At 38.5% G+C, this 144179-nt stretch overlaps 1 pseudogene; it reads right to left on the bottom strand.

Moving 5' to 3' along the window:
• Window positions 1–63366: 63366 nt before the first annotated feature.
• On the bottom strand, window positions 63367–120667 carry LOC129053201 (deleted in azoospermia protein 1-like; annotated as a pseudogene).
• Between the last annotated feature and the right edge of the window lie 23512 nt (window positions 120668–144179).

The raw sequence follows: 144179 nt of genomic DNA, 5'->3' as shown, positions 1-144179 counted from the left end.
TCAATCAATAAATAAATAAGAAAGTGACTATTGGTCAAAGTTACATTTTGCCCACACACTTTTCAACTCTTGGGATTTTATATTCCAGTCCGGATATGGGCACTAAAGAAGCCTTTCCTGATGGATGGGCTTGGCTGTTTTCTCCATGGTTTCTTGGCTCAAATTTTTGCCAAATTACATGTTTTTGCTTAGTTTTGACCTCTTCTTTCTATCAAACTAGATATTTCTGTGGCTTTGCAATTTTTCTCCACCAAAAGCATGAAATTTGACCAATTACTTACTGATGGAGTTATGGAAAGTTGAAGCTGTGGCAGATTACAAGTTTCAAAATCCATCTCTGGTTAATTTGTTTGAAATATTTGACTATAGGATATGGTAGATATCAATTATATGACAAACATTTTAGGGTTTGTTTAATGTTAAAAATAAAGTGATAATGCTGGCCTTAGCATATTAATTAATGACTTTGGTTTTCATCCTAAGAACAAAGGGAACACATTAATCTTTGGCAGAAGATAAAGTGACCAGATTTGTGTTTTAACAGGTCTCTGTAGCTATTGAAAATGGACTGGAGAAGATGAGTTGGAGTAAGAAGAGAGTAACAGAATCACATAAAAACGTGCCATGTTACTATGAGCAGGAGATGAGGCAGCCTCAACCAATATGGTGCAGAGAGAAGAAAATCGCTTGAGAGAATGGATTAAACTGGGTGGTTAGCACAGATAGAGCTGAATCAAAAATTAAGGTAGTAAGCTAAATAATTTTACACACAAAAAGGCAGAGTTGAATTCACCGTTAGTCTCTTCAGACTGAATATTACAGTCAAATTATAACAATTGGTGTTGCAATCACTTCCTTTGGGTGTGTATCCAAGGTTAAGAACGTCAGCATCCAGAGGCCCAAATTCTTAATGTTTTTAGATGATAAAGTTTATTCAAGGTAGACTATCTGTGTTGAATAATTTAGCTTTATACAAATTTCAAGAAAATATCTGTTGTCCTTCTTCTCCACCACAGACACACTTTAATTGAACATTAAGCATATTTATTAGAGAAACATTCTCTTTCTGCTTTTTCTCCCAAGATAGATGATGGTCTTATTCAGAGTTATAAGTGTCAGAATAAAGAATGCCCATGAGGTTGAATTGTACGGTGTTACAGTAAAGTGAAATAAACATTCTCAAAAACATGATTATGACTTACAAACAAACAAAAACTAACAAACCACTTTCTGTCGAGGAATTATGCTTTTGGGACAGAAACTTTCCTTTAAATTTGAACAGCTGCATGCAGATAAAGAATGTGAAAAAGGTGCAACACACCGATTATGAAAACATGACTACACTTTAAGAGGAAACAGACTTTTTCACATCCCTCTTAAATCTCAGAAGTTCTAGACCGAGACAGGAATGAGTGCTCTTGTTGCTAAAATCACTGTGATTTGCTTCTTGTTAAACAATTCACTCAACAACATTACAGATTAGCACACACAAAAAAAATTCTTTGTAGGTGAAAAATTGTTTGGAAAAGGACACCTTATTAGCCACGCTATCTACTTACAAATAAAAGCCGATTTTTGGCTCTAATCAATGAAAAGAAGTGTAACTGGAGGATATCTGGGGCTTCCTAACTTGATTTTAGGCTAGGGGGTCCCAGAACCAGGGAGCTCCGAAGAGGGCCATGTCATAGGAACTACCCGATCTGAGCTTCTCCTCAGTCTGAGATGTACCATGGCCTCTGCTTGCCTCATGTTTACAGGACTCAGATTCTTCAGGGAAAGTTGAGCCCAAGTGGTAGAGTCTTCTTCCCCAGCTGTGTTCTCACCTCCCAAAGCCCCACACAATGGAAAATCCCTCAGGAGGAGGCAGTCACAGAGAGAAGTGGAGGCCAGGAGGCCTCCAAATGATCAATGTCATACGGGGCTCCTGTCCACTCTACGGCCACCTCTCAAGTTGTTCTTTCCTAGGTTCCTTCTTAAATTTGATAGATTTATCCAAAACAGGTATGAATTCAGATCCTACCAATTTAATATTACAAGAACTCACCCAGGGAAAGGAATTGGAGTTTAACAGTAATGTTGAAAAAGGAAAAGGAAGTTTTTAATAAATAAAAGGTATCAATAAAATGGAAGACTGTTTAACTATTTAATTAATTGTTTGGTGACCCAGATGAATTTAATGATAGTCAAACCATCTAAGTAGGTGAGCTACTGCGGCTGAAATTTTGACTTTCTCTCTCTCTCTGGCTCTTTTTCTTTTTCTTTTTTTTTTCAGAGAGGGTCTTGCTCTGTCATCCAGGCTGGAGTGCAGTGACATGATCAAAGCTCACTGCAGCCTCCAAATCTCAGGCTCCAGCAATCCTCTCATCTCAGCCTCTCACATAGTCGGGACTGCAGGTACATGCCACCTTATCTGGCAACTTCTTAATTTTTAACTTTTGTAGACACAGGGGCTCATTATGTTGCCCTGGCTCAAACTTCTAGCCTCAAGGTATCTTTCCATCAAAGCCACCCATATTACTGGGATTACTGGCATGAGCCCCTGTGCCTGGCCTTTCTTTGTTAAAATTTGCCTCTAAGTGGCAGCCCTTGAAATTTATTTCTAAACTGCTGTGAACAATTAAGTTTGATTTTTTTTAAAAAAGTAAGAAGAAACCCAATTATTCAGACCTTGCACTAATTCAGGCTTTCCTTCCTACCAACCAGCCCCTTTTAAGATGGTCTCATGAGTGCGCATCTTCATCAATGTTTCCACAAGGATGACTACCTACATCTGCACAACAGTTTTCAAAATATTTTCAGGTTATAATTCTCTTATCTGGCCCCACCCACATCCTGCTGATTGGTCCATTTTACAGAGAGCCAATTGGTCTGTTTTACAGAGAGCTGATTGGTCCGTTTTGACAGGGTGCTGATTGGTGCGTTTACAATCCCTGAACTAGACACAAAAGATCTCTACATCCCCACTAGATTAGCTAGATACAGAGTGTCAATTGGTGTATTTACAAACCCTGAGCTAGACACAGAGTGCTGATTGGTGCATTTACAAACCTTGAGCTAGATAGAGCGCTGACTGGTACCTTCACAATCTCTTAGCTAGACATAAAGATTCTCCAATTCCCCACCAGATTAGCTAGACACAGAGCTCTGATTGGTGCATTTACAAACCTTGAGCTAGACACAGAGTGTTGATTGGTGCATTCACAATCCCTTAGCTAGATAAAAAGATTCTCCAAATCCCCACCAGATTAGCTAGATACAGAGTGCCAACTGGTGCATCCACAAACAAACCCTGAGATAGACACAGGGTGCTGATTGGTGTGTTTACAAACCTTGAGCCAGATACAGATTGCTGATTTGTGTATTCACGATCCCTTAGCTAGACATAAACATTATCCAAGTCCCCACCAGATTAGCTAGATACAGAGTGCCGGTTGGTGCATCCACAAACCCTGAGCTAGACACAGGGTGCTGATTGGTGTGTTCGCAAGCCTTGAGCTAGACACAGAGTGCTGATTGGTGCACTCACAATCCCTTAGCTAGACACAAAGGTTCTCTAAGTCCCAACTAGACTTAGGAGCCCAGCTGGCCTCACCCAGTGAATCATACACTGGGGCCAGAGGTGGAGCTGCCCACCAGTCCCTCACTATGCACCCACACTACTCAGCCCTTGGGTGGTTGATGGGACCTGGCTCCATGGAGTAGGGGGCAGTGCTCATTGGGGGGGCTCAGGTCATGCAGGAGCCCATGGCGGTGGGGGGAGACTCAGGCATGGTGGGCTGCAGTCCCAAGCCCTGTCCCATGGGGAGACAGCTAAGGCCCAGTGAGAAATTGAGCACAGCGCCGGTGGGTCAGCACTGTTGGGGGACCTGGCACATCCTCCGTAGCTGCTGGCCTGGGTACTAAGTCCCTCACTGCCCAGGGCCGGCAGGGCTAGCCGACCACTCCAAGTGCGGGGAACACCAAGCCCACACCCACACAGAACTCTAGCTGGCCCACAAGCACTGCACGCAGCCCTGGCTCCTGCCAATGCCTCTCCCTCCACACCTCCATGCAAGCCAAGTGAGTCAGCTCCAGCCTTGGCCAGCCCAGACAAGGGCACCCATGGTGCAGTGGCAGGCTGAAGAGCTCCTCAAGCATGGCCAGAATGGGCACCAAGGCTGAGGAGACACCAAGAGTGAGTGAGGGCTGCGAGGGCTGCCAGCATGCTGTCACCTCTCAATCCACCCTCTAAACAGGACACCCCAACTGCTGTTGGGAATTTGGCTGATGACCGCTTTAGGTACTTCCTGCTGCATAAGGGCAATGAAGGGGCCCTGCAGTTGTAATGTCCTCTAGGGAGGAGCTCTCTAGGCCAGCAAAAGTGCCAGCGGGTCAGTCCAGGGGTCCTCAGTAGAAGTTGTTAGTTGAACTCATTTGAGGTTCCATTTGTAAGGCCATCTGTAGCTTGATGTCCTCAATTCTAGAGGAAACAAATTTTACAAGGTTAAAAATACAGGGCCCAAAGTTGAGTAACAGCAAGATGGCTGCCACGGGACCTAGAAAGCGGAGAAGCCATGTTGCCCAACTCCAGAAATTGGTATAAGAGTTTCAAAGGCATTGTCTGATTTCAGAAGCCTTTTCCTGTAAATGCCAGGCAGCATCTCATACTATCCCTGACTGGTTAGTGTAAAAACAACACTCTTCCCCTGATAAGGTGCAGAGTCTTCCTTTCTCAGCAGTGAGGAGGTCTAGGCCTCAGCAGTTTTGGAGAGTTGCTGTTGCCAAAGGGTCTATTTGGGATTGTAAAGTAAGAATAGATTTCATATAAGGTGTAAGGAAGGTATCCAGTTTCAGCTTTCTACATATGGCTAGCCAGTTTTCCCAGCACCATGTATTAAATAGGGAATCCTTTCCGCATTGCTTGCTTTTCTCAGGTTTGTCAAAGATCAGATAGTTGTAGATATGTGGCATTATTTCTGAGGGCTCTGTTCTGTTCCATTGATCTGTATCTGTGATTTGGTACCAGTACCATCCTGTTTTGGTTACTGTAGCCTTGTAGTATACTATGAAGTCAGGTAGCGTGATGCCTCCAGCTTCATTCTTTTGGCTTAGGATTGATTTGGCGATGTGGGCTCTTTTATGGTTCCATATGAACTTTAAAGTAGTTTTTTCCAATTCTGTGAAGAAAGTCATTGGTAGCTTGATGGGGATGGCATTGAATCTGTAAATTACCTTGGGCAATATGGCCATTTTCATCATATTGGTTTTTCCTACCCATGAGCATGGAATGTTCTTCCATTTGTTTCTATCCTCTTATTTCATTGAGCGGTGGTTTATAGTTCTCCTTGAAGAGGTCCTTCACGTCCCTTGTAAGTTGGATTCCTTAATATTTTATTCTCTTTGAAGCAATTGAGAATGGGAGTTCAATCATGATTTGGCTCTCTGTTTGTCTGTTATTGGTGTATAAGAATGCTTGTGATTTTTGTACATTGATTTTGTATCCCGAGACTTTGCTGAGCTTAAGGAGATTTTGGGCTGAGACAGTGGGGATTTCTAGATATACAATCATGTCATCTGCAAACAGGGATAATTTGATTTCCCTTTTCCTAATTGAATACCCTTTATTTCCTTCTCCTGCCTAATTGCCCTGGCCAGAACTCCCAACATTATGTAGAATAGGAGTGGTGAGAGAGGGCATCCCTGTCTTGTGCCAGTTTTCAAAGGGAATGCTTCCAGTTTTTCCCCATTCAGTATGACACTGGCTGTGGGTTTGTCATAGACAGCTCTTATTATTTTGAGATACGTCCCATCAATACCTAATTTATTGAGTGTTTTTAGCATGAAGAGTTGTTCAATTTTGTCAAAAGTCTTTTTTACATATATTGAGATAATTATGCGCTTTTTGTCGTTGGTTCTGTTTATATGCTGGATTAAAAATTAATTCAAGATGGATTAAAGACTTAAATGTTAAACCTAAAACCATAGAAACCTTAGAAAAAAAACCTAGGCATTACCATTCAGGACATAGGCATGGGCAAGGACTTCATGTCTAAAACACCAAAAGCAATGGTAACAAAGGTCAAAATTGACAAATGGGATCTAATTAAACTCAAGAGCTTCTGCACAGCAAAAGAAACTACCATCAGAGTGAACAGGCAACCTACAAAATGGGAGAAAATTTTCACAGCCTACTTATCTGACAAAGGGCTAACATCCAGAACCTACAATGAACTCGAACAAATTTACAAGAAAAAAGCAAACAACCCCATCAAAAAGGGGGAAAAGGATATGAACAGACACTTCTCAAAAGAAGACATTTATGCAGCCAAAAGACACATGAAAAAATGCTCATCATCCCTGGCCATCAGAGAAATGCAAATCAAAACCACAATGAGATGCCATCTCACACCAGTTAGAATGGCAATCATTAAAAAGTCAGGAAACAGCAGGTGCTGGAGAGGATTGGAGAAATAGGAACACTTTGACACTGTTGGTGGGACTGTAAACTAGTTCAACCATTGTGGAAGTCAGTGTGGTGATTCTTCAGGGATCTAGAACTAGAAATACCATTTGACCCAGCCATCCCATTACTGGGTATATACCCAAAGGACTATAAATCATGCTGCTATAAAGATACATGCACACGTATGTTTATTGTGGCACTATTCACAACAGCAAAGACTTGGAACCAACCCAAATGTCCAACAATGATAGACTGCATTAAGAAAATGTGGCACATATACACCATAGAATACTGTCCAGCCATAAAAAATGATGAGTTTGTGTCCTTTGTAGGGACATGGATGAAATTGGATATCATCATTCTCAGTAAACTATCGCAAGGACAAAAAACCAAACACCACATATTCTCACTCATAGATGGGAACTGAAAAATGAGAACACACGGACACAGGAAGGGGAACATCACACTCTGGGGACTGTTGTGGGGTCGGGGGAGGGGGGAGGGGAGAGGGATTGTATTAGGAGATATACCTAAGGCTAAATGATGAGTTAATGGGTGCAGCACACCAGCATGGCACATGTATACATATGTAACTAACCTGCACATTGTGCACGTGTACCCTAATTCTTACAGTATAATAATAATAAAAAATTTTTACAAAAATTGAAAAAGAAAATATGGGAAATAATATGTTTTTCTGCTTCAAAAAAAACAAGAATAGATTTCATTATTTCTTGAAAACTGTCTGAGAAATCCTTTGAGAGTGTGTGGTAGTAGGATAATGTGGTAGATAAACTGGATATTCCAGTTCCTGTAGCAGTAGCCATTCTTAACCCTATAAGTAGGGGTATCAGTGGTATGGCTCTGCACTGACAGACCTGAGCTTTGAGGGGTACCGATAAGGTCTGATTTCCTGGGGCAATGTTAATGTTGGGACTTAGAAAGACTAAGGTGCAGGTGCCTGTCAAGTTAGTGGGGAGGCAGATATAGGTCATTGTTCCACATAAGAAGAATATGCCTTGTCTGGGTAGACAGAACTTTGCTCTGGCTTTTAAAGGAATAGGGTACACTGCTTTTTTCTTTACTATTTCTTTCTCTCTCTTTCTCTCTTTGACTCCTTCTTTGTCTCTTCCCCTCTTTTTAAGTCCCTCTTTGACTTTCTGTGTCTGTCCTTCTTTCTCTCTAACTCCTTCTCTTTGTCTCTCTGCTTCTTCCTCTCTCTCTTTCTCTGACTTTCTTTTTCTCTCCTTCTTGCTGGTCTTTCCTACCTCTGCCAGTTGCTTATGCTGCTGTTCTCCCCTCTTCTTCCCATTTTGATGGCTGTGGCCATGTAAGAGTGCCACCTCCTTGTGTTTTTGCATTGCATGTAATAACTCCATGATTTCCTTGTGGTATTTAATGGGGGTTCCCCCAGAGGTTAGGAACTCCCTCTCTTTCCATATTGTTGCATGGGCATGCAGGATTAGATAAGCATATTTGCTATCTGTATACACATTTATTCTTTTTCCCTTTCCCAGTTCTAAGGCTTGGTTAAGTGCCACCAGTTCTGCTAACTGGGCACTGGTCCCCAGGGAAAGAGGCTTACTTTCAAGTATGGATACATCACTAACTATGGCATAACCAGCCCTTCGTATCCCATTCTCCACAAATGAACTTCCATTGGTATGTAGGTTAAGGTCAGGATTAGTTAAGGGGACTTCTAAGAGATCATCTCAGGTGGCATAAGTCTGGACTACAATTTGTTGGCAGTCATGCTCAATTGGTTCCCCATCCTCTGGGAGAAAAGTGTCAGGGTTGAGCGCCGTGCACATGTGTATTTGAAGCACCAGTCCCTCAAGGAGTAATGCCTGGTATCTAACTAGGTTGTTGTCTGATAGCCACAGACTTCCTTTGGCACTTAGTATACCATTTACATCATGAGTAGTCCAGACACTGAGATCCTTTCCTTGTATTATTTTGATAGCCTCTGACACTAAGATAGCCACTGCTGCAACTACCCTTAAGCAGTGAGGGCAGCCTTTTGCTACTACATCAATTTCCTTACTTAGGTATTCCACTGGTTGTGGGGTGGTCCCACGAGTCTGAGTAAGGACTCCAAGAGCTATCCCAGCTCTCTCTGTGAAGTATAAAGAGAAGTTTTGTCCTGAAGGCTTAAAGCTGGAGCTTGTACAAGGGCCTGCTTTAAGGTTTTGAAGGCTGTTTCTGCCTCTGGTTCCCATTCTACTAGATGAGCATTTGCCTTCTGGGTTTCCTTGATTAGAGTATAGAGGGGCCTGGCTATCTTATTGCATCTGGGGATCCATAGTCAACAAAAGCCGGTAATTCCAAGGAACCCTGGCAAATGTTTTAACGTTTTAGGGTGAGGATAAGCCAGTATGGGCTGTATCCATTCCTTGCTGAGGGCCCTGGTCCCTCTGGCTAAGATTTGGTCTGGATATTTGACCTTCTGTAGGCAAAGCTGGGCCTTCAACCTAGACACCTTGTACCCTTGATTAGCTAGAAAGTTCAAGAGATCTAGAGTAGCCTGCTGGCATGAGGCTTCCAAACCCATAGCCAAAATAAGTCATCCACATACCAAAGGACCAGAGTGCCTGGACTTGAGAAGTGGCCTAGATCTTGGGCCAGTGCCTGATCAAGCAGGTGAGGGCTATCCCTAAACCCTTCGGGTAAGACCGTCCATGTTAAGTTGGGACATGTGGTCTGTGGGATCCTCAAAGGCAAAGAGGAACTGGGAGTCAGAGCACAGGAGAATACAGAAGAAGGCATCCTTGAGGTCCAGAACCATGAAACATTCTGCTCCCCCTGGTATTTGAGAGCTGGGTATATGGGTTGGGTACAACTGGATATAGAGGAATTACTGCCTCATTGATGAGTCTAAGACCTTACACTACTCTTCACTGACTTTGGTTTTTGTACTCCTAGAATTGGGGTGTTGCAGGGATGGCTGCATTTCCTTACTGAGCCTTGAGCTTTCAAATGTTTAACAATATTCTGTAATCCTTTATTAGCTTCAGGCCCTAAGGGATGTTGTCTTTGATAAGGAAAAGTGGTGGGATCTTTCAACCTGATTTGGACTGTGTGGGCATTTTTTGCCCTTCCAAATTGTCCTTCCACTGCCCAGACTTCAGGGTTGATTCCCTCCTCAAGTAGAGGACAACAAATGGGTAACTTGTTCCCCATATTCATGTAGATAATAGCTCCAGCCTTGGCTAATATATCCCTCCCTAATAAGGGTGTGGGACTTTCAGGCATAACAAGAAAGGCATGTGAAAAGAGCAAAGTCTCCCAATTCCAACTCAGGAGATGGGAGAAATACCTGTTAACAGGCTGTCCCAGGATTCCTTGGATGGTAATGGACCTTGAGGACAGTCATCCAGGACAGGAGATTAACACTGAGAAGGCCGTGCCAGTGTCCAGGAGTAAGTCAATTTCCAGGCCCTCAATAGTTAAACATACCCGGGGCTCAGTGAGGGTGATGATGAGCTGGCGCTTGCCCCAGGCACCCTCAGTCCTGTTGTTGGATCATCTGGTTGGGGGCTTCTGACCCGGGAAACTTTTGTCCTCTGGGGCAGTGCACCTTCCAGTGATTGCCTCAGCATAGGGGACATGGATGAGAGGACAGCTTGTTTCTCACTGGACAATCTTTTTTAAAGTGTCCTAGCAAGCCACACTGATAACAAGCCCTACTGGTGACTGACCTGCTCCATTTTCTGTCCTCTCTGAACTACCAAGGTTTGTTTATCTCAGGGCCAGAACTAAGGCTGCAGCCCCTCTCCGATCTCGCTTTTCCTTTTGGGCCTGTTCCTCTTGGTCCCTATTATAGAACAACAAGGTTGCCAGGTTTCATAGTGCCTCTAGATTTTGTTCAGGGCCCAGGGCTTGCTTTTGGAGCTTTCTCCTGATATCTGTGGCTGATTGGGTAATAAATTTATCTTTTAGAATCAATTGACCCTTGAGGGATTCAGGTGAGAGGAGAGTATACACTCTTAAGGCCTCCCATAGCCGCTAGAGGAAGGCAGAAGTATTTTCTTCCCTTCCCTGAGTTATGGTGGACATCATTGAATAATTCATGGGTTTTTTTCTAATTCTCCTTAGTCCCTCTAGAACACAGGTCAGCAGATGTTTACGACTCCAGTCTCCATGATCTGAGTCAAGGTCCCAGTGGAGATCCATACTGGGGATGGCTTGCTGACCAGTAGGGAATTTGTTCCTTTCTTTGGCTGTCATTCTATCATTTGCTGACTAAGATACCAGGTATCTCCAAACTCTCAGGCTGCAGCTAAAGCCACATTGTTTTCATTAAAGGCCAGGGTTTGATCTAAGGGTAGCATGACATCTCTTCAAGCAAGGTCAAAGGTTTGCCCTAGACCCTGTAGGACATCTATGTACCTATCAGGATCATCTGAAAACTTCCCCAGGTCTGCCCTGGACTGCTTTAAATCAGAGAGGGAGAAGGGGACATGCACCCAGGTTTGGCCAAATTTCCCTCCCCCTACAGCTTGAAGGGGACATAACCGATATCCCAGAGGGGTGTGTGGTCCTTTGGAGATTTCTTTGCTTTTTTCCTTCTGGTGAGGGGAGATTAGAGGAGGATTATCACTAATAGGAAGGGGAGCTATAGAGAGCCTAGGATATAGGATTAAGCTGAGAGGTCCTCCTGTGGGATGTAAATTGTAAGCTTTGCATAGTTGTGTATTCTCCCTCAATGAAAAGAAAACTTGGACATAAGGTACTTCACTCCATTTGCCTTCCGTCTTACAGAAAAGGTCAAGCTGCAGGATAGTACTGTAATTTCTATTTCCCCCAGGTGGCCATTTTTCCCCTACAGAGAGAGAATATTGGGGCCAAGCCATAGTGCAGAAAAACATGAGCCAGCTCTTTTTCAGGGTTTATGGGTTAAATTGGTCCCAATGACTTAGGATTCATTTCAAGGGTGAGCCTGGTGATGCCTGAGTGTTTCCCACCTGAAAGACAAAACCGCCTGTGGTTTTGGCTTGTTTTGTTTCTCCCCCTGCCCTAGAACCCACAACGGTCCCTGGACCCTGCTGATCAGAATACTTGCACTCACCAATGCAGCAGCAGAAACCACCCCTGCCTAAGAACACACAATGCTCCCTGGACCCTGCTGGTCAGAATAGTTGTGCTCACCAATGCAGCAGCAGAAACACTAGTTTTCCTCCCAGACCACATGGAGGACCGAGGAAGGTCGGTCCTTACCGACTCATTCTCGAAAACCTGCACCCTTGCCTTTCCTCCTAGACCACAAAGAGGACTGACCGAGAAAAATTGGATTTAGTGGCCCCTACCGACACATTCTCAAAAACCTGTTAGAGTCCTAAGCATTCACCTGTTGGTATTGGGACTTTACCCCTGTCCTATAAAGATGTTATGCCCCAAAAATGAAGTGGAGGGCCATACCCTGAGGGAGGGATGGGATCTCCAGGGTTGGAAGAGTGATACCTTTTGTCCTCACTTACATGAATAGGAAGGATACAACTTCTGAGGCTCCTCATATCCTAGCTTCAGGAATAGCTTTGGTTAGGCCTATTAGTCTGAGAAGGGATCCTAAAATTCCAGGTAGTCCCCACTATGATGGGGCTTTGGGCAAAAATTATGTCTTTCTGATTGGTGAGGCTGGGTGCCTAAAGAAAGTAACAGAGTCCTGGAGTTTATACTAGAAGTCATTCTTATAGGAGAAACTAGAAAAGCACCAGAGACAGGTAACAATTTTTAGAAGCACGACTAACCTCAGAGAAGAGAGGCAAGAGGAAGTTTGTGTGGCAAGCATTTGGACCCAGGGGGCAAGGGTCAGGATAGATAAGATAGATGGGTGAGTCTCGCTTGGGTGACATGCCTTTGAGAGTTCCGCTTATGGCTGCGGGTCAACCAACGTGTTGTCGGGACCCCAGAACTGCGTGGCTTTCCTCTCTGTTGACCCTCGGCTCAGCCCAGAAGTACAGAAACAGCAGAAGCTTGTTCTAGGCAGACCAACACTCCCAACTCCAAAGAGTTGGGGGTTGCTGGAGAGCCCTTTTCCAGAAAGCCTGACACCCGTGTCTTTAGTCTGGTGGCCGCACTAGTCACTTTTAGCTGGCTGACAGGTGCCTGGTATTTAGCCCTTGAATTCTAAGGAAAATAGGACAGAATAGCAAGCAAAAGAGGTCTGATGGTAATCACTGCTTGGTGACAGGCGATAGTCCCTTGGTGGTCGCCAAAATGTGTCTGGAATTGGTGGGTTCTTGGTCTCACTGACTTCAAGAATGAAGTCATGGACCCTGGCGGTGAGTGTTACAGCTCATAAAGGCAGCATGTCCAGAGTTTGTTCCTTCTGATGTTCAGATGTATTTGGAGTTTCTTCCTTCTGGTGTGTTCTTGGTCTCACTGGCTGAGGAGTGAAGCTGCAGACTTTTGTGGTGAGTGTTATAGCTCTTAAGGCAGCATGTCTGGAGTTGTTCTTTCCTCCTGGTGGGTTCATTGTCTCGCTGGCTTCAGGAGTGAAGCTGCAGACCTTCGCAGTGAGTGTTACAGCTCAAAAAGGCAGTGTGGACCCAAAGAGTGAGCAGTAGCAAGATTTATTACAAAGAGCGTAAGAACAAAGCTTCCATAGTGTGGAAGGGGACCCGAGCAGGTTGCCACTGCAGGCTCAGGCAGCCTACTTTTATTCTCTTATCTGGCCCCACCCACATCCTGCTGATTGGTCCATTTTAGAGAAAGCCGATTGGTCTGTTTTACAGAGGGCTGATTGGTCTCTTTTGACAGGTAATTGGTGCATTTACAATCCCTGATTGGTGCGTTTACAATCCCTGAGCTTGACACAAACCTTCTCCACCTCCCCACTAGGTTAGCTAGATAGGGAGTGTCAATTGGCGTATTTGAAAACCCTGAGTTAGACACAGAGTGCTGATTGGTGTATTTACAAACCTTCAGCTAGATACAGAGTGCCTACTGGTGCATTCACAATCTCTTAGCTAGACATAAGCATTCTCCAAGTCCCCACCAGATTAGCTAGACACAGAGCTCTGATTGGTGCATTTACAAACCTTGAGCTAGACACGGAGTGCCCACTGGTGCATTCACAATCCCTTAGCTCCACATAAAGATTCTCCAAGTCCCCACCAGATTAGCTAGATACAGAGGGCCTGTTGGTGCATCCACAAACCCTGAGGTAGACACAGGGTGCTGATTGGTGTGTTCACAAACCTTGAGCTAGACACAGACTGCTGATTGGTGCACTCACAATCCCTTGGCTAGACACAAAGGTTCTCCAAGTCCCCACTAGACTCAGGAGCCCAGCTGGCCTCACCCAGTGGATTTCACACCAGGAGGCAGGTGGAGTGCCCGCCAGTCCCTCACCATGTGCCCGCACTCCTCAGCCCTTGGGCTGTCAATGGGACCGGGTGCCATGGAACAGGGGGTGGGGCACATCTGGAAGGTTCAGGCCCTGCAGGAACCCATGGTGGGGAGGTGGGGGATGCAGGGGTGGGAGCAATTGCAGGGGGATGGGTGTGTGGTGACAGTGGCTTGGAGGGCGGGTTGGGGGCAAACTGGGGTGGCGGATGGGGTAGGGACCCCCGGGGCGGGTGGGGGTAGGGGTCAGGAGACTCAGTCATGGCAGGCTGCAGGTCTGGAGCCCTGCCCCACAGGGAGGCAGCTAAGGCCGGGCAAGAAATCCAGGGCAGTGCTGGTGGGCCAGCACTGCTGGGGGACCCGACGCACCCTCGCAGCGGCTGGCCTGGGTGCTAAACCCCTCACTGCCTGGGGCCGGCAGGGCCGGCCAGAGGTTCCGAAAGCAGGCCCACCAAGCCCATGCCCACCTGGAACTCTAGCTGGCCAGCTAGTGCCCTGCGCAGCCCCGGTTCCCCCCCGCCCCCCTTCCCCCTCCCCTCCCCGTGCCTCCTTCTCCATACTTCCCCACAAGCGGAGGGAGCTGGCTCCAGCCTTGGCCAGCCCAGAGAAGGGCTTCCATGGTGCAGCGGCTGACTGAAGGGCTCCTCAAGCGTGGCCAGAATGAGCGCTGGGGCTGGGGAGGCACCGAGAGCGAGCGAGGGCTGTGAGGGCTGCCAGCATGCTGTCACCTCTCACTAAGACAGAGATTCCCAAGTTTTTCCAGATCACAGCTCCCCTAGTAGCTCTGTAATTTTTTCGTGGCACATACAGGTCAAAAGAAATACCCCAAAATTTGTTTATGAATTGGGTCCAAATAATTTACCAATTATTTATGTCCTGAAAACACCTTGGCCACTTCAGGAAAAAATAACACAGACGGACTGAAATAAAAATACATTTACTTTATTTTCAAATGATTACAATTTTTTTTTTTTTTTTTTTGAGATGGAGTCCGGCTCTGTTGCCCAGGATGCAGTGCAGATGTGTAATCTTGGCTCAGTGCAAGCTCCACCTCCCAGGTTCACACCATTCTCCTGCCTCAGCCTCCCGAGTAGCTGGGACCACAGGTACCCGCCACCACGCATGGCTTTTTTTTTTTTTTCTGTATTTTTAGTGCAGACGGGGTTTCACCGTGTTGGCCAGGATGGTCTCGATCTCCTGACCTCATGATCCACCCACCTCGGCCTCCCAAAGTGCTGGGATTACAGGCATGAGACACCACACCCAGCCACAATTTCTTAGTAATGTGAGGTGTGTGTCTGTTGGGCACTGAACAATTACTCAGACCTTGAACTCAGATTGGATACTGCCATTGTCATTTTCTATTTCACACTGATTTTTTTCACAATGCATCTTTTTTATCATAGCAACTATCTGAAACTCAGATAGTGTGCAAAACCATCGAAACCAGTGCTTTTGCACAGTATCTGACAGATGTTAATGAGTTTCCTTCAAAAGGCTAAACTATCTTGCAGTGTTCCGATGTGTTCACTGAGGCACCTCAGAGAGCCTTAGCACACAATTTGAGAACCATGGCATACAAGTCATCATGCTATGCCTAGATATGGCTGTTGTGGAGCAGTAATGCCTTCTAACCTCCCTGGCAGCCACTTCCTCTGTCCTTCCCAGGCTCCTGTGTCATGCCAGGAGGACAAAGGGCTGATGATTTGACCAGCAATTTCCCGGCTACCATTCCCCACTCAGGAGGAACTGAGCTTCCCAACATGAAGCAAAACCCAACCCATTTAAAAAGTAAAGTTGATGATGGTAGGCTCCTGCATGTTTTCTGAAATTACCTATATTCCTCTCATCCTGTGCTCACAGGCGTATGACATAGATAAGACCGAAAACTGGATTGAATTGTGAGGAAAGAATAAGTTTCCCCAGCTCCCAAGCATGTTCCATCAGAATACCAAAAACTATATGTAAATCTTAAACAGCAGGGTGTGGAGGAGAATCCATTCAAATTAGAGTCGAATGTTATGAAGACATCCCAGGATCCTCCTGGGGAAGGAGATCTGAACCATCAGGCATCTGCAGAACTGCTTGGTGGCGAGGTAGTGTTGAGGCATTTCATTGTGGTTAGTGCTACACATAGCCTCCATGCAGATAGGTGAGAAGCCTGATTGTCTTTGACTAAGACTGAATTTGGTTCCACTTCAAACTCTTATTCTACTGCATGGTAGAAATGAAATAGCAGGCAGTTCAGGCTTTCCCATGATGTTACACAAAACAATGTGAAATTGCTGCTATTTGATCATTTCTAAACTATAAAAATCACAACTACATATGGCCCAGCTGATAATTTATCTCCATCACTCCCAGGGTTTGTGACAGTCATAATCACCGGGGCCACCTGGTTTCCATCACCACCCACTCTGTTGTGCCTCTGAGATGCCCTTGCTCTCCTATGCTCTCCATCACTGGTCCACAAAGACCTCATCTGCCTTAGCCCCATCAGCCAGGGCTTCCTGAGGCTGGAGTGAATCATCTCAGCATTTCCCACATCTCCCTTGGGTGCTGCTATGAAAGGTCTATGGCAGGAATGCGGCACAGTCCCCTTTCTCAGTGACATTTAGCAACAGCCAAACTCTCGAGGCCCCTAGTCTCTCTTCTCTCCCGCTTTCTGGAGTGAGAAGAACCAGCTCTTCCAACTTTATTTACATCTTCCAAATCAAATGCTTCTGGCATCAACTTAGTACCTGAACTGTAAGGGTCAGGGTTTTAAGCTCCTGCATCTCAAACCTTTGGTGTGGGAACAGGAAACATGAGTGTCCCTTTATAGTCCCCAGCATCCCTCCTTTTAGACAGCACATATCTCCCAGTGTAGCTCCAATGGGAGAAAGCCCTTGGGGTGAAAATAGTGAGGAAATCAGGCCCCGCACATCACCTTGGTGTGCAGTGGGTGTCTGGCTCCTCTCATGCCCGGGTCTTGTCCAGGTGTGTGGGATGCACCTGACAGGGAAAGTCCTGACCTCAAATTTCCAAGCTGTGTAACCCTGGGCAAGCCACTGACCTCTCTCCAAACATCCATTTCCTCGGGCCCTCAGAGTTAGAAAACATACTGCCAGCAGGCCCAAGGCTCATCCTGTATGGTCAAATACAGTCAAGCAGAGAGAGAAAAGTCTTCCAGATTCAACAAAAATGCAACAACTTCCTGTTGCATTAGGAGTAGCAAGACTGGATGGCTTTCTAAAAGCTTAGAGATATTATTTTTGAAGCTATCTGTGTATACTTTATTCCCTTTCATATATCCCCTTCTGGCTGACCCAAATGAAAAAAGATATGAAACTCATTTCTGGCCCATCTCTTGCCTGATCAGATGGAATGTGTGGTGATACACCCATTTTTCAGCTCAGTTGTATTCCTGTTTATTCCTGTGAACACATGTTCTCTGTAATTGACAATAATTTTTTTCTTTAGGATATTTACCTTCATTTTATGGGCCAGCCCAGACTCTTGGGTGGATCCGTTTCCCACTGAATTACCAGAAAAGGGCATAATGTGATTGGGAGAACTACGTGGAAGAAAGCTCAGTTCCCAGGCCCTCACACAAGGGACTCTGTGTTCCCATCTATGTCAGAGCCTGGGGGCTGTGAGGAGATTGAAACGGAACATCCTGTCCCCTCCACCAACATTCTTTCCCCACCAAGCAGTGGCATTTTCTTTTCTGTTCTCACACAATTCAGACTAGGTGGAGTAGCCTGTACGGCATGACTGGAATGACCCTACTGAGCAGAAGTGTTCCCCTTCTCCCTTGCCAAAACTGTGGGCTGAGAGAGAGCCTGCCTGATAGCCCCCTGCTTTGGAGGTGTTTCTGTGGTGGTCCTTTTAAAAAGGTGTATTTGGGGCATGGGTTGAAACACCAAGGGGGCATGGGTTGAAACACCAAGCAAGTATAAATCACAGGGTTCACACACTTGGCTTTTGGGAGGCAGGTCAGCTCCAAGCTGCAGCAGCTGAGAAAGAATACATAGGGGTCCTTGAGGACAGAGAGCTTTGTCGATGACCAGCCTTAGGGCATAGGAGAAAGAGAAAGGCTGGAGCAGCCACAACCACTTCTCTGTGCCCAGCAGTGTAGCCACCCACCTAACAATGCTCCAGCCATGCAGAATGGGCCTGCCTCCTCTCTGCCCTGTCCTGAGGATGGAGATAACTCTGACCTGGAGGTCCTATGACTTCACTTCCTAAATGTGTGACCCTAGATAAGTTGCTTAACCTCTACCAGAACCTCAATTTCATCATCTGTAAAACAAGAATAATCAACCCACCTACCTCATAGGGTTGTTTTGATATTTAAATGAGACAAAGCCCATGTCTAAGGGTTTTCTGATTCGTAAAACATCACAGGCATATAAGGATTGTTCTCCTGACTTCTCCTAGGATCTTTTGAAAGAGACCTTCAATAAGAGACCTTCAGTAAGTTCTCTAAGTTCAACCTGTACTATGCAGAATCCTGGACAAAAGGCCATCTATCCTCTGCTTGAATCCTTTCTATTATGGGAAACTTACTACCTTCCTTTGAAGAAAAACTCACTACCACAAAGCCCTATGACTTGAGCTTCCTCTGGTTAAATCACAGCCATCTCACATGAGCTCCAGAGTAAATGGGAAGGCAGAACTTGACTCATCCAGCAATAGCAGAAAGATCATCATGTAGATTGGGTTGTTCAGCTATTTACAGATATTTGTGAAAAACCTGAAGTCAAAGTCATTCCTCTTCTCTTTTGAAGGTTAAGTGTGTTTGTTTTTGTTTTCATGACTGGAAATACATTAAAATTGGATTAGGAGCAATGTTCAGAAAAATTCACAGATGCTCAGTGCAGTGTATTCATTGTATAAACATGGAGTGAAATATTTGTCCCAAGACTATTTCACTTTGTCCCCTTAGAAAGATTTCCTGTGACTTGCATAAATGTGGAAGAAAGCTTCTTCATTTCTTTTTAGCCAGGATAGTTTGATGACATTTTCAAATGTCAGAGAGACTCCTAACTTAAATCTGACCTACAAAGGGCCACTGAGAAGAGTGATGTGTGCCCCCAAAGCCAAAAACTTTGTATAGTTTTAATTTCAGTACAGAGGTAAATCGGCTTTTGCTTTTGGATTTAAGATTTGGCAAGCACGTGAAATTAAATATCACTTAGGGGGACTTTTACAGTGGGAAGCTAGGAAATTACGAGTGTTAGTGCTTACAGTTTTAATCTGCAATTAGCATAAACATGCAAAGGTCACCCTAAAGAGATGCTTGCCCCTGTGATCTGTAGGGGTAGCTGTCAGAAGTAGAAAGAAATGGTGCACAGAGTTTTGCAAACAAATGTGTGGTGGGAATTCAGATTTTCTTGTACATGTTGCATCTGTGGCCTAGAAGATATCAGACACATGGCCTAGCAGAAATCAAGGGTGAGAAATCACCAGCCCACAGAGAAGATATCACTAACCTTGAGGCTAACAGAAGTAAATGACAATTGTGGCAGCAGCTGTTGGTCACCAACTCGACAGTGATTACCTCCTTCTTTGTTAACAGAAAATGATTTCTGTTCAGGAACTAAGCAGCAGGTAGTTTTTAGAATCTGAACTCCATTGAAGTTTCAAGGTATAAACCTTGATTAGCCTGTGTCCAAAATTGTAGTTCTGTGCCCCTTGTTAGTGATTGGTTTAGGATGAGGCATGTGGCACAATTCTGGTCAATGAGAAGTCTGCTAGAGGTACTTCTAGAAGAGTTTTCCTTACTCTTAAAAAGGAAGAAACCAAAGAGACTTTCTGTTTCTGTCATTTGGATGTTGCTGGGAGATAATATGATGCTTGGAGCTGTTGTAGCCATTTTGCAGCCATGAGGGGAGGACCCTGAGGCAAAGGCAACGTGCTTAGGGTAACAGAATAGGAACATTGACAAATCTAGACTCCTGTATTAGGTTGAGCTGCTAAACCAATCAATGCCAGTACTGCCTCTCTGTAGACTTATTACCTGGTCACTCAGAGATGAGACTACGGAGTCAGATTTTCTAGGTTCAAATTCCAACTTTACCACTTACTAGCTGTGTGAGTGTGACTTTGGACTTCTCTGTGCCTGATATTTATGATTTGTATACCTACCCTGTAGTATTCTTGTTATAATTAAATGAATTAATATGTGGAGAATGCTAGAACCATACCTGATCACTCAAACATTTAACATTTTTCATCATTTAAGTCATTTTGAGTTAAATCTTCTAGTTGTTGCTTTTGAAAGTATCCTATGAAACACAGCAACTTTCAGTTAATTTTTTTCCTGTCAAAAAGTTAGGAAACTAACAACAAAAAGACAAACCATCCCTTAAACAATGGAAAAAGGACTTGAGTGGATATTTTTCCAAAGAAGATAGACCATGGCCCACAAACACATGAAAACATGCTCAGCATCATTCATCATTAGGGAAATGCAAATAAAAATGAGGCACCACTGCACACCCATTAGGATGGCAATAATTTTTTAAAAAGAAAACAGAAAACAGCAAGTATTGGGGAGGATGTGGAGAAAATGGAATTTGTCTATTGCTGGTGGGAATGTAATATGGTTCAGCTACTGCAGGAAACAGTTGGTGGTTCCTCAGATGACTCAACACAGAATTATCACAGGACCCTGCAATTCCACTCCCAGCCGTCTGTACCCAAAAGAATTGAAAACAGGGATGCAAGTACATGCATACACATGTTGATAGCAGCACACTAGCCAAAAGGTGGAAGCAAACCACATGTCCATTGATGGATGAGTGGATAAATAAATTGTGATATATACATACAGTGGAATAACATTCAGCCATAATAAATTAGAAAAAAATGATGAGAAATGAGAAAAATATCCCATTTACAAAAGCAACCAACATCATAGAATACTCAGAATCAAACACAGAAGAAATACAAAATGGCCTAAGGACACGGAAGAAGACATGAAATGAAGGGAAACCTCACACATGTGAATGAGAAGTCTCAGGCCTGACAAGATATCAATTATTTCCCAGTCACCCTGTGAATTTAGTCAATCTTTGATTTTTTAACTTAGAAAACTGATTTTTAAATTCTACTCAAAGAATACATTTGTAAAAGTAACTAAATTAATTTTTTTAAAGGAGTCAGGTGTGGTGGTGTGAGCCTGTAGTCCCAGCTACTCTGGAGCCTGAGCTGAGATAGAAGGGTTGCTTGAGCCCAGAAGTTTAAGACCAGCCTGGACAACAGAGTGAGACCCCATTTAAAAAATTAAAGGGGATAGCTCTTACTAGATAGTAAGACATATTTTTAAATTACTCTAATTTAGGAATTTGATACCAACATAGGAATGAGAAAATTGATTACTGAACCACAAATCAGAATTTATCATATACTGATTGGTATTTGCAATCGGCAGGAAAAGGACAGATTAATTAAATAGTCTGGGAACAACTGCCTTGAAACTAATATACTAAAAGAAACTCCATGTGGATTATATACAAAAATAAAACCACAATAGAACTCAAAGAAAATATAAGAAAATATTTTCCCATTTACCAGAACTCATCCACATGGTTCAATTCAACTGCAGGGGAGGTTTGAAAACGTGTGTGGTTTTTTGGGAGGCACTCACTGTTATTGTCATAGATACATAACCTATTTCTAGGGATGAGGGAAAGGACAAAACAAAGGATTGAAACTGAAGGGCTTTCTGCCTATCCTTATGTTTATCAAAAAATTCCAATACCCAAAATACACCATCCCACAGTTATAATTGGTTGCACAGGCAAAGCTTCTCTTTCTCGTTTGATGATCCTAATATATCTCTATAAGGACCACACCTTAGCTGATACTCCAGCTGCATATTGGAATTACATCTGTTCTCATTCTCATATTCATAATGAAGCTTGATTAATAAATTGCAAGGGCTAACTCTGGAGCTATTGGTTCAAAATTCCTTGCTAGTGAGGAAAACAAAAGAACAAATGTATTTTAAGAGTAGATCCACCATAATAACATGCTGATGGTCAAAACTGATCAGGTGGTCTGGATGAAGCCTCACACCTTCCTACACTTTGCAAAAGAAGTAGCAGGTAAGGAAGGACTAGCCTGAGCTCCTGTTCAGCCCTGGGGAGGAAGCAGGTATGGTGGAGCTGGCAATGTGGTCATTCCTGCTGTGCTCAGCCATTTTGCTTGAACTTGAAACAGAAGTGCTAAACTCATGGTGTGCAAGTTCATCCATCCTCTGCTTTTGTCCTCCTTGGAGGCTTTCAGTGGCACACATTGGGGGAAAAGAAAGGCGCTTGTTCTCTTCTCAGTTGTACAGGGCAGCTGATCAGTGTCTGCAAGAGTTCTTGAACAAAGAATATATTTCAGACCTTCTTATTGCTTGCTTACTTAATTTAACAGATGTCAGTTGTGACACACACATACGACTTTCTCCCTAGGCAATGGATTATGGCAAATTTCATTTTATGCCTGGCATGAAAGCCATGCAATATTGGGTATTGAAAGGGCTTTTTTTTTGAGAGAGAGACAGAAAGAGGGGAAAAACCGTTCTGCCTTAAAATCCCTAATAACGCAAGAAAACCAATTTCCACAAAGGCATTGTCCTGGAAAGCTTTGTTGGTTTATGTTGCTACCTCATGGGAATGTGTCAGATTACACAAGGGCTGTTGTGTCAGGTCACACACCCTGTCACAATGAACACACTGGTGGTGTGTGGGTGGGAATGCAATTTATGGGGATGCCTGTGCCGGATGAGATGTTATCTTCACATTCTGTGTCTACTTCTAGTTATTTAACCTTGGGCAAGTCTCTCAACACCTCTTAACTCAAGGATCCTCACCTAAAGGAGGGTTCTGGATGCCAGCTTTGTGAGATTGTTGACAGAACTAGGAAAAGGTGTACTTAACTGGGTTAGGTGGCTCATGCCTGCAATCCCAATGCTTTAGGAGGCTGAAGCAGGAGGATCACTTGGGGCCAGGAGTTAGAGACCAGCCTGAGCAAGATGGCAACATCTCATTTCTTCAAAATAAAAATTAAAAAATTAGCTGGGTGTGGTGGTGTGAGCATGTATTATATGCCATACCTGGATAACAGAGGGACTCTGTCAGGAAAGAAAAGAAAAGAAAAAAGAGAAGAGAGGAGGAGGAAGGAAGGAGAGAAAGGAAGGAAAGGAGGGAGGGAGGGAGGGAGGGAGGAAGGGAGGGAAGGGAAGGGAAGGGAAGAAGGAAGGAAAGAAGGAAGGAAGGAAGGAATATATTTTAAACTGAGGCATAGCCCAGGGCTTGTCAACTCAGGGTCCTGTGAGTCGATGTAATAAAATCATGAAGCTCTACATATTTTGTTTTTCTTCTTTTGGTATAAGCTTCGGTTTCAGAGGTATGTTTTTTGACACAAGTAAAACTTCCAGCATGGAAGTAAACTGCAGTCAATGGCTCCCCGGGAAGTCGGAGAGGTGATAGGAAACTGCATTGAACTGGACTGCATTGAACTGGTTTGACTGGCTGCATTGATAGGCTGCATTGAACTGGACAACACTTATCTGATCTCAGGTGGATGACTACTGTCAGCCCAGAATGGCCAGGATGTGTGGCAAGATTTTTCTGTTTATCAAAATCGACCAACCACTTGGGATATACTGCTTGTAAATGGTTTTTATCCTGCTTGTAAATTTTTTAAACACTACAGGGGCTAAACAAATCATCCCTGGGGACCAAGTTCAGCTTGTGGATCTCAGCTTGCACTCTGCTGTTCATTGCTATAGTCTTGCAATTAGGTGGGTGCTAGGTGTGGAGCCTACTCTATCTGGGGTACTCTATATGTGGGGAAGGGGGGCTCAATGCTCCATGTCTGTGGGGAGGTTAGTGGGAATCTAGAGACAGAATCAGGATTGGGGACCTGAATTACTATGTTACTGGCCTGACGCCAGAGGCTCAGCCTGGTAGAGGTCTATGTAAGGCCTTCCCTGGTCGTCAATCCTCCTTCCTCGCCACCATGTCTTTCTCTCCTCTTCCTTGGGACAGCTCTCCCTGAAGCCTCCAGGCGTCCCTTGTGAGATCCCCCCAAGAGCTAAACAGTTCCTGGAGACCACTGAGAAGACTGCCAGAATGAGAGTCAGACTTGTGGATACACACTTGCTGTTTGGCCTTGAGCAGGAACCTCCATCCCTCTGAGTCTTTGTTTCCTCATTTGTAAAGTGAGGAGGAAGAGAAAAGCCTTTCCCAGCTTCGTCAGGATGGCACCTGGGTAGAGATCATAGAGATGATGCATGAGGCATGCTTTGTGAACTTGAAAGTGCTGAGCAGTACTTGGTCATTTTAAAACAATGACGTCTTTGAATAATTCTTAAATCCTGGTACAGAATTAAGAAAGGATCATCTATTCAATTAGTCAACTATTTGTTCCAGAAATATGTACTGAGCCTTCATTATGTGCCAGGTACTTCTAAGCAATGACTAAGACAGACATGGATTGCCTGTCGTGAAATGTCAATTCTAGAGTAGGAGGCAGAGAATACGGAAGAAAGGAGGGAAGGAGGAAGAAAGGAAAGGAGGATGTGAGAAGGAAAGGAAGAAAAGGAGGGAAGGACAGAAGAAATGAGGGAGGGAGGAGGAAACACAGGAAGGAGGGCAGAAGTGGAGGAGGGAGGGATGGAGTGAAGGAAAGAAGGCAGCTTAAAATTGGCCATGATGAGTATTTATACTAGTAACATTGAAAAACCCAGTTTCTTCAGGGCTGATGATAGGTTGTGTCATTCCACCCATTCTGCACTGACCACCATTTGACTTTGCTACTAATAAATAAGCAAAATATATTTCCCCACCCCTTGATGTGGGGTTTGGCCATATCAGTTGCTTTGGCTGAAAGACTGAGATGAATGGGAGTGACAGGGAACTCGTTATGAGATTTCTGTTTTAAGGGCTTTCCACATTTGCCATTGTCATCTGCCATTGTTTGCCACCAGAGGAGAATGAGAGACACACACTCCAGAGCCAGCCTAGCTAAGCCATGCCTAGGTCAGCCAAAAAGCAGCTGACCTGCAGACATGTGAGCAATTATAAATGATCATTGCTTTATCCTGCGGAGTCTTGAGGAGGTGTTTACACAGCAACAGCTGAATGATGCAGGGCCTTACTGTGTGTCCCACAGTGTAGTTTGGCTTTTCCTCATTTGGTGTAAGTAGGGACTTCAATTACTTCTAAATGCTTTCCAAATGGTTGATTACTATTTATTTTGGTAGTACTGAAAGTGCCTTTGCAAAAATTGTATCCGTGAGAAAAATTATAACAGTAAGCTGAGCTAACTAGTTACACGTAGTTAGAGAGGCATGACTGGGGCAAGAGAGAGATCTTCCCCCTCCTACTAGGAATGTTAGGTGATGGTTTGAGAGCTATCACACTGCTTCTGAAAAAAGATACTTTGGGGGTCTAGGCACGGTGGTTCACACCTATAATCCCAACACTTTGGGAGGTGGAGACCAACAGAGAGCTTGACCCCAGGAATTCAAGGCCAGCCTAAGCAACAAGGCAAATCCTGTCTCTACAAAAAATACAGAAATTAGCCAGGTGTGGCAGCACACACCTGTAGTCCTGGCTACTCAGGAGGCTAAGGTGGGAGGATCAATTGAGCCCTGGAGGTTGAGGTTGCAGTGAACCATGATTGCCCCACTGCACGACATCTGGGGTGACTGAGTAAGACCTTGACTCAAAAGAAAAAAAAAAAAAAAAAAAGCTTTTGTTACCATAGGTAGTTAGGTAGACATGAGCAGGGAAGGAGATGGCCCTCTTCACCAGGAATGTCAGGCGACCATAAGGTGATAGTGAGGTGATTGTTAAACTGTCTCTAAAATAATAATTAGTTGCAGCTGGCACCAGGGAAAGTCAGTCTCCCAATAGATAGAAAACACCTGAAACTGATGATCAGCAGCTTCCTGATTAGAGCTCAGGAGTTGGGTGAGTGAACTCAAGCACGCACACTAAGAGGCAAAATGGTGGAATGAACTGGTATATGACCTTCCTTAGGGAATACTCAACCGGTAAGGGAAAAATGTTTCAAGGCAGCCTGCATATAACTTTAGTAAACACACTGCACATGTGGCCCCTACTAAGTGCTGGCAGGCCACTCAAAGGGAAGTATCAGGGGAGAAGGGCACAATCACCCCAGAAGCATAAAAACCCAAGTCAAAGGTCAAACCTTGCACTTGATCTCTCAAGTCACCCGCTTACCCCTCTTCCAAGTCTACTTCACTTCCTTTCATTCTTGCTCTAAAACTTCTTAATAAACTTTCACTCCTTCCCTTAAACTTGCCTCAGTTTCTCCCTAGGCCTTATTCCCTTTGGTTGAATTATTTCTTCTGAAGGAGGTAAGAATTGAGGATGCTGCAGTCTTGTATGGATTCACCACTGCTAACAGTTAAAATGGTAAATTTTATGTTGTGTATATTTTATCACAATAAAAATTACCAAATAAGAGATAATTGGCTATTTAAACATAAATAATAACCATGTATTATTGGGGTTATGACTTATATAAATTGGAAAACAAACACAATAACATAAAGGCTGGTGGGGGAGAAATAGAAGTATAGTCATCTAAGGATGTCATACCACATATGAAGAGGTATAATATCACTCAAAAGTATATTGTGATAAGAAAAGATGTATGCTACCACTAAAATAACAAAACAAAGAGTTATAGCTAATAACTCTATAAAGGAGATAAAATAGATCATAAAAATACTCAACTAATTCAAATCAATCCAGTTAATCTAATTAATCCAATTAATCTGAAATAAGACAGAGAGGGAGGAAAAAAGGAACAAAGAACAGGTGGAACAAATAAGAAACAAACGCCAATGTGATAGAGTGAAAGTTAGCCATTACAGATAAAAAGTTTAAATAAAAATAGTCCAAATAGCCCCATTAAAAGGCAGACTGTCAGACTGGATAAAAATGCAAGACAACTGAGTCTTGTGCTGCCTGCAAGAGATGCACTTTAAAATATAAAGACACAAATGGGTTAAAGGTGAAAAAAACATTTTTTTTCTTGAGGCCAGTCTGTTCTCAAACTCCTGCACTCAGGATCCACCTGCCTCAGCCTCCCAAAGTACTGGGATTACAGGCATGAGCCACGGGGCCTGGCCAAATAGTCTTATGTTTTGACAAGGGTATGCTATTGCTGACACTAGTCAAGAGGAAGCTGGAGTAGCTGAGCAGTTTTCTGAGAGACAAAACCCAACGCTGTGTGTGAGTTTTCAGCCATTACAAAGGCCTTATCACAGGGTTTGTTCCATGGGTGCTCCCCACCCAGCCTCGGTGCACAGAGCACACAGTATCCTAAGGGAGTTGTATCCAAGACTCAGTTCCCCCCGCACTTATGTTCTTACACATACCTGCATTCCCAGCCCAGATACTTCCTTGCAGAGGTCCCTGGATCAGGGGGGTCCTGGCAGAGGTCTTTCTTGGCTGCCTCTACTGGAGACCAACTTTTTGAGGGTAACCTGAACAACATGCTTTTCTCTGTTCTTCTTCTTGTCGTTGTTCTTGTTGTTGTTGTTGTTCTTCTTCTTCTTCTTCGTCTTCCTCTTCTCTTCTTCCCTCCCCCACGCCTCCCCCTCCCCTACGCCTCCCGCACCCCCCACTCCCCTCCCCTCCCCCTCCCCCTCCCCCTCTTCCTCTTCCTCTTCTTCTTCTTCTTCTGGAGACGGAGTCTCATGCTGTCGCTTAGGATGGAGTGAAGTGGCGCGATCTCGGCTCACTGCAATAACCTCCACCTCCGTGGTTCTCAGTGTTAATTATCTTCCACTCCTAGCCGTCCCCAAACTCCCACCCTTCACCACAGGGTGCATAAATTCCCAGCAAGAGCGAAATAGCAGGAGGCTCATGTTTGGCAGCCCCTCTCCCTAAGCCGGGAGATGATCACCCCCATACCCCAAACTCCCCTCCTCTGAGCTGTTCCATGGGGGAAAACATGGAACATTCTGGGAGCTGCCACTTATTCCTTTTTTGCTTCTTGCTTATACTACTGCACAAGTGAATAAAGTCTTCATGGTCTCTTTTTTTTTTTTTTTCTTTTTACTTTAAGTTTGGCCGTTTTCTTAACTGACCACGTTAAAACCTGGCAGCTCAGCTCTCTCTCCAGCTCAGCCCTTGACAGAGGCTATATTAATATACTAAAAGAAGTCAATCTTAGAGTGAAAAATGTTACTGTAGTCATTTCATCATGACAAATTGCTCAGTTAATGAAAATGTGACAATTCTAAGTGTTTATGTACTTCATAACAATGCTTCAAAATTCGTGAGGCAAAAACTAATAGACTGCAAGGAGAAATAAACACATCCATAATTGTAGTTGGGAATTTCAATAATCCTTTCTTGATAATTAATAGAACAAGTGGACAGAAAATCAGCAAGGATATAATAGATTTGAACAATACTATCAAACAACTCCTAATTGACATTTTTACAACACTCCATCCAATGGAGGCAGAATACATATTATTTTCAAGTACACATGGGCCATTTACAAAGACCAACTACATTCTGAGCCATAAAACCATTCTCAGTATTTGTAAAAAGATTCAAGTCATACAAATATGTTCTTTGACTACAGTGAAATTAAATTAGAAATCAATAGAAGAGGGATAACTGAAAAATACCCAAATATCTGGAAACTAGATAACATGCTTCTAAATAACTCATAGTTCAAAGAAGAAATCAAAAGGGAAATTACACAATATTCTGAAGTGAATGAAAATGATAATACATTATATCAGAATTCATAGGATGCCACTAATATTTGGCACCTAATACTAATACTAATACTAATGGAACTGTATAACACCAAATACCTATTTTACCAAAAAAAAAAAAAAAAAAAAGATTCCAGACAATGAACTCAGGATCCATATCAAGAAATAAATAATAAAAACAAGAGTTCACATTAAACTCAAAGGAAGCAGACAGTAGGAAATAATAAAGATCAAAAGAGAAATCAATAAAATAGAAGACAAAAATAGAGAAAATCAACAAAAACAAAGTTGGTTTCTTGACAAGAAAAATAAAATGGAGCTGGGCACAGTGGCTCATGCCTGAAATCCCAACACTTTGGAAGGCCAGGGCAGGTGGATCACCTGAGGCCAGGAGTTCTAGATGAGCCTTACCAATATGGTGAAACACCATCTCTACTGAAAAATGCAAAAATTAGCTGGGCTTGGTGGTGCACACCTGTAATCCCAGCTACTCAGGATCTTGACGCAGGAGAGTCGCCTGAACCCAGGAGGCAGATGTTGCCCCATTGAGTTGAGATCGACCCATTGTATTGCAGCCTGGGCAATAAGACTGAATCTCCATCTCAGAGAGGAAAAACAAAAACAAAGCAAAAGAAAATGGATATGTCTCAAGACAGACTGATTAGGAAAAAGGAGAGATCAAAATTTTTCATATTAGGAATGAGAGAATAGGTATCACTAGTTTCTAAGATATTAAAAAGTATAAAAAGGGAATATCACTTTTAAAATTTTATGCCCATAAATTTTACAATGGAAATGAAATTAACAAATTTCCTAAAACACATAAAATATCAAAGCTCAGTCCCAAAGAAACAGATAATAGCCTTATATTTAAAAAAAAAAAAATCAATATAGGGTGTGCACGGTGGCTCATGCCTATAATCCCAACACACTGGGAGGCTGAGACAGGCAGATCATCTGAGGTCAGAAGTTCGAGACCAGCCTGACTAACATGGCAAAACCCTGTCTCTACTAAAAATTCAAAAACAATTAGCTGGGCATGGTGGCACACACCTATAATCCCAGCTGCAAGGGAGACTGAGGCAGGAGAATTGCTTGAACCCAGGAGACAGAGGTTGCAGTGAGCTGAGATCGCACCACTGGGCTCCAGCCTAGGTGACAGAGAGAGATTCCATCTCAGAAAATAAATAAATGTATAAATAAAAATAAATTTAAAATTTTTCAATTTGTAGTTAGAAATCTTCCCACAAAGGAAATTCGAGACCCAGATAGCTTTGCCAGCGAATTCTCCCAAATATTTAATGAAGAAATAATACCAATTTTATACCAACTATCCCAGAGAATTTATGAGATGGGGAATACTTGTAAGAGACCAGAATTACCATGACACAGAAACCTTACTAAGATGTAACAAAAAAGCAAACTATAGGCCAAGATCCTTCATGAATATAGAAGAAAAAAATTAAAATTTTAGCAAGCTGAATTCAAAATATGTAAAAAGGATACAATATCATGATAAACTGGGATTTTACTTCCCAGTAATTCAGAATGATTCTACACTGAAAATAAATCAATACAATTCTCCATGTTAGCAAAGAGATAAATCACATGATCATCTCAAAAGACACAGAAAAAGCAGGTGACGAAAATCTAACATGTATTATTAAATAAAAACTTTCAGCAAACTAAGCATAGAAAAGCACTTCCTCAAACTGATAAAGGGCATCTTTGATGGTTAATACTGAGTGTTGACTAGCTTGAAGGATGCAAAGTATTGTTCCTGGGTGTGTCTATGAAAGTGTTGCCAAAGGAGATTAACATTTGAGTCAGTAGACTGGGAGAGGCAGACCCACCCTCATTCTGGGTGGGCACAATTGAATCAGCGGCCAGCACAGCTAGTATAAAGCAGGCAAAAGAACATGGAAGAACTAGACTTGCTGAGTCTTCCGGCTTTCATCTTTCTCCTGTGCTGGATGCTTCCTGCCCTCAAGCATCGGAGTGCATGTTTTTCAGCTTTGGGAGTCTCAGGCTTAATGCCAGTGGTTTGCTAAGGGCTCTGAGGCCTTCGGCCACAGACTGAAGGCGGCACTGTTGGCTTCCCTACTTTTGAGGTTTTGGGGCTTGGACTGGCTTTCTTGCTCGTCAGCTTGTAGACGGCCTATCATGGGACTTCACCTTGTGATCAGGTGAGTCAATACTCCTTAATAAAGTCCCTTTCATATACACATCTCTCCTATTAGTTCTGTCCCTCTGGAGACTCCTGAATAATACAGCATCTATGAAAAATCTATAGCTAAAAACATACTTCATGATAAAAGACTGAATGCATTTCCTCTGTGATCAGGACTAAGACAAGGATGTCTGCTCTCACCACTTGTATTCAACCTTGTGCTGGAGACACTGGAACATATAATCAGACATAAAAAAATGCATCCAGAATGGAAGAAATAAAACTGTCTTTATATATAGCCAACATGACCATCTATGTAGAAAATCTAATAGAAACACAAAAAAGTTAGAAGTAACAACTGATTTTAGCTAAGGTTTTAGGATAAAATATCAATAAAAAATCAATTGTATTTCTACAGACTAGCAAAGAACAATCACAAGTTGAAATTTTAAAAATACTTTGAATAACGTAAAAATATGAAATACATAGGGATAAATCTGACATAAACTATGAAAGACCTGTACACTATAAATTATAACACATTGCCAAGAGAAATTAAAGACCTATATAAATGGAGAGATAGACCATGTTTACGTATTAAAAGACTCATTATTATGAATATGCCAATTATCTCCAAATTATGGATTGGATGGACTCATAATCAAAACCCTAGCAGACATTTTATAGAAATTGACAAGCTGACTCTATGATTTATGTGGAAACGAAAAGGACCTATACTAGACAAAAGAATAAACAATTTGGGAAAAGAAGAACTAAGCAGATTAACACTATCTCACTTCAAGACTTATTACTAAGCTATGGTAACCAAAATAGTGGGTATTGACATCACAGTAGACAAGGGATATCATTAAAAAATACAGAGAGCCCAGAAAGAGACCTACATATATATGGAGTGTGTGTGTGTCTGTATGTGCGTGTGTGTGTGTGTGTTTACAAAGTGCAAATGTAATTAAGTGGAGAAAGGACAGTCTTTTCAACAAATGGTGCTAGAATAATTGGTTACCATATGCAAAATCCATACTTCACACTATACCTAGAAATGAACTGAAATATGGCTCACAGGCCTGAGTTAGAAACCAAAAACAATAACATTTCTAAAAGAAAATCTTTGTGACTGTGCATTGGGCAAAGATTTCTTAGCTATAACATCAAAAGCATGATCCATAAAAGAACAAACTGATAAATTGGATTTCATCAAAATTTAAAACTTCTGTTCTTCAGATGATGCTATTAAGAGAACGAGAAAACAAGCCAAACTGGGAGAAAATATTTGCACAGACTATGTCTGATAACAGCCTTCATCCAGAATGTTTAAGTACTCTCAAAACTGAGTTAGAAAAACAGTAAACCAATGGGCAAAATACTTGAACAGACACTTCCACAAAGAAGATAACAGGGATGCGAAATAAGCATATGAAAAGATGTTCAAAATCATTAGTAGTTAGGAAAATACAAATTAAAAGCACTATGTGCCTACTAGAATAGCTAAATTTAAAAAGGTTGACAATACCAAATGTTGTCAAGGAGGTGGAGGAATTGGAACTGATATACTGTTGGAAACAAAAAATGGAAAACTGGCAGTTTCTTAAAAAGTCAGACATATTCCTGCTACATGATCCAGCACTTGTACATCCAAGAGAACTAAAAGCGTATCATAAAATGACTCATATATAAATGTTTATAGCAGCTTTATTTGTAAAAGTCCCACACTGAAAACAACCCAAATGTCCATAACAGGTAACTAGGTAAAGAAACGTTGGTGTATTCATACAATGAAATACTATTCAGCAAAAAAAAGAAGGGTCTATGGATACATATAACAACATGAATGAATGTTAAAGTAATTATGCTGAACAAAAGAAGCCACACCAAAACAAACTACTTACTGTATTATTACATTTGCATATGCCTCTAGAAAATTAAAACCAATCTGTGTGACAGAAAGGAGATCAGTGGTTGCCTGAGAAGAGGGTACATAGAGAGAGACAGGAAGGAGAGATTACAAAGGAGCACAAGGACACCTTTTGGGGTGATGTTTATGTTCACTGTATTGATCGGCTTCATGGGTATATACATACATCAAAACTTATCCAATTGTACACTAGATATATATGCTGCTTATTTTATGTCACTTATACTTCAAAATGCTGTTAAAACCGTCACCAAATTAGGTATGGAAGGAATGTTCCTCAACAGAAAAAACAGAATATTTGACAAGCCCACAGCCAACATCATACCCAATGGTAAAAAGCAGAAAGCTTTCCTTCTGTGATCAGGAACAAGGGTGCCCACACTCACCACTTCTATTGTGCATAGTACTACAAGTGCCACCTAGAGCAGTTAGGCAAGAAAAAGAAATAAAAAATGTCCAAATCAGAAAAGAAGAAGCAAAATTGTCTCTGCAGATGACATGACCTTGTATATAGAAACTCCACCAAAAAACTGTTAGACCTAAAAAAATAATTCAGTAAAGTTTCAGAATACCAAAACCAACATTAAAAATGAATTGCACTTCTTTTATTATTATTATTATTATTATTATTATACTTTAAGTTTTAGGGTACATGTGCACAACGTGCAGGTTTGTTACATATGTATGCATGTGCCATGTTGGTGTGCTGCACCCATTAACTCCAACAATGATAGACTGGATTAAGAAAATGTGGCACATATACACCATGGAATAGTATGCAGCCATAAAAAATGATGAGTTCATGTCCTTTGTAGAGACGTGGATGAAGCTGGAAACCATCATTCTCAGCAAACTATCGCAAGGACAAAAACCCCAACACCACATCTGAAAAAGAAAGAAAGAAAACAATCCTACTTACAATAGCATCAAGCACAATAAAAATACTTAGGAATACATTTAATCAAGAAGTTTAAATATCAGTATATAAAACACTGAGAAAATAAATTGAAGATGACACAAATAAAAAGAAAGATATCACATGTTCATGTATCAGAATTAATATTATTAAAATGTCCATACTACCCAAGGTGATCTATAGGTTCATTGCAAACTCTATCAAAATTCCAATGGCAGCATTCTTCGCAGATAGAGAAAAAATAATTCTAAGATTCATACGGAACCACAAAAAAACCTGAACAGAGCAATCTTGACAAAGAAGAGCAAAGCTGGAGGCATCATATTTCCTGATTACAAACTACGTTACAAAGCTATATTAATCTAAAGATTATGGTACTGGCATAAAAACAAACACATAGACTAATAGAACATCATGAGTTTGAATGGTACAGGTCCTCTTTATGTGAATTTTCTTCTGTTTCTGCCACATCTGAGACAGCAAGGCCAATCCTCCTCTTCCTTCTCTTCCTCAGTTCTACCCAATAGGAAGACAAGGATCATGAAGACCTCTCTGCTTTGACTTAAGGAATAGTAAATATATTTTCTTTTCCTTATGATTTTCTTAATAAAACTGTCTTTTCTATAGTTTACTTTAGCGTAAGAATACAGTATATAATACATATACAACATACATGTTAATCAACTGTTTATGTTATTGGTAAGGCTACCGGTCAATAGTAGGCTATTAGTAGTTAAGTTTTTGGAGAATCAAGTTTTATGCAAGAGCTGGTCAAAGTGGAACACGCCTGTAGTCCTAGCTACTCAGGAGCCTCAGGCAGAAGGATCCCTAAAACCCAGTAATTCAAGGCCAATCTGGGCAACATAGTGAGACCCCATGTCTTAAGAAAAAGTTACATGCTGATTTGTGACTATGCAGGGGTCAGTGCTCAAATTCCATGCTGTTCAAGGGTCAACAGTATATTATATGCAGAATATATGAGAGTTGAACTCATCAAAACATACAGTACAATGGCAGTTGCCAGGGAATGGGGGTGGGGGAAATGGGTAGATTTTGACCAAAGGGCACAAACTTTCAGTTATAAGATGGGCAATTTCTGAGAATCTAATGTATAGCATGAGTGATAATGTATGTATTAATTAATTTGATTGTAGTAATTATACAATGTATTAGGTTGGTGCAACCTAATTGCATGTGCACAACTAATTGCACCAACCTAATTTAGGTATATCAAATAATTACATTGTACACCTTGAGTATATACAATCTTCATCCATTAAATAAACAAAAATAAAAATGGTCAGATGAGTTTAATAATTAAGGATCTGAAAGAGGGAAAAGTCAGTTAAAATTTTGCTTGTAGTTACAGAATAGAGCCAAATATGTGAAATTTCCTTGTTCAATTAAAAATCACTAAAAAACTAACACTAATATGAATGTATGCTAATTGAGCAATGGTTTTGTACAGTACGGTAATCTGCAAGTTCAAATGCTATGCAAGTATTCAAAAAACTATTGTGAAAATGTTTATAGTCTAATGCTAAGTGAGTAAAGGAGACTGAAAAATTGTGCCTGAACCTATGGGTGACAACTTTCCTTCTCACCATTAAAACTTGTTTCCAGCAATAATTTGTAATAAAATAGGAATGGAAACATTTTAAGGCTATTAATTTTTAATCAATGACTTAAAGACAGTCACTTTTTTTTTTTCTAAATGATTCAAAACCTAAACAGGTGGTATGGAGGAAAGCCCTGCACTTTTTGAAGAGTTTGAATAATCAGGCAATTGACCGCATCAAACAAATTAATCTCTAGGGAGAGGTTGAAAATCCCTCCTCCAAAATGCTTGAAACCAGAAGTGTTTCGGATTTGGTGGGTTTTTTTGTTTGTTTGTTTTTGATTTTGATTTTGGTTTTGGAATATTTGCATATATATATAATGAGATATCTGGGAGTGAGACCCAAATCTAAACATGGAATTCATTTATGTTTCATATATACCTTAGGCACACAGTTTGAAAGTAATTTTATACAACACTTTAAATAATTTTGTGTATGAAACAATGTTTTTGTACACTGAACCATCTGAAAGCAAAGGTTTCACTATCTCATGTTAGCACTGAAAAACTTTCAGATTCAGGGGCATTTTTGGATTTGGGATTTTTGTATTAGGATGCACATCCTGTACTGATTTTAAAAGAAGGCTTTCCTGGGAATGATGCAGCCCAATAGAAAAGGCAACTGCCATCAAAATCAAAAAGCTAGATTGAAATATTATCAGAATAAGTTGCCACATCACTGATTATTCACTAAAACACTTCTATTCAAAAGGCCCAATTTTTGTAGATTCCTGAAGTAGGACTTGACACCAGGTATCACAAATTTACAAACTTACCACTTCAGCGTTTTAAAACTTTCTTACCAGGATCCCTGGACTTCCGGGTGCCATGGCAACTCCAACTAGAAAAAAAAAAAAAAAAAAAAAGAAAAGAAATTCCCCTCAGCTGGAAACTCTGTTCATGTCATTCCTGAGCCCCCCTAGGTGTCTAATGTAGATTATATAAGCTACAGTTGACAAATGCACTTTGCATTTGTTCCACAAACCCTGCTGAACACCCGTTTTGTAGGAGGTTCCACATGCTGGGCAAAGAAGAATGAATATAACACAGTCTCTGCCCTGGAAGAATTTACAAAGAAATAGTGGTACTACAGGTGCTGTGGAACAGCAAACAGTGTGTAAGTGTTAGCTTAATGGTATCTTTCTAACATCAAACTTTTTTATGTCTTCTGTTTTCACACTCTCATTGCAAAAAACTCAAATAATTCAGAAAAGAATAAAGAAGAAAATTTAAGACTCTTTGAAATCCTACCATCAAGTAATAAGCATTGCTAACATCTGATGAATATCTTTCTTAAGCAGTCATGTATTAAAAAAATGAGAATTATACTCTAAATGCTATTTTTATAAAATCAGTGCTATGTTTCAACATTCCTTTTCCTAATCAGGAGCATGCAGTAGATCTCATGAGATGTTGCATCTTTTTTTTAATGTGATGTCAGCTATTATCATTTATATGCATTGGCCTGACATAAAATTCTGCAGAATCTAACTCAGGCCACCTATGTTCATTCACCTCTACCTTATCTTGTAGGTGCTGCCTCTTGTCCCAGTGTGGAAGGAACCCTGACCTTGCAATTGAAAGGCCTTTCTTCTGGTGCTGACCATGTTCTGACTCTCGGCCATCCCTTAAACCTCCCTAAATTCCAATGTTCTCTTCCATAAAATGAGGGTTGTAAATATTTGCCCTGCCTGCCTTCTTCCTACCGGCTATTCCCTCTACCAAAAACTGGGCTAGTTGACCTCCAGGAATCTACAGGCCAGTGGGGGATACAGGTAAGAAAAAACAAAATTGCAAAACACTGTCAAGGGCTACCTCTACCCTAATACCCTAACAGTTTGTTCTCAACTCAGTATCTAGAGTGACTCCTTAAATACATAAATCAAATCTTGCCACTTGTATTAGTGTGTTCTCATGCTGCTAATAAAGACTGGATGATTTATAAAGAAACAGAGGTTTAATGGACTCACAGTTCCACCTGGCTGGGAAGGCCTCACAATCATGGTGGAAGGCAAAGGAGGAGCAAAGGCATTTCTTACATGGTGGCAGGCAAGACATTGTGTGCCGGGGAACTTCCCTTTATAAAACCATCATATCCCATGAGACTCATTCACTATCACGAGAACAGCATGGCAACCACCACCCACCCCCACCATGATTCAATTACCTCCCACCAGATCCCTCTCATGACATGTGGGGATTAGGGAAGCTACATTTCAAGATGAGATTTAGGTGGAGACACAGCCAAACAATATCAATACTGCCCTATTCAAAAATATTTCAGAGATTTAGGTGGAGACACAGCCAAACAATATCAATACTGCCCTATTCAAAAATATTTCAGTGGCTAAGAACTCATTCGGAGTTAAAAACAATGTCCTCACTATGATCTCTGAGGGCCTTTGTGATCTGGCCACCCATTACCAATCTGTCCTCACTCCTGCCACTGTGTTCTTCCCTCACTCCACTTCAGCCACACCAAAAAATCAACAGACTTGCTGTTCCTGAAGATCACTAGGCATGCTTTTCCCTCAGACCCTATGCACTAGCTGTCCCCACTGTCTGCAATGCTCTTCCCCAAGATATCAGTATGATTTCCTACTTGACCTCTTTCAAGTATTTGCTCATTTGTAACTTTCTGAGTAAGGCCTGCTGCCACCATTCTATTTAAAATGGAAATCTCACTCTGCTGAAGCCATGTGGATCTCCCTTGCCACCTTGCTCTATTACTACTTGTTAACCTTGCATATGTGTCACTGCTTATTCTCCTTATCATCTTTCTCCTTCACTAGAACATACGTGCTACAAGGGCAAACATTTTTATATGCTTTGTTTCCTGATATTTCTGTCTAGAACAATGTCTAGTGTAGTAGATGCCAAACAAATGCTTGTTGAATTAACTGGATAGAGCTGAACAGAGAACGGGAGGTGGGAAGACTGCCTCATCACACAACTCTGGGGGCATCCTTCACATTGTAGTCCACGTGATGGCATCTCCTTGAATTGTGCAACTACACAGGCTTCACAGCTGTGCGACAACCCCAACAACAACCATGGAAGTACTTTGTCAAAGAGTATGAATTATTAAATAAAAATATTTTTTCTAGTAATGAAAAAATGTGAAAACAAAAAAAGGAAAAAAAATCATCTCAAATTCTTCAACCTAGTGATAATATCTTCATTAATATTTGCTGAACATCCTTTGGACACTTCTGTACTGATATATATACGTACCAATCTTCATTTTGCATAAGTGACATCGTACCATAAATGCTATACTGATATCTGCTTTTGTTTTTACCCAATAGTATGTTACAATCAGCTCTCTTTGTCAGTAAATACAAATCCATATCATCTCTATAAACCAGGGGTCTCCAAATTAAGGCTCACAAGCCAATTCCACCTGGGTTTTTTTTTTTTTTTGTAAATGAACAAAGTTTTATCAGAACATGAATGTGCTGATTCCTTTATGTACTATCTATGGCCATTTCTGTGCTACAATAGCAGAATTGATTATTTCTGACAGAAACCACATGGCCCACAAATCTACAATACTTACTATCTATTCTTTTCCAGAAAAGTTTGCCAGCCCTGCTTCGTAGCTGAGTATTAAATGGTATGAAAATACTCTATTTGAATTATTCCTCTATTAGAACATATTTAGCTTGTTCCAATTTTTGTTGATGAATATGTCGTATACACATCTTTCAACTCATGTCCGGTATATCACCTTAAGATAACTTCCCAGAAGTGGATTGGCTGGGCCAGACATGAACTCTATAAAGGTTCTTGATACACATGATTAAAATGTCCATGGCATGGAACCCTCATCTATTTCTGTGCTTTTGTATTTTCTGTGCGTATTTCAGTTTTGTTTAGTTGGCTCAAGTAAAATTAGCTCCTTTTGGAAACGTTCAGCTTGTATGAACTCAACTAAGGGTACCAGGAATTTCCATCCACAACCCAGCCAGGAGTTTGCCAGAGGCCAGGAGAGCTCCTGTCCAGGCAGCTCCAAAGAGGCCCGGGGTCCGGTGAGGAATGGAGAAGAGCAAGACTGAAAACTTAGAAGAGAGCAGCCAGGGACTGATGCCAGATCCTTTGACCCTGTCAAAAGATCTGAACTCTGGCCCACATTTGTCCTTTTGACCCCATCAAGTTAACCAAGAGTTTAGCCATCCATGCTCCACACAACTGTAGCTTTTCTTCTTCTTCTGAGCACCTATAACTCTGTCTCATTAGATTGCTCTGAATTTTGTTACTGATTATCTAGGAAATAAATACAACCAACTTTTTGCCTATTTCCCAATTGTTGCAGCTGGCAGAAATAATCAGCATAAAATAAAACTGACAACAGGTGATACCATACATGGCAACAGTGCTATTGATTAAAAATGGAAAGAAGGCTCGCATCCTTTTAATAAAATTCATTCAAATTTTATTTTTTGTTGTGTTTTTACTTTTTATTTTGATAGCTTTAGGGGTACACGTGGTTTTTTGTTACATGGATGAATTGTGTAGTGGCGAAATGTGAAATTTTAGTGCACCCATCACCTGAGTAGTGTATATCGTATCCAAAATGTAGTTTTTAGCCCTCATGCCTCACCCACCTTCTCCCCCTTTTTGAGTCTCTGATGTCCATTGTAGAACTCTGAATGTCTTTGTGTCTTTATAGCTTAGCTCTCACTTGTAACTGAGAACACATGGTTTCTGGATCTCCATTGTTAAGTTACTTCATTTAGAATAATGGCCTCCAGTTACATCCAAGTTGCTGCAAAAGACATTTTCTTTACATTTAGACTTGCAACATTTGATGTCAGGGAGATTTGGATTTGGAAAACAAAAGCAAAAATTGCAGTGGTTGAAACTAAATAAGGAAAAATTAATGTGATACAGAAAACCGATCAATGAATCTAATTTGTGTAAAAACAATGGAAATAAGGAAAGAATTGCAGTGAAAAGAAAGTTCAACGAAATAAAAATAAACACAGCAAACATGGAAACTGGCTTTGCTGCACGGTACAGAATACAATCAAGGGATTAAATTGGCTTGAGATTGTGCTGGAAAATATTTTCTTGATGAAAAGCCACCTATGTTGGGGATGAAATTTCTTTAAACCAACAGCTAGACAAATAACTTTCTACTCATTATTGGACTTCTTTAGTCAATTTTTCACAAGAATGTTGGGGTCTCTGAAATCACTAAAGCCCCAGTAAAAAGGAAAATGGAATCTCCTCTCAGTTGCTGTATGTAGAACCTCTTTTGTAAGCAAGTGGCAGCCAATGTTAACACTTCTCACACTGACCTTAACAGTTCTTAGAATATTAAAAAAATTCTGCACAGAAATTAAGTATTATGTACTTATTTCTAATAATTCCAAGGAGGTAAACATTATTGTACAATTTCAAAGTCTTTTTATAGTGCACATTTAATAGCAAATAAGAGAATATTTTACAGTTTGATTACATAATTTTACATGTGAGTTTTGTAGGGTTTATAGGCCATATTATTTTTTACCCATCTACTATACTTATTTAATAGGCTTCTGGAGAGGATTTTATAATGTTACACTAATTTGTCTTATTTTTATTAGAATACGCTTTTTATTGAAGATTTCCTATATCAAAGAAACAAAGGAGAAAAATAAAATACAAAAATTAGAAATCAGCCATAGCCTCTATGGAGTGCAGTCACCAATATGCCAATTCCAGAGGCAAAGTATTTTTGTTTTATTTATATTGTTATGGCTCATGTGGTGACTTCATTTAAAGACACTGTTCCCAAAGCTGAATTATGTATGAAAGCAAATACGGGAGACAGGAAGCAGGGAAGGAAAAGAGTAAAATCAAGAAAGCAACATCTCAAATACCATGAATGATCCCGTTACTTTTTCCCCCTCATCAGGACTGACTCAAGGCCAGGGCTGCAAAATACTGAGAAAGACCAATTAAAAACTAAACTGTCTGAAATGACTGTGGTCACACAGGTGAAATTTTGTTTTCTTAAGAGAAAAAAGAAATTTGTCAGCTTCTTGAGGGCAGAAATATTGTTGTAGATCTCTATGTTGCCGACACTTAGTAAAGAGCTAGTATAGTTCTTTTTGAATAAATGAATGGGTAAGAAAAAAATGATGCACAAATGAAAATATGTCATTATTTAAATACCTGGGACTTGTCTGTCTAGTCTTGCTCAGTGGTTCTCGGTGGTTCTCAACATTGACTGCACATTACAATCGTTTAGAGAGTTATTTTTTCTTCACTTTGTACTATGTATTATAAACAGAGAAGTACACATTTCTAGGGGAGCTTTTAGAAACCGCTAATGACCCCTATAATGGTTTAAATTTAAAATACTGACAATATTGGTGTTGTGGCAAAAATGTAGGACAACTGAACACTCACACATCACTGGTGGATGTGCGAAACAGTACAACTACTTTGAAAAATGGTTTGGTGGTTAGGCACAGTGGCTCGTGGCTGTAATCCCAGCACTGTGGTAGGCCGGAGAGGGTAGATTATGAGGTTAGGAGTTGGAGACCAGCCTGGCCAACATGGTGAAACCAACGCCTCTACTAAAAACACAAACATTACCTGGGCATGGTGGCATGTGCCTGTAATCCCAGCTATTCAGAAGACTGAGGCAGGAGAATTGCTTGAACCTGGGAGGCCGAGGTTGCAGTGAACCGAGATCACGCCATTGCACTCTAGTCTGGGAGAAAGAGCAAGACTCTGTCTTGGAAAAAAAGAAAAATGATTTGTAAGTTTCTTATAAAGTTAAACAGACACTTACCATAAGACTCAGCAATTCTACTCCTACACATTTACCCAAGAGAAATGAAAACATATCTCCACACAAAGACTTATATGAACGTACACAGAAGCTCTATTCATGACAGTCAACACGTGGAAACAGCCCAGATATCCATCAACAGGTGAATGGATAAACAAAATGTGGTACCTCCATACAATGAAATACTAATCAGTAGTGAAAAAGAATAAACTATGGACATATGTAACTATATGATGACTCCGAGCCAGACTGTTAGATTCTGTGTATACAAAATTCTCAAATAATCACCATTAATCTATAGTAACAAGCCAGATCAGGGGTTGCCTGAGGTGAAATGTGGGGTATTTGAAGATGATGGAAATATTGTATACTTGATTAGAGTGGTGTTTATACGGAGGATATATACTTGTCAAAACTCATTGAACTGTACACTTAAAATAAATGCATTTTGTTGTATGTAAATCACTACCTTTGAAAGATTGATTTAAGAAAAAAAAAAAAAAAACAAAAAACTATTGACACCCAGACTCCACCTCAGACCAATTAAATTAAAATCTCTAATGGAATCCAGACATTAGACCTTATTTAAAAGAGCTTCCTGAGTAGTCTGATGTGTAGGAAGAGTTGAGAACTAGTGGCCTTAACTTTAAGAGAATACTGGAGAGAAAATAAAACAACAAAATAATTTTTTAAAGAGTGACATGAAGGATCATGGATGATTTTTATTTTCTTCTTTAAGCTACTCTTTATTTTTGGATTTGTTTCCATCATGAATTACGTGCATAATTTTCAAAGACAGTGTTATTTTATTTATTTACCTATTCTACTCCTTTCATCCTCTCCAATTTTGCCCTCTCATTCATTTTGGTTCAGATAAGCCATTATCTGACATTCGTTCATCCAAAGCTGATTAGCCATCCTTTTATGCAAAGGACTGTTTTAGGAATTGAAGGTGCAAAAAAGAACAAATAAATCTACTCCAGGCAATCAAACGCATGGGCGACAAAGATGTACACATTTATTTTTAAAAGAACCTCCAAATATTACAGTAGCAACAAAGATGACAAGAGATAAGATTATGTTAATTTATTCTTGTGTGTTTCCAGAAAACAGTGTGGAAATTTCTTTAAAAACTTAAAATGCACCTAACATAGGACCTTGCTGTTCAATTCCTGGGTGTTTGCCCAGAAGAAATAAAAGCATACATCTACACAAAGACTTACACACTAATGTTAGTAGCAACTTTATTTGCAATAGCCCCAAACTTGAAATAGCCCAAATGCCCATCAGCATAAGAATGGAAGCACAAGTTGTGTAAAATCCTTATTATGAAATACTACTCAGCAATAAAAATGAAGAAACTATTGATACATGCAACAACACAGACAAATCTAAAAATCATTATGAGAAATGAAAGAAGTCACAGATCAAAGGGTATATACTGTATGATTCCATTTATATAAACTTCTAGAAAGCTTGAAGTAATTCACAGTGACAGAAAACAGATTATTAGTTGAGGGTGGGTTGGAGAATGAATTACAATGAGATGATGGGAATGTTTCTTATCTTCACTGTTGTGATGGTTTCACAGTTGTATACATATGTCAAAACTCAGCAAGGTGTACAATTTTAATATGTGCAGTCTATGTACTGCACATATTAAATAACAGCAATGAAGCTGTTAAAATTAAAAGGAGGAAGGAAGAAAAAGTGAAACCAACAAGGCTGTGAATGGGCCTGAATGAGACCCATGGCATCCAATTTGTATCCTTGCTAACAACAAAGAACCATTTCGTGGGTCTGGACTAGGGAGAAGAATCTGGTGACTTCCTAAACTTTAGAGTCTGTTACTAATAGGAGAAGCAGCCAGTGGAGAGGAGGACACTTGGGATGGGCCTTCTTTGAACCTTGAGAAGAACCTGCATGGATGACAGACATATCAAGAAAACATGGGGCAGAGTCCCAGCCCTTCCTTGTCTCATTGATTCTTTGGATTAAGCTAAAGTGATTTCAATCACTATTCAACAAACAAAAAGGTACCAAGACCTTTTAGTGGGGGAAAGAATTGTTTTTAATGATGCTGGGACCACTGAATATCCAAATGCAAAAGAAGAAAGACAAGACCCTACTTCATACTATATAAAACGTTAACTCAAGATGAATCAATAACCTAAATATAAAAGCTAAAACTATACCCCTTAGAAGAAACCATAGGTGTAAATCTTCTTGAAAGTGGATTTAGCAATAGATTATTACATATGACACCAAAAGCATGAAAACAAAAATAGATAAATTATATTTTGTCAAAATTTTAAAATTTTATGCATCAAAGCAAGGACATTACCAAGAAAGTAAAAATCCAGCCTACAAAATGGGTGAAAATAATTGCAAATCACATTTTTGATAAAGATCTGGTATTGAGAACATACATATAAACAGCTTTTAACAACTCAACTACAAAAATACCTAACAATCCAATTTAAAAATGAGCAAAGGACTGAATAGGTATTTCTATAAAGAATATATACAAATGGCAAACAAACATGATTTACAAATGTTCAATATCATTAGTCATTAGGGAAATGCAAATAAAAGCCACAACAAAGTATCATTTCACAGCCTCTAGGATAGCCATACTTTTTTTAAACGGAAAATTAACAAGTGCTGGTGAGAAATTAGAACTTGTACATTGCTGGTTATAATGCAATATGGTTCGGCTGCTGTGGAAAACAGTTTGGCAATCTCTCAAAGGATTAAATACAGAATTACCATGTGACCCCCAAGTTCATTTCTGTGTATACACCCAGGAGAATTAAAAATCGGAACTCAATAAAAAATAATAGATGCTAGTGAGGTTGCAGAGAAAAGGGAACCCTTATACACCATTGGTGGAGCGTAAATTCATTCAACCCTTATGAAAAGCGGTATGGCAATTCCTCAAACAGCTAAAAGCAGAACTACCATTCCACCCAACAATCCTATTACTGGGTATATACCCAGAGAAATACAAATCATTCTGCCTTAAAGACAAATGCACACAAATGTTCATTGCAGCAGTATTCACAATAGCAACAACAAGGAATCAACCTAAATACCCATCAATGACAAACTGGATAAAGCAAATGCGGTACACATACACTATCAAATACTATGTAGCCATACAAAAAGAACAAGATCATGTCTTTTGCAGGAACGTGGATGGAGCTGGAAGCCATTATCCTCAGCAAACTAGTGCAGGAACAGAAAACCAAATACTGCATGTTCTCACTTATAAGCGGGAGCTAAATGATGAGGACTTATGAATACAAAGAAGGAAACAACAGGCACTGAGGGGCACTTGAGGCAGGAGAGTGGGAGGAGAGAGAGGAGCAGAAAAGGTAACTGTTGGCTACTGGGTTTAACTCCTGGGTGACGAAATAATCTGTACAACAAACACTCCCATGACACGAGTTTATCTATGTAACACACCTTCACATGTGCCACCAAGCCTAAAATAAAAGTATTAAAAAAGAAGAAAATAGGGACTCATAAATAAGTACATGTGCACACATGTTTATAGCAGCACTATTTATAATAATCAAAAAGTAGAAACAGCCCAAAAGTCCAGCAGGGGGAATGGATAAACATAATGTGGTATATTCATGGAAAGGAATATTATTCAACCATGAAAAGGAATGAAGTATTTGATACCTGCTACAATGTATGCTAAGTGAACAAAACATACTAAGTGAAAGCAGATAAAAGGTCACATACTGCATGATTCAATTTATACAAAATATCCAGAAAAGGTAAGAGTGCACATTGGTGGTTTCCAATGATTGCAGTTGTAGTGGGATGGGGAAAAATTGCTTAAAGGTATTTTTACTTTGGCATGATGAAAACATTTTAGAACTAAGATAGAGGTGCTGTTTGTATGACATTATTAATCTACTTGGTGCTACTTTAAAATGGTTAATTTCATTATTTTAATTTCACCTCAACAAATTATTTTTTAAAAAGATTCTCCATATTCTAAACAAATCAGATCTGTTCTATGTAAACCACTGCCTTCTAAGAAAAGGGCATGGAGTGAGAAAGGATTGAAGTTTAAGTGACAGAGGAATTTAGGGTGGTAAACTGGGGGGCTCTGCAGTCAGACGCCTGACTCTGTAGCTAACTACCTCTGTGACATCAGCTAAGATATTTTATAGTATAAGTATTTGTGTTCTCACATACAAAAAATAAGAATAATATCTAACTTCACTAGGGTGTTGTAAGGATTAAATGAGGGGAGTTACTGAACGCAATTTCGTACAGAGCCTGCTGACACATGGTAAATTTTAGCTCAACCTATTCTAAGTAAATTTTTTTCTCCCTCAAATTTTAAGTTGTCCATTTCACATTATAGTCCTGGTTATAGCTTTTATAAAGCCCAGTCAAAAATATTTCTGTCTCTTGGATTAATTAAGAGCAAGGCTGACTAGAAGCCCCTAGAGCTTGTCTCCACCACAGATGCCAGAAAGACTAAAAACACACGACATTTTAATGAGAGTAACTGAAGGAGAGTTCCAGAGAAACTCAGAGGAATAGCAGGAACCCTGATGAGCACAGAAACAGAACAGCCACAAAGAGAATGGAAGGAAATTCCAGGCCTTCACCACTCCATCCCCAAATTGAGATAAGCTAGGAACAAAGAGGAACTTCTTCATACAGTGAGGAGGTAAGCAAGAGAACACCAGCAACCCCGATCAACACCTTGGACATCCACAGACCTCACCATGGCAGAGGTGCCCTACGGTCCTCACAGGCACTACCTAAGCCCACCTGAAGGAGCTGTCTAGAGTTCACAAAGCTGTGCTCCCTTCAGAGAAGTAGCTAAAACTATGTTCTCCTCTGTGGCCCACATGTCTACTGTGCTATATACCATCTTGCAGCTAGACCTACGGCTGGAGTGTGTTGTGCTCAGGGTTCAAGTAGGCACAGGTCCCCTTCACCCCTGAGGCTAAACTGCCACCACAACACCCCCAGCCTAGTGACTGAACATCCCCAAGGTGAGCTATAAGCAGCTGTTACACACTTCTCCTGGGGCCAAGTGGAGGTGGAGCTGATCCACCTACTCTTCCCCTGACTCCTCAGGCCAGATCTGAAACAGTACCCTGTCTCCAAGAAAACAATACCTTAGTCACTTTGAGCAGTCATGCCTCCCTGTGCCTAAGTTTTAGCAGTGCCCTGTGTCCCAGAAAATGGTGTCTGGGCCACCTGGGGAATCAGTGCCCTGGCCAAGCTGAACTAAACTGCTGTAGTACCTTGCATCCCAGAGAAGCAAAACCGTGGCTGAACTGAGATAGTCAGCCCTACAGGCCAGACAACTCTAGTATCCTAATTCCCTGGAGAGCTGGACTAGCCACCTAGAGCTGGAGCTGCTGAGACACCCCTCTCCCTGGAAAGTAAAATCATCACGGTGCTGTTTCCTGCCTAACACGGCCCAAAGGACAGCTGTGCTCCACTTGCTACTTGCTACTGCTACACCTGGCCTCAGGGTACTTGCTACTGCTACACCTGGCCTCAGAGAATCTGGAATACTGCTGACTCCACCATCACAATGTCTAGAGTCACTACTACTGCCACTACAACAACTACTACTACTACTACAACTACAACAACTACAACTACAACTACTACTACAACTACTTCTACGACAGCTACAACTACTACCACTACTACCACTACTACTACTACAATGGGACCCACATTGCCACTGATACCTATTGGCTTAGGTTCCCGAATTGCAGCACTACCCTGCCATCCCTAGGTCCAAGCATCCAGAGCACCCCTTCTTCACCAGAGTTCGTCCAGTGCTGCTCCCTGGCCACTAGGGATAGAATCACAGCTGCAACCCAAATCCCTGTAAACAAGCTGCTAGGGGGTACCTCAGAGTCACACATCTTTGGGCAACCTGCATTCAACCTCACCACAGAGAATAAACAAGCACCCCAAGATCCAAGTGCCACAAACAGTTCATGAGACCTTGAGCCTAGGAACCTAGCACCACAGCCATTTGGAACACCTAAACCTGGAACCCAGCACTGCTATAGCTACTTATAGGCCATGTCAGACTTGAATCCAGAAAGGATACTCTAGTCTAAATCTACCCAGTGTGTGGAAAATGAGAATGAAGAAAACCCCCAAAGCCTTTGATATGGAGGATATTAACAACTTATGCTACCATCACTACCACAAATTTTTATGGTCTAGGCAACTGAGGTACCCACAGCTACTGCTGATATTGAATGAAGCCAAAGAAGCTGCATGAGGCCATACCATTTCACCTATCTTGAAAAAGAGTCACTACACCCTTCTCAACTGGCACACTAAAACTCAGATGCACATGAAAGTCTTTCTCTACAAAGGCAAGAGAAAAGCATCAAGTCACATTTAAGGGAATCTCCATTAGACTAGCAGTGGATTTCTCTGCAGAAATCTTACAGGCCAGGAGAAAATGAGATGATATAATTCAAAGTGCTAAAAAAAAAAAAAAAATCAGTCAAGAATGCTATTCCCAGCAAAGCAATCCTTCATAAATGAGGGAGAAATAAAGTCTGCCTAAGGCAAGCAAAAACTGAGGGAGTCCATCACTGCTAGATTGGCCTTACAAGAAATGGTTAAGGAAGTCCTACATCTGGAAGTAAAAAGATGTGTCACTATTTTTTTTCTGTTTTTTTGTTTTGTTTTTATTATTATTATTATTATTATTATTATTATTATTATTATTATTATTGAGACATAGACAAGTGTAAAGATCATTGGTAGAGCAGATATACAAAAAAAGGAATAATAATCAAATCTTATAACTATGGAAATGACCAAACTGCAATGATAAACAATGAGACAGAAATAAATGAACAAAGAATATACAAAACAACCAGAAAATAATTAACAAAATGACAGGAGTAAGTCCTCACCTGTCAGTAATACCTTGAATGTAAGCAGATTAAATTCCTCACATAAAAGACTTAGGCTAGCAGAATGGACTGAGAAAAAAAAAAAAAAATGACCCAACCGGATGCTGCCTACAAGTAACTGACTTCATCTGTAAAGACACTTGTGTGATTACATAGACTGAAAGTGAAGGAACAGAAAAAGATATTCCATGTGAACAAAAACCAAAAGTGAATTAGAGTAGCTATGCATATCAGATGAAACAGACTTAAAGTCAAAAACTGTAAAAAGAGACCAAAAAGGTCATTATGTAATGATAAAGGGTCCAATTGAACCAGAAGATATAACAATTGTGAATATATATTCACCCAACATCAGAGCACCCAGATATATAAAAACCAAATATTATTAAATCTAAAGGGTGAGACAGACTTCAATATAGTAATTGTTGGGGACTTCAACACTCACTCTCTGCATTAGACAGATATATATATACAGAAACCAACAAAGAAATGTTGAACAGGAAATGAATCTCAGACCAGACAGACCTAACAGACATTTCTAGAACATTTCATCCTATAGTTGCAGAATACACATGCTTTTCATCAGTAAATTCTGCACATGGAATGTTCTTGAGGATAGACCACATGTTCATCCACAAAATGAAGTTCCAACAAATTTAAATAAACTGAAAACATGGTAAGTATCTTCTCTTACCACAATGGAATAAAACTAGAAATCGATAACAAGAGTAACTTTTGAAATTATACAAATACATGGAAATTAAACAGCATGCTCCTGAATGAGAAGTAAGTCAATGAAAAAATTAAAAAGCTAATTTAAAAATTTCTGGAAACAGATGAAAATAGCAACATCTGAAAACCTACGCAATACAACAAAGCCATTTTAGGAAGGAAACTTACAGCAATAAATACCTATATCTGAAAAGTGGAAATAAAATTAAAAACCTAACAATGTATATCAAGGAACTAGAAAAGTAAGAGCAAACCATGACCAAAATTAGTAGAAGAAAAAAATAATGAAGATCAGAGCAGAAATAAAATGGGAGCTACAAAAATACAAAAGATCAACAAAAGAAAAAGTTGGTTTTGTGAAAAGATAAAATTTGCAAATGGTTAGCTACATAAACCAAGAATAAAAGAGAAAAACACCCAAATAAATAAAATCAGAAATGAAATAGGAGACTACCAGAGAAATATAAAGGATCATTAGAGACTATTCTGAACAACTATACACCGAAAAGTTAGAAAACCTAGCAGAAAGAAATAGACAAATTCCTGGACACATAAAACCTACCAAGATTGAACCAGTGAGAAACAGAAAACCTGGGCCGGGCGCGGTGGCTCATGGCTCTAATCCCAGCACTTTGAGAGGCCGAGGCGGGCGGATAATGAGGTCACGAAATCGAGACCTTCCTGGCTAACATGGTGAAACCGCATCTCTACTAAAACTACATAAAATTAGCTGGGCATCGTGACAGGTGCCTGTAGTCCCAGCTGCTCAGGAGGCTGAGGCAAGAGAATGGCATGAACCTGGGAGGAGGAGTTTGCAGTGAGCCAAGATCGCACCACTGCACTCCAGCCTGGGTGACAGAGAGAGACTCCGTCTCAAAGAAAGAAATAGAAAACCTGAACAGACCAATTATGAGTAACAAGACTGAATCTGTAATAAACAGCCTCTCATCAAATAACTGAGGAGCTGAGGGCTTCAATGCTGAATTACACCACAAATTTAAATAAATAATAGCAATTCTTCTCAAACCCTTCCAGAAAGTTGAAGAGGAGAGAATTCTTCAAAGTTCATTATTTCAGGTCAGCATTACTCTAATACCAAATCCAGACAAGGACACAACAAAAAAACAAAACTATAGACCAGTATCTCTGATTAACATAAACGCAAAAAACCTCAACCAAATACTAAGAAACTGAAACCAAATACTAAGCACATTAAAAAGATCATTCCCCATGACCTCAAGTGGGATTTATCCCAGAGATGCAAGGGATTCATCCCAATAGAGCAGATATACAAGGGAGAAAGGAAAAAGAATCAAACTTTGTCACCACAGGAAAATACTAAACTGCAATGATAAACAATAAGAAAGAAATCAACAAACGTTATACAAAACAACCAGAAAATAATTAACAAAATGACAGGATATTTCAACATATGCAAGCCACCTTAAATATGATACATCACATTGACAGAGTGAAGAACAAAAACCATTTGATCATCTCAATAGATGCAGAAAATGCATTTGATAAAATTCAACAGGACTTCATGATAAAAACTCTCCACAGGTCAGAGGTAAAAGGAATATATCTGAACACAATAAAGGCCATATATAACAAACCCACAACCAACATCACACTGAACAGGGAAAAATTCAAAGGTTTTCCTCTAACATATGGAACAGACAAAAATATCCACTTTCACAACTTTTATTCAGCATAGTACCAGAAGTTCTAGCCACAGCAATTAGGCAAGGGGGAAAAAAAAAAGAGCATCCAAATTGGAAAGGAAGAAGTCAAATTGTCCCTGTTTGCAGATGACATTATCTTATACACACAAAACCCTTAAAACTCTACCAAAAAACTTTCAGAGGTGATAAATGAATTCTGTAAATTTGCAGTACACAAAATTAATATACAAAACCAGTAGAATTTCTGTGTACCAACAACAAGCCAGCAGGAAAAAATAATCAAGAAAGCGATCCCATTTACAATAGGTACAAAAAATAAAATAAAGTATCTGGGAATAAATTTAACCAATGAGATAAAAACCTCTACAAGGAAAACTATTAAAAAAACTTATGAAATAAATTAAAGATTACACAAAAAAGTAGAAAGACACCCCAACCTCATGTTCACAGGTTGGAAGAATTAATATTGTTAAAATAACCAATTCTGCCAAAAGTGATCTACAGATTTCATGCAATCCCCGTGAAAATACCAAATACTTCTTCACAGAAATTAGAACAAAAAAAAAACTCATAAAATTCTATGGAACCACAAAAGGCTCCAAGCAGTGAAAGCGATCCTGAGTCAAAAGAATAAAGCTGAAGGCATCACACTAGCAAATTTCAAAATGTACTGCAAAACTGTAGGAGTAACCAAAACAGCATGGCGTGTTGAAGGGATCTCTGCACTCTCATGTTCATTGCAGTACTATTCACAATATCCAAGATTTGGAACCAACCTAAGTATCCATCAACAGATGAATGGATAAAGAAAATGTGGTACATCTACACAATGGAGTACGACTGAGCCATTAAAAAGGATGAGATCCTGTCATTTGCAGCAACATGGATGGAACCAAGGACATTATTTTAAGAGAAATAAACCAGGCACAGAAAGACAAATGTCGTTATTCTCACACATATGTGGGAGCCAAAATAATTGATCTCATGGAGGTAAAGTGTAGAACAGTAGTTAACAGAGCCTATAGAGAGGGAGTGTTGGGGTTGGGGGAGGGGAATTAAGAGAGGTTGTTTACTGGATACAAAAATACAGTTAGAAGGAATAAGTTCTAGTGTTTGACAGCACAGGAGGGTGACTATAGTTAACAATAATTTATTGTGTAGTTCCAAATAGGTAGAAAATGCTCCCCACACAAAGAAATGATAAATGTTTGAGGTGATGGATATCCCAATTACCCTGTTTTGATCACCACACATTGTATGGAAGTATGAAATTCTCAGAGATATCCCATAAATGTGTATAATTATTATGTATTAGTGAAAATATTTCTGTATTTTGATTTGGAGAGTCTGCTATCTATGAGATAGTATAAAAAGCAATGGCCCAGATGTAAAGTCTCAGTTTCTTATTGTATAAAAAGCAATGGCCCAGATGTAAAGTCTCAGTTTCTTATTTATCTGAATCCCAGGGTGTGTAAATTTAAGAAAATCACACCTAAAACCTAGACATGTCAAGCACTTCAAAGGAGTTGATGAAGACTGAACAAAATCATATATATGAAGCAGCTCTGAAAACCCTAAAATCCTATACAAATATCAGGGAGTATGCATGTGATGAGAAGAATGGGATATGAAATCCTGCCTGCCACCTCCAGCATTCCATGAAGGAAAAACAGAAATTGGGCTTAGGGAATGCTGGCCTATGTACCGTTATTTCACCCATTTGTTAGTGTTCTACTCATTCAAGGCCCTCTCAGAAAAAGGGAACTATTCTAGAAAATATCCTGAAGAGCCTAGCATAATGAGCTGCTTCCTACCACCAAAGAAGATACACAAAAGACTACATTTCAGGACACAGTCATTCACCAAACCATGGCTGCTCTGTACATAGACCACTTGTGAAGTTCTAGTTACTGAAATGTAAAGGCTACAGAAAACTTAGGTGGGTTTGAGTGGGAGGCAGGTGGGTAGATTTGTGGATGGGAAGCTAACCACATTGATGCGTTGCCCAATATAATCTCATAGTAACACTATAAAGAAGATATTAGTATCGTTGTTTTAAAAAGGAGGAAACCAAGACTCAGGGAGAAGCTCATCCAAGCTTACTCAGGAAGTATTTGGGGCTGGGATTTAAAGTTCACTCTTTATTGTGACATTCAAGTACCTAAGTGATCAGAGGCATTTAACAATGTTCGTAGGAGCATAGTTTGTAACAGCAGTCAACGAATCAACACAATTTACATTTAAAATTTTATAATGAAGAATAAAATTCAATTGTCCCCCAGCAAGGGAAATAATAAGCCATAAAATATTCAACTGATACAACTAAAAAGCAGTGAAAATAAATACAACCTCCAAGTCAACACGGATGAGTCTAACAATGTGCCAAAAAAAAAAAAAAATTCAGTATATGTTCTCTTAAAGTTCAAAATCTTGTGAAAAGAAACATTTTATTCAGTAGATGATTAAACCAAAATTCAATTTAGTGGTTTCTTCTTCTTGGGGAGGAAGAGGGTGTGATCAGGGAGGGCACTTTTTTTAATTAATGAAATTTTCTATTTCTCAAGCCAACTTGGGTATTTATTATTCTTTAAATAAATATTTTTATACTTTTGAGTGAATTTAATGTGAAATTTTAAAACACAAAGACACATACAAAAAGAATATGGGTATCAAATGCCTAAGGCTGTCTCTGGAACTTGATCTCAACATATTTTTTGATACTGATTTGTTATTATCATTCTTGCTTAAAGATGTAAAAGGTAGTAGTTAATTCCACAGCAGGAAAAGGAGCAATGACAGGCCATACTTTTCTAAGAACCATGGGTAATACTATTTGTAAAGTTTGTCAAGTGAGTCAAAGGCATAGTTCTTCACTCCAGGAGGCAGTGTTTCTGTCCTCACGATATCCACTCTGCCCCCTCCCACTGGAGCCTAGTCCCTCACCCTTGGCTTGCCTGCTCTTGGCCTTGGAACCCAGCTTTGCCTCTGTAGTCACTCCCTCCTGTCACTGATTTCTGGCCACAAGTCTTGGTTTTCAAACTTTTTGTTCCATCTATTTCAGCCCACTCATGAATTACTCTTGCCTGTGGACAGATGGCATTCCCAGGCACGGGCTTGGCAGGGAAAGATGAATTCGGTGAATTAAGCCAACGGAATCCTTTCTGAAAGTCATAATTGACCTGACAGGGCCGTTTCTATCCTAAATCCAGGGGTAGCTTGAGATGATATAATGAGAGCTCCACAACTGAGGCCATATTTCTCAAAGTATGTTACACTGGTCAGAATCACCTGGGGCACATGTTAAAAATGCAGATTACTGGGCCCATCCAGAGCATTAGCACAGGAGCATCTGAGAATGGGGCCCAGGATTTGGCCTCTGAAAAACACCTCTTATGATAGCTCTGATGCTCTTTGACTTCCCTGTAAAATTGGTATCTTGAGGAAACCTGCCCTATCAAATATTGAACTGATCTAAACATGGACACAACTTTGGATGGTGAGCATATGGGTTTGTGAAAGACACATCACCAACCAAAATGATGAGCAACCACCAAGTCATGTTCAGGGGGGAAAAAAAAAAAGTGCAGGTCACGCTTTTCTCAATATAGCCATTTTACTGCTTAAACACTGTTCAGATTTTACTCACAGTGAAGCTGCTCCAACACTAGGTAGGGGATCAGCATAGGTAAAAACGAAGAGAAAATGTCCTGTGCCTTTTAAATTACCTCTCTCCATTCTTATTGGCCTAGTCAGATTTATGGAGGATGTGAAGGAGGCAGGGAGAGTCATATCAAAATTTTTAAACAAATGTAGAAGGGCAGAGGGGACATGTCCACTTAAAACAGCTGGCCTGGTTGTATCATTATCAACTGCCTTTCTTCTGAAGTTTCATCTAAGATTGAGCCAGAACGGAGTGTGTCTCTATCCATTTTATTTTGGGCAAAGATAATAGATGTGATTAGAACCTTAGTGTATTTTTGCTAGATTTTTCTATAAAAAGATCTGATTGAGGATTATGAAACCTCCAGTTTTCCAAAGTGCTTAAAACGTTATACTATTGCTTCAAATTTATAAGGAGTGTTCATGACCTGAATATCCCAGTCATGCAAGTATTTCTTCTATTGTTAAAGACCTAGTGAACTGGTTGGTATCTTGAAGTTTCATGTGGAAAAAGGCACATTCCTGGCATACAGCATTAATGAAGGTGCACATAAGATACAAAGCCTTGTCTTGGGAAAACGAACTAGAGACTTTAACTAGAAAACTGTTTCAGATCAGTTAAAAATGTAAAATATAGCGACCATAGAGTTTAATTGTACAGTGGTAGTTTCAACTTCTGTACCAAGAGACAATTTTTTTTTTTTTTTTTGCATTTTCTTGGGATTGGCCCACAGCTACAGCCATATTGGACAGATGTTTTTAACTCTAAATGCAATGTTGAATTACCTATTATTTATTTGCTATGCAGATTGAATATTTTGCATGAGCATTCAAAAACATCTGTTCGTAGTTTGAACTTATGTCTATTGTTTTCTACTACAAAATGTACTGTCTAAAGATGGAAAGTCCTGTCTTTAATGAGTGGTAAGGAATTGCTCACAACCACCAGTTACATACAGAGACATACTACCCATGTTGGGAAGGGATAGATTACAGTTATCAAAATATGTACATGCTACTTTTCTCTCCCTTATGTTTCCCCACTTTCTCTATTGGCATCTTTGTGAAAGCAGGGTGGCATGCTGCCTTATCGTTGCTGCTCCTTATTACCCTCAACTGACAGCAAGGAAAGTAGGCAAGGCGATTAAGCAATGTGGCAGCCCATTTTTATCAGTTTACCTTTAAAAAAAGCCAAGAAAAATTTCGTGAAGAAGGGCTAGAGGTGCTTTATAACGAGGGAAGTGCTGTGGAGTATTTATTTTTAAGAGTCAATGACTTCCCTGCAAGACAGGTACTATCAATTTTGAAGTTATTTTGAATTAAAGGTAATCTGATTTTACATGAAGAAAAAACCAACACGCAGAATACACTCTTGGAGGTGACCAACCTTTTTAGAGCTGCTTGATTTCGCCATAACTTGAACTTTTTACAAAAAAGTGCTCAACTGTTATTTTTCAATTCCAAAGATTTTTGTGTTAATAATTTAATACGAAACTAGAAACAAGCTGGTGTAAAGCAACTATCTTAACGCATATGTAATCTAGTTTTGGGGTCTGAAAATACTGAAAACTTACTAGCTTCATCAGCTAGAACCAAATATTCTGGATAATCGGTAGTATGTATGTAACCACAGATATATGCAATCATAGATATATGCATATATAGACACATGTATACATATAGACACATATGCACATAAAAGAATTACCAATTTTTAGCCTATTATTGGACACTAAACATCACAATTTAATCTTTGGTGATGCACAAAGCACTGTTTGCTATCCTGCAGATCCTTGGAGTCAACTTTATGGTTATGAATCAGCAAGCTTACTAAGTAATGAAATACGAGAGTGTCTGAGGAGAGTTTCCTCTCCATTGGACTCAGCTTATAGAACTGAGTACCAACACTAGAGCTAGAAGAAGTGGTACTGATTTTTTTGATTGTATCCACATGAAGTACATGCAATATAAAAAATTTAAGCTCCATTAGGCAACTGCAATACCCCGAAATAAATGATCTAGAGACTAGGCCCAAAGTGTACAGTAGACAAAATGCTTCATAGCATCCAAAATGTGAGGGACCTTAGCCGTGAGATAGCAGAGTTGGATGTGTTCATCGGCATTCCTATTCCGCACTGCTGTGGATGCACCTCTTAAATTTATCTTTGTACCTACATTTGATTTTATGGGCTAACTCAGACAGATTAGTAAATTGAACTTTATACTTCTGCATTTTAAGAATTTAAGCTTGTTATACGAATTTAAACCTTGTTACACAGTTCCCACACAACTCCCCACCATTTTAGATTATTACATCAGAAAGCCAGAAACACTTTTGAAGAAAAAAAGTTTATTTTTATTCATTTATGCAAAGACAGTATCAGCAACAGGTAGCAGAAACATTTTTCTAAGTTCAGAATTAATTTTCCATTTTGAAAGGTTTAGGACTTAGTTATCTCTTTTACCTTACGCTTTTAAATACTTCACTCCAACAAAGACAAAAATTTATTCCCTTACTTTTCCTTAAGGTCATATCGGAATAATCCGAATTAGCTCTTTAGAATATAGGTATCATTTATAGAAATCTGGAGATTTAATCACAGAATGATGTACATCAGAATGTTAAAGCACTAAAAAAACTATGGGTGATTTTTAATGGACAAATTCATGGTGCTTTTGATTTCTGAGGTGTAATAAAGCCCTCTTGAGAATTCTAAAGTTAAAATACTCTCTCCTTCAGATTCAGAATGAAAATTTTGAGAAATCATAGACCCCAGTGGGCATTACTAATATGGCCCATAGTAACTACATTAACTTAAGAGTCTCCATGTTTTAGGGAAGAAGCCATTGAAAGAAGGGCCAGAAAGCCACTTTAAACTCATGTCCATGGCAGATCAAATGATACTGACACAAATGTTTCCCTCAGAAAGGTATTATATCCCATTGCTACCATTCCACGGCTTGGCCCTTGAACTGCTCATACAGCTACTTCCATTCTTTACATCACCAGTCCTAAGAGCAAACCTCCTGAAAGACTAGTAAAAGAGGCTGGGAAAAAAAGACTGTGAGTATAGCAAAAGGGCTCTGGTGCTCTAGCTGTGTGGTCACAATATAAAATGAGGACACTACCTAATCTAGAAACAACGTTAACTTTAACTCTAGCAGATTCTTAAGATATACTTACTAAACAACTTTCGTGATTTAGAAATATCAAAACTACCTATTTTGTCTCCTCTGGACATATTTTATTTTACAAAATGAAATATAACAGGCTAAACAACAAAAATAAAAATCTATTTATAGCAAGTAACTAATACTTCAATGTTTTTATAAAAGCAATTCCTGATTAATCTTTGAGTGACATAAAAAAGTTGCAGCGTTCTTTAATACCAGTTATTTTGCAAATTTCACATACAGCCATTAAGTTTAGCATTTCAAGGAACAATTTTTTTTTTTTTAATAAAAACGAAGAATGTAACTAATTGAGAAGGTTATATACCTAGTAAAGTTTAGTTTGTCTTGGATCCCTTAAAAAAGTAGGCCCAGAATTTTAGTTACCTAATTACTATCCCAATCGAATTGGATATATATATATACATATATATATATATATATGTATATATATATGTATATATATATGTATATATATATATATGTGGATTCTAGATAAAAGATAACATACTTTGAACAAACATTATGATTCACTGACTGGACTGTTTGCTTAGAATCTGTTTTACTGGGTTTGGATAAGAAGACTTCAATAAAGCTAATTATACATTGAGTTCCACTGATTAAAAATGCAGTTTTAAAAATTCTGCTTTTCAGGTAAATTTCTAGATAAATCATAAATGCAAAGCTCAATACTGAAATACTGTACTGTTCACAGGTACTTCTTGGAGAAGTGAAATGCTTGTGTTCGGACTATCAAAATTCTTAGCTTTCAAATCAGGTTTTAAAAACTTGTTTTTGAAAATCAGTATTTGCTTTTAAACACTTAAAATGCAAATTTCATTTTTTTAAAAATCCTTGCAGATAAATCTTAACATTCTTTCAGTCTCAATTATTTTTTACTTTAAACTATATATTAAACACAGAACCAGGTTCTAAATAAACATCTAAGGAAGAACAGTTTCAATGTAAGATAAAACTAGAGAGTCTAATAATACAACTTATACAGAAAGTTTCAGTGTGATTTACCAAAATTCAGAATTTCTGGAACAGTGGAAAACTTTTAGCTTAATATTCAAAACCACCAACTTCCCACAAAACTAGACAGCTGAGAGGATCAAACAGATTTAAATACTGTCAAACTTCTTCTGAAGCGATGCACTCTTTTATCCTGGAAAAGACAGAAATAGTCCTTTTATTTTACCGAAAATTTCTGATGACTACTATGGGTCTGCAAGTCGTCAAAACTTAAACCGTTTGTTTTGAGTTTAAACATTACAAATAATAAGAAAAAAAGATGATTCTTTTCAGGAAGCATATTTGAACACTGGGATGATAAATGTACCAAGATGGCTAGTTTTATTAAACAGTTAAAAAAGAAATCAATAATTAAAGAAAACAAATTCCAGTAAACTCAGAAATAACAGGACTTAAACTCAGTATCATTTTATGTACTTCTTAGTTAATAATTTTGCAGTGATGTCCCAAAGACAGCTGGTAGAAAATGTAATTGTAAAAAATCCTTTTTTTCACTAATTGAACTGCATTTAATAGCAACTACAGCTTGCGAACAGCTCTCCAATCTGAAAGTTCATGTTTTTAGATTAAAATATGTAAGTTTTGGCATTTAAAGACGTATCATTAACCTGTGAAGACATGCCATTCTTTAGAAAGGAAGATAAAACTTCAAAATACATGCAAAACTTTATTTTCACTCTATGTTGCCTACAGACATGCAAAGAGAAGTGAGAGGCCTTACAAGGAGGAATGGGAATGAGTAAACGAGTAATAACATTTCCTTTTCTACAAAGCTGTGCCCTTTTTTTAAGACTTCAGTTTCATTTTCAGCCTTCATTTTTAAGGCTTCAGTTTCATTTCAAGCCATAAAAGTGGCTTCTGGAAGTTACCTCATCTGTCAAAAGAGTGATAATCTATTTAGGTTAAAATCTAGAAAACTGGACACCAACATGTATCTTCAGAGGTCATGTAGGAAGCAAGATTGTGAAAGGGCTGGATAATTAAGACAATGAAGAGTGAAATCAGCTATGGAAATTGTAAATACATTCAAAAATATCTCAGGCATTCTAATTCAATATAACAACATGCAGTCAATCAAAATAGGTCTAGATGTTAGACAACTGCAGGATACCAACTTCTGATTCCTCTCCCAAATAAGCAGAAAACTCTGCAAGTTTCAAAGGGAGTCTTTTGTCTAACACCAGACTTGAGTTCTCAAGTTTCAAACTTGAGAACTCAAGTTTAAAAAAATATTTTCTGGGCCGGACATGGTGGCACACGCCTGTAATCCCAGCACTTCGGGAGGCTGAGGCAGGAGGATCACTTGAGCCCAGGAGTTGGGCACGGTGGCTCACGCCTGTAATCCCAGCACTTTGGGAGGCCAAGGCAGGCATGTCACAAGGTCAGAAGATCGAGACCATCCCGGCTAACAGGATGGAACCCCATCTTTACTAAAAACACAAAAAATTAGTTGGGCGTGGTGGCAGGTCCTTGTAGTCCCAGCTACTCGCGAGCCTGAGGCAGGAGAACGGCATGAACCTGGGAGGGAGCAGAGTTTGCAGTGAGCCAAGATCGCACCACTGCACTCCAGCCTGGGTGACAGAGTGGGACTCTATCTCAAAAACAAAAACAAACAAACAAAAAAAAACTTTTTAACTAGCTAAGTGTGGTGGTGCATGTCTGTAGTCCTAACTATTCGGGACGCTGAGGCAGAAGGATCCCTTGAGTGCAGGAGTTTGAGGTTGTAGTAAGCTGTGATTGCGACACTGCACTCCAGCCTGGATGACCAAATGAGGTCACCTCAAAAAAAAAACAAAACAAAAACAAAACAAAACAAAAACACACGAAAGACTGTCTTCTGCTTTGAACATAATTTAAGTACTACTGCAGACACCAATGTAATCAGAACTTTGGGCAAGGTAAGCTGATGTACAATTCCAGTTCTTTCTTTTCTAAATTATACTATCTATGTAGAATGAAGCAACAAGAGAACAAATGTCAAATTTAAATATGTTTACTCCCTGTTGCAAAGATGTTAAGAACTTAATTCTGCTATGTGCCTCTACTCTTCTACATTATACAGATGATCCACAATACAACCTTTTAAAAAGTCTTAAGCTTCATCCCATATCCATTCACAGATGAAAAAAAGCTGGTTGTGTTTTAAGACACAAAGCGATGGTTAAACATTTTCTTTCTAATGTAAAGTGTGTAGCCAGTTTTGACAAATCCGGCAGTTCCACTAAAGGTTGAATATGACTTAGCAATTCCATTCCCAAGTATGTACGCAAGAGAAGCACGCACGTATGTCCACACAATAACTTGTACGTGAATGTTCACAGCATTATTTATAACAGCTAAAAAATGGAAATAATCCAAATGTCTTTAACAGATGAATGCATAAACAGAATAAAGTAATATCTACAAATGAAAAGAAATGATGAAGTTCTGATAAGTGCTAGAATACTGATGAACCTTACAAACATTATGCTGAGTGAAAACATCCAGTCACAAAATGCCACATCATTATGTGTGATTCCATATACAAGAAATGTCCGCCACAGGAAAATCCTTAGAGGAAAAAAGTAAATTAGTGGTTGCCTGGGGATACACAAGTTCTGGGAAAATAGCAGGTGACTGCTAAGGTAGTGGGGTGATTTTTGGGGTGATTTAAATATTCTAAAATTGATTGTGGACATGGTTGCACAACCTTGAATATACGAAAAAACAGTGAAGTGCACACTTTAAATACATAAATTGTATTACTGCTATTATTTCAATAAAATTGTTACTTAAAAAACACCTTCCCTTTATTAACCATAGTATTTTTCTCCCACTGGGCTGACCAGGTTAGTTCTTTTTCATATTTATAGACTTAAAACCACAAGAACCCAGAAACCTTTAGTCCTGTACCTTCTCATTCTAGACTTGTAAAAACTAGAACCTTAATAAAAGATTTGTCTATCCAACATGGATAGAAAGTGGGATCAGAAATCAGATCTTTCTGGAATTCAACTAGCCACATTCTCTTCCACTTCACCAACTCTGAATCAACCTTTCTTTCTTTCTACTGAACTTTTTACTGCTTCATTTTACCCCTTTTCTCCCTTCACACTGTTCAGGTGTATCATCTGAATAAACCATTTCTTTTCTTCTCTTTAGTCCAATACGCATGTATTAAGTTCTACTTTTCTTCTCTTTTTTTTATTTTTATTTTTTTTGAGAGAAAGGTCTCTCACTCTGTTGCCCAGGCTGGACTACAATGGCACGATCACGGCTCGGTGCAGCCTCAACTTTCCAGGCTCAAGCAATCCTCCTGCCTCAGACTCCTCTGGAGTAGTTGGGACTACAGGCATGTACTATCACAACTGGATGATTTTTGTATTTTTTTGTAGAGATGGTGTTTTGCCATGTTACCCAGGGTGGTCTCAAACTCCTGAGCTCAAGCAATCCACCCACCTCAGCCCCCAAGTGTTGGGATTACAGGCGTGAGCCACTGTACCCGGCCAAGATCTGCTTTCTGCATCTAAAATTTTCTTTTACTATTTGGTCATGGTAGTCAACTAACTCTCTTCTCTAGTAAACCCTTTCAATTACAAATTTCTGCTGCAGGGTTCTTCCCTAAATTCGACTACATATATATATCAAGGTTTGGCAGCAGAAAATATACTGCCAAGTAAAACCCACACTGGTTTATTGGGTTACAGTCAAATGCCAACAGTTCAATTAAATGCTCTAGGCCGAGCGCGGTGGCTCACGCCTGTAATCCCAGCACTTTGGGAGGCTGAGGCGGGCAGATCACGAGGTCAGGAGATAGAGAACATCCTGGCTAACATGGTGAAACCCCGTCTCTACTAAAAATAGAAAAAATTAGCTGGGCGTGGTGGTGGGCGCCTGTAGCCCCAGCTACTTGGAAGGCTGAGGCAGGAGAATGGCATTAAGTAAACCCACGAGGTTGAGCTTGCAGCTTGCAGTGAGCCTAGATGGTGCCACCGCACTCCAGCCTGGGTGACAGAACGAGACTCCGTCTCAAAAAAAAAAAAAAAAAAAAAAAAAATTCCTCTAAGAAATCTCAAAATACATGTACCACAAGGAAAACAGCTAACTTGAGAGGGAACAAGTGGGCTTTTTAATTATGCATACCATTCCTTTCATACCTTGAAGTAGTCATCTTGAGTAACAACAGAATTTATCAGTCTGCTCTCTGGATTAAACAGACAAGATACCACCATCTGTATGCTTCGGTCCACAGATTTCTGAAACACACAAGTTTTCAGTAATGTAAAGACAACTCGTTCTTTCACTCGCTCTTAATAAGGGTGTGTGTTTCTTTTATTTTGATGGTTTACTGAACATATTAGTTTATTTCTAAAGAAACGCAAAAAATGCTAAAAGAGGCTGGCAACAGTGGCTCACACCTGTAATGCCAGCATTTTGGGAGGCCGAGGCAGACAGATCACCTGAGATCAGGAGTTCAAGACCATCCTGGCCAACACGGCGAAACCCCTTCTCCACTAAAAAATACAAAAATTAGCTGGGTGGCGGGCGCCTGTAATTCCACCTATTCAGGAGGCTGAGGTAGGGAGAATTACTGGAACCGAGGAGACGGAAGTTGCAGTGAGCCGAGATCACACCACTGCACTCCCAGCCTGGGTGACACCGGAAGACCCTGTCTCAAAAAAAAAAAAAAAAAAAAAAATTCATAAAAATGTGATTTGTAATTCCTACCACATATCCTCAGTATGTAAGTTTTCTGACAAATCAAAGAATTATTTTAGAAACTTAGCGATACAATACTGGTTTAAAAAGCTCAGTTTGTTAAATCCCTAAGTGAACTCCAATGTTTCAAGAAAAAAAAAAAAAAAACAAAAATCAGGACAAAATCTGCCAATTACACTGTAAGAGTATGTTTTAATATTTATTCACTATTTAAAATCCAATATCAAATCAAGGAATTTACACTCCAATGGGATTTCTTGGGTATTATACCTATTACCAGTACATCAACTACTTCCACACTCCCACCTATTTAACAGAACATATGTGATGCAAGAGTGACAGTACTGTTATTACAGAAATTTGCAGTAATGATAAAAAACAGAAACAACGCTGTCTATTTCAGTATTTGAATAATTACTCCTGACTTCACCACTGTTGGAAACTTCTGCCACATATAATGTTATGGAGAGAATGCTTATTTAAATAATATTTTTCACTGCTTAAGATCAAAACTGTGGTAAAAGAAAAGGGACATATAATTCATACGAATTCTTCTTTTGAGTAGAATTCTAGAGGAAACCCTCCCATAGCATTCTTCCAAATCATATTAATACAGTATTTATTAAAGAATGGCTTTTGAAAATTAGTGGAACTGAAATACAGGAAACGACTGCTGAATCAGAACCTTTATGTATATACTGAATATTTGGGGTATCTGAAATTTCAACAACCTTCACATTAACTTCTGAGTATCGGTCCATTATTTAAGCTCCATGATTTATGGCTAACATCTTAAAATTTGGGCAAAAATTTTTGCTTCTCAAAAAAAGTTGTTAAAACTAGAAAAAAACACAAAATACATATTTTAAAAAAATTCAAAGTTAGATGTTTGCCTTCTGTGGGCCATTTCCAGAGGGTGTGGTAGCTTCATGAATTGAGCATTCATTTGGCACAACATCACCTCCTGTATCAACTTCTCCACAGTGATAGTTAAGAGCTGAATAAGGCCTATATTTAAAATAATGAAAGTGTAATTAAACAGATACACAGATACGTTTAAAAGCTACTTATTTATTCCTCAAAAAGGTGAGCTGGTATCAAAAGTTTCAACGTAGGTTGTGTTGAAACTCAATTGTGCTACTTCAGAAACCTTGTTTTAAACGAAAAGTCGAAATACATTAAGGCAGCCTTTGGTTTTAAAATCTCTTCCAGGCATCAACATAATCAGAGGTAGAAGGATTCTAAGAAACAAAGGTAGTACGGGAGTGTTTGAGAATTTTAACACTTATTATATCCTTCAAATATCCAGTCGTGATGTAAGACAGCAGCTCTGGTGTATTCGAGGTAATACTCTAATTCCTCTTTAAGAGGAATTAATAGCAAAACATTTTATTCCGATTCCTCTTTAAGAGAAATTAATAGCAAAACATTTCGGTTTCTCTTCAACAAATTTTTTATGGCTAGTAAAGCCAGAGGCATATTCTAGGCAGATACATGCCAATTCTAAAGCCAAGTTAATACTACCATTCCTGGATTATATGGTCTATCAACAAGTAACTGAACACTTATCATTATGTGGACCAGCTACTGTTTCAGCACACAAAAACCTGAGAGACAAAAAGGCACTGTTGCTCCCATGGGAGTTTACAATTGGGTTAAAGTAACAAAACATAAAACATTAATATAAAGAACCATTTAAAAATATCTATAGGCATATATGGCATAGAAAAATAAGTCAAGAAAGATGAGGAAGTATATGTTTCATTAATTTCACTTTACTCCATAACCCCTTTTGCTCCCCAACAGGCCACTGTGGTGGCATCTTAAAAAAAAAAAAAAAAAAAAAAAAGAAGGAAACCAAAACTATTAAAATATTCTTACACATTTTAAAACACTCATGAGATACACAATATTGAAGCACTTATCATGCTGGCTCCTTTGTTACTAAAATGAAAGAAACAGAGTAGAAAAAAGAAGTACTTTATGTTTCTAACCCCTGACGTTCTTGTTACCTTTTATATGTAAAACCTCGCCATTTTCCCAATTTTCTGGAGTTGGCATTGTGGAAATCTCAAGGATACGAGTTCTTTCAATTTATTACTTATCACCATAGATATGATTATGGGTCACAGATATAGTCACATCTATGAAAAGAGGCCCAGAGAACTACTATCATGAAGCAGCAAGCTAAAATAGAAATATAATTGGAATTCTGTGCTCTAAGAATGGGATGATAATTTTATTTCACTCTATCTCCCTAAACAATTGATGAAAGTCAGTCTGGATGTTTCAGCTATTTGACAGTGAAGATGAAAAACTACATGCTGAAATACAGAAGGGGACAATGAATCTCAGAAAACTGTTTTACAGAGAATCTCAGAAAACTGTTTTACAGAAAAGTTATCGCTAACTATATTCCTGTCACAATGTTAATCCATTACTTCTAAATAATACAGAGGGCTTCATTCCAGACCAATTGCAAGTGTTTTCCTAAATTTTAGGTACACTTCACTAGTTTAAAATGACACACTATTCAGGAAATTTGTATAAACAACTTAAAGGGCTCAACAGTATCTGAAAATAAATCATTTTACTCCCTCTTCAGTTACCTGATAATTATATACAGGCAACTGATACCCAGTGGTGACCTGACCTGGTGAATCTGGGTAAGATATGTCTGAAAGTAAGTTTACAGAAAGAATGAATACGGTAAAACATCTTTTTAAATTAGAAAGAAATATTATTCCCAAAATTTAAAAAAAAAATGAAAAACTTTAAAATATTTGTTACTTTTCTAAATACAACAATGCGGAATTCTAAACGAATGAATCAATTTAGGAAGAAAGAAATATTCTCTATCAAGTGCTAAGCCCCTTTGGGTGGGGCAGGGGAACACACAAATGACAAAAGTAGTGACTATTTCACCAGGCAAAGTTTACCTAACTTACACTGTGTACTTACGCCCACCCAGAAGTTATTTCTTACGCTGCTGATAAGGCTCCATTAAGACAGATGTCAATGTAAGTTAAGTTAATACATTTGCTATTTCTTTGTCAATATACTTCCAGATAGTTTTGTGTTTGACAATACTACACGGTAATATGTAGTTCTCCTACAGATGTTATGTTTTTTTCTGTACTTCATTTCGAAAAACTAAGGGCAGTATACAATCCAAAACTGGAGAAGGACAGTACAATGTCTTATATGTTTCAATAAATACTTATTGTTTGAAAACATATACGAAGCAGCATACATGAATACACCCAGATTCAGTAACGGCTCACTGTAAATGTTAGAAACAAGTAGGGCTTTTTCTCTAGCCATTGTTCAGAGAAGAAAAAAGAAGAAGAGGTATAATCCTACACATTTCAAGTACATCCAGAATGTCAATAAATGAGAGACACTGAAGAACTATTTCACTACTATTTTGTTACTTTATTTTCCATCAAAGAAAATGTCTTTTCAACTAACACATAAAGAGAATGGACTAAGAAGAAAATAAACGTTATTTATCACCAATAAGTGATAGAGTATGTCAAATCCTACTTTAAATATCAAAGTAATCAGGATCAGAGAAATTGCATGCCAGAAATTCACAGGATTTATAGGTATAGTAAATGACATCAGAAATCTATACATTCCAGAACCAGAATATACCCAGAAGTCAGCAGTTTATATGAGGTGGCATCTGGAAATCATTGCAAGTAAAGAAGAGCTAGATTAATCGCTATCCTTAAAGAATAAACTAGGCAGAAACATCAGAACAGCTGCTTTCTAATATTTTCGGAACTAGGTATAAGGGGGGAAAGAAGCTCAGGTGTTTTAGAGGTAATACTCTTTTTTATTCCTACTCTTATTTAAGAGTAATTAACAGCAAAACATTTCTGTTTCTCTTCAACAAGTTTTTTGTGGCTGGTAAAGCCAGAGGCAGACCCTAGGCAGATACACGCTAATTCTAAAGTAACATTAATACTATCTTTCTTAGATTACACAGTCTATCAACAAGTAACTGAACACTTATTATGTGGACCAGCCACTGCTTAAGCACACAAAAACCTGAGAGAGAAAAAGGCACTGTTGTGCCCATGGGAGACTGCAACTGGGTTAAAAAGAAAGTAACAAAATGTAACACATTAATATAAAGAACCATTTAAAAATACTTATAGGCATGTATGATATGGAAAATAATCCAGAAAGAACAGGAAGTGCATGGTAGGCTAATTCACTTTACCCGAGGTACAACCTACCTCCTTTGCTCCGCAACAGGCCACTGCAGTGGCATCTTAAAAAAAAAAAAAAAAAACAAACAAACAAACAAACAAAAAAAAACAGGAAATCAAAATTACTCAAATATTCCTAAACATTTTCAAAAACACATGATATATATAATATTGAAGTACTTATACTGGCTCCTTTGTTATTATAATAAAAGACACGGAATGGAAAAAAGAAGTGCTTTATGGTTCTAATCCCTGATATTCTTGTTACTTCCACATATAAATATAAAACCTCACCTTTTCCCCAATTTTTTGGATTTGGCATTGTGGAAATCTCAAAGATGTTACTACTTTCAATTTATTATGACAGATATGATTATTGGTCATAGATAGAGTCCTATCTACTATGAAAAGAGAACCAGACAACAACTGTGGTGAAGCAGCCTGCTAAAATGAAACTATAATTTGAATTACGTGCTCTAAGAATTGGGTAATAATTTTATTCACTCTATATCCCTAAAAAATTCATGAAAGTCATTCTGCATGTTTCATTCAGCTATTTGACAGCAAAGATGAAAACTATATCCTGAAATATAGAAGGGCCAAATCTCAGAAAACTCTTCTACAGAAAAGTTATTGCCAAGTATAGTCCTGTCAAAATATTATTCCATTACTTCTAAGTAATACATAGGTCTTCATTCTAGACTTATTCTAAGTGTTTTCTTAAATTTACCTATACTTCACTAGTTTAAAATGACAAACTATTCAGGAAATTTGTATAAACAAGTTAAAGGCCTCTCTAATATCGGAAAGCAAATCATTTTACTTCCTCTTACATTACCTGATAATTATATACAGGCAACTGATATCCAGTGGTGACCTGAACTGGTGAATTTGGATAAGCAGGAAATGCCTGAAAATAAAGGTTACAGAAAAAAATGAATACGGTAAACCGTTTTTTAAAATTAGAAAGAAATACAATTCCCAATATAACAAAAATATGAAAAACTTTGAAACAGTAATTGTTTTTCTACGTACAGCAATGCAGATTTCTAAATGACTGACTTTATGAAGAAATAAAAATTCTCTTGTCAAGTGCTACCCTTTGGGTGGGGAGGGGGAAGAGACAAATGACAAAAGAAGTGACTATTTCACCAGCCAAAGTTTACCTTATATATATCGGGTACTTAAGCTCACCCAGAAGTTATTTCTTACACTGGTGATAAGGCTCCATTAAGACAGATTGCAGTGTAAGTTACATTAACACATTTGCTATCTCCCTGTAAAAATATTTCTAGACTGTTTTGTATTAGACAATATTATAGGGTAACATGTAGTTCTATAGATATTATGGCTTTTTCTGTACTTCATTCCGAAAAACTAAGTGCAGTCTATAATCCAATAGTGGAGAAGAGAAAGTATGTCTTGTATGTTTCAATAAATTCTTATTGTTTGAAAACATACAGGCAGCAGCATACATGAATACACCCAGATTCAGTAATGGCTCACAGTCAATGACACAAACAAGTAGGGCTTTTTTTCTAGCCACTGTTCAGAGAAGGAAAAAGAAGAGGTATACCATACATGTTTCAAGTACGTGGAAAATGTCAACAAATTAGAGACACTGCACAACTGGTTCACTATTATTTTGTTACTTTATTTTCCATCAAAGAATATGTCTTTTAAACTAACACATAAATAAAATAGACTAAGGAGAATACAAACGTTATTTATCAACAGTAAGTGATAGAGTATGTCAAATCCTACTTTAAATATCAATGTAAGCAGGATCAGAGAAATCAGATGCCAGAAGCTCACGCGATTTATATATATATATCAAACCACATCGGAAATCTACCCATTCCAGAACCAGAACATATCCAGAAGTCAGCAATTTACATGAGGAGGCATCTGGAAATCATTTCAAATAAAGAGTAGCTAGATGAACTGCTAAACTTACGGAAGAATAAAGTGGGCAGACACGTAAGGAGAGCTGCTTTCATGCACTTTAGGAACTGGTTATAAGGGGGGAAAGCAGCTCAGGTGGTTTAGAGGTAATACTCTTGTTTATTCCTATTCTTATTTAAGAGTAATTAACAGCAAAGCATTTCTGTTTCTCTTCTACAAATGTTCTATTGCTGGTAAAGCCAGAGGCAGATTCTACACAGATACATACTAATTCTAAAGCCACGTGAATACTACCTTTCTTTGATTATATAGTCTATCAGTATGTGGACCTGCCATTGCTTAAGCACATAAAAACCTGAGAGCAAAAAAGGCACTGTTGCTCTCATTGGAGTTTATAATCGGGTTAACAAGAAAGTAAAAAAACAAATAAATAAAACATTAATATAAAGAATCATTTAAACATATTTATAGGCACACATGACATGGAAAAAAATCAAGAATGAACAGGAAGTGTACGTTTGGCTAATTCACTTAATGTCAAGTACAACACAATCCCTTTGCTCTCCAACAGGCCACTATGGTGGCATCTTTAAAAAAAAAAAAAACGGACACCAAAACTATTAAAATATTCCTACACATTTTCAAAAACACATGAGAAACACAATATTGAAGTACTTATCCTGCTGTCTCCTTTTTCATTATAATAAAAGTAACACAATGGAAAACTTAAGTACTTTATGTTTTTAGTCCATGACATTCTCGTTACTTTTATATATGAAACTTCACCTTTCTCCAAATTTTCTGGAGTTGGCAATGTGGAAACCTCAAAGATAGTAGCTCTTTCAGTTTATCACCATAGATATAATTATGGGTCATAGACATAGTCCTATCTATGAAAAGAGATCCAGAGAATTACTACCGTGAAACAGCCAGCTAAAATGAAAATATAATTGGAATTCTGTGCTCTAAAAAGTGGATCATAATTTTACTTCACTCTATCTCCCTAACAAAATTCAGCAAAGTCAACTTTGGATGTTTCATTCAGTTATTTGACAGCAAAGATGAAAACTACAATCCAGAAATGAAGAAGCGGACACCAAATCTCAGAAATCTGTTCTACAGAAAAGTTACTGCCAAGTATATTCCTGTCAAAATATTACTTCATTACTTCTAAATAAGACAGAGGTCTTCATTCTACACTAATTCTAAGTGTTGCCTTAAATTTTAGGTACACTTCACTAGTTTAAAATGACAAACTATTCAGGAAATTTGTATAAACAAGTTAAAGGCCTCTCTAATATCGGAAAGCAAATCATTTTACTTCCTCTTACATTACCTGATAATTATATACAGGCAACTGATATCTAGTGATGACCTGAACTGGTGCATTTGGATAAGTACGATATGCCTGAAAATAAATTATACAGAAAGAATGAATTAATAAGGTAAAACTTTTTTTTTAATTAGAAAGAAATATTCCCAGTAGAAGAAAAATATGAAAAACATTGAAATACTAATTATTTTTCTATATACAACAATGCAGAATTGTGTATGACTGACTGATTTATGAAGAATGTATTATTCTCGGTCAAGTCCTACGGTTGGGCGTGGAGGGGGAACAGACAAATGACAAAAGAACTGGCTATTTCACCAGGCAAACTTAACCTTACTTATATTGTGTACTTATGCCCACCCAGAAGTTATTTCTTACACTGGTGATAAGGCTGCATTAAGACAGAGTTCAATGTAAGTTAAATTAATACATTTGCTATTTCCCTGTAAAAATGCTTCCGGACTGATTTGTGTTTGACAATACTATAAGGTAATATGTAGTTCTACAGAATTTATGGCGTTTTCCGTACTTTACGTTGAAAAACTAAGTGCAGTATATAATCCAATACTGGAAAAGAGACAGTATAAAGTCTCATATGTTTCAATAAATACTAATTGTTTGAGCACATATAGGTACGCAGCAGGCATGAATACACCCAGATTCGGTAATGGCTCACAGTAAATGTTAGAAGTAGGGCTTTTATTCTAGCCATTGATGAGGTATACCGTACCATGTTTCAAGCACAGGGAAAACGTCAACAAATGAGAAACACTGAATAACTATTTCACTACTATTCTTTTACTTTGTTTTCCATCAAAGAAAATGTCTTTTCAACTAAGATATAAATAAAATGAACTAAGAAGGAAATAAACGTTATTTATCACCAATAAGTGACAGAATATGTCAAATCTACTTTAAATAGCAAAGTAACAAGAATCAGAGACACTACACGCTAGAAACTGATGGGATTTACAGATATCTAAAACTATCAGAAATCTACCCATTCCAGAATCAGAATATAACCAGAAGTCAGCAATTTATATGCAGAGGCATCTGGAAATCATTTCAAATAAAGAATAGCTGGATTAATTGCTAAACTTAGAGAAGAATAAAGTAGGCAGACACATGAGAAGAACTGCTTTCAAATATTTTAGTTACATGGGGGAAAGCAGCTCAGGTGTTATAGAGGTAATGCTCTTTTTAATCCTACTCTTCTTTAAGAGTAATTAACAGAAAAACATTTCTGTTTCTCTTTATCAAATTTTTTATGCTTGGTAAATCCACACGCAGATTCTAATCAGATACATGCTCTTCTAAAGCCAAATTAATACTACCGTTCTTAGGTAAAGCCACATTAGGACTACCTTTCTTACATTAAATAATCTACCAACAAGTAACTGAACACTTGTCATTACGTGGATAAGCCACTGCTTAAGCATACAAAACCTGAGAGAGAAAAAGGCACTGTTGCTGCCATGGGAGGTTAAAAAGAAAGTAACAAAACGTAACACATTAATATAAAGGATGATTTAAAATATTTATAGGCACATATGACACACAAAAAATCAAGAAAGAAGAGGAAGTATATGTTTCACTAATTCGCTTTACCAGAGGAACAACATAACTCCTTTGCGCCCCAACAGGCCAGTGCAGTGGAATCTTTTTAAAAAAAAGAAAAAGTAACCAAAATTATGTAAATACTCCTACACATTTTCAAAAACCCGTGAGTTACATAATGTTGAAGTATTTATCATGATGGCTCCTTTGTTATAATGAAAGAAACAGAATAGAAAAAAAGAAGTACTTTAGGTTTCTAATTAGACCCTGAAGTTCTTGTTGTTACTTCTACATGGAAAACCTCAATCTTCCCAATTTTCTGGAAATAGAATTGTAGCATCCTCAAAGATATTAATTCTTTGAATTTGTTACCACACGTATGATTACGGGTCATAGATAAGAGTTGTATCGTTGAAAACAGACCCAGAGAACTACTACCATGAAGCAGCAAGCTAAAATAAAAATACAATTGGAATTCTGTGCTCTAAGAATTGGGTAAAGCTTTTATTTCACTTTATATCTCTGCAAGATTCATGAAAGTCAGCCTGGATGTTTCAGCTCTTTGACAGCAAAGATAACAAAATACATGCTGAAACAAAGACGGAAACACAAATCTCAGAAATTGTTCTACACAAAAGTTATTGCTGAGTACACTCCTGTCAAAATCTTATTTCATCACTTCTAAGTAACACAGAGGTCCTCATTACACGAATTCTAAGTGATTTCTTAAATTTTAGGTACCTTTCACTACTTTAAAATGACAAACTATTCAAGCAATTTGTATAAACAAGTTGGAAGGCCTCAATAGTAGCTGAAAGTAAAACATTTTACTCCCTCTTCAATTACCTGATAATTATATACAGGCAACTGATATCCAGGGATGACAGAATTTATAGATGTAAGTTGACCTGGTGAATCTGGATAAGTAGAATAAGCCTGAAAATAAAGTTGACAGAAAGAATGAATTAATACGGTAAAACGTTTTTTTAAATAGAAAGAAATACAATTCCCAATATAACAAAAATATGAAAAACTTTGAAACAGTAATTGTTTTTCTACGTACAGCAATGCTGATTTCTAAATGACTGACTTTATGAAGAAATAAAAATTCTCTTGTCAAGTGCTACCCTTTGGGTGGGGAGGGGGAAGAGACAAATGACAAAAGAAGTGACTATTTCACCAGCCAAAGTTTACCTCATATATGTCGGGTACTTATGCCCACTCAGAAGTTATTTCTTACACTGGTGATAAGGCTCCACTAAGACAGACTGCAATGTAAGTTAAATTAACACATTTGCTATCTCCCTGTAAAAATATTTCTAGACTGTTTTGTATTAGACAATATTATAGGGTAACATGTAGTTCTATAGATGTTATGGCTTTTTCTGTACTTCATTCCGAAAAACTAAGTGCAGTCTATAATCCAATAGTGGAGAAGAGAAAGTATGTCTTGTATGTTTCAATAAATTCTTATTGTTTGAAAACATACAGGCAGCAGCATACATGAATACACCCAGATTCAGTAATGGCTCACAGTCAATGACACAAACAAGTAGGGCTTTTTTTCTAGCCACTGTTCAGAGAAGGAAAAAGAAGAGGTATACCATACATGTTTCAAGCACGTGGAAAATGTCAACAAATTAGAGACACTGCACAACTGGTTCACTATTATTTTGTTACTTTATTTTCCATCAAAGAATATGTCTTTTAAACTAACACATAAATAAAATAGACTAAGAAGAATACAAACGTTATTTATCAACAGTAAGTGATAGAGTATGTCAAATCCTACTTTAAATATCAATGTAAGCAGGATCAGAGAAATCAGATGCCAGAAGCTCACGCGATTTATATATATATATATCAAACCACATCGGAAATCTACCCATTCCAGAACCAGAATATATCCAGAAGTCAGCAATTTACATGAGGAGGCATCTGGAAATCATTTCAAATAAAGAGTAGCTAGATGAACTGCTAAACTTACAGAAGAATAAAGTGGGCAGACACGTAAGGAGAGCTGCTTTCATGCACTTTAGGAACTGGTTATAAGGGGGGAAAGCAGCTCAGGTGGTTTAGAGGTAATACTCTTGTTTATTCCTATTCTTATTTAAGAGTAATTAACAGCAAAGCATTTCTGTTTCTCTTCTACAAATGTTCTATTGCTGGTAAAGCCAGAGGCAGATTCTACGCAGATACATACTAATTCTAAAGCCACGTGAATACTACCTTTCTTTGATTATATAGTCTATCACTATGTGGACCTGCCATTGCTTAAGCACATAAAAACCTGAGAGCAAAAAAGGCACTGTTGCTCCCATTGGAGTTTATAATCGGGTTAACAAGAAAGTAAAAAAACAAATAAATAAAACATTAATATAAAGAATCATTTAAACATATTTATAGGCACATATGACATGGAAAAAAATCAAGAATGAGCAGGAAGTGTACGTTTGGCTAATTCACTTAACGTCAAGTACAACATAATCCCTTTGCTCTCCAACAGGCCACTATGGTGGCATCTTTAAAAAAAAAAAAAAAAAAAAAACGGACACCAAAACTATTAAAATATTCCTACACATTTTCAAAAACACATGAGAAACACAATATTGAAGTACTTATCCTGCTGTCTCCTTTTTCATTATAATAAAAGTAACACAATGGAAAACTTAAGTACTTTATGTTTTTAGTCCATGATATTCTTGTTACTTTTATATATGAAACTTCACCTTTCTCCAAATTTTCTGGAGTTGGCAATGTGGAAACTTCAAAGATAGTAGCTCTTTCAGTTTATCACCATAGATATAATTATGGGTCATAGACATAGTCCTATCTATGAAAAGAGATCCAGAGAATTACCACCGTGAAACAGCCAGCTAAAATGAAAATATAATTGGAATTCTGTGCTCTAAAAAGTGGATCATAATTTTACTTCACTCTATCTCCCTAACAAAATTCAGCAAAGTCAACTTTGGATGTTTCATTCAGTTATTTGACAGCAAAGATGAAATCTACAATCCAGAAATGAAGAAGGGGACACCAAATCTCAGAAATCTGTTCTACAGAAAAGTTACTGCCAAGTATATTCCTGTCAAAATATTACTTCATTACTTCTAAATAAGACAGAGGTCTTCATTCTACACTAATTCTAAGTGTTGCCTTAAATTTTAGGTACACTTCACTAGTTTAAAATGACAAATTATTCAGGAAATTTGTATAAACAAGTTAAAGGCCTCTATAATATCGGAAAGCAAATCATTTTACTTCCTCTTACATTACCTGATAATTATATACAGGCAACTGATATCTAGTGATGACCTGAACTGGTGCATTTGGATAAGTACGATATGCCTGAAAATAAATTATACAGAAAGAATGAATTAATAAGGTAAAACTTTTTTTTTAATTAGAAAGAAATATTCCCAGCAGAACAAAAATATGAAAAACATTGAAATACTAATTATTTTTCTATATACAACAATGCAGAATTGTGTATGACTGACTGATTTATGAAGAACGTATTATTCTCGGTCAAGTCCTACGGTTGGGCGTGGAGGGGGAACAGACAAATGACAAAAGAATTGGCTATTTCACCAGGCAAAGTTAACCTTACTTACATTGTGTACTTATGCCCACCCAGAAGTTATTTCTTACACTGGTGATAAGGCTGCATTAAGACAGAGTTCAATGTAAGTTAAATTAATACATTTCCTATTTCCCTGTAAAAATGCTTCCGGACTGATTTGTGTTTGACAATACTATAAGGTAATATGTAGTTCTACAGAATTTATGGCGTTTTCCGTACTTTACGTTGAAAAACTAAGTGCAGTATATAATCCAATACTGGAAAAGAGACAGTATAAAGTCTCATATGTTTCAATAAATACTAATTGTTTGAACACATATAGGTACGCAGCAGGCATGAATATACCCAGATTCGGTAATGGCTCACAGTAAATGTTAGAAGTAGGGCTTTTATTCTAGCCATTGATGAGGTATACCGTACATGTTTCAAGCACAGGGAAAACGTCAACAAATGAGAAACACTGAATAACTATTTCACTACTATTCTGTTACTTTGTTTTCCATCAAAGAAAATGTCTTTTCAACTAAGATATAAATAAAATGAACTAAGAAGGAAATAAACGTTATTTATCACCAATACGCGACAGAATATGTCAAATCTACTTTAAATAGCAAAGTAACAAGGATCAGAGACACTACCCACTAGAAACTGATGGGATTTACAGATATCTAAAACTATCAGAAATCTACCCATTCCAGAATCAGAATATATCCAGAAGTCAGCAATTTATATGCAGAGGCATCTGGAAATCATTTCAAATAAAGAATAGCTGGATTAATTGCTAAACTTAGAGAAGAATAAAGTAGGCAGACACATGAGAAGAACTGCTTTCAAATATTTTAGTTACATGGGGGAAAGCAGCTCAGGTGTTATAGAGGTAATGCTCTTTTTAATCCTATTCTTCTTTAAGGGTAATTAACAGAAAAACATTTGTTTCTCTTTATCAAATTTTTTATGCTTGGTAAATCCAGATGCAGATTCTAATCAGATACATGCTCTTCTAAAGCCAAATTAATACTACCGTTCTTAGGTAAAGCCACATTAGGACTACCTTTCTTACATTAAATAATCTACCAACAAGTAACTGAACACTTGTCATTACGTGGATAAGCCATTGCTTAAGCATACAAAACCTGAGAGAGAAAAAGGCACTGTTGCTGCCATGGCAGGTTAAAAAGAAAGTAACAAAACGTAACACATTAATATAAAGGATGATTTAAAATATTTATAGGCACATATGACACACAAAAAGTCAAGAAAGAAGAGGAAGTATATGTTTCACTAATTCGCTTTACCAGAGGAACAACATAACTCCTTTGCGCCCCAACAGGCCAGTGCAGTGGAATCTTTTTTTTTAAAAAAAAAAAAGTAACCAAAATTATGTAAATACTCCTACACATTTTCAAAAACCCGTGAGTTACATAATATTGAAGTATTTATCATGATGGCTCCTTTGTTATAACGAAAGAAACAGAATAGTAAAAAGAAGTACTTTAGGTTTCTAATCCCTGAAGTTCTTGTTGTTACTTCTACATGGAAAACCTCAATCTTCCCAATTTTCTGGAAATAGAATTGTAGCATCCTCAAAGATATTAATTCTTTGAATTTGTTACCACACATATGATTACGGGTCATAGATAAGAGTTGTATCGTTGAAAACAGACCCAGAGAACTACTACCATGAAGCAGCAAGCTAAAATAAAAATACAATTGGAATTCTGTGCTCTAAGAATTGGGTAAAGCTTTTATTTCACTTTATATCTCTGCAAGATTCATGAAAGTCAGCCTGGATGTTTCAGCTCTTTGACAGCAAAGATAACAAAATACATGCTGAAACAAAGACGGAAACACAAATCTCAGAAATTGTTCTACACAAAAGTTATTGCTGAGTACACTCCTGTCAAAATCTTATTTCATCACTTCTAAGTAACACAGAGGTCCTCATTACACGAATTCTAAGTGATTTCTTAAATTTTAGGTACATTTCACTACTTTAAAATGACAAATTATTCAAGCAAGTTGTATAAACAAGTTGGAAGGCCTCAATAGTAGCTGAAAGTAAAACATTTTACTCCCTCTTCAATTACCTGATAATTATATACAGGCAACTGATATCCAGGGATGACAGAATTTATAGATGTAAATTGACCTGGTGAATCTGGATAAGTAGAATAAGCCTGAAAATAAAGTTGACAGAAAGAATGAATTAATACGGTAAAACGTTTTTTTAAATAGAAAGAAATACAATTCCCAATATAACAAAAATATGAAAAACCTTGAAACAGTAATTGTTTTTCTACGTACAGCAATGCAGATTTCTAAATGACTGACTTTATGAAGAAATAAAAATTCTCTTGTCAAGTGCTACCCTTTGGGTGGGGAGGGGGAAGAGACAAATGACAAAAGAAGTGACTATTTCACCAGCTAAAGTTTACCTTATATATACCGGGTACTTATGCCCACCCAGAAGTTATTTCTTACACTGGTGATAAGGCTCCACTTAGACAGATTGCAATGTAAGTTAAATTAACACATTTGCTATCTCCCTGTAAAAATATTGCTAGACTGTTTTGTATTAGACAATATTATAGGGTAACATGTAGTTCTATAGATGTTATGGCTTTTATTGTACTTCATTCCGAAAAACTAAGTGCAGTCTATAATCCAATAGTGCAGAAGAGAAAGTATGTCTTGTATGTTTCAATAAATTCTTATTGTTTGAAAACATACAGGCAGCAGCATACATGAATACACCCAGATTCAGTAATGGCTCACAGTCAATGACACAAACAAGTAGGGCTTTTTTTCTAGCCACTGTTCAGAGAAGGAAAAAGAAGAGGTATACCATACATGTTTCAAGCACGTGGAAAATGTCAACAAATTAGAGACACTGCACAACTGGTTCACTATTATTTTGTTACTTTATTTTCCATCAAAGAATATGTCTTTTAAACTAACACATAAATAAAATAGACTAAGAAGAATACAAACGCTATTTATCAACAGTAAGTGGTAGAGTATGTCAAATCCTACTTTAAATATCAATGTAAGCAGGATCAGAGAAATCAGATGCCAGAAGCTCACGCGATTTATATATATATATCAAACCACATCGGAAATCTACCCATTCCAGAACCAGAATATATCCAGAAGTCAGCAATTTACATGAGGAGGCATCTGGAAATCATTTCAAATAAAGAGTAGCTAGATGAACTGCTAAACTTACGGAAGAATAAAGTGGGCAGACACGTAAGGAGAGCTGCTTTCATGCACTTTAGGAACTGGTTATAAGGGGGGAAAGCAGCTCAGGTGGTTTAGAGGTAATACTCTTGTTTATTCCTATTCTTATTTAAGAGTAATTAACAGCAAAGCATTTCTGTTTCTCTTCTACAAATGTTCTATTGCTGGTAAAGCCAGAGGCAGATTCTACGCAGATACATACTAATTCTAAAGCCACGTGAATACTACCTTTCTTTGATTATATAGTCTATCACTATGTGGACCTGCCATTGCTTAAGCACATAAAAACCTGAGAGCAAAAAAGGCACTGTTGCTCCCATTGGAGTTTATAATCGGGTTAACAAGAAAGTAAAAAAACAAATAAATAAAACATTAATATAAAGAATCATTTAAACATATTTATAGGCACACATGACATGGAAAAAAATCAAGAATGAACAGGAAGTGTACGTTTGGCTAATTCACTTAATGTCAAGTACAACACAATCCCTTTGCTCTCCAACAGGCCACTATGGTGGCATCTTTAAAAAAAAACAAACAAACAAACAAAAAAAACGGACACCAAAACTATTAAAATATTCCTACACATTTTCAAAAACACATGAGAAACACAATATTGAAGTACTTATCCTGCTGTCTCCTTTTTCATTATAATAAAAGTAACACAATGGAAAACTTAAGTACTTTATGTTTTTAGTCCATGATGTTCTTGTTACTTTTATATATGAAACTTCACCTTTCTCCAAATTTTCTGGAGTTGGCAATGTGGAAACTTCAAAGATAGTAGCTCTTTCAGTTTATCACCATAGATATAATTATGGGTCATAGACATAGTCCTATCTATGAAAAGAGATCCAGAGAATTACCACCGTGAAACAGCCAGCTAAAATGAAAATATAATTGGAATTCTGTGCTCTAAAAAGTGGATCATAATTTTACTTCACTCTATCTCCCTAACAAAATTCAGCAAAGTCAACTTTGGATGTTTCATTCAGTTATTTGACAGCAAAGATGAAAACTACAATCCAGAAATGAAGAAGGGGACACCAAATCTCAGAAATCTGTTCTACAGAAAAGTTACTGCCAAGTAAAATATTACTTCATTACTTCTAAATAAGACAGAGGTCTTCATTCTACTCTAATTCTAAGTGTCGCCTTAAATTTTAGGTACACTTCACTAGTTTAAAATGACAAATTATTCAGGAAATTTGTATAAACAAGTTAAAGGCCTCTATAATATCGGAAAGCAAATCATTTTACTTCCTCTTACATTACCTGATAATTATATACAGGCGACTGATATCTAGTGATGACCTGAACTGGTGCATTTGGATAAGTACGATATGCCTGAAAATAAATTATACAGAAAGAATGAATTAATAAGGTAAAACTTTTTTTTAATTAGAAAGAAATATTCCCAGTAGAACAAAAATATGAAAAACATTGAAATACTAATTATTTTTCTATATACAACAATGCAGAATTGCATATGACTGACTGAGTTATGAAGAATGTATTATTCTCGGTCAAGTCCTACGGTTGGGCGTGGAGGGGGAACAGCAAATGACAAAAGAACTGGCTATTTCACCAGGCAAACTTAACCTTACTTATATTGTGTACTTATGCCCACCCAGAAGTTATTTCTTACACTGGTGATAAGGCTACATTAAGACAGAGTTCAATGTAAGTTAAATTAATACATTTGCTATTTCCCTGTAAAAATGCTTCCGGACTGATTTGTGTTTGACAATATTATAAGGTAATATGTAGTTCTACAGAATTTATGGCGTTTTCTGTACTTTATGTTGAAAAACTAAGTGCAGTATATAATCCAATACTGGAAAAGAGACAGTATAAAGTCTCATATGTTTCAATAAATACTAATTGTTTGAATACATATAGGTACGCAGCAGGCATGAATACACCCAGATTCGGTAATGGCTCACAGTAAATGTTAAAAGTAGGGCCTTTATTCTAGCCATTGTTCAGAGAAGGAAAAACAAGATGAGGTATACCGTATGTGTTTCAAGCACAGGGAAAACGTCAACAAATGAGAAACACTGAATAACTATTTCACTACTATTCTGTTACTTTATTTTCCATCAAAGAAAATGTCTTTTCAACTAAGATATAAATAAAATGAACTAAGAAGGAAATAAGCGTTATTTATCACCAATAAGTGACAGAATATGTCAAATCTACTTTAAATAGCAAAGTAACAAGGATCAGAGACACTACCCGCTAGAAACTGATGGGATTTACAGATATCTAAAACTATCAGAAATCTACCCATTCCAGAATCAGAATATATCCAGAAGTCAGCAATTTATATGCAGAGGCATCTGGAAATCATTTCAAATAAAGAATAGCTGGATTAATTGCTAAACTTAGAGAAGAATAAAGTAGGCAGACACATGAGAAGAACTGCTTTCAAATATTTTAGTTACATGGGGGAAAGCAGCTCAGGTGTTATAGAGGTAATGCTCTTTTTAATCCTACTCTTCTTTAAGAGTAATTAACAGAAAAACATTTCTGTTTCTCTTTATCAAATTTTTTATGCTTGGTAAATCCAGACGCAGATTCTAATCAGATACATGCTCTTCTAAAGCCAAATTAATACTACCGTTCTTAGGTAAAGCCACATTAGGACTACCTTTCTTACATTAAATAATCTACCAACAAGTAACTGAACACTTGTCATTACGTGGATAAGCCATTGCTTAAGCATACAAAACCTGAGAGAGAAAAAGGCACTGTTGCTGCCATGGCAGGTTAAAAAGAAAGTAACAAAACGTAACACATTAATATAAAGGATGATTTAAAATATTTATAGGCACATATGACACACAAAAAATCAAGAAAGAAGAGGAAGTATATGTTTCACTAATTCGCTTTACCAGAGGAACAACATAACTCCTTTGCGCCCCAACAGGCCAGTGCAGTGGAATCTTTTTTTTTTAAAAAGAAAAAGTAACCAAAATTATGTAAATACTCCTACACATTTTCAAAAACCCGTGAGTTACATAATATTGAAGTATTTATCATGATGGCTCCTTTGTTATAATGAAAGAAACAGAATAGAAAAAAAGAAGTACTTTAGGTTTCTAATCCCTGAAAGTTCTTGTTGTTACTTCTACATGGAAAACCTCAATCTTCCCAATTTTCTGGAAATAGAATTGTAGCATCCTCAAAGATATTAATTCTTTGTATTTGTTACCACACATATGATTACGGGTCATAGATAAGAGTTGTATCGTTGAAAACAGACCCAGAGAACTACTACCATGAAGCAGCAAGCTAAAATAAAAATACAATTGGAATTCTGTGCTCTAAGAATTGGGTAAAGCTTTTATTTCACTTTATATCTCTGCAAGATTCATGAAAGTCAGCCTGGATGTTTCAGCTCTTTGACAGCAAAGATAACAAAATACATGCTGAAACAAAGACGGAAACACAAATCTCAGAAATTGTTCTACACAAAAGTTATTGCTGAGTACACTCCTGTCAAAATCTTATTTCATCACTTCTAAGTAACACAGAGGTCCTCATTACACGAATTCTAAGTGATTTCTTAAATTTTAGGTACATTTCACTACTTTAAAATGACAAACTATTCAAGCAATTTGTATAAACAAGTTGAAGGCCTCAATAGTAGCTGAAGGTAAAACATTTTACTCCCTCTTCAATTACCTGATAATTATATACAGGCAACTGATATCCAGGGATGACGGAATTTATAGATATAAATTGATCTGGTGAATCTGGATAAGTAGAATAAGCCTGAAAATAAAGTTGACAGAAAGAATGGATTAATACGGTAAAACATTTTTTTTAATAGAAAGAAATATCATACCCAATATAACAAAAATATGAAAAACTTTGAAACAGTAATTGTTTTTCTACGTACAGCAATGCAGATTTCTAAATGACTGACTTTATGAAGAAATAAAAATTCTCTGTCAAGTGCTACCCTTTGGGTGGGGAGGGGGAAGAGACAAATGACAAAAGAAGTGACTATTTCACCAGCCAAAGTTTACCTTATATATACCGGGTACTTATGCCCACCCAGAAGTTATTTCTTACACTGGTGATAAGGCTCCATTAGGATAGATTTCAACGTAAATTAAATTCATACATTTGCTATTTCTTTGGCAAAATACTTCTAGATTGTTTGGTATTTGACAACATTATAGGGTAATACTGTAGTTCTTCGACAGATGTTACGGCTTTCTCTATACTTCATTTCCACAAATTAAGGGCAGTATATAGCCGTAACTGGAAAAGAGACAGTATAACGTCTTCTACGTTTCAATAAATTCTTACTGATTAAAAACATACAGGTAGCAGCATTCATGAATATACCCAGATTCAGTAATGGCTCACCGTAAATGCTAGAAACACGTAGGGCTTTTCTTCTAGTCATTGCTCAGAGAAGGAAAAAAGAAGAAGAGGTGTACCCTACACGTTTCAACTACATGGAAAATGTCAACATATGAGAGACACTGAAGAACTATTTCACTACTATTTTGTTACTTTATTTTCCATCAAAGAAAAGGTGTTTTAAACACACACTGAAATAAGAGGAACGAAGAACAAAATAAATGTTATTTATCACCAGTAAGTGACAAACGATGTCAAATCTCACTTTAAACATCAAAGCAACCAGCATCAGAGAAATGACATGCCAGAAACTCACGGGATTTACAGATAGAGTAAAAGAGATCAGAAATCTACCCATCCCAGAACCAGAATATATCCAGCAGTCAGCAATTTATATGACGAGGCATCTGGAAAGCACTGCAAGTAAAGAATAGCTAGGTTAACCGCTAACCTTAGAGAACAATAAACTAGGCAGACACATAAGGAGAGCTGCTTCCAAATACTTTAGCAACTAGTTACATAGGGTGAAAAAGGAAGAGACAGGAAGAGATTTGTTCATGTGTCTAAAGAGGTCATTTCTGAGAGAAAGCCTTGCAAAGTATATAGAAGATTTTTAGCTCAAATAACCAACACTAAGAGTAAGAAATTTCTAACAAAAGTAACAAATTTCCCATTACTCACACTGTTTAAACAGGGATTCCATTGCCACTTACTATGGAAAGTGTAGATACAATTCCACAGACGCAAGGATGACTACAATAAACAAGAGAACAGGACCATAAGCACTTCTTACCTGAACATACTGAGTTATAGGATTCAGCGTGATTAGGGGCTGCAGGCAAGTTTCAGTGTTTGCATTCCTCCAGGTGTTCTGAAACTGTGGTGGAGGAGGAGGATTTAATACCAAAGGACGTGGCTGCACAAGACGAGCGCCTTTTTGAAAAGCAAGAAGAAAAAAGCCTATTTTTAGTTATTTGAAAAGCTACCCGGGTCAAAAAAGAACAATTTCTTTTCCTACTCACAGAACTTTTGTTTCCTGATTGCAGTGCCCAGCTTCAGCTTTTTACCCTGGAGATGTATCTGTGACTGAAAAGAGAACAGTAACAAAACTAGAATCCATTTTCAAGTCTTAGCTTCCAAGACTTGGGTAAACACCTAAAGCTTTCTAAGGTTCCTATCATCATAGACGATCAGTGACAACTACGCACCAAATTAAATGTTGTCATCATGAAGCCACCTTATTTACCCTTGCCACTCTAATCAGTGTCAAGAGGCATCAAGTGAAAGTTGATCAAAAACTTTTCATCACCCTGTCTCCAACCTTTCCTGTCTGTAGTTCATGAACCTAGGTGTGCACTCAAAAATAAACATGATCTATCAAGTTATGGGAGGTTACTCTGAGTTTGGATTTTGCACAGGAAGTCTAACTTTCTCAAAATTTTACACAAGTCTGAGTATATCACTAACACTAAACGTCGTATCAGTAAGATAAATAAGAGACTTTTCCATTGAATTACTTACCTCTACTATCTTCTGGACATCCACGTCATCAACAAATGAAACAAATCCATAGCTATAAAGGCAGACAAATGAAGCATAAAATCACCATCATACAGTACATGGTTCAGAACTTCTACTATTCTATATACAGACGTGATCATGACCAAAGATGAATAATATACCATGATAAGTATTTGCTAACATGCACATGACAGATCCTCTACAAATACTACTTTTTCTTAAGTAGAACTATGTCAAAATGTGCTAGGATTAGGGTACTGTGAAAACTTCACTGATTAACAAAGAATTCACATCTGTGAACCTGAATTTAACTTACTATCTAAGACAAGGTGGTTAAAATTAAAGATGCTGTGCAGTGTATGAAGAAAACAACTATTTGAGAAAACTGATTAACTCATCTGTATGAAATAAAAATTGCAGACATTTCAAAACAAACATTAGAAAAATGATTAAATAAAAGAACTGGTAATAACCTTTTATCCCCTACGTGAAAGAAATTAACACCGCAAACAGTTTCATTTATACAAGGGTCAGAATATCAGTTTTGAAGTCTTGTCTCATACCTATAGAACAGGGGACTAGAGTTCAGATATTTTTGATAAAATTACTCACCCTTTGGACACACCACTTCGATTTGTGATTATCTTCACGTCTTTCACTGAACCGTATCTACCAAAGCAGCTTCTGATCTCAGTTTCATCCGTCTATGGAACAGAATGGAACGTCAGAGTAAAAATTCAGCATTCAAAAATTTCAACTTTACTACAATTTTACTACCATGAGAGGGAAATTTCTTCCCCATTTATCCCCAAATGACCAGTAGCTCTTTGTCAAAGATATTTTTAGTACCTATGGTTCAAACCTGAAAGCAATTCTAAACCTCCATGAAGTACAAAAACACATTAAGTTTGTAACAGGGCCCAAATCCCACTGTTCATGATGTACTTTAAGGTAACAATGAGGTATGAATACAATACCCTATCATCAATTCCACCAACAAAAACAGTGTTTGGCATGATTTTGCCTTCTGGTAAAACCCAGCCTTGGCTAGCCGCAGCTGATGAAGACTGGGTGCTGGCCTCTCTGCAGATGGTTGAGTTGGGAGTCTCAGGATTTGCAGCAGACTGTAATTTGGAAAGTAGACATCATAATTACGTATGCAGGCAAAACCCATACACAATGTGAAATATCATTTTTGTATTTTAAGTATAATATATTTTATATAAGTTATTTTCATTGGAAATTAGTCACCAGTGCAGCTCAGTTCAGGCTCAGGATTTAAACTAATCAGAGGACATCAGCATGGAATTTTAACCAAAGGATATACTACTTTCTTAAACCTAGTGTCGCTCATCACCGTGTCTTGTATAATGCTGTGGAAGAATACTCATTCAGTATTTGTGAAAATACTCTGTGAAGTAGTTAAAAAAGACACCCAAAACTAGAAAGTTTAGATTTGTAAAAATTAAAGTTTTAAAATCATCCTGTTCTACATTCATAAGCAACTTTTCACTTTACTGAGTAGACTAAAGATAAACCTTAAAAAAAAAAAAAAGAAGCCGCACCAAAAACAAAATAAACCTCAATGTTTTAAACCAATTTCTTATAATCTTCTTCCCTAACGCTAGGGTGTTCAAAGCATCTTCTGAAATAACATTTTTCTTCCTGAGTAACACGAAATCAGTCCAAGTGATAATTCTAATTTTCACAGTGGCCTGATAGATATAAATGAGTGAATTCATTTTGTACGTATAAAGTGGTAAAAGTGGAAAAGTGGTATGCCAATGTAAGTTAGTGTCCTGTTATTTGAATTTATTTTCAGCAGATTTGTTTTCAAGTTTCTTTTCTGGCTCCACTATTTAGCTGACTTATTTTGAAAAAAAGTTTAATTAAGAACTAATCGAAACACCAGGAAACTATGACACATCATTAATTTAAAAATCACTGGTGAAGTGCTGTTGACTCTGAAAGCACAAAAAGCTGCCTAAGAGAAAGCTATTACACATACAGCTGTCTGAAAGAAAACAAAAGACGAAAGAAACTGTGTATCTTTTTGAACAACACAATAACCTTATAGTAGTAAGAAAGGAGTTCCTACTTTGTTAATTAGATGCTAGAAGTTACTGATTCTACACAGCTTTACTATACATGAAATCTAAATTGTGAAATCAACTGAAGCCGAGGTTACTGCACTTCTCTTTTCTTTCCTGCCTGTACTTGCTATTTTGGGTTTGTAACTAATGCCTAATGCTTTCCTTTAACAGCTTTATTTCATGACAGTGTTGTGGAAGAAAAATTTAAAACACTATTTTTAAGTTTCTCCTTTCTAAAAATGTCTTCCATTATTGTTTTTTCCAAATGACATTAAGCTGCATTATCTTGAACTATTAGGAACCTGATTAGATTTCCCTTCCCTATACACAATTCACCAATTCCTTCTCAGTTCATTCAGAAATCCCAAACAGAATAAAACAAAAGAAATTCTGAAATTCTTGTAGTTCTTCTCTTTTTCAATTCCCCCTTGATTTGTGGATGAACTTTGGCTATGTTTTTCTTTGATAAACAAGCTACATTACAGTATTGTCTCTGCACCATAGTGTTTGGATGTATTTTAATTTAGAAATCTAACATCTGGCAGAAACCTGTATCAGATTATGAGAGGTTATGGAAATGCACTGATTCTCAACTGGGCAAGATTTTTGAGCCCCAGGGGCATTTAGCGACGTTTAGAGATTGGCTGTCACAGCTAAGATGTATTCCTGCAATCTGATGGGCTGAAGCCCAGCCATGCTACTGCACATCCTACAATGCAAAGACAGCCTCCTACAATAAAGAATTATTTGGTGCCAAATTTGCAAAGGGTCTGGTTAAGAAACCTTGTGACAGTGACACAAGAATTGAAGAGGAAAATTCTTGTTTGGGAAGAACCTGATTTCCATTGCTCACGAAAGTGAATCTTTTCATGACCTCAGTTTCAGTTTCCTTGCTTCAAAACAAATGGCTGGAAAAGATCTCTGGCGCCTCTTCTGATTCTCATACTCATTTGGATACCCGAAACAACCGTAGTTTGGTAAAGAAGAAAAAAAAGGCATTTGGTTTTATAAGAAGTTTGACTTTAGCTTGGATCTTATAAACTGGCTGCCTGCTTAACTGGAATCGTACATATAAAATTCACCGAATCTCTTTAATAGAGTCATCATATTTTAAATTAAGGAAGTAATGATCATGTCCTAGTCCTCGGCCAGCGGGTGGCGATCAAAGCAAACAAAGTAAGCAATGTACTTCATTTTTTGCAATGTACTTCATTTTTGCCATGGCTCGATTAGCAGGGATTGTTCAATTCCCACTGTGTGTGTATTTATACATAATTATATAATGTATATGTAAGAATCCACAATCAACAGACAACCTTTGGTTACTTCTAAACTATGGCCAAAAATATAAATCAATGCTTAGGATAAGAAAAGTTTAAGTTTAAAGAAAGTGCCAACGTAACCGTCAATGGCATCCTGAAAACAAACTGCATTAAAGAAGTAATTTTCTTAATCATATCTTCAAGCGAGTTGTTGAATTTTGAAATGAGAAATGTTGGAATAGTAAACAGGAGTGAGCTTCAAGACCATCATATACACAACTCTCATTGCCACATAGAGCAAATACATTCCTTGTTACATGTGGACAACCAAGTGACGACGACAGCTAAAAGCTGCAAAAAAATTATCGTTATTTAAACTCCTGGGAGGTCAGCTCCTTTGCCAGTATTATCTAATTCAATTACTGTGTCAACATGTAAGCAAACTGGTATTTATATAAACTGACCAGGAAAAAGCCTATCATCTGTAGTCAGCAAAGTTACATTGGCAGCAAAAGAGGAGGAGCAAATAAAGAGAGTGATAAAATTTAGAAAATACGACGTGAAAATCAGAATGAAAACTTTAGTAAATCAAAGCGCAGATTCTCGGGGAGTGGTGCGTGGGGAGGATGAAATTCAAGCAATAAACAATCCTGGCAAAACAAAGCAAGAAAACACAAGAAAGCAAAAGTATATATGAGACCTGAAAAATGGGTTGTGGCCACAGATAATAAAAGAATGCTATGCCGAAACTCTGTTTTCAAAGAGGAAGAAAGTATTTCTCAAAGCATTTTACAAAGCTAAAAGCATATAAGCAACAAAGCCTCACCCAGATGATCCATCCCTGCCCTCAACACAAATGGGAAATTCCAGCAGTATATAAAGAGTCTAAGTTTATATTGGGAATGCAAGAATACTCAATTTGCAGGACACATTACTTTAATTCATCACTGAAAATCATTTGACAAAATACAGCACTCATTTTTAAATTTTTTTAAAACCCAAGTAAAATAGAGATAAAGGAATCTTCTTTTCGATCAATCTCATTCTACCCTATCATCAAGCTTACAAGTGAACTAGTTGAGTCAACTGAACTGAAAACAGGAATAAGGTAAGGGCACCAGGGCACCTCCTTATTACTCCTATATATTTTTTCCACTATGTATGACAAAAGTGAATACCAATACAAAGTCTTCTATGAATCAGTAAGAAAAATGAAATTAAAAACCTAATTTAAAAAGCTAAAGATCAATGATCAACTTCAATGATGATTTTAAAAAGTGGGCATCAACACAATGTAATATTTTCCAGCTATTAGGCTGACAATTTAAAAAATACTAGTAACTTTCACTGGAATGGGTGTGGAAAAGAGAGCGCTCTACACACCGTCAATGAGAAAATACCAATACGTGATTTACCAAGAGTACTGTGGAAAAGGTGCATCATGATTTGATAAGCGGGGATACTCACCAGTATACTAAAAAGGAGAAGTAGTTATAAAATCATTATAAAAGGGGCAAAGTGCTTTCACCTAGCTATTTCACTGATAGCAATTCATCTCAAGAAATTAATAGCAGAAGCGTGCCAAGATATTTACACAAAGATATTCATGGCATCGCTTTTTTTAAGACTGAGTCTCTCTTTGCTGCCTAGGCTGGAGTGCAGTGGCACAATCTCAGCTCACAGCAACCTGCGTCCCAGGATCAAGTGATTCTGCTGCCTCAGCCTCCCGAGTAGTTGGGATTACAAGTGTGCGCCACCACGCCTGGCTAATCTTTTTGTGTTTTTAGTAGAGACAGGAAACAAAAATCATTCAAATATTCCTTCACATTTTCAAAAATACATGAGATAACACAATATTGAAGTACATACGCTGGCTCCTTTAATTTGTTATTATAATAAAAGAAACGGAACAGAAAAAAGAATTACTTTAGGTTTCTAATCTCTGACGTTCTTGTTGTTAACTCTATTATGTAAAACCTCAACTTTTTCCCAATTTTCTGGGGTTGGTATTGTGGAAATCTCAAGGATATTAGTTCTTGGAATTTATTACCACAGATATGATTATGGGTCATATACACAGTCATATCTATGAAAAGAGACGCAGAGGACTATTATTGTGAAGCAGCCAGCTAAAATACAAATATAATTCAAATTCTGTGCTCTAAAAGGTGGGTAGTAATTTTATTTCACTCTGTCTTTCTAAAAAATTGATAAAAGTCCGTCTGAATGTTTCAGCTATTTGACGGCAAAGATGAAAAAAAACCATGCTACAATATAGAAGGGGACACCAAGTCTCAAAAAACTGTTCTACAGTGAAGTTTTTGCGAAGTACATTCCTGTCAAAATATTATGCAATTACTTCTAAATAATACGGAGGCCTTCATTCTAGACTAATTCTAAGTGTTGTCTTAAATTTTAGGTACATTTCACTACTTTAAAATGGCAAACTATTCAAGCAATTTGTATAACAAAGGGCTCAATAATATCTGAAAGTAAATGATTTTACTCCCTCTTAAATTACCTGACAATTATATACAAGCAAATGACATCCAGTGATGACGTGAACTGCTGAATTTGGATAAGTAGGATAGGCCTATAAATAAAGTTTACAGCAAGAATGTATGAATACGGTAAAACATTTTGTTAATTAGAAATACTATTCCCAATATAAAAAACTATGAAAAAGTTTTAAAACATTACTTTTCTATATACAGCACCGCAGATTCTAAATGAGTGACTGATTTTATGAAGAAAGAAATATTCTGTCAAGTGAGGCCCTTTGGCTGGGGAGGAGGAACAGACTAATGAAAAAAGAAGTGACTATTTCACCAGACAAGTTGACCTTATTTATACTGTGTACTTATGCCCACCCAGAAGTTATTTCTTATTCTGGTGATAAGGCTCTATTAAGACAGACTTCAATGTAAGTTAAATTAATGCATTTGCTTTCTTTCTTTCTTAAAATACTTCCAAAGGGTTTTGTATTTGACAAGACCACAGGGTAATATGAAGTTCTCCTATAAATGTTACGGCTTTTTCTGTACTTCATTTCAAAAAACTAAGGGCGGTATATAATCCGCAACTGGAAAAGAGACAGTATAATGTCTTCTACGATTCAATAAATACTTAGTGATTGAAAACATATACATAGCATCACACATGAATACACCCAGATTACGTAATGGCTCACAGTAAATGTGAGAAACAGGGCTTTTTTTCTAGCCATCGTTCACAGGACGAAAAAGAAGCAGAGGTATACCCTACCCGTTTCAAGTACATGGAAAATGTCAACAAACGAGAGACACTGAAGAACTATTTCACCACTATTTTCTTACTTTATTTTCCATCAAAGAAAATGTCTTTTAAACTAAGACATAAATAAAACAAACTAAAAAGAAAATAAACGTTAGTTATCACCAGTAAGTGACAGAGGATGTCAAATCCTACTTTAAATATCAAGGTAACCAGGATCAGAGAAATTACATGCCAGACACTCACGGGATTTATAAATATAGTAAAACACATCAGAAATCTCCCCATTCCAGAACCAGAATATACCCAGAAGTCAGCAATCTATATGAGGAGGCATCTGGAAAACACTGCAAGTAAAGAATAGCTGGATGAATTGCTAACCTTAGAGAAGAATAAACTAGGCAGACACATGAAGACAGCTGCTTTCAAATACTTTTGGAACTAGTTATTTGGCGGGAAAGCAGTTCGGGTGTTTTAGAGGTAGTATTCTTTTTTCTTCCTATTCTTATTTAAGAGTAATTAATAGCAAAACATTTCTGTTTCTCTTGAACACATTTTTTTTTTTTTTTTTACGGAGGGTAAGGCCAGAGGCAGATTCCAGGCAGATACACGCTCATTCTAAGGCCACATTAATATTACCTTTCATGGACTGTATAGTCAATCAAAAAGTAACTGAATTCTTATCATTATGTGGACCAGCCATTGCTTAAGCATGCAAAAACCTGGGAGAGAAAAAGGCACTGTTGCTCCCATAGGAGTTTAAAATTGGGTTAAAAAGAAAGTAACAAAATGTGCCACATTAATACAAAGAACGATTTAAAAAAACTACAGGCACGTATGAAATAGAAAAAAATCAAGAAAGAACAGGGAGTGTACGTTTGGCGCATTCACTTTACCTGAGGTACAGCATAACTCCTTTGCTCCCCAACAGGCCGCTGTGGTGGCATCTTGGGGGGGGAAAAAAAAAAAAAAAAGGAAACCAAAATTATTCAAACATTACTACACATTTTCAAAAACACGTGAGACAGACAACATCGAAGTACTTCTCATGCTGGCTCCTTGGTTAATAGAACAAAAGAAACAGAATAGAAAAAATAAGTACTTTAGGTTTCTAATCCCTCAACTTCTTGTTCTTCCTTCTACATAGAAAATCTCACCTTTTTCCCAATTTTCTGCAAATCGCATTGTGAAACTCTCAAAGATACTAATTCTTTGAATTTGGTACCACACATATGATTATCGGTCACAGATATAGTTGTATCATTGAAAAGAGACCCAGAGAACTACTATCATGAAGCAGCAAGCTAAAATAAGAACACAATTGGAATTCTGTGCTCTAAGAATTGGGTAAAGCTTTTACTTCACTCTGTATCTCTAAATTCATGAAAGACAGTCTGCATGTTTCAGCTCTTTGACGGCAAACATAACAAAATACATGCTAAAACAAAGATGGGAACACCAAATCTCAGAAATTGTTCTACAGAAAAGTTATTGCCAAGTACCCTCCTGTCAAAATATTATTTCATCACTTCTAAATACTACAGAGGCCTTCATTACGCTAATTCTAAGCGTTTTCTAAAATTTCAGGTACACTTCACTAGTTTAAAATGACAACCCATTCAGGCAATTTGTATAAACAAGTAGAAGGCCTCAATGGTAGCTGAAAGTAAATCATTTTACTCCCTGTTCAATTAACTGATTATTATATAAAGGCAACTGATATCGAGTGATGACCTGACCTGGTGAATTTGGGTAAGTAGAATAAGCCTGAAAATAAAGTTTACAGAAAGAATGGATTAATACGGTAAAACACTGTTATTTTAATTAGAAGGAAGTATCATTCCCAACGTGACAAAAATAGGAAGAACATTGAAATAGTAATTGTTTCTCTACCTACAGCAATGCAGATTTCTAAATGAATGACAGACGTTAGGAAGAAACAAATATTCTCTGTCAAGTGCTACCCTTTGGGTGGGGAAGGGGAAGAGACAAATGACAAAAGAAGTGCCTATTGCACCAGCCAAAGTTTACCTTATTTACACTGTCTACCTATGCCCACCCAGAAGTAATTTCTGACACTGGTGATAAGGCTCTATTAAGACAGATTTCAACGTAAGTTAAATTAATATATTTGCTATTTCTTTGGCAAAATACTTCCAGACTGTTTTGTATTTGACAATATTATAAGGTAATACTGTAGTTCTTCGACAGATGTTACGGCTTTCTCGGTACTTCATTTACACATATTAAGGGCAGTATATAAGCCACAAATGGAAAAGAGACAGTATAATGTCTTCGACGTTTCAATGAATACTTACTAATTAAAAACATACAGGTAGCAGCATTCATGAATACACCCATATTCAGTAATGGCTCACCGTAAATGCCAGAAACAAGCAGGGCTTTTATTCTAGCCATTGCTCAGAGAAGGAAAAAGAAGAGGAGGTGTACCCTACACGTTTCAAGGACATGGAAAATGTCAACAAATGAGAGACACTGAAGAACTATTTCACTACTATTTTGTTACTTTATATTCCATCAAACAAAAGGTCTTTTAAACACACACAGAAATGAAAGGAACGAACAACGAAATAAACGTTATTTATCACCAGTAAGTGACAGAGGATGTCAAATCCTACTTTAAATATCAAAGCAACCAGCATCAGAGAAATGACATGCCAGAAACTCACGGGATTTATAGACAGAGTAAAAGAGATCAGAAATCTACCCATCTCAGAACCAGAATATATCCAGAAGTCAGCAATTTATATGAGGAGGCATCTGGAAAGCATTGCAAGTAAAGAAGAGCTACAGAAATCTACCCATCCAAGAACCAGAATATATCCAGAAGTCAGCAATTTATACGAGGAGGCATCTGGAAATCATTGCAAGCAAAGAATAGCTAGGTTAACTGCTAACCTTAGAGAACAATAAGCTAGGCAGACACATAAGGAGAGCGGCTTCCAAATACTTTAGGAACTAGTTATATGGGGTGAAAAAGGAAGAGATAGGAAGAGATTTGTTCATATGTCTACAGAGATCATTTCTGAGAGAAAGTCTCACAAAGTATATAGAAGATTTTTAGCTCAAATAACCAACACTAAGAGTAAGAAATTTCTAACAAAAGTAACAAATTTCCCATTACTCACACTGTTCAAACAGGGATTCCATTGCCACTTACTATGGAAAGTGTAGATACAATTCCACAGACGCAAGGATGACTACAATAAACAAGAGAACAGGAACATAAGCAGTTCTTACCTGAACGTACTGAGTTACAGGATTCAGCGTGATTAGGGGCTGCAGGCAAGTTTCAGTGTTTGGATTCCTCCAGACGTTCTGAAACTGTGGTGGAGGAGGAGGACTAACTACCAAAGGACGCGGCTGCACATGATGAGCACCTTTTTGAAAAGCAAGAAGAAAAACGCCTACTTTTAGTTATTTAAAAAGCTACCCGGGTCAAAAAAGAACAATTTCTTTTCCTACTCACAGAACTTTTGTTTCCTGATTGCAGGGCCCAGCTTCAGCTTTTTACCCTGGAGATGTATCTGTGACTGAAAAGAGAACAGTAACAAAACTAGAATCCATTTTCAAGTCTTAGCTTCCAAGACTTGGGTAAACACCTAAAGTCTTCTAAAGTGCCTATCATCATAGACGATCAGTGACAACTACGCACCAAATTAAAATTTGTCATCATGAAGCTACCTTACTTACCCTTGCCACTCTAATCAGTGTCAACAGGCATCAAGTGAAAGTTGATCAAAAACTTTTCATCACCCTGTCTCCAACCTTTCCTGTCTGTAGTTCGTGAACCTAGGTGTCCACTCAGAAATAAACAGGATCTATCAAGTTATGGGAGGTGACTCTGAGTTTGGATTTTGAACAGGAAGTCTAACTTCCTCCAAATTTTACACAAGTCTGAGTATATCTCTAACACTAAACGTCGTAGCAGTAAGATAAGAAAGAGATTTTTCTATTACTTACCTCTACTATCTTCTGGACATCCACATCATCAACAAATGAAACAAATCCATAGCTATAAAGGCAGACAAATGAAGCATAAAATCACCATCATACAGTACATGGTTCAGAACTTCTACTATTCTATATACAGACGTGATCATGACCAAAGATGAATAATATACCATGATAAGTATGTGCTAACATGCACATGACAGATCCTCTACAAATACTACTTTTTCTTAAGCAGTACTATGTCAAAATGTGCTAGGATTAGGGCAGTGTGAAAACTTCATTGATTAACAAAGAATTCACATCTGTGAACCTGAATTTAACTTACTATCTAAGACAAGGTGGTTAAAATTAAAGATGCGGTGCAGTCTATGAAGAAAACAATTATTTGAGAAAACTGATTAACTCATCTGTATGAAATAAAAATTGCAGACATTTCAAAACAAACATTAGAAAAATGATTAAATAAAAGAACTGGTAATAACCTTTTATCCCCTACGTGAAAGAAATTAACACCGCAAACAATTTCATTTATACAAGGGTCAGAATATCAGTTTTGAAGTCTTGTCTCATACCTATAGAACAGGGGACTAGAGTTCAGATATTTTTGATAAAATTACTCACCCTTTGGACACACCACTTCGATTCGTGATTATCTTCACGTCTTTCACTGAACCATATCTACCAAAGCAGCTTCTGATCTCAGTTTCATCCGTCTATGGAACAGAATGGAACGTCAGAGTAAAAATTCGGCATTCAAAAATTTCAATTTTACTACAATTTTACTACCATGAGGGGGAAAATTTCTTCCCCATTTATCCCCAAAATGACCAGTAGCTCTTTGTCAAAGATATTTTTAGTACCTATGGGTCAAACCTAAAAGCAATTCTAAACCTCCATGAAGTACAAAAACACATTAAGTTTGTAACAGGGCCCAAATCCCATTGTTCATAATGTATTTTAAGGTAACAATGAGGTATGAATACAATACCCTATCATCAATTCCACCAACAAAAACAGTGTTTGGCATGATTTTGCCTTCTGGTAAGACCCAGCCTTGGCTAGCCGCAGCTGATGAAGACTGGGTGCTGGCCTCTCTGCAGGTGGTTGAGTTGGGAGTCTCAGGATTTGCAGCAGACTGTAATTTGGAAAGTAGACATCATAATTACGTATGCAGGCAAAACCCATACACAATGTGAAATATCATTTTGTATTTTACGTATATTTTATATAAATTACTTTCATTGTAAATTAGTCACCAGTGCAGCTCAGTTCAGGCTCAGGATTTAAACTAATCAGAGGACATCAGCATGGAATTTTAACCAAAGGATATAGTACTTTCTTAAACCTACTGCCGCTCATCACCGAGTCTTGTATAATGCTGTGGAAGAATACTCATTTAGTATTTGTGAAAATACTCTGTGAAGTAGTTAAAAAAGACACCCAAAACTAGAAAGTTTAGACTGGTAAAAATTAAAGTTATTAAAATCATCCTGAGTTGAAAATTTAGGGGAGGAGCCAAGATGGCCGAATAGGAATAGCTCCGGTCTACAGCTCCCAGCGTGAGCGATGCAGTAGACGGGTGATTTCTGCATTTCCACCTGAGGTACTGGGTTCATCTCACTAGGGAGTGCCAGAGAGTGGGCGCAGGTCAGTGGGTGCGCGCGCTGTGCGCGAGCTGAAGAAGGGCGAGGCACTGCCTCACTCGGGAAGCGCAACGGGTCATGGAGTTCCCTTTCGTAGTCAAAGAAAGGGGTGACAGACGGCACCTGGAAAATTGGGTCACTCCCACCCGAATACTGCGCTTTTCCGGCAGGCTTAAAAAACGGCGCACCAGGAGATTATACCCCGCACCTGGCTCAGAGGGTCCTACGCCCACGGAGTCTCGCTGATTGCTAGCACAGCAGTCTGAGATCAAACTGCAAGGCGGCAGCGAGGCTGGGGGAGGGGCGCCCACCATTGCCCAGGCTTGCTTAGGTAAACACAGCAGCTGGGAAGCTCGAACTGGGTGGAGCCCACCACAGCTCAAGGAGGCCTGCCTGCCTCTGTAGGCTCCACCTCTGGGGGCAGGGCACAGACAAACAAAAAGACAGCAGTAACTTCTGCAGACCTAAATGTCCCTGTCTGACAGCTCTGAAGAGAGCAGTGGTTCTCCCAGCATGCAGCTGGAGATCTGAGAACGGGCAGACTGCCTCCTCAAGTGGGTCCCTGACCCCTGACCCCCGGTCAGCCTAACTGGGAGGCACCCCCCAGCAGGGGCAGACTGACACCTCACACGGCCGGGTACTCCAACAGACCTGCAGCTGAGGGTCCTGCCTGTTAGAAGGAAAACTAACAAACAGAAAGGACATCCACACCAAAAACCCATCTGTACATCACCATCATCAAAGACCAAAAGTAGACAAAACCATAAAGATGGGGAAAAAACAGAGCAGAAAAACTGGAAACTCTAAAAAGCAGAGGGCCTCTCCTCCTCCTCCAAAGGAACGCAGTTGCTCACCAGCAACGGAACAAAGCTGGACGGAGAATGACTTTGACGAGCTGAGAGAAGGCGGCTTCAGACGATCAAATTACTCTGAGCTACGGGAGGATATTCAAACCAAAGGCAAAGAAGCTGAAGCCTTTGAAAAAAATTTAGAAGAATGTATAACTGGAATAACCAATATAGAGAAGTGCTTAAAGGAGCTGATGGAGCTGAAAACCAAGGCTCGAGAACTACGTGAAGAATGCAGAAGCCTCAGGAGCCGATGCGATCAAATGGAAGAAAGGGTATCAGCGATGGAAGATGAAGTGAATGAAATGAAGCGAGAAGGGAAGTTTAGAGAAAAAAGAATAAACAGAAACGAGCAAAGCCTCCAAGAAATATGGGACTATGTGAAAAGACCAAATCTACGTCTGATTGGTGTACCTGAAAGTGACGGGGAGAATGGAACCAAGTTGGAAAACACTCTGCAGGATATTATCCAGGAGAACTTCCCCAATCTAGCAAGGCAGGCCAACATTCAGATTCAGGAAATACAGAGAACGCCACAAAGATACTCCTCGAGAAGAGCAACTAACTCCAAGACACATAATTGTCAGATTCACCAAAGTTGAAATGAAGGAAAAAATGTTAAGGGCAGCCAGAGAGAAAGGTCGGGTTACTCTCAAAGGGAGGCCCATGAGACTAACAGCGGATCTCTCGGCAGAAACTCTACAAGCCAGAAGAGAGTGGGGGCCAATATTCAACATTCTTAAAGAAAAGAATTTTCAGCCCCGAATTTCATATCCAGCCAAACTAAGCTTCCTAAGTGAAGGAGAAATAAAATACTTTACAGACAAGTAACTGCTGAGAGATTTTGTCACCACCAGGCCTGCCCAAAAAGAGCTCCTGAAGGAAGTGCGAAACGTGGAAAGGAACAACCGGTACCAGCCGCTGCAAAATCATGCCAAAATGTAAAGACCATCGAGACTAAGAAGAGACTGCATCAACTAACGAGCAAAATAACCAGCTAACATCATAATGACAGGATCAAATTCACACATAACAATATTAACTTTAAATGTAAATGGACGAAATGCTCCAATTAAAAGACACAAGACTGGCAAATTGGATAAAGAGTCAAGACCCATCAGTGTGCTGTATTCAGGAAACCCATCTCACGTGCAGAGACACACACAGACTCAAAATAAAAGGATGGAGGAAGATCTACCAAGCAAATGGAAAACAAAAAAAGGCAGGGGTTGCAATCCTAGTCTCTGATAAAACAGACTTTAAACCGACAAAGATCAAAAGAGACAACGAAGGCTATTACGTAATGGTAAAGGGATCAATTCAACAAGAAGAGCTAACTATCCTAAATATATATGCACCCAATACAGGAGCACCCAGATTCATAAAGCAAGTCCTGAGTGACCTACAAAGAGACTTAGACTCCCACACATTAATAATGGGAGACTTTAACACCCCACTGTCAACATTAGACACATCAACGAGACAGAAAGTCAACAAGGATACCCAGGAATTGAACTCAGCTCTGCACCAAGCGGACCTAATAGACATCTACAGAACTCTCCACCCCAAATCAACAGAATATACCTTTTTTTCAGCACTACACCACACCTATTCCAAAATTGACCACATACTTGGAAGTAAAGCTCTCCTCAGTAAATGTAAAAGAACAGAAATTATAACAAACTATCTCTCAGATCACAGTGCAATCAAGCTAGAACTCAGGATTAAGAATCTCACTCAAAACCGCTCAACTACATGGAAACTGAACAACCTGCTCCTGAATGACTACTGGGTACATAACAAAATGAAGGCAGAAATAAAGATGTTCTTTGAAACCAACGAGAACCAAGACACAACATACCAGAATCTCTGGGATGCATTCAAAGCAGTGTGTAGAGGCAAATTTATAGCACTAAATGCCCCCAAAAGAAAGCAGGAAAGATCCAAAATTGACACCCTAACATCACAATTAAAAGAACTAGAAAAGCAAGAGCAAACACATTCAAAGGCTAGCAGAAGGCAAGAAATAACTAAATTCAGAGCAGAACTGAAGGAAATAGAGACACAAAAAAACCCTTCAAAAAATTAATGAATCCAGGAGCTGGTTTTTTGAAAGGATCAACAAAATTGACAGAGAAGAATCAGATAGATGCAATAAAAAAATGATAAAGGGGATATCACCACCGATCCCACAGAAATACAAAAGGAATTTGTATTTCAATTCCTAGAAATTTCAAAAGAAATTTGAAAGGATCAACAAAATCGACAGAGAAGAATCAAATAGATGCAATAAAAAATGATAAAGGGGGTATCACCACCGATCCCACAGAAATACAAACTACCATCAGAGAATACTACAAACAGCTCTACACAAATAAACTAGAAAATCTAGAAGAAATGGATAAATTCCTCGACACATACACTGTCCCAAGACTAAACCAGGAAGAAGTTGAATCTCTGAATAGACCAATAACAGGATCTGAAATTGTGGTAATAATCAATACCTTACCAACCAAAAAGAGTCCAGGACCAGATGGATTCACAGCCAAATTCTACCGGAGGTACAAGGAGGAACTGGTACCATTCCTTCTGAAACTATTCCAACCAATAGAAAAAGAGGGAATCCTCCCTAACTCATTTTATGAGGCCAGCATCATCCTGATACCAAAGCCGGGCAGAGACACAACCAAAAAAGAGAATTTTAGAACAATCTCCTTGATGAACATTGATGCAAAAATCCTCAATAAAATACTGGCAAACCGAATCCAGCAGCACATCAAAAAGCTTATCCACCATGATCAAGTGGGCTTCACCCCTGGGATGCAAGGCTGGTTCAATATACGCAAATCAATAAATGTAATCCAGCATATAAACAGAACCAAAGACAAAAACCACATGATTATCTCAATAGATGCAGAAAAGGCCTTTGACAAAATTCAACAACCCTTCATGCTAAAAACTCTCAATAAATTAGGTATTGATGGGACGTATCTCAAAATCATAAGAGCTATCTATGACAATATTGACCCACAGCCAATATCATACTGAATGGGCAAAAACTGGAAGCATTCCCTTTGAAAACTGGCACAAGACAGGGATGCCCTCTCTCACCACTCCTATTCAACATAGTGTTGGAAGTTCTGGCCAGGGCAATTAGGCAGGAGAAGGAAATAAAGGATATTCAATTAGGAAAAGAGGAAGTCAAATTGTCCCTGTTTGCAGACGACATGATTGTATATCTAGAAAACCCCACTGTCTCAGCCCAAAATCTCCTTAAGCTGATAAGCAACTTCAGCAAAGTCTCAGGATACAAAATCAATGTACAAAAATCACAAGCATTCTTATACACCAACAACAGACAAACAGAGAACCAAATCATGAAGGAACTCCCATTCACAATTGCTTCAAAGAGAATAAAATACCTAGGAATCCAACTTACAAGGGACGTGAAGGACCTCTTCAAGGAGAACTACAAACCACTGCTCAAGGAAATAAAAGAGGATACAAACAAATGGAAGAACATTCCATGCTCATGGGTAGGAAGAATCAATATCATGAAAATGGCCATACTGCCCAAGGTAATTTACAGATTCAATGCCATCCCCATCAAGCTACCAATGACTTTCCTCACAGAACTGGAAAAAACTACTTTAAAGTTCATATGGAACCAGAAAAGAGCCCGCATCACCAAGTCAAAAGAACAAAGCTGGAGGCATCACACTACCTGACTTCAAACTATACTACAAGGCTACAGTAACCAAAACAGCATGGTACTGGTACCAAAACAGAGACATAGATCAATGGAATAGAACAGAGCCCTCAGAAATAACGCCGCATATCTACAACTATCTGATCTTTGACAAACCTGAGAAAAACAAGCAATGGGGAAAGGATTCCCTATTTAATACATGGTGCTGGGAAAACTGGCTAGCCATATGTAGAAAGCTGAAACTGGATCCCTTCCTTACACCTTACACAAAAATCAATTCAAGATGGATTAAAGACTTAAACATTAGACCTAAAACCATCAAAACCCTAGAAGAAAACCTAGGCATTACCATTCAGGACATAGGCATGGGCAAGGACTTCATGTCTAAAACACCAAAAGCAATGGCAACAAAAGCCAAAATTGACAAACGGGATCTAATTAAACTAAAGAGCTTCTGCACAGCAAGAGAAACTACCATCAGAGTGAACAGACAACCTACAAAATGGGAGAAAATTTTCGCAGCCTACTCATCTGACAAAGGGCTAATATCCAGAATCTACAATGAACCCAAACAAATTTACAAGAAAAAAACAAACAACCCCATCAAAAAGCGGGCGAAGGACATGAACAGACACTTCTCAAAAGAAGACATTTATGCAGCCAAAAAACACATGAAACAATGCTCACCATCACTGGCCATCAGAGAAATGCAAATCAAAACCACAATGAGATACCATCTCACACCAGTTAGAATGGCAATCATTAAGAAGTCAGGAAACAACAGGAGCTGGAGAGGATGTGGAGAAATAGGAAAACTTTTCCACTGTTGGTGGGACTGTAAACTAGTTCAACCCTTGTGGAAGTCAGTGTGGCGATTCCTCAGGGATCTAGAACTAGAAATTCCATTTGACCCAGCCATCCCATTACTGGGTATACACCCAAAGGACTATAAATCATGCTGCTATAAAGACACAAGCACGTGTCTGCTTATGGTGGCATTATTCACAATAGCAAAGACTTGGAACCAACCCAAATGTCCAACAAGGATAGACTGGATTAAGAAAATGTGGCACATATACACCATGGAATATTATGCAGCCATAAAAAATGATGAGTTCATGTCCTTTGTAGGGACATGGATGAAATTGGAAATCATCATTCTCAGTAAACTATCGCCAAGAACAAAAAACCAAAATCCGCATATTCTCACTCATAGGTGGGAATTGAACAATGAGAACACATGGAAACAGGAAGGGGAACATCAGACTCTGGGGACTCTTGTGGGGTCGGGGGAGTGGGGAGGCATAGCATTGGGAGATATACCTAATGCTAGATGACGAGTTAGTGGGTGCAGCGCACCAGCATGGCACAAGTATACATATGTAACTAACCTGCACATTGCGCACATGTACCCTAAAACCTAAAGTATAATAATAATAAATAAATGAATAAATAAATTTTTTAAAAAAACATCCTGTTCTACATTCATAAACAACTTTTCACTTTACTGAGTATACTGAAGATAAACCTTAAAAAAAAAAAAAAAGGCCGCACCAAAAAGAAAATAAGCCTCAATGTGTTAAATCAATTTCTTATAATCCTCTTCGCTAACGCTAGGGTGTTCAAAGCATCTTTTGAAATAACACTTTTCTTCCTGAGTAACACGGAATCAGTCCGACTGATAATTCTAGTTTTCAAAGTGGGCTGATAGATATAAATCATACCATCTTTATTTTCAGATCAAAAAAACACATACATATAACTCATTCATTTTCTAGATTCTGATCAGAACTGTCTTTATTCTTTCCACTGTTGACTCTAAGGTTAATGTAAAATTTTCTGAAGTAGTATTCATAACTAATATATATGTTGGACAAACAATATAGCACAGTGAAACAAAAATTAATTTAGTCAGGAGATCTAGGTTTATGTCCCTTACAGGTAAGTGGTTATAAGCCACCTACTTACTTACCAGCTATGTATCTGTGGGCAAACTGCTTTGAGAATGAAATGAGATAACCTCTGTGAATTCATTTTGTATGTATAAAGTGGTAAAAGTGGTAATGCCAATGTAAGTTAGTGTCCTGTTATTTGAATTTCTTTTCAGCCGATTTGTTTTCAAGTTTCTTTTTTGGCTTCACTATTTAGCTGACTTATTTTGAAAAAAATTTTAATTAAGAACTAATTGAAACAACATCAGGAAACTATGACACATCATTAACTTAAAAATCATTGATGAAGTGCTGTTGACTTTAAAAGGTAAGTACAAAAAGCTGCAAAAGACAAAACTATTACACATACACCTGTCTGAAAGAAAACAAAAGACGAAAGAAACTGTGTATCTTTTTGAACAACACAATAATGTTATCGAAGTTAATAAGAAAAGTGGGTTCCTGCTTTGCTAATTAGATGCTAGAAGTTACTGAGTCTAATTAGATGCTAGAAGTTACTGATTCTACGCAGCTTTACTACACACGAAATCTAAATTGTCACATCAACTAAAGCCGAGGTTACTGCATTTCTCTATTCTTTTGTGCTTGTACCTGCTATTTTGGGTTTGCAACTCATTCCTAATTCTTTCCTTTAACAGCGTTATTTCATGACAATGATGTGGAAGAAAAATTTACAACACTATTTTTAAAGTTTTTCCTTTCTAAAAATGTCTTCCATTATTGTTTTTTCCAAATGACATTAAGCTGCATTATCTTGAACTACTGGGAACCTGCTTAGATTGCCCTTCCCTATAGACAATTTACCGATTCCTTCTCACTTCATTCAGAAATCCCAAACAGAATAAAACAAAACAAAACAAAAGAAATTCTGAAATTCTTGTAGTTTCTTTTTCTCCTTTTCAACTCCCCCTTGATTTGTGGATGAACTTTGGATATGTTTTTCTTTGATAAGCAAGCTATATTACGGTATTGTCTCTGCACCACAGTGTTTGGATGTATTTTAATTTAGAAATGTAACATCTGGCAGAAACCTGCGTCAGATCATGACAGGTTATGGAAATGCACTGATTCTCAACTGGGCAAGATTTTTGAGCCCCAGGGGCATTCAGCGACGTTTAGAGATTGGCTGTCACAACTGAGATGTATTCCTGGAATCTGATGGGCTGAAGGCCAGGCATACTACTGCACATCCTACAATGCAAAGACAGCCTCCTACAATAAGGAATTATTTGGTGCCAAATTTGCAAAGGGTCTGGTTAAGAAACCTTGTGACAGTGACACAAGAATTGAAGAGGAAAATTCTTGTTTGGGAAGAACCTGATTTCCATTGCTCACGAAAGTGAATCTTTTCATGACCTCAGTTTCAGTTTCCTTGCTTGAAAACGAAATGGCCGGAAAAGGCCTCGGGTGTCTCTTCTGATTCTCATACTCTATACACAAATAGTAAAATGGATACTTAGTTTGGTAAAGAGGAAAAAAGGCATTTGATTTTATAAGAAGTTTGACGTTAGCTTGGATCTTACAAACTGGCTGCCTGCTTAACTGGAACCGTACATATAAAATTCACTGAATCTCTTTAACAGCGTGGTAACATTTTAAATTAAGCAAGTCACCATCACGTCCTAGTCCTCAGCGAGCAGGTGGCGCTCAAAGCTAACAAAGTAAGCCACGTACTTCATTTTTTGCAATGTACCTCATTTTTACCATGGCTTGACTAGCAGGGATTGTTCAATTCCGACTCTGTGTGTATTTATACATAATTATGTAAGGTATATATATCTATATAAATATTATATATCTATACAAATATTATGTATATATAAATATTATATATATATCTATAATTATATATATTATACAAATGTTATATATAAATATTATATAAATGTTATATATATTTTATATAAATGTTATATATATAAATATTTTCTACATCTATTTTTATATATAATATATTTATTTATATATAAATATATTTTATATATATATATGTATATATATAAATCCACAATCAATAGATAGCCTTTGGTTATTTCTAAACTATGGCCAAAAATATAAAGGAATGCTTAGGATAAGCTAAAGTTTAATTTTAAAGAAAGTACCATCGTAACTGTCAATAGCATCCCGCAAACCAACTGCATTAAAGGAGTAATTTTCTTAATCATACCTTCAAGTGAGTTGGTGAATTTTGAAGTGAGAAATGTTGGAATAGTAAACGGGTGAGCTTCAAAACCATCATATACACAACTCTCACTGCGATTTCTAGCAAGCGTATTCCTTGTTATATGCAGACAATCAAGTGACAAAGACAGCTAAAAGCTGGAGAAAATTATCATTAAACTCCAGCGATGTCAGCTCCTTTGCCAGTATTATCTAATGCAATTACTAAGTGAACATGTAAGCAAATTGATATTTACATAAACTGGCCAGGAAAAAGGCTAGAATTTGTAGTCATCAAAGTTACATTCACAGCAACAGGAAGAGGAGCAAATAAAGACAATGCTAAAATTAAGAAAATATGACGGGAAAATCAGAAGTTAATGCAGCAGCAGATTCTTGGGGAGTGCTGCGTGGGAAGGACGAAATTCAAGCAATACGCAATCCTTGCAAAACTATGCAAGAAAAAGCAAAAATATATACGAGACCTGAAAAATGAGTCACGGCCAGCTGTTACAAAAGAATGCTACGTGCAATCTCTATAGGAATAAATTTATATTATATATATTATTTTTCTATAGGAATAAATATTTACATAAACTGATCAGGAAAAAGCCTATCATCTGTAGTCAGCAAAGTTACATTCACAGCAATAGGAAGAGGAGCAAATAAAGAGAGTGATAAAATTAAGAAAATATGACGTGAAAATCGGAATGAAAACCTTAAGTAAATCCAAGAGCAGATTCTCGGGGAGTGGTGCGTGGGGAGGATGAAATTCGAGCAACAAACAATCCTGGCAAAACAAAGCAAGAAAACACAAGAAAGCAAAAGTATATATGAGACCTGAAAAATGGGTTGTGGCCACAGATAATAAAAGAGTGCTATGCAGAAACTCTGTTTTCAAAGAGGAAGAAAGTATTTCTCAACGCATTTTACAAAGCTAGAAGCATATAAGTAACAAAGCCTCATCCAGATGATCCATCCCTGCCCTCAACACAAATGGGAAATTCCAGCCGTATATAAAGAGTCTAAGTTTATATTGGGAATGCAAGAATACTCCATTTGCAGGATACATTACTTTAATTCACCACTGAAAATCAATTGATAAAATACAGCACTCATTTTTAAATTTTTTAAAACCCCAAGTCAAATTTCAGAGAAAGAGGAATCTTCTTTTCGATCAATCTCATTCTACCCTATCATCAAGCTTACAAGTGAACTAGTTGAGTCAACTCAATTGAAATTAGGGATAAGGTAAGGGCACCAGGTCACCTTATCACTCCTATATGTTTTCTCCACTATGTATAACTAAGAGTGAATACTATTAGTATTAGAATAGTGAATACTAACAAAAAGCTTTTTATGAATCAGTAAGAAAAATAAAATTAAGAAGGTAATTTAAAAAGCTAAACATCAATGACCAACTTCAACGATGATTTTAAAAAGTGCCCATCAACATAATGTAGTATTTTCCAGCTATTAGGCTGACAATTTAAAAAATACTAATAACTTTCACTGGAATGGGTGTGGAAAAGACAGCATTCTACACACCATCAGTGAGAAAACACTAATACGTGATTTACCAAGAGTACTTTGGAAAAGGTGTATCATAATTTGATAAGCGGGGATACTCACCAGTATACTAAAAAGGAGAATTAGTTATAAAATTGTTATAAAAGGGGCAAAGTGCTTTCACCTAGCAATTCCACTGATAGCAATTCATCTCAAGAAATTAATAGTACAAGCGTGCCAAGATATTTCCACAAAGATATTCATAGCATCTTTTTTTTTTTTTTTGAGACTGAGTCTCTCTTTGCAGCCTAGGCTGGAGTGCAGTGGCACAATCCCACCTCACAGCAATCTGCATCCCAGGATCAAGTGATTCTGCTGCCTCAGCCTCCAGAGTAGCTGGGATTACAAGTGTGCGCCACCACGCCTGGCTAATTTTTTTGTACTTTTAGTAGAGACAGGAAACAAAAATCATTCAAATATGCCTTCACATTTTCAAAAACACATAAGATACACAATATTGAAGAACAGATGCTGGCTCCTTTAATTTGTTCTTCTAATAAAAGAAACAGAACGGAAAAAAGAATTACTTTAGGTTTCTAATCCCTGACGTTTTTGATGTTACCTCTGTATGTAAAACCTCAACTTTTTCCCAATTTTCTGGGGTTGGTATTGTGGAAATCTCAAGGATATTAGTTCTTGGAATTGATTACCATAGATATGATTATGGGTCATATATACAGTCACGGCTATGAAAAGAGACCCAGAGGACGACTAATGTGAAGCAGCCAGCTAAAATACAAATATAATTCAAATTCTGTGCTCTAAAAGGTGGGTAGTAATTTTATTTCACTCTGTCTGTCTAAAAAATTGATAAAAGTCAGTCTGGATGTTTCAGCTATTTGACAGCAAGATGAAAATAAACATGCTACAATATAGAAAGGGACACCACATCTCAAAAACCTGTTCTACAGTAAAGTTTTTGCTAAGTACATTCCTGTCAAAATGTAACGCAATTACTTCTAAATAATACAGAGGCCTTCATTCTAGACTAATTCTAAGTGTTGTCGTAAATTTTAGGTACATTTCACTACTTTAAAATGGCAAACTATTCAAGCAATTTGTACAAAAAAAGGGCTCAATAGTATCTGAAAGTAAATCATTTTACTCCCTCTTAAATTACCTGATAATTATACACAGGCAAATGATATCCAGTGATGACGTGAACTGCTGAATTTGGGTAAGTAGGATGTGCCTAAAAATAAAGTTTACAGTAAGAATGAACGAATATGATAAAACATTTTGTTAATTAGAAATACTATTCCCAATATAAAAAACTATGAAATAGTTTTAAAACATTATTTTTCTACATACAGCGTTGCAGAATTCTAAATGAGTGACTGATTTTATGAAGAAAGAAAGAGTCTGTCAAGTGCTGCCCTTTGGGTGGGGAGGGGGAACAGACAAATGACAAAAGAAGTGACTATTTCGCCAGACAGGTTTACCTTATTTATACTGTGTACTTATGCCCACCCAGAAGTTATTTTTTACGCTGGTGATAAGGCTCTATTAAGACAGACTTCAATGTAAGTTAAATTAATGCATTTGCTGTTTCTTTGTTAAAATACTTCTAAAGGGTTTCGTATCTGACAATATTATAGGGAATTATGAAGTTCTCCTACAAACGTTATGGCTTTTTCTGTACTTCATTTCAAAAAACTAAGGGCAGTATATAATCCGCAACTGGAAAAGAGACAGTATACTGTCTTCTACGTTTCAATAAATACTTACTGACTGAAAACACATACGCAGCATGACACATGAATACACCCAGATTACAGAATGGCTCACAGTAAATGTGAGAAACAGGGCTTTTTTTCTAGCCATCGCTCAGAGGACGAAAAAGAGGCAGAGGTATACCCTACCTGTTTCAAGTACATGGAAAATGTCAACAAACGAGAGACACTGAAGAACTATTTCACCACTATTTTCTTACTTTATTTTCCATCAAAGAAAATGTCTTTTAAACTAAGACATGAATAAAACAAACTAAAAAGAAAATAAACGTTACTTATCACCAGTAAGTGACAGAGTATGTCAAATCCTACTTTACATATCAAGGTAACCAGGATCAGAGAAATTACATGCCAGACACTCACGGGATTTATAAATATAGTAAAACACATTAGAAATCTACCCATTCCAGAACCAGAATATATCCAGAAGTCAGCAATCTCCATGAGGAGGCATCTGGATATCACTGCAAGTAAAGAATAGCTGGATGAACTGCTAACCTTAGAGAAGAATAAACTAGGCAGACACATGAGGACAGCTGCTTTCAAATATTTTCGGAACTAGTTATATGGGGGGAAAGCAGTTCGGCTGTTTTAGAGGTAATACTCTTTTTTCTTCCTATTCTTATTTAAGAGTAATTAATAGCAAAACATTCTGTTTCTCTTTAACAGATTTTTCTTACGGAGGGTAAAGCCAGAGGCAGATTCCAGGCAGATACATGCTCATTCTAAAGCCACATTAATACTACCTTTCATAGATTGTATAGTCTATCAAAAAGTAACTGAATTCTTATCCTTATGTGGACCAGCCACTGCTTAAGCATGCAAAAACCTGGGAGAGAAAAAGGCACTGTTGCTCCCATAGGAGTTTATAATTGGTTTAAAAGAAAGTAACAAAACGTGCCACTTTAATACAAAGAATGATTAAAAAAATTTACAGGCATATATGACATAGAAAAAAATCAAGGAAGAACAGGGAGTATACGTTTGGCGCATTCACTTCACCTGATGTACAGCATAACTCCTTTGCTCCCCAAAAGGCCACTGTGGTGGCATCTTGGGGAAAAAAAAAAAAAAAAAAAGAAAGCAAAAAAAAAGGAAACCAAAATTATTCAAATATTCCTGTACATTTTCAAAAACACATGAGATACACAATATTGAAGTACTTCTCATGCTGGCTCCTTGGATAATAGAACAAAAGAAACAGAATACAAAAAAGAAGTACTTTAGGTTTCTAATCCCTGAAGTTTCTTGTGGTTACTTCTACATACAAAACCTCACCTTTTCCCCAATTTTCTGGAAATGGCATTGTGGAACTCTCAAAGATATTAATTCTTTGAATTTGTTACCACACATATGATTATGGGTCACAGATATAGTCGTATCGTTGAAACGACACCCAGAGAACTACTAACATGAAGCAGCAAGCTAAAATAAAAATACAACTGGAATTCTGTGCTCTAAGAATTGGGTAAAGCTTTTATTTCACTCTGTATCTCTATAAAATTCAGCAAAGTCAGTCTGTATGTTTCAGCTCTTAGACAGCAAACAGAACAAAATACATGCTGAAACAAAGACGGAAACACAAATCTCAGAAATTGTTCTACAGAAAAGTTATCGCTAGGTACCCTCAACAGCAAACATAACAAAATACATGCTGAAACAAAGACGGAAACACAAATCTCAGAAATTGTTCTACAGAAAAGTTATTGCTAAGTACCCTCCTGTCACAATACTCTTTCATCACTTCTAAACGATACAGAGGGCTTCATTACGCTAATTCTAAGTGTTTTCTTAAATTTTAGGTACATTTCACTAGTTTAAAATGACAAACTATTCAGGCAATTTGTATAAACAAGTGGGAGGCCTCAATAGTAGCTGAAAGTAAATCGTTTTACTCCCTCTTCAATTACCTGATAATTATATACAAGCAACTGATATCCAGTGATGACCTGACCTGCTGAATTTGGGTAAGCAGGATAAGCCTGAAAATAAAGTTTACAGAAAGAATGGATTAATACGGTAAAACATTTTTTTTTAATTAGAAAGAATTATCATTCCCAATATAACAAAAATACGAAAAACTTTGAAATAGTAATTACTTTTCTATACACAGCAATGTAGAATTCTAAAAGAATGACTGACTTCATGAAGAAACAAACATTCTCTGTCAAGCGATACCCTTTGGGTGGGGAGGAGGAAGAGACAAATGACAAAAGAAGTGACTATTGCACCAGCCAAAGTTTACTTTATTTATACTGCGTACTTATGCCCACCCAGAAGTTATTTCTTACACTGGTGATAAGGCTCTATTAAGACAGATTTCAACCTAAGTTAAGTTAATACATTTGCTACTTCTTTGGCAAAATACTTCCAGACTGTTTTGTATTTGACAATACTATAGGGTAATACTGTAGTTCTTCGACAGATGTTACGGCTTTCTCTGTACTTCATTTCCTAAAAGTAAGGGCAGTATATACACCACAAATGGAAAAGAGACAGTATAAGGTCCTCGACGTTTCAATAAATACTTACTAATTAAAAACACACAGGTAGCAGCATTCATGAATACACCCACATTCAGTAATGGCTCACCGTAAATGCTAGAAACAAGTAGGGCTTTTCTTCTAGCCACTGCTCCGAGAAGGAAAAAGAAGAAGACGTGTACCCTACACGTTTCAAGTACACGGAAAATATCAACAAATGAGAGACACTGAAGAACTATTTCACTACTATTTTGTTACTTTATTTTCCGTCAAAGAAAAGGTCTTTTAAACACACACAGAAATGAAAGGAACGCAGAACAAAATAAACCTTATTTATCACCACTAAGTGACAGAGGATGTCAAATCCCACTTTAAATATCAAAGCAACCAGCATCAGAGAAATGACATGCCAGAAACTCATGGGATTTATAAATAGAGTAAAAGAGATCAGAAATCTACCCATCCCAGAACCAGAATATATCCAGAAGTCAGCAATTTATATGACGAGGCATCTGGAAAGCATTGCAAGCAAAGAATAGCTGGGTTAACTTCTAACCTTAGAGAACAATAAATTAGGCAGACACATAAGGAGAGCGGCTTCCAAATACTTTAGGAACTAGTTATATGGGGTGAAAAAGGAAGAGATAGGAAGAGATTTGTTCATGTGTCTAAAGAGGTCATTTCTGAGAGAAAGCCTTGCCAATATATACTTGGCAAGATTTTTAGCTCAAATAACCAACACTAAGAATAAGAAATTTCTAACAGAAGTAACAAATTTCCCATTACTCACACTGTTCAAACAGGGATTCCATTGCCACTTACTATGGAAAGTGTAGATACAATTCCACAGACGCAAGGATGACTACAATAAACAAGAGAACAGGAACATAAGCAGTTCTTACCTGAACGTACTGAGTTACAGGATTCAGCGTGATTAGGGGCTGCAGGCGAGTTTCAGTGTTTGGATTCCTCCAGACGTTCTGAAACTGTGGTGGAGGAGGAGGATTAAATACCAAAGGACATGGCTGCACATGACGAGCACCTTTTTGAAAAGCAAGAAGAAAAAAGCCTACTTTTAGTTATTTGAAAAGCTACACGGGTCAAAAAAGAACAATTTCTTTTCCTACTCACAGAACTTTTGTTTCCTGATTGCAGGGCCCAGCTTCAGCTTTTTACCCTGGAGATGTATCTGTGACTGAAAAGAGAACAGTAACAAAACTAGAATCCATTTTCAAGTCTTAGCTTCCAAGACTTGGGTAAACACCTAAAGTCTTCTAAAGTGCCTATCATCATAGACGATCAGTGACAACTACGCACCAAATTAAAATTTGTCATCATGAAGCTACCTTACTTACCCTTGCCACTCTAATCAGTGTCAACAGGCATCAAGTGAAAGTTGATCAAAAACTTTTCATCACCCTGACTCCAACCCTTCCTGTCTGTAGTTCGTGAACCTAGGTGTCCAGTCAAAAATAAACAGCATCTATCAAGTTATGGGAGGTTACTCTGAGTTTGGATTTTGAACAGGAAGTCTAACTTGCTCCAAATTTTACACAAGTCTGAGTATATCACTAACACTCAACGTCGTATCAATAAGATAAATAAGAGATTCTTCTATTAGACTACTTACTTCTACTATCTTCTGGACATCCACGTCATCAACAAATGAAACAAATCCATAGCTATAAAGGCAGATAAATGAAGCATAAAATCACCATCATACAGTACATGGTTCAGAACTTCTACTATTCTATATACAGAAGTGATCATGACCAAAGTTGAATAATATACCATGATGAGTATTTGCTAACATGCACATGACAGATCCTCTACAAATACTACTTTTTCTTAAGCAGAACTATGTCAAAATGTGCTAGATTAGGGCAGTGTGAAAACTTCATTGATTAACAAAGAGTTCACATCTGTGAACCTGAATTTAACTTACTATCTAAGACAAGGTGGTTAAAATTTAAGATGCGGTGCAGCGTATGAAGAAAACAATTATGTGAGAAAACTGATTAACTCATCTGTATGAAATAAAAATTGCAGACATTTCAAAGCAAACATTAGAAAAATGATTAAATAAAAGAACTGGTAATAACCTTTTATCCCCTACGTGAAAGAAATTAACACCGCAACAATTTCATTTATACAAGGGTCAGAATATCAGTTTTGAAGTCTTGTCTCATACCTATAGAACAGGGGACTAGAGTTCAGATATTTTTGATAAAATTACTCACCCTTTGGACACACCACTTCGATTCGTGATCATCTTCACTTCTTTCACTGAACCGTATCTACCAAAGCAGCTTCTGATCTCAGCTTCATCCGTCTATGGAACAGAATTGAACGTCAGAGTAAAAATTCAGCATTCAAAAATTTCAACTTTACTACAATTTTACTACCATGAGGGGGAAATTTCTTCCCCATTTATCCCCAAAATGACCAGTAGCTCTTTGTCAAAGATATTTTTAGTACCTATGGGTCAAACCTAAAAGCAATTCTAAACCTCCATGAAGTACAAAAAACACATTAAGTTTGTAACAGGGCCCAAATCCCATTGTTCATAATGTATTTTAAGGTAAAAATGAGGTATGAATACAATACCCTATCATCAATTCCACCAACAAAAACACTGTTTGGCATGATTTTGCCTTCTGGTAAGACCCAGCCTTGGCTAGCCGCAGCTGATGAAGACTGGGTGCTGGCCTCTCTGCAGATGGTTGAGTTGGGAGTCTCAGGATTTGCAGCAGACTGTAATTTGGAAAGTAGACATCATAATTACATATGCAGGCAAAACCCATACACAATGTGAAATATCATTTTTGTATTTTAAGTATATTTTATATAAATTACTTTCATTGTAAATTAGTCACCAGTGCAGCTCAGTGCAGGCTCAGGATTTAAACTAATCAGAGGACATCAGCATGGAATTTTAACCAAAGGATATAGTACTTTCTTAAACCTACTGCCGCTCATCACCGAGTCTTGTATAATGCTATGGAAGAATACTCAGTTAGTATTTGTGAAAATACTCTGTGAAGTAGTTAAAAAAGACACCCTAAACTAGAAAGTTTAGATTTGTAAAAGTTAAAGTTATTAAAATCATCTTGTTCTATATTCATGAACAACTTTTCACTTTACTGAGTAGACTAAAGATAAACCTTACAAAAACAAAACAAACAAACAAACAAAAAAAGCCGCACCAGAAAGAAAATAAGCCTCAATGTTTTAAACCAATTTCTTATAATCCTCTTCCCTAACGCTAGGGTGTTCAAAGCGTCTTTTGAAATAACATTTTTCTTCCTGAGTAACACGAAATCAGTCCATCTGATAATTCTAATTTTCACAGTGGGCTGATAGATATAAATCATGCCATCTTTATTTTCAGATAAAAAAACACATACATATAACTCATTCATTTTCTAGATTCTGATCAGAACTGTCTTTATTCTTTCCACTGTTGACTCTAAGGTTAAGGTAAAATTTTCTGAAGTAGTATTCGTAAGTAATATATATGTTGGACAAACAATATAGCACAGTGAAACAAAAATTAATTTAGTCAGGAGATCTAGGTTTATGTCCCTTACAGGTAAGTGGTTATAAGCCACCTATTTGCCAACTGCGTATCTGTGGGCAAACTGCTTTGAGAATGAAATGAGATAACATCTGCGAATTCATTTTGTACGTATAAAGTGGTAAAAGTGGTAATGCCAATGTAAGTTAGTGTCCTGTTATTTGAATTTCTTTTCAGCCGATTTGTTTTCAAGTTTCTTTTTTGGCTTCACTATTTAGCTGACTTATTTTGAAAAAAATTTTAATTAAGAACTAATTGAAACATCAGGAAACTATGACACATCATTAACTTAAAAATCACTGATGAAGTGCTGTTGACTTTAAAAGGTAAGTACAAAAAGCTGCGAAAGACAAAACTATTACACATACACCTGTCTGAAAGAAAACAAAAGACGAAAGAAACTGTACATCTTTTTGAACACCACAGTAATGTTACAGAAGTTAATAAGAAAGGTGGGTTCCTGCTTCGCTAATTAGATGCTAGAAGTTACTGAGTCTACACAGCTTTACTACACATGAAATCTAAATTGTCACATCAACTAAAGCCGAGGTTACTGCATTTCTCTATTCTTTCGTGCTTGTACCTGCTATTTTGGGTTTGCAACTCATTCCTAATTCTTTCCTTTAACAGCGTTATTTCATGACAATGATGTGGAAGAAAAATTTACAACACTATTTTTAAAGTTTTTCCTTTCTAAAAATGTCTTCCATTATTGTTTTTTCCAAATGACATTAAGCTGCATTATCTTGAACTACTGGGAACCTGCTTAGATTGCCCTTCCCTGTAGACAATTTACCGATTCCTTCTCACTTCATTCAGAAATCCCAAACAGAATAAAACAAAACAAAACAAAAGAAATTGTGAAACTCTTGTAGTTTCTTTCTCTCCTTTTCAACTCCCCCTTGATTTGTGGATGAACTTTGGATATGTTTTTCTTTGATAAGCAAGCTATATTACGGTATTGTCTCTGCACCACAGTGTTTGGATGTATTTTGATTTAGAAATGTAACATCTGGCAGAAACCTGCGTCAGATCATGACAGGTTATGGAAATGCACTGATTCTCAACTGGGCAAGATTTTTGAGCCCCAGGGGCATTCAGCGACGTTTAGAGATTGGCTGTCACAACTGAGATGTATTCCTGGAATCTGATGGGCTGAAGGCCAGGCATACTACTGCACATCCTACAATGCAAAGACAGCCTCCTACAATAAAGAATTATTTGGTGCCAAATTTGCAAAGGGTCTGGTTAAGAAACCTTGTGACAGTGACACAAGAATTGAAGAGGAAAATTCTTGTTTGGGAAGAACCTGATTTCCATTGCTCACGAAAGTGAATCTTTTCATGACCTCAGTTTCAGTTTCCTTGCTTGAAAACGAAATGGCCGGAAAAGGCCTCGGGTGTCTCTTCTGATTCTCATACTCTATACATAATTAGTAAAATGGATACTCAGTTTGGGAAAGAGGAAAAAAGGCATTTGACTTTATAAGAAGTTTGACTTTAGCTTGGATCTTACAAACTGGCTGCCTGCTTAACTGGAATCGTACATATAAAATTCACTGAATCTCTTTAACAGCGTGGCAACATTTTAAATTAAGCAAGTCACCATCACGTCCTAGTCCTCAGCGAGCAGGTGGCGCTCAAAGCTAACAAAGTAAGCCATGTACTTCATTTTTGGCAATGTACCTCATTTTTACCATGGCTTGACTAGCAGGGATTGTTCAATTCCGACTCTGTGTGTATTTATACATAATTATATAATGTACATATATATATATATTAAAAAAAAACACAATCAATAGATAGCCTTTGCTTATTTCTAAACTATGGTCAAAAATATAAAGGAATGCTTAGGATAAGCTAAAGTTTAATTTTAAAGAAAGTACCATCATAACCGTCAATAGCATCCTGCCAACAAACTGCTTTAAAGAAGTAATTTTCTTAATCATACCTTCAAGTGAGTTGGTGAATTTTGAAATGAGAATTGTTGGAATAGTAAACAGGGGTAAGCTTCAAGACCATCATATACACAACTCTCATTGCAAATTTCTAGCAAGCACATTTCTTGTTATATGCGGACGGACAATCAAGTGACAAAGACAGCTAAAAGCTGGAAAAAATTATCATTAAACTCCTGCGACGTCAGCTCCTTTGCCAGTATTATCTAATGCAATTACTATGTGAACATGTAAGCAAACTGATATTTACATAAACCGGCCAGGAAAAAGCCCATCATTTGCAGTCATCAAAGTTACATTCACAACAATAGGAAGAGGAACAAATAAAGAGAATGCTAAAATTAAGAAAATACGACGTGAAAATCAGAAGTTAATCCAAGAGCAGATTCTCAGGGAGTGCTGGGTGGGAAGGATGAAATTCAAGCAATAAACAATCCTTGCAAAACTAAGCAAGAAAAAGCAAACATATATATTGAGACCTGAAAAATGGGTTGTGGCCCGTGGTCATTAAAGAATGTTATGCACAAACTCTATAGGGATAAATTTTGAAATCAACGACATGGTCAACTTGTACAGAAATTTTAATTTTTCCCAAACAATCTTGAAAAAGAACACCCAATGGTATTTGGCTTAGTTTCCCTGGGAGTTTTTTCAACTTGTGAAGAAACAGGCAACTTGGGTGTATGTGGTGTTTCAGAGAGAGGTGCACACAGATACCAGAAACCTGAAGTAAAGATAGAAGACACAGAAGAAGAGATTAAGAAATTTAAACTCTTTTCTTCAATTTTCAAAGAGGAAAAAAGTACTTCTCAATGCATTTTACAAAGGTCAACAGCATATAAGCAACAAAGCCTCATCAAGATGGTCCAACCCTCTCCTCAACACAAATGCAAAACTCCAGTAGTAAAGAATACAGTTTATATTGGCAATGCAAGAATACTCCATTCGCAGGATACGCTACTTTAATTCATCATTGAAAAAGTATTTAATAAAATACAGCATTCATTTTTCAATTTTTTAAAAACCTAAGTAAAATAGAAATAGAGGATTCTTATTTTCTATCAATCTAATTCTACCCTATCGTTAAGCTTACAGTGAAATACTACAGCCATCTCCGCTGAAAATAGGAATAAGGTAAGGGCACCACGGCTCCTCATCGTTACTACTATATGTATTTTCCCACTATGTATGACAACTGCGAATATTAATACAGAGTTTTTATGAGTCAATAAGGGAAATAAAATTAAAAAGGAAATTTAAAAAGCTAATGATCAATGATCAACTTCATTGATGATTTAAAAAAGTGCACATCAACATAGTGTAATATTATCCAGCTATTAGGTTGACAATGTAAAAAATCCTAATACCGTTCATTAGAAAGGGTGTGGAACAGAGATCACTCTACCCACCATCAGTGGGAAAATACTGACACATGCTTTACCAAGAGTACCTTGGAAAAGGTGTATCATAATTTGATAGGGGGATACTCACCACTATACTAATGAGGAGCATAATTTAAAATTGTTATGAAATGGCAAAGCACTTCCACCCAGCAATGCCACTTACAGCAATTCATCTCAAGGAATTAATAGTACAAGTGTGCCAAGATTAATTTACACAACGACATTCACAACATTTTTTTTTTCTTTTTTTTTTTTGAGACTGAGTCTCCCTTTCTTGCCTAGGCTGGAATGCAGTGGCACCATCTCAGCTCACTGCAACCTGCTTCCCAGGTTCAAATGATTCTCCTGCCTCAGCCTCCCGAGTAGCTGGGATTACAAGTGCACGCCACCATGCCTGGCTAATTTTTCGTATTTTTAGTACCGATGGGGTTTCACCATGTTAATCAGGCTGTTCTCGAAATCCTGACCTCCAGTGATCTGCCCACCTCAGTCTCCCAAAGTGTTGGGAATACAGGCGTGAGCCACGGCGCCCAGCCCATGATAGTTTCAATACTGAAAAAGTATTCATCATAAGGGAATTCAGTAAAACAACAGCATAATTTTTAACATGATATACTGAAAGTTATCTTCAGAATAATACCCACATTAACTGAAAGCTGCAAGTTGTAAAATAGTATTAAGCAGTACTATGTGACTTTTGTAAAAGTTGGCCTATCTATATGCAATCGCAATACACGCACAAAAATAAGCTGGAAGGGCATTCATGCATCAAAATTTAACTGTGGTTTTATGTGTTGGTATTAAGATGGACTGCTATTTTCTTACTGTGACTGTTTTCAAATGAGTAAATATACTACTTTTATAATCAGGAAAAAAACCTAATGAAACTGTAAGCATTTCTTCCCTTTACCTCTAAAAATGAAAAGTATTATTGTAAATAATTGTAACTTATAAATCAAGGTGACTTTTTATTAGCATGGATAACATGTTGCACACTTATGACACATAATAGTTGCTTATATATATTTAATGTTTATACATGGTAATATAAACCGTGTGTAAAACTCCTTTTATCTCTAAAAATGAAAAGACAGAATTATCAATGCAGACACACACACACAGAGCATGTAACACGTGTGTTTGACTCAGTGTTTGGTCAGCGTATTCAGAGCCACATCTGTGACGGCGCTCAACGAACGCTGGGCATTTACCAAACTCGCAGGAATGCACACCCAACATTATCTACCAATTGGACATTTTGTCAAAGATTCCTGGTTTATCTAGAAGGGAAAAATTGTGCCTGGAGTTTAAAAATTCTAAAATTCTCAACGGTAACTACTGAAGCCAACCTCTTGCCACAAAGATAGCGTCGAGTGAGCTTTTGTGCCTGTCGCCGCCGCAGGAGGGAGCCGCCATCAGCAAGTCCCCAGCAGCCGCTAGCCGCGAAAGGACCAGAGGCACTTCCCACCCAGCCCCCTCAGCTAGTGGGCCATGCCTTCAGGCCCCCACAAACCCCACCAACCCACCCCACCCAGTACAAGCACACTCAGGCCCCCACAAACCCCACCAACCCACCCCACCCAGTACAAGCACCAGGAGGGAACCACTTCCTGAAGAAGTTCCGGCCCTCCCAATTGAAGGGAGCCAAGTCCCTCAGCAGGCCCGCGGCCATCTTGCAGAGCCACCGGGAGAGCGTCAGAAACGAAGTTGGCGGGGTGGGGGCGCATGGGAGTGGGGGAGGGGGAAAGGGCGCCTAGGAGTGGAGGTGGGGACGCGTGGGGGTGGGGAACCCACACCCCAAATCGCTACCAGGAGAGAACCTGGGGCAGGAAATGGGTTCTGCACGAAGGCTGTGGCCCTTGCAAGCGAACTGTGAGGCAGCGCGTCCTGGGGACCCACGCCATGCTCGCTGTCCCGCCACTTCTGTGCCTGCCTCTCTCTGTGTGTGGGCCGCACTGCTGCCAGGCCGCCTCGCCCCACCCTGCGGGTCACGGCTCCTAATGCGTCCAGGCGGGTGGCCCCGAAACAGGAAAACCGAGGATAAGGCGCAGCCTGGTTTCACCCACCGGTGAAAACCCCACAGGCCTCGCCCCTCAGGTCTTTCCTTCAACTCACCATGATGGCGGCAGGCAGCAGCTCCCCACAGGCTCAAGGAGGAACAGAGGCTGTGTTTCACCCACCACTTCTGGGTCCGCTGGTGAAGTCCGCTGGAACCCGCTGTGGGGCTTCGAGTGGTCAAAGGAGCCAAAGGCGAAGGTGTAAGGAAAACCAAGGGCGGGTGAACCCTCGGAGGTAGAACCGCCAGGCTGAGGCGCGCAGGCCGACTGAGGCGTGGACCGGGGGTCTCTGGGAGGTGGCTCCTGTGCCGGGTATCGGGGCGCGTGGTATCGGCCTCAGCCAATGGGTGGCAGCGCTCACGCCCCCTGGAGGGTGGAGGCCTGCGGGGGATGACGGCGTCCCCCACGCTGTGGGTGGGTAGAGGACGCAGGGTACGCAGTGCGTGTGTGCTGGTCCCAGGCAGGCACCGCCCTCACGTAGACCGACAGGCACACGCATCGCCTCCAAAACACCCTTGAAATAAGTATGCATACTGAAATATATGGTGTAGTTTTAAAAAACGAGAATGTGTCTGGGCTGTAGTTTCAAAATGGCTTCTGGAATGCACAGGTTTAGCACAATCACTGTTAGCGTCACACCCACCCCAAAATCTTTTAAAGTACCTACAGAAATAAATAGTAGCAAGTCTGTGGAAAAGGGAGGGAGACATCAACAGGCCAGAAACTTGGACTCCTTTCTGTCAAGTTTGAGATACAAGGGATTGGATGGGAGGAAATGCCAGTTTTGACATTCAGGGTGTTCGTTCTTTCAAGAAGTAGTTACTGAGTGCTTGTGATTACCAGCTACTGCAGATGCAGGAGTGAACAGAATAAAATAGTGTCTCTTTGCTCAGGGATTTTACATTTTGATGGGAGAATTCACCTTCTAGGACTTACAGGAAGACGCTAGGCCTGCCTAGAGACTTATAGAACATTCTCAAGATCAGAGCAAGGGCCTAGAGCGGGAGCAAGCTGTGGGGCAGGTGGTGGAGCCAATCACATAACTTTGGGGACCACTCCAGCACCCTGTTATACACACAGGGCTAAGTGGCTATGACCTTTATCCTCAAACTTCACTTCTGTACTGACGGAAAGAATTGAAACGTGACGTTTTGAACTGGCAAAATGCTGGACTTCTATAACGTGGGAAGTGTCTCACTACTGACATCTAGTAATGCGGGATAAAAAAAAATAATAACGTTTTGTTTCCAATAGGCAGATAAACCCATAAAAAAAAGGAGGGAAATTCCAAGTACCAAAAATAAACTGAAAACTAGAGCAATGAATTGTTCAACTGATTCTTCTCCTGCCCTGGATATGGGGGCTGGGTTGTAGGGCAGCCGGTCATACTGGTTTGCCCAGGACTTACTGGTTTTAGCACTGAGAAATTCCTGCGTCCCTAAGGAAACCAGAAGGATTGGTCGTCCTAGGTGTGGGCAAAATGTTACTCTCTCTAAGTTGAGTTCTGGATGTTTAGGGGCAGGAGGTTAAGGGCTCAAGGTGGGAGCTGGAGCTGAGTACTCTGCGAAAAGCCGTTGTCCCTAAAATCCTTAGGAAAAGGATAGAGTGGGGAAAATGTAAATCATCACATGAACGAGCAGATGAGGAAGCTTGCCCCATCTCTGGATGAAGAAAATACGTATTTAACTCTCATTAAATTTTGAAACCCTAGACCTGCATTTCATCAAAGTTTGGGGTTTAAATCTATAACGTGTTATTGGAATCTGCAAGCCAAGAAATGGGTCCTCCTACACCATCACCCTCTCTCCTGCCTAAAGAGGTCCTAGACATGGGGCATCTAGAATGCCTGGCAGAAGCAAACATAAAGCCGACTTGGATGAATCCTTCTACAACCTAGGCTGAAAGAAAGTGATCCTTTAAGGACACGCTCACAGTAAAAATTTGTAGAACACTACTTACCTTGAATAAGAATGGCATACAAACAAGAAAGTTAAAACTTACAGAAGAAGCTTCTCAGTAGCAATAGAAACTAGAAGATAACAGTAATATGCTCACGTGTGTACGCGTTTTTTTGGTGTGTTTTTTTTGTTTTCTTTTTCTCACGTTGTTTTTTTCCTCAACTTATTTGGAGTAATGCAGTCTATATTTTTAAGTGACTGTTGTACTATTTTAAAATGTAAACTTAAAATATAAAGCTAATACATAGCTTTACTCTCCTCTTGAATAATACAAAGGCTTTCAGGATGTTTTAGCTCTAGACACCCTCCCCTCTCTCAGTTTATATGTTATTCACTATTTTAGCTCTATCCTGGTTTCGTCATATAAATTAGACATCGTTTTTTAGACCCATCCACATATGTAATAACATTTTGCTTACCATTCCTTTGTATATGTCAGATCTGCCTTCTGAATCATTTTCCTTATGCCTGTAGCAAATTCCTTATAATTTCCTTGTGTGACAGTGTGATGTGGTAAACCCTTGGGTTTTTTCTACCTAAAATATTTTGATTTTTCCCTGTTGTTTCATAATTCTACTGAATACATAATTCTAGGTCTAAAAGTATTTTCCCTCTCAGAATATTGAGCATATTACTCTGTTATCTTCTAGTTTCTATTGCAGCTGAGAAATCTGCTGCCAGTCTTTTTGCTGTGTAAGATCAGTTTTTCTTTGGTGTTCTGAACTTTCACAGTGATGTAAGTAGGTGTGGAGTTTTAAAAAATTTCTCCTGCTTAGGAGTTTTAACGTTTTCTGGATTTGTGTGTTAGTTCTTAACAGTTCTGAACAGTTTCACCCATTTTCTTGTTAAAGGTTAGCTGGTCAAGGGATCAAACATTATTTCTATTTTATATTTCATAAGTGATTCTTAGAATTTACTTTTCTTTAGATCATGAATTTTTCAAAGGCTGGTGCTGTTTTCTTGAAATCTTATGAAATCTCTTAAAAAATTTTTAGGATCAAAACTGATTGTATCCATTTCAATGTGTTAAGTAAGATTAGTGGCATAATTTGTATCAGCTCAGAAATAAATCTCTATATTTCTTTCTTATACGTTGGGGGAGAAGATGTATACATGCTGGTGTCTTTGAACACCTCTGCCAGTTCTTCTGTGCTCCTAAAGCACAGTTGGGAAACACTGGATTGGCAGAACTCTATAGAGCTTTAGGTATGCAAAGTTAGGCCCAAGGGACTAAAGAGTAGAGTTTCAAATTGTTCTGCCTAATAAATGAGAATAATCAAATTACAAGGGGAGAAACCAAGCAAGGGGGTGGGGGGAGAAGTGGAAGTCCTGGAAGCTGGAGAAAAGAAGTAACCTTGCAGGTGGGCTTATTTGCTCACACCTGTAATTCTCACACTTTGGGAGGCTGAGCCTGATGGATTGCCTAAGTTCAGGAGTTTGAGACCAGTCTGGGGAACATGGGAAAACCCTGTCTCTACCAAAAATACCCAAAATTAGCTGGGTGTGGCAGTGTGCACCTGTGGTCCCTGCTCCTCAGGAGGCTGAGGTGGGAGGATCATTTGAGTCTGGGAGGTGGCGGTTGCAGTGAGCCAAGATTGCCCCCACTGCATTCCAGCCTGGGTGACACAGTGAGACTCCTTCTCAGAAAAATGAAATTAAAATAACCTTGCAAAGAGACAAGAAGTTGGATCCTGCAGTGAAAGCTATCTGAGTATATTAGAAACTTAAAAAATTTGTGTGTCCATGCCTCACCCCAGACCAATTAAATCAGCTGAGGGCAGGGCTCAGAAGTCAATATTTTTTTTTTAAGGAAATGTTTCTCTTGTTACTCCAATATGGAGCCAAATTTGAAAATTGGTGCTATTGGTGCTATGGAGGCTTGCTACTCAGTGTATGATCCTCAGATCAGCAACTTCACATCACGTGGGTGCTGTAGAATCTCAGGTCCCATGCCAAACCTACCGAATCAGAATCTGCGTTTTAACAAGATCTCCAAATGGCCCATGTGCACACTGACGGTCGAGAAACATTGCCATAGAGAGCGCTTGTAATAAACAAGTTGCACCCCTCTGGATTTGAGAATGCTTCACCTTATGAATAAATAGTCTTATTTTCTCAGCCTGTCTTGCAGCTACATCTTGGGCAGGTAACCTACAAACATCAGTGAGATGCACCCATCCCAAATTTTTAACAGGGGACTATTGATGCTGTAAAGAAGGGAATGCAGAGAATACTTTCTGGAGTAGAGTATCAACAGCAGCAGCAGCAGCAGCCGTGGTATCGGTTAGAGCGGCAATGGCCACTACTGTCAGTTGTGCAAGCCATGATGTAACTCAGTGCCCAGTGGTGACAGCTGAGGTGTCTTCACTGGACAAGTTCTGCGGCATGGTTTTGTGTGTCATTCCTGGAGACAGCCTGGCTCTTTGGTTCATTTTGAGATTCTGTGAGCTAGTTATCCAATACATTTTAATAAGTTGTTTTCCTGTTTAAACCAGCCAAAACTTCTGTGACTATTGCTTGCAACAAGGCATCTTGACTACATTAGGTGATGAGTGAGGTTAGCCAAACTGCTTTTAAAAAGAAGGTTAACAGCTTTGAGATTTATGTGATTATGTAGCATACTGTCCTGCCATTGTGTCCAACCTTTACCAAGCTTCCAGTACACACACAAATGCCTTATGTCAGTGGTATTTTGTGAGGAGTGTCGAGGACACTGTCCATTGCAACATGGGTCAGGGACGGCATGCTGATTCACGGCAAGATGATACGTAGATGAAATAATTCGGCAGAAACAGTAGCTTACAGCCAAAAGTGACCTGGAAAAGCAAAAATCGTAAGCTCAGTATGCCCAGCAAGATAGAAAGAACTATGTGCTATTCCCATTGCATGTTAGCAAATGTTTAAACCAATTCCATTTAAATCTCAGGGTATGGTGCCTCATCTTCTATTGGGCCTGTATTCATGGGGTCCAGCATGGCAACACACATCTCACGTACACTTGTGCATACTTACAGATATGTCTATTAACTGAGCAACATTGGCTTAAGTCCTGCTTATTCACCTTTAACCCTACTGCCTGCAATAATAGTTTATTCAGTCAAAACTTAAATCTCCTAAGCAGATTGTCTGAATTTTGGGATTGGTCTGAAGCAAACTTACATAATCTTCGTGATGGCCTCTTGATACTAAATATTAAATATTTAACTGAAAAATTATTGATTTGTTAAAAGTAATAATATTGACACAAGGCACTGATACTGATATGGTACATACTATGTACCAGGCATTATTGTAATCATTTTACTTCTAGTTCATCTAATCCTCATAACAATACTAGGTGCTATTATTATCTCAAATTTTACGGAGAAGGACGTAGAGGTACACAGAGGTTGGATAACTTGCCTGAGATCATAGTTGGTAGGCATCAGAGCTGTGATTTAAACCCAGTCAGACTTTAAAATCTGAGTTCTCAACCATTATGCTATATTAGCAAACTGCATGGAGGAAGAAAGCGGTAATATAGTGGGACAAATTTATGTATTAAATCTCTTGTTCCCGTGAGAGTAGCTAAACAAAGAAGCAGAACCACAAATCTAAGCCCTAAACAACACTATGGTGTGAATGTTTGCCCCCACTCAACCCTTCACCTGTACATACGTTGAAACTCTAGTCCCTGAGGTGATGGTATTAGGAAGTGGAGCCTTTGGGAGATGAATTAGGTCATAAGGGCAGAGCTTTCGTGAATGAGTGATGGTATTAGGAAGTGAAGCCTTTGGGAGATGAATTAGGTCATGAGGGCAGAGCTTTGGTGAATGGGATTGATGCCCTTATAAAAGAGGACTCAGGGAGCTTAGTTACTCCTTCTACCATGAAAGAATACAGCAAGAAGTTGGCAGTCTGCACCCCAGAAAAGTGTCCTCACCAGAACCTCACCATGCTGACACCCTGGTCTTGGACTTGCCAGTCTCCGAAACTGTGAGATACAAATTTCTGTTGTTTATTAGCCACCCAGGTTCAGATATTTTTATTGTAACAGCCTGAATAGATTAAGAAAGGTAGTACTGGGAGAGGGGTGCTGCTATAATAAATGCCTAAAACTATGGAATCAGTTTTGGAAATGGGTAAAGGGTAGAGGCTGGAAGAGTTTTGACACGTATCCTGGAAAAATCCTACACTGCTGTGAACAGACCAGGCCATAAAGGGCGATTCTGATGAGGGCTCAGAAGGAGAAAAGGAGAGCTGTAGAGAAAGCTTGACTCTTCTTAGCGAGTACCTAAGTAGTTGTGAACAGACTTCGTAGAAATACAGACAGTAAAGACCATTCTGACATGAGGAACATGTTATTGGAAACTAGAGGAAAGACAATCCTTGTTACAAAGTAGCAACAAACTTGGATAAATCATGTTCACGTACTATTGTTTTGTGGAGTATTGCTTTTATTATAGCAGCCTGAACAGATAATACATCTATCTACACTAATGAATTGCTCCAAAACAATTGGCCCTTGAGGAGACTATCTGCTTAACAAAAGTGAAATTTCCACATTTCCTTCTGAATTTTGCCTGTTAACAAATCTTTCAGTACTTTTTTCAAATGTTGGAATCAATCTTATCTCTACAGGACTGACTCCCTACTCACACACATACTTCTCCCAGTTGCTTTGAAACTGCTTTTTCTGCATCAGGAGGCATCACCACTGAGCAAACTCTTGAAGATCACAAGTTGAACACTTGTGGAGGAAGCGGAGAGAAAAATCTGGTATAACTCACTCTTCTTCCTTTCCTCGTCCCTAATCATGCTAACCTTCATTTCCATAGTTTTATTCTTTCTATGTTAATCTTTTGTTTCTTATCCATTTTTGACAATACGAGTAATAGACAATATATGTCCCTTTCTTTAAAATACTAAAAACATTAAGGTAGGCTTAAGTTACCTTTTGACCACCAGCTCTACATCCCAGATCCATTCCCAGAGATTGGTAGTTTGGTGTAAATCCTTTCAGATATTTTTCTATATGTTTCCTTTTATACACTTATACACAACATTTGATATTTGAACGTACAGAACGTATTTACTAACATAAAATATGTGGTATTTTTATTATACTTGTAATAGAGAAATTATATTCATATAATAAGTAATATGTATATATATACACACAGTGTAGAAAATATATGCTTACACTATATATTTATACTTAAACGGTATATAGAGGGAATATATATTATTTTGGGGTATATGTTCTCGAACAAAAGTGCTATTAAAATGTATGTAACTTGATTTTTTTTCCTCCAGGAACATGACTCAGAAATATCTACATTAATAGGTAGATTTTTTTTCTTTTTTAGAAGTGGGGTCTTGCTATGTTGCCCAGGCTGGCCTGGAACTCCTGGGTTCAAGTGATCCTCCCACCTCAGCCTATGAGTAGCTGGGACTAGGGGGGCACACCATCACACCCAGTTACTCAGAAATTTGTAATGTCAGCATATATATCTACTTAATTCCTTTTAACTTTGGCATAATTTTACATAATATGGATATGCCACCGTTATTAGCCATTCCCTGGTCAATGGACATTTAGGTCATTTGTACTTTGTCATGGTTATTAATAATATACAATGAACCTCTCTCATTGGAGCCAAATGAGTATTTGTTTTTTCTGGGGTGAACACCAAGAGATATATCTGTCGGTTCATGGATATGCACATTTCAGATTTTAATAGATATCAGAAAATTGCCCTTTAAAGTGCTGTGCCAGTATGTACCAATTTACACTCCCACCATTTGTTAGTTAGAGTCTTCATTTGTCTATTCGCTTTCCAATATTGATATCACTACTCTTTAATTTGCCAACCTGATGGTCAAGAAGTGGCATCTCATTTTCATTTTACTTTGGTTTTCCCTGATTGCTCATGGAGTTAAACTTTTTTCTACTGTTTGTTGACTGTTTGGATTCCTCATCGTTGAAAGACCTGTTCATAGCCTCTGGTCATTTTTCATTTGAGTTGCTTGTCTTTATCATATTGTTTTGTGGTAATCTGGCTTCCTTCGTTTTTTTTGTTTTTTTTGTTTTGTTTTGTTTTTCTTTATTCAGACGGAGTCTGGCTCTGTTGCCCAGACTGGAGTGCAGTGGCGTGATCTTGGCTCACTGCAACCTCTGCCTCCCAGGTTAAACCAATTCTCCTGCCTCAGCGTCCAGCATAGCTGGGACTATAGGCACACAACACATGCCTGGCTAATTTTTGTAATTTTAGTAGCGATGAGGTTTCACCATATTGGTCAGGCTGGTCTCGAACTCCTGACCTCAGGTGATCCACCCACCTCAGCCTCCCAAAGTGCTGGGATTACCGGCATGAGCCACCACACCCAGCCACCTTCCTTCTTTATCTTCCTTCTCAGTCCTTCAGGCAAAGGTGCAGTGGTATTGGTGCCTCTTTGAAGTTCCACTTCAGTGTAATGAACTACAGTTACATTTATTTCCAAGAATTTCTTTTCCTAAACTGGAGAAATTTAAGCCATGAATCAGAGAGAAAGGGAAATCTCTGGTGTAAACATTAACCACTAACCTTTCAATGTCTTTGAACCCATCAACTCTGCTGGACCTCTTTCTAAAAAACAGATGAGAGTTGTTACTCGAGTCAGTTAGCCCTTTAGTACTTTCAAACTTTTTTTTCAGGAGCTCAAGGAATTGCCAAAGAGAAGGAGAACTGTTAGCTGTGATTTCTAAAGTGCTTTCCTAAATATTGATTGCATTTTTTAGGCAATGCGACAATCTCAAAGCACTTTGCTAAGGGCAACATTGTGTTGTGGTCTAACAACTGTTAAATTTCTCATCTTGCCCCGATTCCCTTAATTTACAATGAGACTATCTGTAGAGAAATGAGGTGAGACATCAGGTGAGTAAATACACATTAACAGGGGCAGCATTCACAGATTCTCAGGAACGGTTCTGACAACAACTTGATTAATGCAAAACTAAATTAATCTCTGATCACCATAAAAAACGAGAAGCTGAAATGTTTCTTTTTTTCTCATGAAGGATTTTTTTTTTTCTGTGACTTATGTGGAATTGACTGAAAAAAAAAAAAAAAGTCCACAATTTCAAAACCCTTTTGGCAAAAACTCTGTGTACCTATACCTAGCATTTCAGCCAGCATGAGCAAGTACGAGGAACTGAAAAGACTCGTACTTGAGAATATAGTCAAAGGAAAACCATGGAATAAAGAAAAACCAGACACAGAGATAATATACATACTTTTTATAAAAAGGAAGGAAGTTGAGGGAAACCTTTTCTGTTATTTCCAACACCTAGTCAGTCAACAAGTTTTATTTTGTTTTGTTTTGTTTTTAAGAGACAGATCTTGTTCTGTCACCTAGGCTGGAGTACAGTGGTGTTGTCATAGCTCACTGCAGTCTCAAATTCCTGGGCTCAAGGGATCCTCCCACCTCAGCCTCCCAAGTACTATGTACTTGGGAGTACTAGTACTATGGGTACTAGTAGCTAGTACTATGGGTGCATGCCACCGTGTCCAGTTAATTTTGTTTTCATTTTTGTATTTTTTGTAGAGATGGGGTCTGATATGGTAAGGCTCTGTGTCCTCACCCAAATCTCATCTTGAATCGTAATCCCCATAATCCCCACATGTCAAGGGAGAGACCAGGTGGCGGTAATTGAATCACAGGGGACAGTTTCCCCCATACTGTTCTAATGATAATGAGTTATCATGAGATCTGATGGTTTTATAAGGGTTTCTTCCCCCTTCCCTTGGCACTTTTTCCTGCTACCTTGTGAATAAGGTGCCTTGCCTCCCCTTCACCTTCCACCATGATTGTAAGTTTCCTGAGGCCTCTCCGGGCATGCTGAACTGTGAGTCAATTAGAGCATTTTTCCTTTATGAGTTACACAGTCTTGGGCAGTTATTTATAGCCGTATGAAAATGGCCTAATAGAGTAAGTTGGTACGACCGAGAGTGAGGTGCTGCTATAAAGATATCCAAAAATGTGGAAGCAACTTTGGAACTGGGTAACAGGTGGATGTTGGAACAGTTTGGAGGGCTCAGAAGAAGACAAGAAAATGAGAGAAAGTTTGGAACTTCCTAGAGACTCCTTGAATGTCTTTCACCAAAATGCTGATAGTGATATAGGCAATGAAGTCCAGGCTGATGTGGTCTCAGATGGAGATGAGGAACTTGTTGGGAAGCAGAGTAAAGGTGACTATTGCTATAATTTAGCAAAGAGACTGGGAGCATTTTGCACCTACCCTAGAGATCTGTGGAACTTTGAACTTGAAGGAGAAGATTTAGGGTATCTGGTGGAAGAAATTTCTCCGCAGCAATGTGTTCAAGAATTGACTTGGATGCTCCTAAAAGCATTCAGTTTTATGCATTCATAAAGAGATGGTTTGGAATTGGAACAGGTTTAAAAGTGAAATGGAGTGTAAAAGTTTGGAAAATTTGTAACCTCATGATGTGATAGAAAAGAAAGAAAAACCCATTTTCTGTTGAGAAATTTGAGCTGGCTTCAGAAAGTTGCATAAGTAACGAGGAGCCAAATGATAGTCACCAAGACAGTGGGGAAGATGTCTCCAGGGCATGTCAGAGAACTTCATAGCAGCCCCTCTTGTTACAGGCCTGGAGGCCTAGCAGGAAAACATGGTTTCATGGGCTGGGCACAGGGCCTTGCTGCTTTATGCAGTCTTGGGACTTGGTGCCCTGCATCCCAGCCATGGGTAAAAGGGGATAACATAGAGCTCAGGCTATTGCTTCAGAGGCTGCAAACCCCAGGCCTTGGCATCTTCCACGTGCTGTTGAGCCTGTGGGTGCACAGAAGCCAAGAAGTTAGGTTTAGGAACCTCTGCCTAGATTTCAGAGGATGCATGAAAATGCCTGCATGTCCAGGAAGAAGTTTGCTTCAGGGGTGGAGCCCTCATGGAGAACCTCTGCCAGGGCAGTGCAGAAGAGAAATGCGGGGTTGAAGCCCCTCCATGGTCCCCATTGGGGCACTGCCTAGTAGAGGTGTGAGAAGAGAGCCACTATCCTTCAGACCCCAGAATGGCAGATCCACTGACATCTTGCACTGTGCTCCTGGAAAATACAAAATACACTCAATGCCAGCCTGTGAAAGCAGCCAGGAAGGGGGTTGTACCCTGCAAAGCCACAGGGGTGGAGCTGCCTACGGCCATGGGAACCCATCTCTTGTATCAGCATGATCTAGATATGAGACAGGGAGTCAAAGGAGATCGCTTCAGAGCTTAAGATTTGACTGCCCTGAAGATTTCAGACTTTGCATGGGGTCTGCTGCACCTTCATTTTGGCCAATTTCTCCCATTTGGAATGGGTGTATTTACTCTGTGCCTGTACCCCCATTGTATCTAGGAAGTGACTAACTTGCTTTCGATTTTACAGGCTCATAGGCGAGACTTGCCTTGTCTCAGGTGAGACTTTGAACTTGGACTTTTGGGTTAAATGTTGGAATGAATTAAGACTTTGGGAGACTGTTGGGAAGGCATGATTGGTTTTGAAATGTGAAAAGGACATGTGATTTCGGAGGAGCCAGGGACAGAGTGACATGGTTAGGCTTTGGGTCTCCACCCAAATCTCATCTTGAATTGTAATCCCCATAATCCCCACGTGTTGAGGTAGAGACCAGGTGGAGGTGATTGAAACATGGGGGTCACTTTCCCCCATGCTGTTCTCATAATAGTGAGTGGGTTCTCATGAGATCTGATAGTTTTCTAAGGAAGTCTTCCCTCTTCACTTGGCGCTTCTCCTGACTGCTGCCTTGTGAAGGAGGGGCCTTGCTTCCCCTTTGCCTTCTGCCATGGTTGTAAGTTTCCTGAGGCCTCTCCAGCCATGCGGATCCATGGGTAAATTAGACATCCTTCTTTATGAATTACCCAGTCTTGGGCAGTTCCTTATATCGGTATGAAAATTGACTAGCATGGGATCTCAGGTTGGTCTTGAACTCCTGGTCTCAAGCAGTCCTCAACCTTTGCATATCAAAGTGTTAGAACTGTATCCCATCATATCAGGCCAACAAGTTTCTTTAAGTGGATTATCTAACAAATCTTCCTTTCCACTTCACCACTTCCTTTTGGACCATAAGACATATCCTTGGTTAAAGGAAAACCAGTGTCATTAAGTGCAATGCTAGGGACAATGCAAACCCAATGCAAATCCAAACATTTTCCCCATTTTCACAGGTATTGCCATCCAAAATGGCACATTACATACTGTGGGTACTGAAATGGCCATAAGAGGGGAAGATAAAGTGGAGAAGACAGAAAATTTCACAAAGAAGGGAAAACTTGATTGGACTGTCTGTAAGAGGTAGAATTCAGAGAATAAAAGAAAAGCTGGAAGAGCATTTTAAATGGAAGGAACATGGAACGCTGTATGAGAAGACAATGCTGAGCTAGAAAGGATGGGGTCATATTGAAGGGTTGTAGGAGCCAGCTTAAATTTAAAGCTTATATTCAATATAATAAAATTGCTACTAGGGTACCCTGGAAGGTTTCTGAGTAGAGCTGAAAAGTGATATATTGACAGTAGTGTTTGATAGAGTTTAAAGTGGTATTAATACCATTAATGTAGGTACTGGAATATTCCAAAATAACGAGAACATGATCTGGTTTTCCTTTAACCAAGGATATGTCTTATGGTCCAAAAGGAAGTGGTGAAGTGGAAAGGAAGATTTGTTAGATAATCCACTTAAAGAAACTTGTTGGCCTGATATGATGGGATACAGTTCTAACACTTTGATATGCAAAGGTTGAGGACTGCTTGAGACCAGGAGTTCAAGACCAACCTGAGATCCCATGCTAGTCAATTTTCATACCGATATAAGGAACTGCCCAAGACTGGGTAATTCATAAAGAAGGATGTCTAATTTACCCATGGATCCGCATGGCTGGAGAGGCCTCAGGAAACTTACAACCATGGCAGAAGGCAAAGGGGAAGCAAGGCCCCTCCTTCACAAGGCAGCAGTCAGGAGAAGCGCCAAGTGAAGAGGGAAGACTTCCTTAGAAAACTATCAGATCTCATGAGAACCCACTCACTATTATGAGAACAGCATGGGGGAAAGTGACCCCCATGTTTCAATCACCTCCACCTGGTCTCTACCTCAACACGTGGGGATTATGGGGATTACAATTCAAGATGAGATTTGGGTGGAGACCCAAAGCCTAACCATGTCACTCTGTCCCTGGCTCCTCCGAAATCACATGTCCTTTTCACATTTCAAAACCAATCATGCCTTCCCAACAGTCTCCCAAAGTCTTAATTCATTCCAACATTTAACCCAAAAGTCCAAGTTCAAAGTCTCACCTGAGACAAGGCAAGTCTCGCCTATGAGCCTGTAAAATCGAAAGCAAGTTAGTCACTTCCTAGATACAATGGGGGTACAGGCACAGAGTAAATACACCCATTCCAAATGGGAGAAATTGGCCAAAATGAAGGTGCAGCAGACCCCATGCAAAGTCTGAAATCTTCAGGGCAGTCAAATCTTAAGCTCTGAAGCGATCTCCTTTGACTCCCTGTCTCATATCTAGATCATGCTGATACAAGAGATGGGTTCCCATGGCCGTAGGCAGCTCCAACCCTGTGGCTTTGCAGGGTACAACCCCCTTCCTGGCTGCTTTCACAGGCTGGCATTGAGTGTATTTTGTATTTTCCAGGAGCACAGTGCAAGATGTCAGTGGATCTGCCATTCTGGGGTCTGAAGGATAGTGGCTCTCTTCTCACACCTCTACTAGGCAGTGCCCCAATGGGGACCATGGAGGGGCTTCAACCCCGCATTTCTCTTCTGCACTGCCCTGGCAGAGGTTCTCCATGAGGGCTCCACCCCTGAAGCAAACTTCTTCCTGGACATGCAGGCATTTTCATGCATCCTCTGAAATCTAGGCAGAGGTTCCTAAACCTAACTTCTTGGCTTCTGTGCACCCACAGGCTCAACAGCACGTGGAAGATGCCAAGGCCTGGGGTTTGCAGCCTCTGAAGCAATAGCCTGAGCTCTATGTTATCCCCTTTTACCCATGGCTGGGATGCAGGGCACCAAGTCCCAAGACTGCATAAAGCAGCAAGGCCCTGTGCCCAGCCCATGAAACCATGTTTTCCTGCTAGGCCTCCAGGCCTGTAACAAGAGGGGCTGCTATGAAGTTCTCTGACATGCCCTGGAGACATCTTCCCCACTGTCTTGGTGACTATCATTTGGCTCCTCGTTACTTATGCAACTTTCTGAAGCCAGCTCAAATTTCTCAACAGAAAATGGGTTTTTCTTTCTTTTCTATCACATCATGAGGTTACAAATTTTCCAAACTTTTACACTCCATTTCACTTTTAAACCTGTTCCAATTCCAAACCATCTCTTTATGAATGCATAAAACTGAATGCTTTTAGGAGCATCCAAGTCAATTCTTGAACACATTGCTGCGGAGAAATTTCTTCCACCAGATACCCTAAATCTTCTCCTTCAAGTTCAAAGTTCCACAGATCTCTAGGGTAGGTGCAAAATGCTCCCAGTCTCTTTGCTAAATTATAGCAATAGTCACCTTTACTCTGCTTCCCAACAAGTTCCTCATCTCCATCTGAGACCACATCAGCCTGGACTTCATTGCCTATATCACTATCAGCATTTTGGTGAAAGACATTCAAGGAGTCTCTAGGAAGTTCCAAACTTTCTCTCATTTTCTTGTCTTCTTCTGAGCCCTCCAAACTGTTCCAACATCCACCTGTTACCCAGTTCCAAAGTTGCTTCCACATTTTTGGATATCTTTATAGCAGCACCTCACTCTCGGTCGTACCAACTTACTCTATTAGGCCATTTTCATACGGCTATAAATAACTGCCCAAGACTGTGTAACTCATAAAGGAAAAATGCTCTAATTGACTCACAGTTCAGCATGCCCGGAGAGGCCTCAGGAAACTTACAATCATGGTGGAAGGTGAAGGGGAGGCAAGGCACCTTATTCACAAGGTAGCAGGAAAAAGTGCCAAGGGAAGGGGGAAGAAACCCTTATAAAACCATCAGATCTCATGATAACTCATTATCATTAGAACAGTATGGGGGAAACTGTCCCCTGTGATTCAATTACCGCCACCTGGTCTCTCCCTTGACATGTGGGGATTATGGGGATTACGATTCAAGATGAGATTTGGGTGAGGACACAGAGCCTTACCATATCAGACCCCATCTCTACAAAAAATACAAAAATGAAAACAAAATTAACTGGACACGGTGGCATGCACCCATAGTACTAGCTACTAGTACCCATAGTACTAGTACTCCCAAGTACATAGTACTTGGGAGGCTGAGGTGGGAGGATCCCTTGAGCCCAGGAATTTGAGACTGCAGTGAGCTATGACAACACCACTGTACTCCAGCCTAGGTGACAGAACAAGATCTGTCTCTTAAAAACAAAACAAAACAAAATAAAACTTGTTGACTGACTAGGTGTTGGAAATAACAGAAAAGGTTTCCCTCAACTTCCTTCCTTTTTATAAAAAGTATGTATATTATCTCTGTGTCTGGTTTTTCTTTATTCCATGGTTTTCCTTTGACTATATTCTCAAGTACGAGTCTTTTCAGTTCCTCGTACTTGCTCATGCTGGCTGAAATGCTAGGTATAGGTACACAGAGTTTTTGCCAAAAGGGTTTTGAAATTGTGGACTTTTTTTTTTTTTTTCAGTCAATTCCACATAAGTCACAGAAAAAAAAAAATCCTTCATGAGAAAAAAAGAAACATTTCAGCTTCTCGTTTTTTATGGTGATCAGAGATTAATTTAGTTTTGCATTAATCAAGTTGTTGTCAGAACCGTTCCTGAGAATCTGTGAATGCTGCCCCTGTTAATGTGTATTTACTCACCTGATGTCTCACCTCATTTCTCTACAGATAGTCTCATTGTAAATTAAGGGAATCGGGGCAAGATGAGAAATTTAACAGTTGTTAGACCACAACACAATGTTGCCCTTAGCAAAGTGCTTTGAGATTGTCGCATTGACTAAAAAATGCAATCAATATTTAGGAAAGCACTTTAGAAATCACAGCTAACAGTTCTCCTTCTCTTTGGCAATTCCTTGAGCTCCTGAAAAAAAAGTTTGAAAGTACTAAAGGGCTAACTGACTCGAGTAACAACTCTCATCTGTTTTTTAGAAAGAGGTCCAGCAGAGTTGATGGGTTCAAAGACATTGAAAGGTTAGTGGTTAATGTTTACACCAGAGATTTCCCTTTCTCTCTGATTCATGGCTTAAATTTCTCCAGTTTAGGAAAAGAAATTCTTGGAAATAAATGTAACTGTAGTTCATTACACTGAAGTGGAACTTCAAAGAGGCACCAATACCACTGCACCTTTGCCTGAAGGACTGAGAAGGAAGATAAAGAAGGAAGGTGGCTGGGTGTGGTGGCTCATGCCGGTAATCCCAGCACTTTGGGAGGCTGAGGTGGGTGGATCACCTGAGGTCAGGAGTTCGAGACCAGCCTGACCAATATGGTGAAACCTCATCGCTACTAAAATTACAAAAATTAGCCAGGCATGTGTTGTGTGCCTATAGTCCCAGCTATGCTGGACGCTGAGGCAGGAGAATTGGTTTAACCTGGGAGGCAGAGGTTGCAGTGAGCCAAGATCACGCCACTGCACTCCAGTCTGGGCAACAGAGCCAGACTCCGTCTGAATAAAGAAAAACAAAACAAAACAAAAAAAACAAAAAAAACGAAGGAAGCCAGATTACCACAAAACAATATGATAAAGACAAGCAACTCAAATGAAAAATGACCAGAGGCTATGAACAGGTCTTTCAACGATGAGGAATCCAAACAGTCAACAAACAGTAGAAAAAAGTTTAACTCCATGAGCAATCAGGGAAAACCAAAGTAAAATGAAAATGAGATGCCACTTCTTGACCATCAGGTTGGCAAATTAAAGAGTAGTGATATCAATATTGGAAAGCGAATAGACAAATGAAGACTCTAACTAACAAATGGTGGGAGTGTAAATTGGTACATACTGGCACAGCACTTTAAAGGGCAATTTTCTGATATCTATTAAAATCTGAAATGTGCATATCCATGAACCGACAGATATATCTCTTGGTGTTCACCCCAGAAAAAACAAATACTCATTTGGCTCCAATGAGAGAGGTTCATTGTATATTATTAATAACCATGACAAAGTACAAATGACCTAAATGTCCATTGACCAGGGAATGGCTAATAACGGTGGCATATCCATATTATGTAAAATTATGCCAAAGTTAAAAGGAATTAAGTAGATATATATGCTGACATTACAAATTTCTGAGTAACTGGGTGTGATGGTGTGCCCCCCTAGTCCCAGCTACTCATAGGCTGAGGTGGGAGGATCACTTGAACCCAGGAGTTCCAGGCCAGCCTGGGCAACATAGCAAGACCCCACTTCTAAAAAAGAAAAAAAATCTACCTATTAATGTAGATATTTCTGAGTCATGTTCCTGGAGGAAAAAAAATCAAGTTACATACATTTTAATAGCACTTTTGTTCGAGAACATATACCCCAAAATAATATATATTCCCTCTATATACCGTTTAAGTATAAATATATAGTGTAAGCATATATTTTCTACACTGTGTGTATATATATACATATTACTTATTATATGAATATAATTTCTCTATTACAAGTATAATAAAAATACCACATATTTTATGTTAGTAAATACGTTCTGTACGTTCAAATATCAAATGTTGTGTATAAGTGTATAAAAGGAAACATATAGAAAAATATCTGAAAGGATTTACACCAAACTACCAATCTCTGGGAATGGATCTGGGATGTAGAGCTGGTGGTCAAAAGGTAACTTAAGCCTACCTTAATGTTTTTAGTATTTTAAAGAAAGGGACATATATTGTCTATTACTCGTATTGTCAAAAATGGATAAGAAACAAAAGATTAACATAGAAAGAATAAAACTATGGAAATGAAGGTTAGCATGATTAGGGACGAGGAAAGGAAGAAGAGTGAGTTATACCAGATTTTTCTCTCCGCTTCCTCCACAAGTGTTCAACTTGTGATCTTCAAGAGTTTGCTCAGTGGTGATGCCTCCTGATGCAGAAAAAGCAGTTTCAAAGCAACTGGGAGAAGTATGTGTGTGAGTAGGGAGTCAGTCCTGTAGAGATAAGATTGATTCCAACATTTGAAAAAAGTACTGAAAGATTTGTTAACAGGCAAAATTCAGAAGGAAATGTGGAAATTTCACTTTTGTTAAGCAGATAGTCTCCTCAAGGGCCAATTGTTTTGGAGCAATTCATTAGTGTAGATAGATGTATTATCTGTTCAGGCTGCTATAATAAAAGCAATACTCCACAAAACAATAGTACGTGAACATGATTTATCCAAGTTTGTTGCTACTTTGTAACAAGGATTGTCTTTCCTCTAGTTTCCAATAACATGTTCCTCATGTCAGAATGGTCTTTACTGTCTGTATTTCTACGAAGTCTGTTCACAACTACTTAGGTACTCGCTAAGAAGAGTCAAGCTTTCTCTACAGCTCTCCTTTTCTCCTTCTGAGCCCTCATCAGAATCGCCCTTTATGGCCTGGTCTGTTCACAGCAGTGTAGGATTTTTCCAGGATACGTGTCAAAACTCTTCCAGCCTCTACCCTTTACCCATTTCCAAAACTGATTCCATAGTTTTAGGCATTTATTATAGCAGCACCCCTCTCCCAGTACTACCTTTCTTAATCTATTCAGGCTGTTACAATAAAAATATCTGAACCTGGGTGGCTAATAAACAACAGAAATTTGTATCTCACAGTTTCGGAGACTGGCAAGTCCAAGACCAGGGTGTCAGCATGGTGAGGTTCTGGTGAGGACACTTTTCTGGGGTGCAGACTGCCAACTTCTTGCTGTATTCTTTCATGGTAGAAGGAGTAACTAAGCTCCCTGAGTCCTCTTTTATAAGGGCATCAATCCCATTCACCAAAGCTCTGCCCTCATGACCTAATTCATCTCCCAAAGGCTTCACTTCCTAATACCATCACTCATTCACGAAAGCTCTGCCCTTATGACCTAATTCATCTCCCAAAGGCTCCACTTCCTAATACCATCACCTCAGGGACTAGAGTTTCAACGTATGTACAGGTGAAGGGTTGAGTGGGGGCAAACATTCACACCATAGTGTTGTTTAGGGCTTAGATTTGTGGTTCTGCTTCTTTGTTTAGCTACTCTCACGGGAACAAGAGATTTAATACATAAATTTGTCCCACTATATTACCGCTTTCTTCCTCCATGCAGTTTGCTAATATAGCATAATGGTTGAGAACTCAGATTTTAAAGTCTGACTGGGTTTAAATCACAGCTCTGATGCCTACCAACTATGATCTCAGGCAAGTTATCCAACCTCTGTGTACCTCTACGTCCTTCTCCGTAAAATTTGAGATAATAATAGCACCTAGTATTGTTATGAGGATTAGATGAACTAGAAGTAAAATGATTACAATAATGCCTGGTACATAGTATGTACCATATCAGTATCAGTGCCTTGTGTCAATATTATTACTTTTAACAAATCAATAATTTTTCAGTTAAATATTTAATATTTAGTATCAAGAGGCCATCACGAAGATTATGTAAGTTTGCTTCAGACCAATCCCAAAATTCAGACAATCTGCTTAGGAGATTTAAGTTTTGACTGAATAAACTATTATTGCAGGCAGTAGGGTTAAAGGTGAATAAGCAGGACTTAAGCCAATGTTGCTCAGTTAATAGACATATCTGTAAGTATGCACAAGTGTACGTGAGATGTGTGTTGCCATGCTGGACCCCATGAATACAGGCCCAATAGAAGATGAGGCACCATACCCTGAGATTTAAATGGAATTGGTTTAAACATTTGCTAACATGCAATGGGAATAGCACATAGTTCTTTCTATCTTGCTGGGCATACTGAGCTTACGATTTTTGCTTTTCCAGGTCACTTTTGGCTGTAAGCTACTGTTTCTGCCGAATTATTTCATCTACGTATCATCTTGCCGTGAATCAGCATGCCGTCCCTGACCCATGTTGCAATGGACAGTGTCCTCGACACTCCTCACAAAATACCACTGACATAAGGCATTTGTGTGTGTACTGGAAGCTTGGTAAAGGTTGGACACAATGGCAGGACAGTATGCTACATAATCACATAAATCTCAAAGCTGTTAACCTTCTTTTTAAAAGCAGTTTGGCTAACCTCACTCATCACCTAATGTAGTCAAGATGCCTTGTTGCAAGCAATAGTCACAGAAGTTTTGGCTGGTTTAAACAGGAAAACAACTTATTAAAATGTATTGGATAACTAGCTCACAGAATCTCAAAATGAACCAAAGAGCCAGGCTGTCTCCAGGAATGACACACAAAACCATGCCGCAGAACTTGTCCAGTGAAGACACCTCAGCTGTCACCACTGGGCACTGAGTTACATCATGGCTTGCACAACTGACAGTAGTGGCCATTGCCGCTCTAACCGATACCACGGCTGCTGCTGCTGCTGCTGTTGATACTCTACTCCAGAAAGTATTCTCTGCATTCCCTTCTTTACAGCATCAATAGTCCCCTGTTAAAAATTTGGGATGGGTGCATCTCACTGATGTTTGTAGGTTACCTGCCCAAGATGTAGCTGCAAGACAGGCTGAGAAAATAAGACTATTTATTCATAAGGTGAAGCATTCTCAAATCCAGAGGGGTGCAACTTGTTTATTACAAGCGCTCTCTATGGCAATGTTTCTCGACCGTCAGTGTGCACATGGGCCATTTGGAGATCTTGTTAAAACGCAGATTCTGATTCGGTAGGTTTGGCATGGGACCTGAGATTCTACAGCACCCACGTGATGTGAAGTTGCTGATCTGAGGATCATACACTGAGTAGCAAGCCTCCATAGCACCAATAGCACCAATTTTCAAATTTGGCTCCATATTGGAGTAACAAGAGAAACATTTCCTTAAAAAAAAAATATTGACTTCTGAGCCCTGCCCTCAGCTGATTTAATTGGTCTGGGGTGAGGCATGGACACACAAATTTTTTAAGTTTCTAATATACTCAGATAGCTTTCACTGCAGGATCCAACTTCTTGTCTCTTTGCAAGGTTATTTTAATTTCATTTTTCTGAGAAGGAGTCTCACTGTGTCACCCAGGCTGGAATGCAGTGGGGGCAATCTTGGCTCACTGCAACCGCCACCTCCCAGACTCAAATGATCCTCCCACCTCAGCCTCCTGAGGAGCAGGGACCACAGGTGCACACTGCCACACCCAGCTAATTTTGGGTATTTTTGGTAGAGACAGGGTTTTCCCATGTTCCCCAGACTGGTCTCAAACTCCTGAACTTAGGCAATCCATCAGGCTCAGCCTCCCAAAGTGTGAGAATTACAGGTGTGAGCAAATAAGCCCACCTGCAAGGTTACTTCTTTTCTCCAGCTTCCAGGACTTCCACTTCTCCCCCCACCCCCTTGCTTGGTTTCTCCCCTTGTAATTTGATTATTCTCATTTATTAGGCAGAACAATTTGAAACTCTACTCTTTAGTCCCTTGGGCCTAACTTTGCATACCTAAAGCTCTATAGAGTTCTGCCAATCCAGTGTTTCCCAACTGTGCTTTAGGAGCACAGAAGAACTGGCAGAGGTGTTCAAAGACACCAGCATGTATACATCTTCTCCCCCAACGTATAAGAAAGAAATATAGAGATTTATTTCTGAGCTGATACAAATTATGCCACTAATCTTACTTAACACATTGAAATGGATACAATCAGTTTTGATCCTAAAAATTTTTTAAGAGATTTCATAAGATTTCAAGAAAACAGCACCAGCCTTTGAAAAATTCATGATCTAAAGAAAAGTAAATTCTAAGAATCACTTATGAAATATAAAATAGAAATAATGTTTGATCCCTTGACCAGCTAACCTTTAACAAGAAAATGGGTGAAACTGTTCAGAACTGTTAAGAACTAACACACAAATCCAGAAAACGTTAAAACTCCTAAGCAGGAGAAATTTTTTAAAACTCCACACCTACTTACATCACTGTGAAAGTTCAGAACACCAAAGAAAAACTGATCTTACACAGCAAAAAGACTGGCAGCAGATTTCTCAGCTGCAATAGAAACTAGAAGATAACAGAGTAATATGCTCAATATTCTGAGAGGGAAAATACTTTTAGACCTAGAATTATGTATTCAGTAGAATTATGAAACAACAGGGAAAAATCAAAATATTTTAGGTAGAAAAAACCCAAGGGTTTACCACATCACACTGTCACACAAGGAAATTATAAGGAATTTGCTACAGGCATAAGGAAAATGATTCAGAAGGCAGATCTGACATATACAAAGGAATGGTAAGCAAAATGTTATTACATATGTGGATGGGTCTAAAAAACGATGTCTAATTTATATGACGAAACCAGGATAGAGCTAAAATAGTGAATAACATATAAACTGAGAGAGGGGAGGGTGTCTAGAGCTAAAACATCCTGAAAGCCTTTGTATTATTCAAGAGGAGAGTAAAGCTATGTATTAGCTTTATATTTTAAGTTTACATTTTAAAATAGTACAACAGTCACTTAAAAATATAGACTGCATTACTCCAAATAAGTTGAGGAAAAAAACAACGTGAGAAAAAGAAAACAAAAAAAACACACCAAAAAAACGCGTACACACGTGAGCATATTACTGTTATCTTCTAGTTTCTATTGCTACTGAGAAGCTTCTTCTGTAAGTTTTAACTTTCTTGTTTGTATGCCATTCTTATTCAAGGTAAGTAGTGTTCTACAAATTTTTACTGTGAGCGTGTCCTTAAAGGATCACTTTCTTTCAGCCTAGGTTGTAGAAGGATTCATCCAAGTCGGCTTTATGTTTGCTTCTGCCAGGCATTCTAGATGCCCCATGTCTAGGACCTCTTTAGGCAGGAGAG

The sequence above is a fragment of the Pongo abelii genome, chromosome Y (genome assembly GCF_028885655.2).
Source record: "Pongo abelii isolate AG06213 chromosome Y, NHGRI_mPonAbe1-v2.0_pri, whole genome shotgun sequence".
Lineage (NCBI taxonomy): Eukaryota > Metazoa > Chordata > Mammalia > Primates > Hominidae > Pongo > Pongo abelii.
Note: the sequence above shows the minus strand (reverse complement) of the source record. Positions and strands in the feature narration are given on the sequence as shown.